The following is a 116,493-nucleotide window of genomic DNA, read 5'->3' as shown; positions in this document are numbered from 1 at the left end:
TGATATGGTGTCAGCTCTAAAACGTAAAAAAAAAATGTTTTTTTTCCACATCGTCTTCTCTTGTGGCGAGGACGCACGCTGGGGGTGGTTGTTTGCTAAATCTTCATAGATGTTGAAGGCAGGAACATACTGTAGCGGAGAACCCCGTCTCAAATAGAACTGTACGCAAGTTGCAAGTTTTAAATTAGACACTGTAGCAATGTACCTACATATAGGCTACAGCCCCTCTACAGCACAAGAACAATCATTATCACCAGGTTCTCAAGTTAATATTGTTTTCCATTGCAGGGAGTAAACGACTAACCTGTCATTCATTTAGACACCTGATTAGTGCAACTGCCTTTTTTTTTGGGTCAGTCACTTGAGAAACTGTAAGTCATCACGGCGATTATCCACGCCTTCCAGATACGAAACATATTTAAGAAGACAAGGCACTGAAATGTGCTTTAGCACAGTATCAGCAACATTCTTGAGGATTTATAACATTTTTAATTTTCTTGTAATTCAAGTCCCTCGGAAGAATCCAATCGTGTTTCCCTTAATCTGAGTTGGAGAGTCTCTTTCTGGCATTCGGTGAAGTAAACTTTTAAAAATTATTATGACACCGGTATTCGAATTTAAAACTGATAATAATTTAATCCACTCCTCTGTTTGGATTTTATAGCTTTAAAAAACGTAGCTTCTTCTTTACTGACCTTACCGTATTTAAAATTAAACTATAACAGTTTTGAACCAATTATAGAAGAAATCCTTTTTGTTGCGTTCGGTAGCGAAGTCCTCTCCTCTTCTTCACATACAGTACAGTAGCAACCACATTACAACAGGCAACACATGAACCAAGTCGTTCTTTTTTCATCAAAGATCTTGATTTAACCGTTTAATCGAGCTAAAGGTGAAATTCCCTTTCCCAAATGATCTTCGATCTGTCAAGTACCTACTGTATGACACTACTTCCAAACCCCTGACCCGGCAAACCTTTGTCCTCGGTGTCATTGCATTAACCTCTTGGGAACTGCTAATGCAAGTCTTTTGCCTCATTCTCTAGTTTCAATTCGGACACTTACACTGCCTTTCGCTTCCCATTGTTTGTGTAACAGCGCCATCACACGACATGCACTTAACAAAAAGTAAAATTTGTTAAAGGGAAAGAAAATGTATTTTTCTTACAAGATACATAGCACACACATGAGATTAAAAAAAACGTTAAAAAAACAGAGAGGAGGACAATTAACAAACCAATTCTACAAACGGGTTTGTGTTCAAATTCTCATGCGACGTGGTCTGGTTATATGAATTATATAAATTTCTATAGTACTTTTCATCCCAAATAACTTTACATATAGGAGGAAACCCACTTTATCACTAAAGTGTAACACCCACCTGAGTGGCTGCTATTATACGTGAGTAGGCCCACAATATTAGCTTGAGATGTGGGAAAATACAGGACCTGAACTGACATGGAATATGTGGAAGGTAGTCAGAACACAAGGGTTAACAACCCTAACTCCAGACTGGGGCATTAGTTTGGAAATTGTGTTCAAGAAAGAAGAGTTCCATTTACTGGCCCAATTGGCCAGCAGCCATATCACCCTGCAGCTCACAACTGGCAACCCAATGAACCTCAGCAGGTGTGAGCCTGGTCAGTACCTGGATAGGAGACCTCCTGGGAAAAAAAACTAAGGTTGCTGCTGGAAGAGGTGTTAGTGGGGCCAGCAGGTGGTGCTCACCCTGCAGTCCATGTGGGTCCTAATGCCCCAGTATAGTGACAGGGACACTATACTGTAAACGGGCGCCATCCTTCGAATGAGACGTAAAACCGAGGTCCTGACTCTCTGTGGTCATTAAAAATCCCAGGGCTTTTCTCGAAAGAGTAGGGGTGTAACCCCGGTGTCCTGGGCAAATTTCCCATTGGCCCTTACCAATCATGGCCTCCTAATATTCCCCTCTATGAATTGGCTTCATTACTGTGCTCTCCTCCCCACTGAGAGCTGATGTGTGGTGAGCGTTCTGGCCAGGTGGATGCTGCACATTGGTGGTGGTGGAGGGGAGTCCCCATTACCTGTAAAGCGCTTTGAGTGGAGTGTCCAGAAAAGTGCTATATAAGTGTAAGCTATTATTATTATTATTATTATTATTATTAACTCCACTTGCAACCATGACCTGAATTTCTTCGGAGGTCTCCTATCCCAGGCTCCTTACCAAGCCCAGACTTGCTTAGCTTCTGAGATCTGGTGGGTTCAGACTACAGGGTGGCAATGCTGCTTGCTGGCTATTGCATTCTGCAACTTTATCATGGAAAGTATACACTATAGAGAAATACAATGTACAAATCGAATTATGAGAAATATACATATGACCAGCAACATAAGCATGGTACCCACCTGATGGCTGTATGTCAGCTCAATATGACCTCCATTTACAGTATGTGCATTCCGCCTTTAGTGGTCAATGGCAATGGTAGTGTCACATTATTATAGACTGCTGCTCTCCATGGAAAAAGATTAAATATATTTTGTATGCACATTGTTTACCAATTCTATTATTCCACAGTGGACAGTCTTCACAATGCAGTTCCCTGAATTGTCCAACTTACAGTAATTCCTAAGTACCTCAAATAGGTAAAAAAATGAAAATCTTTAAAACTATATCAGACATTTTGAATAAGGTTTTTAATAACAGCATGATATTGAAAAAGCATCACTTATGGTAATTTAAATTAACACAATTTGTTCACTATGTGAAACATGATTTTTAATTGCAGTATTTGCAGTACTGCACTTGCTGTGCCCAGTCTTGATCTTGTTCTACTCATTTTGAAAGCCAATACTTTGAACTCAGAGCTCACATGCCTGTTTTCTTATATCCTTTTGGCAGAAAGCCTCTAGCATTAGTTAAGTATGGAAGTTAAATCATACTCAACTTTGTTCAATCTCAGGATTTTCTTCCTCTGTCAGATTTACATATTTTATTTACCAACATTAACAGTAGGACTATTTCCAAGTATCAAACTCAGTTGATTTAATACATATTCAATATTGATTTTGATTTTTAAAAAGGGGGTACCTACCATATTACTCAATATCAGTATATGGGTTAATGCATTGCACCTGAATTCAAATTAAGTTAACAGTATTATTTTCCAGGCATGAACAGGAAAAAAGTACAATATCACCGTATTCATATCAAGACTCAAGAAATGTTAAAACTGAAGTTTGACCTCTATGGTCATCCTTAAATTAACCGGTTTTACAAAGTTTTCCTATTTTATTTGTATTTTTGAGTTACATTTTTTAGTTCCTGTTCGAAGCTAAATGGAAGATATTTAAGCATCTCATGATTATGCCCTGAACATTAAGAGTTTCATAATCTGCTATCTGCTTGCAAACTTTATGAAGGCACATTTGGTCATATTTCATACCAAGCTTCACTCTTCTTTATAGTCTCAGGTTTAGGTGTCTGATTGATAATTCATTTTTACCACAGTATGTCATATTGTAAAGCAGCTAAATAAGTTCAGTTGATTTTCAGTAAGAAAGGGCACCCTTATAAAATAACTGACAGAGTTATCTGCATGCTGTGTACTAGGGAGTCTTGATGACATTTCAGTAATAGCATAGAAGCCTTTAGAAATGAAAAATGCCTCTGAGGTTTTCCATCATAAAATCTGGCTCATCATATAAATTCAGTTAGGCCTGGCACAACATGCTTCTGAGACCCACAAAACACTCCAGTATGACTTGAATTCTGGTACTTAATTTCCAGACACGATATGAAAACCTATGGGCACAAACACTAAGTACACACTAACTCCATCCAAACTGGTGTTTTCTTGAGGGCAAAAATGAGGAAATTTACTGAGCAAATTGCAGTCAAATCTCTATTCGTCCAGCTTGCAATTTGCAATTTACTTTCATAATTGCAATAGATGTCAAAAGATCCTCCTGAAGTATGGATGTCCTCCAAAACCCATCAGCAATCATCATGACTATGTAGGTGAAATAATCCTTACTAATGGATTCATTACAGAGCAGTTTGAAGTCTGGACAGGAGTCAGTAAGTAAGTCTTATCAGCCCACATCTATCATTAAAACGTCTTAGAGCCATGCTCTGTCTGTTTGAAATAAGACAAGCATCCTACTGGAGTGCAGATTACCTCCCAAACTGGTATGTTAAATCTTCAATGACTACAGACAAAAACCTTTACCCTGACTAGTATGCCGATGATGCAGTTTATACTGTGCCAAAAATGGACCTCCACAGAATTTTCAGCATATATGCTAAGGCATTTAAGAAGGAGATTTACACACAATATTCAGAAAACCAAATTTCTGCATCAGTATTGCTCCAAATACATATGCCACTGTAACATCAATTCTGATTGATTATGAGTGTTAGAAGAATGAAGACATTTTCAATATTTTGGAAGGCTGATATTGATGAAAAAAGCTAGCACCTCCTGAAATCTATAAGTGCAGGCCAACCAGTCTCTGGTTATTTGCTAATATATAGACAACAATCAAGAGACAATATATTTCTTTCCTTGCTGATATGTCCTAGAGACATCCCTGCATTGTGATGAAAAATAAAAGTCTTTAAATACTATTGGATCATCATTTCTTAATCTTCTTCATTTCAATCTGTTCCTGACAGCCTGGATTAATGAGGAAGGTCTCTCTCTCTCTCATCATTTAAAATTTAAAAGAATTTAAAATCTCTCATGGAAATGGAGATTTTAAATTCCCAATCAATATATCAAAGTCTTTGTGAGGCTGCAGGACACAGGAGTAACAGGAGAAATCCGATAACTAAAGACTCTATAGCTATGGGTCAGCACTTGGCACAAAGCACTGTTATCTTTATATCTGTGTAACAATCTTCTTTTTGTTGTCACAATGTTAGAACATACAAACATGAATTCAAAAGCAACAATAAGAAACTTTGTCCTGTCTCACAAATTTGAGAAGAACTTTAGCCCTGTAACTAATGAATCATCAGTAAAACAAAATAAGTATTCCTGTTTATGCTAAGCTAAAATAAAGTTCAAATATTAAATTTTTGAAATAATGGAATTACAATATGTATAATGTTATAACATTTAGAAATAAATTATTTTCTTTCTGCCCCTGGCAAGGGCAGGGAGAACTGACTCATCACACTAGTTCAATGTTAAACATATGATACATTAAACAGACTTATTCTCTCAAAGTATAATAGATTTGTGGAAAATATTCAAAGTTCTGAAAGACTGCATCATATTTGTTTCCCTGGTGACAATGGTTGAATTGAAGAATTGAAGTAATGGGAATGGGGAAAAATTAAATATGTGATGTTGTGATTTCAGCCCGAGATTTTCCATTGCTATGTTTTTCAGCCAATTATAAAATCTTACACACATGCAAAACTTTCAGTTCACGTTAACAGCTTGGCAATATCTTCTGATATAATTTGTCAGATGAGAGAAGATGATTTGGATGGACAATGCAGGCCAATATATCTTACTCCTTCACATCTAGCTTGCAGCAGTGTGCTGAAATTCAAATTCTGTGTTGCCCGTTGAGAGAAAAGGTGATCTGGAAAAACATTTTTGAGATGTCATAGCTGCTTTTTTTAACAATCCATTTCTGTTATATAATTTAGCATTTTTAACTGTGTAAAAAGTTTCTTCCAAATGGAATTCATTTTCTATTGTTATGAAAGTCAACAGAAAGTCACTACTCTGAGAGATATATAATACAATTGCAATCATAGTTTAGTGAATAATAGGATTTCCTAGAAACTGAGAAATGCATTAAAGTAGCACATACATAGGAATTATACTATAAACTACTTGATTACCATATATTTGAATGAATTAAAGATAAAAGGGATATTTGTTAGCCTTAAAAGTTTTCCTCTGTTCCTTTGTTCTTTGAAATAAGGGAGTCTGCAAGCAGATCAGTTCTTCACATCAATGTTACTCCACATCTCAACAGTGACCTATTATAGCAGTTCAGAAAGTAATTCTAAACATAAGATATATTTAACAGCAAATCAAGGTCACTCTGTAAATCATAATATTTGGATAAGAGCAACATACTTTCAGTTTATATAACATGTAGATATGGATTTCAATTTCCATAATTGTGCCTTCTACATAAGACTATACACAATTTGTAGGTGAAATTTGTTTCTGAATTTCTCATACAATTGGTCCATAGTCCATAGTGCATGCATACAGCTAAACTATCATTTCACTAGGGACAACAACATCCAAGAATTGAATGCTTGATGAGATCAGTTTGGTTTAGCCTGCATGGTTAATAGCTAGCCCCCTGAGTCACAGAATGGGAAGGCTTGAACCCCATTCAGAAAGAGTGAACCAAAGGATAACTGCATGATGGAGATGGAGTGGAGGGAGTGATGCTTGAGATGAATGCGAAGGGAGGGGTTTGAAGGAAGGTTTTTGAGTTTGGTATATAAAGTACAGTTCATTTCGTAATGCCAGCGAATAGGTACAGCTATGTGAAATTGACTTGTCATTGTTATCCTTCCCAAACTTCAGTTAATAAAGCATTTTAATAAGACTTTTTTAAAAGCACATACTATTGCCTCATTGGATACTAGTGTCTTTTTTTCTTTCTCATCTTTCATATCCTTTTTTTTGGGTTTCCAAATTTTCGAATTGTATTATGATTAATGATTTTGTTGAGGCACCATTGCACATGTTTAACAAATACATCACTTTGATTTCAGAAATGAGAATTTGGAGGAAAATTATTCTGCCTACTTATAACAATATGACATTCGACGGCTTATTGTACCTGCCAGATCTAACATTTGTCTGTAGTAATACAGCACTATTTTGGATGTCTGAAATGGCAAGAATAGCACAACCATAAAATAATTAATCATCTAATAGATATATAGGTAATTCTGCATAATCTTTTATATTAATTTGGGACTTGTATCACAATCAGTTCAATTGAATCAAGGATAGAATGACTTCTTTAAACACATTTCACACAAAAGTTTTTGAATTCCATTTAAACTGGGCAGGGTAAATTAAAATAATCTAAAGCAAAGCAATTTTAAAGGGATTTATCTGGTGTAAGACAGAACAGAAAAGATAATATAAAAATTGGTTATTCTGGGAAGCTCTGATACCCTTTTTATACAGCAAATTGGCAACATCATTTTGTACTAAGTCTGATACTGCAAATGCTTTAATCTAACCTTGTCATTTAAGGAAAAAATGTTGGCTCTGACAAAGCAGTTAAAAAGCTGTCACTTGGCAGTGGCACATCTAGGACAAGGTTGATTTAACTTTACTTCTCTTCCCTGAAGGTATGCTTTGGCATCCAAGCGATTACTGGTTGGCATTCAATTAGGAGTTCAAATATCCATTTAACAGCTGTAACAAATAATAATGTTCTGCTGTCCAAAAAAGCAAAATACAAAAACATACAGTTCATGATGTAAACTTTAAGGTTACATGTCAGTAAACATATAAACATATCGTGACTCAATTAAGAAAAACATGAGTAAAAACATGAGAGATAAAGTGACTGATTCCTGATTCTTCTTAAGTGCTTCATGGTATTTTTTATATATATTTGCATTTTTGAAGTGCTTCAGTATTGCACTTCAAGTGATCAGAGCTCCAAATTTATAGTTTCAGTACACATTAAGCTGAACTCTCCATTGTTTTGTCCCCTATCTCAGTGTTCAACTACAGTATATTCACCCAAAACAGCAGCCATGAATCTCTTCATTTGCCCCAACACTGAAAACAACCAATGTTCTGTAGATACTAATTTTGCTTTTTATTCTGTTAGGCAATGAGAGAGTGGATGAGAGGCAGGATCAGCCTACAAGCCAATGAACCCAACATGGTAAGTGTGGAGTACATTAAATAACCCAAAGGGAACAAGCCTAGACCAAGCTCGTGTTTTCAAGGCAACCTTCCACTTGTGCATGTATTAAAGGAGGATTGGCAGATGATATTTTACGTTACCTATAATCACGTTTCTCATCCAGTAAAATTCAAACATTTCCCATGATGATTTCCACTGCATTTCCACTGATGATTCTGTAATGAGCTTCGTTCTGAAAGTAGAGCTCTATTTTCACTTGTGGGGAACTATGGCTGCTAGGTTTAAGGAAAAAATTTGTCAGCACTGAACATGCTGCACCTGCTTATAGATGTATTCTATTTTTTTCGCCATGGCAGTTCAAAGATGGCTAAAAATTTAATCTTGGCTTGGCTGAAAAGATGCCAAAATCCAAAGCAACACTCGTGCTGCAATTCTTTCTGAAACTGATCAGATGGGTTTTCCTTCAGCATGTAAAAAGAAACAAGATTTCTTTCCTTAGGTGAATGGAGAACACATTAACACTGTCATCCTGATGTTTAAAATAAGGATTTCTAGAGGCTGATTTGAGTCACCATATTATTAGTTTTGAAATAAACTGTATAAAATGCCATAAGAATCCATTTTTAAATCATTTGAAATATCTTGAATTATTTAGGTAACTCAATCCTTGTGTAATGCTCAGTTCTTATTTCCCCCCTTTCGAAAATCCAATTCTGTCAGTTTATTAACAAAAGTTATTTTGTATTTGCATTTGGTAACTTGTGGACTGCAGCTCAAGAACAGAGTCTCGTTGTTGGCAGATGGATTTTTCAACAAAAAACATTTTGTGGATCATGGTTAAGAAATTTACAAAGAATCTCATATGCTATCCCCATCCCCATACCATCCAAAAATAAAATAGAATAAAATCATGAGATATAAAATTGGAAGAAAATAATGAAGAGTTTGTCTGCTTTCTGTAAGTGATAAAGCCTTAAGAACATCAAGTGACTTCAAGGCAAATTCCATATAACTATTCAGCAGGAGTAACAGTCCGAGCAGGAGTATATAGCTGCTACAGAGCCCCACTGATAGTGACTGATGGAGACTTCACTTCACAGAACTTCATTCAATAAGGTCTGGGACACTTGCTGTCCCTCCTGTGAGCTCATCTTGATATGACATTACAGCATGACCACATCCTCAGGTTACTTAAGTAACAATGGCTATTTTGCAAGATGAAAATCTACTCGACAGATTTGAGCCCCCTTGAACACTTGTGGGATGAGCTAGAATGGCATGTAGCATCCATGGCTATAAAACCACTGAGCAGACACATGCTCCCGAAGGCTCTGCAAGTGATAAATGGACTCAGACTCCCACAAGACAGCACCTGCAACCTGCTGCAAAGCATGTGTGGCATACAGTACTGTATGTACTTTACAAATTACATTTCTTCAGGTTAGTCTTTGGCTTTCACAGTAAAATCCCCTTTTATGTCAATCAATCTAAAGAATTTACCTATCATCTCTGTTCAATGAAATGGCAGAGTTCCTGCTGCAATTTTCTGATTTCCTGATGATTATTTTGTGAATTTGTGGCAGTTAAAATCATGTTTTTTTATGGTCTGTATATTATAGTTAATCCAAAGAAGAGCAACCAGATATCTTCCTGTGTTCAAAGCAATGTCTAACACTGACAGGCTAAAGGAAATTAATATTTTGAACAGAGAAGACAATGAGAGGACATGATTCAAGGATCCAGAAAAAGGGAACAGGCAATGTCAACCCAATCAACATCTTCATAATCAACAGTGAAACGTGAACCAGAGGACACGAGTGAAAACTAAAAGGAAATGCATTTCAAACTGAGAATAGGAGATACGCATTTGTGGATTTGAACTTGATAGCTCAAATAGACACCTCTCATTATTACATGTTTAGTGTTAATAAATGTTTAATGTTAATGTTGTTTAATGTAAATAACTTAAATTTTGTTTTGTGTATTAATACAAACATTTCCAACAGTTACAAAACCTTGTGACTTTTGGCCAGTTCTTATTGCAAAGGTGTCATGTTCTTCAGCTCCAAGCAACTAATTGCACAATTTATTTTATTAAGAAGATTAACATAAAAGAAATTAAGTGCCACCTTAATAGTATTTTACATACAATATCATGTCTCTATTTTATGTCACTTTTGGAGTCTTGTTAAAGATATTGATCATATCCATTAATGAAAGTGCTCATAGCTAAAGCTGAGCGAGGGTTAGGGTAAAAATAATCATTAAAAGATTTACTTTTCATTTTGGATTTTTATTAAGCCAGAAGTCTAGTCTCAATTTTCAGCAGCCAAGTCCCAATTCAAATCAAGTGTATTCTTGACTCAGCTTGATTGGTGTGATTCTCAAGCTCTCAAATAAAAAGAAACTAAAGGCTCAGGAGTCACGAACTTTGTATAGTAATATAATTAGAAATTGTATGTGATATAGTAAGCATGGTCTCTAGATGCATACAATATGATATACTGTACAGAACATATTGATTCAGTTGTTCAACTTTGGTTCATTATTGCTTTGGTACATCCTTTGGATGAAGAATAAGAAAATATTCAAACTGTCTATACTCCGATAAAAATCAATGTTTCATTTAAATGGATGTTGAATTAAAACCTTAAACCTATTGTTTGTACTGCTAATATTATTGCAGATGCTCATTTTCTGGAAACTGATTTTCGTTTGTAAAGGCGATGACTCTTTTGCTGAGCAGAATGCTAAAGTATACTTAAAATTAGAATGCAAATCCTGCAAAGACAAAATAGTATTGTTTCCTATTCTCTTTGTCCGGTTTAAGGTATTTTAAACCTGAAGTGAAAGAAGGGATATTCTGAATGAAGAAAACTTCCATATTTCCCAACCTGTACAGCCACTACCGGTACCGTACTGAGAACACAGACGTGTGATTCTGTTGAGCAGTTAGTTTTAACTCCACCCTGTTTGTATAACCGAGTCTTTAAGTCATGTGACATGTCTTGTTTCGTAACAAACTGTAGTGAATGAATCCAAGTTGACTTAGGTAGGTATTCTAAACGCTCAACTGCAAGCACACTGTTTCTATAAATATACTGAATACACCAAAATGTATTGTATTTCGGTACAGCTCTGCAGCTGTAAATATCCTCAACATGTCCTTTCTTTTCTTGAAAAGTACGTCCGACGCGTTTTGTTGCATGTGCAGTGATGCCTTATACAACTTCTGGTGCTTTATTAACCTCAAACCCATCAGGGGAAGTGTTTATGACGGTGAAAATGACCTTAATCTACATGAATTTTAAATGCGAATGATATATAGTAGTTTAAATCGTGAAACGAATATTATGCAGTTATCATTTTCTACTGCAACGTAAAATAATAGCTAAATTGTTCCTACAAGCGTTAAGATGCGGCAGTGCGCGATGCCTGTTTTTCGTATAGACGAATTTTTACACTCCTCGTAAAAAAAGCCACCTTCAAAGGTGGAGAAAGTCTGTAAGAAAAAAAACGAAAAAGGAAATGTTTAACAATGAAAATGTGTATTTGTGTATTCATTTTCATTTCCTTCACCTTATTTTTGTGAATTTGCGTCGAAGTGGTGGTGTGGAAGTATCCCAAAAGGTTCCTCTCTAGATCTAATCAACAGGAAAACCTTGAGTATTCCATTGATATTTTTTTTTTACTATTATCCTAATTGTAAAAAGATGTGCTACAGTGAATTCACTCCTCTCACATTGTGAGACAGCCTTTGTTGTCAAAACGTACTTATGTGTATACGCATTTGCGTGTATGAATGCATACGAGTAGCTGCATAATCATAGTATAATAATCTTTGATTGGCTTATTTGTAGTTAGCAGGCAAACAGCACTTAAAATGATTAAGTCCACATCTACGGAACGGACAAAGAGGAGCGACGCACGGAAGCGGAAAAACCGGTCCGAGGACAAACCTGAGACGCAGAACTGTAAGAAGCAGAAAAAAACAGAAACCGAAGCCAGGGGGTGCTACAGCAACGCCCTCCTCCCAGAGAAAAATAATAAAGGGCAATTAGTGTTTAAAGGTAAAATTGCCTTTTTTTCCCCCTTTCAAGTCACAGTGGTTCGTAATGCCGTCCATAAAGATTATTTCAAATGAGGCAGAAATGTTGAGAAGTCTATAAATCAGACACCTTTAATCGTGTGATTTGTGAAGTGGTGGTAAATAGGTCTATTCCTTCCCCTGACTCTTACCTTCACTTACACCTCAAAAGTATCACTGGGACTGTCCTTTGAAGGAGGTATGTTCTACAGCCTTGGTTATGAAATCTGAAAAATAAAATTTCAGAAAAGGTGCATTTAGCTCTTAAGATTAAGTGCCAGTCTTTATGCAAAATATGGCTGAAAGTGAAAGGGACTACATCCATCTTTTTTCTAAGCACTTGATCCAGTTCAGGTTCACCGGAGAGCTGGACTCTATCCCAACAAGCAGTGGGTTTAAGGCAGGATACACATTGCACAGGCAGGATTGAAGCTTGTAAACCTACCAGGAGGTCTTCAGACTACGGAAGCAAACCAGAGGACCTTTAGGAAACCCATGCAAACACAGGGAGAACATACAAATGCCAGAATCAAACCCAGGGCTCCAGGAGTAAGGATCTTTAAAACACATGAATGTTTTCTGTAATTTTAGACCATTTTCTGGGGCTTTGTGCCATTGACATGTAATGAATATTGCATTGTCCCCTATCATGAACTATTTTAAAATACTGAACATTTCAGATTTTGAATTAATTCTATTTGCAATCCAGATTTTCCTACCTTTGGACCAAACATGACCCCAAAGGAGGTTCTCCAAGCAGGTAGTTTTGGAGGCACCTATTTCAGACCAATTTACTCCAGTATCACCAGTAAGTATACTATATTGAAATATTTAGTGATATAATTTAATCTTCGTTCCTGTTATATTACATGCTATATTAATTTGAAATTGAGCAATTGTTATTAGACCACTCTTAACAACACCAGGGCTTACCTTTGTTTTATGCAAAGTATTTATGTAGTATATATTTCCTTCATAAGGTGACAACAGTACGTTAATGTTTGTACGGAATTAATTATTTGAGATAAATAATTTCAAAGAGGTAAAAGTGACCCCACATTTGTTATAACAGCCTACTCAAAAAAGAGTTTTGTGTCACTTATTCTGTTTTTTTTCCTGCTGTACCCATAAATATATTGTTCACCTATGGTATTTGTCAGCAGGACTTTGTTTGGACTGAATGAATTCAGAAAATTCTGATGCTGATGCAAACCAAGGAACATAATCATAAAGGAACATAAAGTAAAAATAAAGGAACATAATGTGGGATAGCTTCAAAGCTGAGTGACTTTTCTGGTCCAGAAATCCCTGTGCTTCAAATTGTACCTACAGTACATTTGTTTAACTGTATTTCTTTTGACTCTTTGATTCTTTGATTGCTTTCTTGGATTCAAAGGGGAGCTTTGCTCTCACTCTGAGACATTCATGATATCAGATATTCTCAGTCGGTCCTTCTATACTGTCAAACACGTCTGCATTGAGTCCCATCCTAGTTACTCGGTTGATGCTCAGGAGACAGTCCCTCTCATTAGAGGTAGGAGACCTTGACTCCCACTTCCATTATATCCTATTAAAATCACATATAATTTAACTTTACAGTGATTAAATGCATGACTTGAAAGGCAGTCATGTAATTAGGATCAGGTGTATGCACAAAGGTTATGCGTTTCACATCTCGAAAGAAATTAGCTATTCTGTAGTTTTTATGTACAGTTACTGCCTTATGAATTTCTTCTCACATTCAGTTCCTGGTGCTCATTTCATCTTTTCTGTTCCTCTGAAAAATTCTCAATAAATAGGATTACAACTGCATGCAACTTTCACCCAAATGGAGCTGTAAGGAGAGTCTCAATTCAGTCACCACACAAAATGGGCAATCTTTTCCCCAGAATTGAAGTCTGGAAAGAAAGTAAAATTTGGATTAGAATTTTCTGTGGTTAAAAAAAAAACTTCTGTGTTTTTATGGAGCTTTACAGTGATGTATGATTGGTGTGACACCAATGCCAGCTGAAAACCTAGAATTTCTTTTCATAAATGGGTCTGTAGTTGTTTCTGAATTGAAATGACTAATTAGAATATTCCAATTTATTTGAGACATTCAGTTTGGATCAAGAGCATTGCTTACAGGAACACATGAGGCCCATTGTGATTAAGGTTTTATATATCCATTGTATACAATAACATATATACAGTATAGTATTTCAGGTGGGTAGCTGCGTCAGCATGCATAGGCTGCAAAGGAACAAGTAATAGGTTTACTCCATGCTGAAAAGAGAAGAAAGAAAACACCTGTTTTCTTTCTTCTCTTTTCAGCATGGACTAAACCTACAGTATTACTTGTTCCTTTACAGTATAGTATTATATTTATATGTATTACATATAGCTTTTTGATTTTTCCAGTGCAATACCCTTTATGCAACTAGATTCTAATCACTTTGGAACAATTTGACAAGTGCACATGTCATGCTATATGTGTGCAAGTAAAGTGCTGTATAGTTAAGAGGAACATAATTACTGGTTACGAACCTGGAGACTTGGCAAGTCCATACTATGTGCTTTAACTTTAAAAATGTGTCATCTGCTACAAATTAATTAAGTTAACAGGATGGTGATTGACATTTTAAAAATGGAAGCCTGGTATTACAAATGTATGTTAATTGAAATTTAATTTGTGTGCCTTAAATTAGTGTGATTTATCTATATTTTATAAGAATAATACAACGTGTATTGCTTGTAGATAGCTATTGATGTGTGAGATTGCATTAATATCTTTGCCTACAAGGAAATAATATGACAATTTTGCAGTACATCCTAAAACAATTTTCCTGCCATCTGATCTGCATTCTGACCTATATAGCAATATAGAACCATGTCACACTTGCATATGTAGACATCTTGCACTGTGCAAAGAAACTGAAGAAGGGTGTGTGTAATCCAGCAAAATGCAAGGTGTTGCACAAGCATTATCTGTGGTTTTTGTCACAATCCGCTAACAAAAGACAAAAATAAATACTGTTCTTTAATACACCACTGGTGGCTATGAGATATTATATGAGAGAGGATTTCTGAGAAACTGAAACTTTAATTTGAAACAGTTTAAGTCTAATAATTTGTCATTACTGTTCTCAGTTCTAAATGTACTTCCACTTGTGTCTATGTAGTTTACAGTGATGTATTATTGTGTTATCTAAGCATGAAAAATATTTATTAGAAACCTTTAAAAAATAAAGGTTAGCACATACATGCCTGTTTTTCCCCTGAGTTTTACTTACCTTCATTTAAGAAAGTTATACCAAGGTTATTAAAATATATTGTGGTATCTATTAAAAACTAAATAGATTTAGTCATCTTCTAACTGCTTTTTGTCCTGGTCTCTGCCCCTAATTATAGAATTAACCTCAAGGTAATAATAACTTCTTTAGAAGGGGCAGAAAAACCTGACCCTTGATTAAATTGCATCCTAATAATATCACACCCTCATTATGACTCAGGTCTCTAACACAGTGTTTTAAAACTTCAACTTGATATTATTTTAATTAAAAGGCTATCTCTGGGTCATGATATCATGTTCTTGTAACTATTCAAATCATTCAATTCAGAACTTTTTTATTTATAAGTGTTTTTTTTCATGGGTTGCATTTTAATCCATTAAGTGATTATTAAAATAATAATTCATTCTTTTTTAGCCCACATGAAATAGCTGTAGAGTTTAGACAGGCAGTTTAGTATTAAACAGTGACCTCAGATTAAGCGTGTGTCCTGTTTTACGAGTTTTATCGAGTCTCAGCTTTTCTCATAGATTGCTGCTCAATTTAGCAGATATCGAGACAACTGACACTTTATTGTGCAGAAAAGAATCATTACTGAGACATCAAATTCTGGGCCCTTTCCTGAGACATTCATTTACACCCTTGCGTTATCTCACCCTGCTGTTTTTATTCATGCATATTATGTTTAGAAGATGAAGGAACAGTGTTCCGGTACATGTAATTCATTTCTCTACATTTGCTTGCTTATATCTTTATTCATTTGTTCATTTATTTATTCAGAACAAAGCTATAAAGATGTCTGGAAGGAGTTACCTGAGGACTGGCTAGATGGTCTTGATATTCCAAAGCAGGTACCATATTACTAAATATTTATTCCATTTTATGCCAGGTGTCATATTTCATTTCAGGATAGAAGGCAGTTTCCTACATAATGTTTAACAATCCATAGACACTGATGAGGCCATAGATTTCTATGTCCCTGATTTACTTATTTTGCAGCTTAGTTTTACAAAATAACATCACAATGCACAAATTTCATCAAAGCGCTCCACTATAAAACCACTACTGGTCAGATCAGTCACAGTATGCAATTGTTGTTCCTCAGTGTTGCATGTCTGCTCTTGTACTGCAAGTAATTATAATAATGGATATTTGCAGGTGGCCTCGCCAACCTACAGGGAGAATGTGAACACCTATAAAGTGAAGTGCGGAGGCAGTCTGGAGATGTGGGAAACCAGTGGGTGGATTGTTCCTCAGGACCCCTATGGTTGGTTTCAGTGGTACTGCAGGTACAGAGAAACTCGTGTTGCTGGGCTTCAGAAGATCATTTGGACTTTGGACTCACTACATACATAAATAGAAAGAAGTTCTGCTTTAATAGTAGCAATGTATTAACTAATTTCCTGACTACATTTTTTAGTTTGCTGGGCTTTAAGAGAATTTTGAAAGGTGGTTATTATGCTGCTGATATACTGGACAAGTTGTAATAAGAAACACTATGAATCATCTATTAAAAATGTAATTGCTGTTAAATGGTACAAACAAGCATAAATCGATTCAAGATCAATTCTGTCCTAGAAATCAGGCCTACTTAATCAGTAAAGGGTGCCACAATTATCAAGTGAACTATTTGGCTTTATGCCTCAGCAGATTATACAGTCAGCAAACTACTACAGACATCTGCTGGTTGCCTGTGGTAATGTATGTCTACAAAGAATAATACAGACACACAATGTTTCCCAAGAAAAACTATCAGTTCAACCAAAGATACTTCAACTTTAATAACAATAATAAACTTTATTTTATATAGCACCTTCAAAAGTACCATCTCAAAGCAGTTTACAGTTGGTGGAAAAAAATTATAAGGATGACAAATTACAAAAGAGGCCTAAAATGAACATGAGCAGTTAGAGGTGCAGCAGAAGATACACGGTCAGCTTTGGGGTGTAGCAAGAGAAGACCCTGTCACCCGTGGAATATAAAACTTGAGGGACATATAGAAGACCAGAGTCAGACAAGCAAAGGCTGCGAGGTTGGAAAGGCAGCTAATAAGTTAGACAGATCCTGAGGTACCGAGCCATGTAGTGCCTTGTGAGTGACCATGAGAATTTTGAAGTCGACTGAAAACCTGATCGGAAGCCAGTGCGAGGACTCCAAGACAGGCGTAATGTGATAGCTTGCACGTGACCTGGTCAGGATTCTGGCTGCCAAATTGAGATCACATTGGGGTTTATTTAGGTTTTAGTTTTTTAGATATCCCAGTGAGTAGGACATTGCAGTATTCAATTCTACAACAGACATATTTGTACACCAGCTTTTCTGCTACTGTCAGCAACATCAGACATAGGTCTGGCAATATTTCTGAGATGGAAGAGTGGAAACTTTTGATGAAAAAGAAAGCTTGCGTATTCACTCAAAAACGCATAATTAGACATTTGTTATTAGTAAAAATGTTGCGTAAGCATCAGTTGCCTCAGAAGAGCATTTGGAGTTGCTTTTTTCTTTTCTGTTTTGTTCTACCTGCTTTAGAATCATTTCAAATTTGACCATTTCTACACGGCGTGAAGTGTGCCCCCCTGCGGGGTCCTCCCCACAGAGGGGGACAGTCTTTGAGCACACCTTGGTTGAACACCCCAGTTCTGAAGTGTCGATCTTCTCTGGCGCAGGTTTTACCAGGGCCGACGCACAGCTGACGACGACAGGCAGATCGGGAGGTGGGAGAGGTGTGCAGGAGTGAAGGGACGCTGGAGGAACAACCTCATTACGAAGGTGGTGCGCTCTGGCTGCAGCTTCGACAACACCACCGTCTCGCCCGTGGTCAGGCAGACCCTCCAGCACTGGGCCTACAGGCTGACAAAAGATGACTACGAGCAAGGTGCTAAGAGAGTTAAGCCTGCGTGAGAAGCAGCAGGCGAAGGTCAAACATCCTTACTGTAATGTCAAATAAAACTAGAAACCTTTTCACGGATTTCGACATGAATTTCAGAGAAGTTGGTGAAATTCATTGAAAAGTTATGTGAAATACACAGAGGAGGGTTTGAGAGAAACCAATAACTTTCTTGCTTGGTAATTTTTTTTTAAAGAAGGAATGCCTTAGGTGTCCAAATGCTGAAGTCATTACCTCAGCTGTTTATAGATGTGACTTTAGTCATATAATTGTCTTTGAGGTTAATGGACTCTTAAAGTCATTATTAAATGAATAAACAGTCTTTTAAAGTCTTTGACATGCCAAGTAAGGGGTCAGCAGAATTTTGTTTTGTGTTTATGGAGTTGATAACCAATGTTCTCGGTAACACCTCAGGGAATTGACTGAGAGTTTCAAAACAATGAAGATTCAGCACTAGGTCATCTTATAAGATTTTAAAAGATTGTTTGAAATGTTACTGTTGCTGTAAATAACATTTTTTAAGTAATAAAAAATGCTTCTGACAACATGTTCTGTAGTCGTCATAATGTGTTGAAATATTTTCTTTACATGTCTGTATACTGTTGGGCTATAAGCATATTAACATAGTCTGCATCAAAAGGTTCTGTTTTTCCTAAGTAAAAATAATGAGTGAATTTTCTTATTTTTGAAAGCCATGTTCAGTTTCTGAATGAGTAATTCAGCAAGGCACACTCAAAAGTTGAACCTCACTCATGCTGTGGCAATACTGATCTCCAGAAATCAGTCCATTCCTGTGGAATACTTCATTGGAGTCATTATCCCAAATGTATTTTAGCACACTTTTAATCCATGCGAGGGAAAAAAAGAGCTCTTCCTTATGTCATTATTGCCTTAATTCTCTTTTTTATTCTGTTTATTATGTGTACTTTTATTATGTTGGTTCATTACTAGATCTTGAGGTATTTTTTTAAACTATTGTGTTTTAAGAGCCATTAAAATCAGGGGTAGTGAAATGCTGTATCTCACCCTTTACTATTCACTGAAAGTTTTCAGATAGTCTAGGTTGGGCACTCTAGAATGCAAAGCCACTAACAAGACCACCGTCCATCCATATTGTGACCCAGTACAGGGTCACAGGAGAGCTGGAGCCTATCCCGGCAAGCAATGGGCACAAGGCCTACACCCTGGATGGGACGCGATAGGACGCAAGTCCATCACAGAGCACACACAGGCACAGACACGCACATACTCACACTGGGGGCCCAATGTTTACCCGAAGCCAATTAACCCCCCAGTTAGTGTCTTTGGACTGTTGGAAGCACCAGGCAGAAACCCAAACACACGTGGAGAACATACAAACTCCACACAGATACCAGCCTGGGTTCTGAACACAGGGACCCAGCACTGCAATGCAGTAATGCCAACCACAGTGCCACTGTGCCTCCCTGCTACCAAGACATGTCTGGGTAAAACATATGCCCAACCCCTCCCCCCCCACCACCTGTAAGTTTATATCTTCTGTTCTAACCAAAAAAAGGAAGCACCATCTCTGTGACGTGCATTACTCTTCTCTAAATACACTTGCACTTAAAGATCGTTTTTCAGTTCACTTTTTTTCTGCAGCATGCAGGTGCAAAATTGACTGCTAGATAGACTGCAGACCTGTTTAAGAATGATTATGACCAAAACCGTAAAAGATAATGTTTCAATTTATTGTTAACAGAGCAAGTGCTCAAACAGTTTTCTCCAAAGACCAGTGACGGTAAGAGTGTGTGACCTTTGGAATCATCACTAGTTCATTATTTGTTCTTTTTTCTGTTGGAAGTTTTCATAAAACACTGCGTCCATGAGCAGCTTTTAATTGTGTTTTTCAAAGCAAAATATGAAGAACCTTAACATTATCTATTGGGTGACGACGGTTAATCAACTTTCAGAATGCCTCTGGATCACTTGTTGAAGGTGATTGTTCTTGGCAGATCACAAGTTGGCAAAACTTCATTTGTTCAGCAGTATGTCAGTGGACATTTTAAGGAAGGCTACAAGGTCACCATTGGAGGTATGTGCCATTTTAGTATCATTTAATTGAGATATTTCTCGCTATTTCAAATTTAAAATATTTATGGCCTTAATTCTGAATGACTGAATTTACTGGTAAAGATATGGAAACAATATTTTAAGTTTACAAAAAAGACATCCAACATGGATTTAGAAAGGGAAGATATTGACCTGAGTTCTTTCAGTGCATGGTAATGCTTAAGCATACAACATGATGTATTTCATCAGTTTCCCTACACGATTAATAAAGCCTTATCTATCTATGTATTGAGATATTCAGATGCTTTTAAGCCTCACAAAAGGTTAATTCTTAACAGTATAGGAATTTAATGTAATTTATGTATATAGATCGGGTACGAACAAGAAACTTGATCATCTTAAATGTCAAAAATTTCCTCTAATTGAACAGAAAATAAGCAGTGGTGTACTGCAGGAATCTGCTTTAGGCTTGTTGTTCTTCCTCATCCATATCAACTATTGAACTCTAGTCTACTATTTAAATTTTCTTATGGTACAAAAACAGGGATTTGGGCAAATTAAGTAGAACAAACTTAATACAGTCAGTGGAGCATAAGATTCTGAGCGGCAGGAAGCCATGCTCAGCTATGAAATGCTACATTCCACAGCTGCTCTTTGTTCATTCAAAAAAGGGCAAGATGAAATTCTAAATTCATTTTGCTATTAAACTACCAAACAAGGTTGGTGAGTCAAAAGGCCTTCTCACATTTACAACATTTATGATTATTAATGTTTAAACATTTTAAGACCACACATTTACTTTTGTTAGTGAAGTACTGTTTTAAGCAGAATGCCAAAGCTTCATCTCTTCCTATTTCAATTTACCTAGTTGATTTTGCCATGAAAACAATGGAATGGTCTGATGATCAGATTATAAGACTGCAGTTCTGGGACATACAAGGTATAATCATTACCTTTATTAGTTTTTAATGAATTAGCATTCATATTATTTTAAAAATGTGTACTGCTGGTCATTAATCAACTGTTTTATTAGGATTTAATACCTCTAGATAAAATGCTATGAACATGGATCCAATGAACAATGAAACTATCTCATTTTCATTTTTTTATCCTTTTACTACATCTTTTAGACTATTTTGTGGAATAATTAAAACTGGGGTAAAAACGTAATGTAAATATTGCTGCTTACTATATGGAAGCTGAGAAGTTATGTTATAGGACTGAGAATCCCCCAAAATTACTGTGCACCTCAGGAAGTAGATCCTGTGGAAATTTAGATTGTATCTGATTCAGTAGATCAAGATTTTTAGTTTCAACATAATTCCAAGCAATTACAACTAAAAAGATAAAAACCTAATTTGATTCAGATAACATCAGCACCCAGTGCAATTTTTCAAGTAACTGTATTATTGTTACTGTTTTCCATAATTTAGGGCAAGAGGACACCTTACCTATGACAAGAGCCTTTTACAAAGATGCAGATGGTTGTATTTTGATGTTTGATCTAACCAATGACAAATCCTTCAAATACTGCAAATTACTTAAACAAGCAGTAGACACTGAAATACCAACCAAAGATGGAGATTCACTTCCTTGCATTCTACTGGGAAATAAGGTAATCAATTTTATCACATTATCTTTTACTATATTTTACTATGTTTTAATAATTGTACTAAAAGAACTCATTTTTAATTCCATGATCATGATTAAAAGTATACTACAAGTTATATTAATCTTTAAATTATTTTTTAATCAATAATTTAATATACCTTTAAAACCTTATATTTTACAACATATTTTAGAATTATTTTAAGCTTAGGCTGCAAAACAAACTTTTGGCATAAGGACAAAGACAAAACTATTAAACCCAACAGAAAAATGAGCCTATTAAAGCATTTGCTTTGATTTTCCTTTCCATGCAGTGTGACTTGACAAATCGAGTCATGACCAGCAAAGACATAGCAGATCTATCCAACAGTCTTCAATGCATTGCATGGAAGGAAATATCAGTTAAAGAAAACAGACATGTTGAAGAGTCAGTCAGGTGAGAAAACTATTCTTATACTCATTGTTACTGTAACTAAACCACTTGTAATTTTGGAAATTTTCCATCGCAGAGGAACTTAGTGAACGTAATTAGCTTAAAAGAATAACTTTTTTTCATAAAAGTTAGTGTTGATCAGCCTGGTGTCTTCAACATGATACATCATACAGGATCGTATGTAGAATGCTAGTTTAAGACAATATTTATTTTTCAGATGCATTTTGGAAGCAATAATGGAAAAAAGAACAGTTCCCAATGAACTGGTTTTAAACACTATAGAAGACATTCCAAAAACACCACCTCGTCATAGATTCTGCTGCAAAACCTAAATTGCCGTTCAAGACTAGAAGATGTGGAAGACCAACTTTGCTCAGTATTATTTGGTCCCAGCAGTAATCTAGATAATAGTCCTTCAAAGTCATGTGTCTCATGACAAAACAGAAAACAAATGTTACCTGGGAAGCCACTCATTCATCACACTTTGAAGGTTATTTGCTCAGTGGTCCATGAATGTCACACCCATTACTCAATTACTTCAAACAATTCAGCTTGAAGAGGTGGTAGTTTGTTCCTTTTGCTCTGCTGCTCAAAAGACTTCACTTGCTTTCTCACATCATTTACTGTACAGCTTGTGGTCCTGGGGTGCCTTGCATTTTTAAGTATTTTGTTTTTAAACTTTCTTTGTATAGTAAAAACATGGACAAGATCAGATGAACTTCAAATGTGAGCTAATCAAAATAAAGAAAAGTTTTTTTTCAAAATTGTCTCCGTTCACATGAGACTAGGAAATGAAAATCACTTGTGTATCTTTAATTTTTATTCTTGGAAGTGTACAAAGGACTATGGAGAAATATTTATAAATATGCATGATGTCCAAATTATCTGCTCTAAGAACTATACTGTAGAAGCTTACTTATGATATTCTAGGAATAATGAAAAAGTTCCCGGGCAAACATTTCCCTCCATAATTTTTCTGTAAAATGTAACATGTTCACACAGTTACAGCGTTTGTCTCACAGGTCTTTGATCAAGTTTGTTTCTACAATGAAGTTTGCATAGGTTATGTCCAGGTATTCCAGCTTTCTCCCACTATCTATAGACTAAATTTTGCATTTGTACATTGTCCCTGACATTTGTCTGTGATGGACTGGCTACACCTTGTTTTCACAATGGAGCTTTCTTATAATGGGAAGTTCTTTTCTACAAAACGGATTTGAAATTACACCCTAGCACCATCTACTGACAGAACAATTTACTGTGCCTTAACTCACCAATATTACCGAACTACTTCCTGGAAAGAAAATCCAAGATTAAATGCCAGACAGCTGGTGATCACACTTTTTTTTAGAAAAGCCAGACTTTTAAATCTTGAGCTCTCCGGGATTGGGGCTTGAAATGTACAATCTAAAGGAGATGCAATATTAAAAATATTCCAGTACGCTTACTAGAAGATTCAATCAAAAATATCAAGATATCAAATATATCAAAAGATCGTGGTGAATGCCCCCCCACACCCCTCTCCGGCCCTAGCCGCAGCACTGATGCCCCACAGGGAATCCCCTCGGAGGAGCCCAGACTCTCGCCTCTACTGTACTGAGACTCCGGTGCTGGGGCCTGTCCTGCTCATGACCAACAGCAGCTCCCCTGCAACTGTAGCTCTCGAAAAAAGCTATGTTAAAAAAGTTGATTTTTCTCTTCAAAAAAAAAATCACAAGTAGAACAAGGCAAGAGACATTGGGAAGGTGTTTTAATTCATTTAAAAAATGCAATGGACAACAAATTTTACAGTAAACCGACAGGAAAATACATGTATATCAATCTACATAAGGGTGGGTTTGCTCTGGTGCTGGAAAGTCTGTATCAAACCTTAGTTCCTGGGCTAATGCAACTCACTACTGGATTGACTGGACAAATTTACCAAGGTCTCAACTCTTGATATGCAGCCTTAGAGATCTGAACAACCTACAAACCCTGATCTACTCCATAGCATGTTTTATTAAAATAAAAATAAACCAAGTGAAAAATGAATAAATTTGTAGTCCATACCTGTTGTATTACAAATTTGAGGTTTACCGATATTTTGCAGCAAACCCTTACACCAGACAACATATTCCAGTATATAAAAAATTAAAAAAGGAAAACTCCCAGAAGACTGTAGAAAACTTAATAAATGCAAAGTGATGCACCGCAGGTATGATACACCCACACTTAAAAAAAAAAAATCTATAAAAAAAACTAAATACAAAAAGTTGTCACAGCAATTCTGTCCAGTCCTCAATATTTCCGACGTTTGTTTGGACCATAATCAGCCGCACCCGGAGCTCCTCGAGGAAAAATGCCTGGAGTGCCAGGCATGGCACTGTTCCCAGCTGCATCCATTGGGAAACGCTCATTGTGCTGAAGAAATTTTCATGGGATCACATCCCAGTCACAGCAGAGGAGGTGTGAGGGGGGGAAAAAAGGGAACTGTTAGTTGAAACATCAAACCAAGGCTTGAAGTAAGTGTATAAAGTCAGCTGTCATATTAGCATATCTAATATAACTAGAAAAAAAAACAAAAAAAGACATTATGAATTTCACCAGCAAGCAATTTAAGATTCGTTAAAACCCCTAAGGCTTTTACCAAGTCATGATTATGTTTAGCTCACCACCGGAAGGCAATCTTAAATTGCATCTCACCAATCACATTGCAAATAAACCTATTTTGAATACCTAACATCAATAAAACATTTTTGCTGATTCATGTCTGGGCATTTACAAAGATTCCATTCACAAATGGCTGAGCTGGAATTAGTCTCTTGCATGTTTTCAGGCACTTGCAGGCTTGCAGGGACATTAGCAAGCGATGCTTAATCAGTACTAACTCTGCTGGAAGATGAATGGATCAACAGGTGGACATGTCTACACATTTTCTCCTGAGTGGTGCTGGTGTTGAAACAATACAGCCATGTTATTTATTTTTTGAAATTGCTGGATTTATCACGGAAAATGCATGAGGTCTGCAATCCACTAGCTACCTAAGCAACCTAGGTGCCAAGTCAGTATGGGACAGCAAAGCCGCTCACAGTGGGCGCCAGTGTGCATGTACCTACACAGGCTGTCCTTGGTTTCAGAAACTGTTCCGCAAGTCAAATACTACTTTTACCATTTTACACAGATGGCAGCAGGTTCCTATTCTATGCATTGCGTAGCTTAAATTAACATTTTTGTATTACAGTGAATACACCATTTTGAAATGTAATGATGTATGATAAATTGTGGATTAAATAGGCTTTAGGAATAAAAACAAAATCTCATGCATTAAACAGTACAATTTACTTAAGAAAACGCTAAGTGGCCATAAGACGTTTCCACTTACATATGAAGTCATGAACATTTACTCAAATTTGAGTAAGATATAGTGACTAGATGTAAAGTCAAATTTGCATAAGAGTTTTTACATATCCCGGGAAGTGCCTATATTCAAGAATACAGATTTACAAGGCACTCCTTGAGGAAATGCTAAACTAAATGCGAGTCCTATATAAACAAGACCTGGGATCACAAGTTATTCTGACATTACCATTAGAGGTGCTCCTTCTGGAGGAATGCTCCCAGCTCCAGGTGGCACAACACCCCCACCCATTAAATTTCTGTTCATGCTCATGGCCTGCCCTAAAAAAAAGAATTAAAAAGTTAGGACTTTTGCAACAGACACCAGAGAGTAGAAGAAATAAAAACCTTAAAAGGTTTTGGAGTAAATGTGATACATACCTCCCATATGCATTCTCATCTCTTGTTCTCTCTATAAAATGAAAGTACAATATTGGTTAAAAGGACATTAAACTATTAAATATCAGTGTAAAAAGAGAATTTTTTGTTCTCCTTTGGACATACTTACCAATTACTTACAGCTCTCGAGATGTTTTAGAGATCTATACAACCTGATCTATACCATAGCATACGTGTTATTAAAATAAATTTGAACAAATCCATCACTAGCATCTTGTATCTAAAATAAGCCTTCATCTTTTTGTCAGTTCCAAAAGTGAAACTGCATTCGTCTAGACCTTAAATGTAATCTGTCTGCATGTGTAATACTCCAGTTTTCATCTTCAATATATAGTGTCTACACCTGCCAAGGACAGGAAGATGTAGGTCTAAAGCTTCAGGGCAAAATTAGCTCTCAGGACTAATGCATTGTGTGTTGGAATACCGATATGAAACAGACCCTATCCATACATCTGGTTTCTCTAAAAAAGTACCTTACTAGGTGGATTACAAGGAAATTTCATATATGGCAGGTTTCCAGTATGAACAATACTGGCTGATGGGCCTCCTGTCATCTGCAGTCAGTCTGGTATAGCTCAAATTTCAACAAATGTAAAAATGATTTCTAGGAGGTGATGCTTGTATACAGCCTGCTAGCTGATCAAAAGTCAAAGACTCACATTTTCAGTAAAATTCCCTTTAAAGCCTTCCTGCTGTCTCCTCATCATCTCCTCCTGCTGCATCCTCATCTCCTCCTCCCTCCGGCGCCGCTCCTCCTCCTGTCGCAGTTCCATCTGCTTGCGCTTCTGGAGCTCTTGGTTATGGAGCTCCTCCATTCTCCTCAACTCTTCCTGGCGTCTCATTAGGTCTGTTCGTGGCAAAGAGTGGAAGACGGAAGATATGGAATCGTGGGTCCTTTCATTTTCTTTCCCCCTAGACAAGCATGTGTTCTGAATGCCCAAGTGCAAAAAAAAACTAATCTGTCTGGGAAATCACCCAACATGGGGAAGCCACTTATTTAAAGAAAGGGCAATCCGTTACGAATGTCCAGATGCATGTGCAGCAAAAAGCTTACAACACAAACACAATGCAATCACACATCACATCCAGGTATAAGACCCCTTTAAGGACTCAAAAAGGCAAAGCAGCAAAAAAAAAAAAGTACAGCAGCATCCCGCGGCTTACCTTGTCTCATCAGCATGACCTGATGTTCGTGTCGAGCAGCTTCCATCTCGGCCTCCAGCTTTTCCCTGGCATCTTTGATGTTCCTTTCCACCTGATCGTACTGCTGCTTCTCCATGTCAATCAGAGCCTTCCACCGCATTGCATACTCGTATTCAAATGTCCCAGGCTGGGCAAATCTTGGTGGCTGCTCTCGCTCCCTGGACAACGATGGATGTACAAATTAAGGACACGGCGCAGAACAGAAATATCAGATAAACCTTTTGCTCTTTTTTAGAAAACTACACAAAGCTTGCAAAGGACCATCATGCTTTTTAAAATAAAACTTCAGGATTTCTACTACTATCTTGCACTCCAAGGATGTGTATGTTAGTTAACGCAAACAAATTCACAAAACATAATCAACGTCTCAATTCAAGACCAAACACGTTTAGGACGTATCTTTGGCTACCCTATTCTATCGATATTAAGGCCTATTTTGTGTTCTTGACTACACTGTACACTATAGGTATAAATCGAGCTAAGCAATTCATAGTCAAAACCATTTACTCACTTGTGAAAATTCTGATTTTTATTTATCGTTTTTTCTGGCAGACCTTCGTCATCATCACACTGCTCCATTGGTTCCACTGTCACAGGTCTTGGAAACCTAATCAAAGATAATTCAAAGCCTGCTTTGACAGTCCAAAACAACTTTCTTTCAAACATCGAGGGGCTTATCCTACTAGCACATCATAAGTCAAATCCATTGTGGCAATTAAAAATACAGAGACTACAGAACTATTGCATCTTGTTGTTTTTGTTTGAAGTTCATATTCAATGACTTAATCAATTAAGTCATTTATGTTTTTTCAAATTAGAAAGACAGTGTGCTCATTTTTTCAAGGGTAGCAAGAGTCTCCAAAACAAAACTTGAGCTGTGTGCTGAGAATTCAACAGACAAAATCCCCACTAGTTCATATGCACAAGATATCACATATTAACTGTCTTGGAGTCTTGCACTCACTTACTGTGAGGTTTCTGGTTGATTTTTCTAACTGTTACAGATCTACAGTTACAGATTGGCTCCTTAGCATTTAGCCTCTATTGTATCCATTTCCTAGCCTATTTCTGTTCATTGCGTGTTCCCACTATTTCTCTACACTTGATAACAGGGTTGCAATACTCCCAGCGCTCTGGAACACTTCGCCAAACTGAATCGGGGACTCATCCAAATTTGATATTAAATCTAGAGTGAAAACTTTAGAAAAAGGTATTTTTTGCATCATTTTACCTAACATATTTGCTTTGTTTTCAGCTTTGCAATTTGCAGGCAACTATTTCACATAACATAACATTCTCTACAGGCCCCAATGACCTTTGAAGCTTGTGTCTAAAACCCACTAGCTACTGACTGTGGCAACACCTCAACTCTGAAACACCACGCTGAGGGTAAATTTTGTTTCTGCTGGTCTGCACTGCAATTAAAAAAGGGGATGGGAGTCATATGCTGGAGAGGCAAAACTTCCTAGTTGTTTCAACGTCGGAACACTGGGATGCTTTTCTTTCCAAACTGGAAGTACAGTATATGGAAACAAAAGACATGAAAGTTACTTTTTAAAACACACAGATATTCTTATGCCTCTGTCGCTGCTTCCAAGTCCTCTCATTACATCCTACCAAATCAAAACTACATACAATTACGGGGATTTAAGAGTCAGTCGAATTTCTGTGGGCAGTCACCTGAAATCTGAGCCACAAAATAGCTGAAAAGGGAAAGAAAATGACTTACGCTGTCAGCAGAAATGCTCCATCTGCACATCTGTCCAGAGCCTTCCTTGCAGCCGGCTTGGCTGTAAATTCCACAATCCCTTTTCCAGTAGGCCTCCCCCGGTCATCGACTATGACAACGGCCCTCTCTACCTGGCCGAAGATGGAGAAAGCCTCCTCCAGGAGCTCGTTCGAAATGAACTGAGGCAGGTTTCTGACCGTGAGTGCGGCGCCGTGGGTGGCAAACCGAACTCGCAGCTGCCTTCCCCTGAATGGAGTGTCGTCGAGCTCTGCTTTAGCGATCTCAGCCAACGTCCGGGTTTCCTGCAAACACAAGGCGGAGAAAAAGAGCAGCCTTAATATAAGTTTAAAGCTAAGATTCCTTTAGAATACCACTAAAAGGCTTGCACAAAGTTACTAATGATGCCTTCTAGGCTGGCATTTCTCCCAGTCAAAACTAAGAAGCTAATAAAAGTAAATAAGTGAAAAACACAAAGAAATATCAGGCTACTCAATTTTGAATTCCATACCATTTTGAATTCGCAATGCATTTCAGTATCTACCCACCAGTCTTATAAAGCCAAAGCTCCGTTCTTTGTTTATGAAGATCTCAGATGGTTTCCCATACTTCGAAAACAGCTTCTCCACATCCTCTTCGGTTACACCGACAGGTAGATTTCCAACAAACAGTCTGCTACGCTGGGTATACACCTTCTTCTCACCGGGCTTCCTGAAGTTCTGGATATCAATCGTCAAGGCAGAGTCTAAAATGATGCAAAAGGAAAAGATTAGCAAGTTAAAGACTTCCGACAAAGGGCCATTTCCAGGTTGAATCCATACAAGAAATCCTGACTTGTACTGTGCTGCTCGCTGCTCTCCGCATGCTGTCCATTGCTGTTAGCGTTCGCTCCTTGTTTCTGGTGCTCGTGCCAATGCTGGTGTCTCGGCGGTCCGTGATTCTGCTGGTCAGGACGGGATCCCCTGTTGCCCTGCATCCTTCGAGGAGGAAAACAAAAAACACACCAAGAAGGTCCATTTCTACTCGCAGGAAATTACTTTTTTTTTTCGGCATGCACAAGCGTGTTATCCCGCAGTCTGGCAAACCATTCCAAGGGGAATATTGTTTTGACCTACCGTTACAAGGGGTCCTTCTGAAAGCCATCCCAAAATACAGGAGAAATAGGACACAACGGATTCTGCCAGACACGCGTGTACTATAGTAATCAAACGCAGACCAAGTTTTGAGATTTGAGATTTTTGTAAGGCATGCTAAGGCGCGCCTCAATTTCCCTTCGGAATCAATAAAGTTTTATCTTATCGTAAGGTGAAAAAAGAACAAAGGTACTTCTTCCGGTGTATTGGCAGTGAAAAACAATATATTTTTATCTATGCTTTGAGCCTCCCTTTGTTCTTAAAAATAAGGTATGGGAGCATACCACGGTTTTTCAATACCTGAAAGTGCTTTTGTTGGAAACTTCATTGGATATGCAGACCATCAAAGCGCCACAAAAAAATACACAGGGTTCACTGTTGCTTCAGATACACACGAGCAGGTAGCTACATTTCGAAACACCCCCGCGCATCGTTTTGCGTGGAAAACTACCATCAGAGAACCCTGACATCCGATTTAACTCGCAATCGGAAAGCACATATAATTTCCCTTTAAAACGCACAAACCTAAGTTCGATTAAATCATCACAGCTTGTCCCTACAACCCCCTACGCAGCACGGTATTTCCTTTTGTACTCCACCGAATCGAATCCGCGAATTCTAACGGAATTTGCTCAACACACACCGTTACGACTTACCTTACCGCGTAATTAACACAAATATCTTCCTATGGTAGAAATGTAGTGAAAGTAATCGAACCAACCGGCCTACACAACAGCAAACAGTAAAGAAAGAAACGCGTGCCCCTTTCCTTCGGTAGAACTGAACCAGCAGTGAAGAAAAACCAAGCGATTCTCTTCTCGTGATTGGCTCACGGAGTTCGAGGAGGTTATCTGATTGGTAACTATGGCCGTCAATCATTACTATGACTCGTTTCGATTGGGTATATGTGTGTCATTCAAGACAAGAAATAATATGACCGTCCCTCCAGAGATGCCATTGGCGGAAAGCCGTTTTTTTAAACATTCAGAAGGCAATTTGATTGGATGAAACTGGTCCGGAAGTTTATCTCAAGCTTGTTTGAGAAAAAGAGACCTTGGGCTTTCTCGGTGGTTGCTGTCCTAAGAGTATTGTTTTCACTAACGTTAGTTTTAGCGTTTTTACCGAGTCATAACACAAATGTATTAAACACAATTGATTAGTTATGGCGTAACCTTCTACAAAATACAGGAACAACACGTTTTGAAAACCGATTAATATAATGGAACCGGCTTTATGTTTTTTTTTTGTTTGAACGTTAGAATTGGATTGATGTCCCCAATGTGCTGAAAGGTTGTGTTTTTAACTTTTTCACTAATTCATCAGGTCGTAATCTGGATTTATTTTCAGGCCTATATGTGTTATATGTTACTGTCAGTGTAGGGAGTTCTGACGATGAAACACAACAGTAAACACAAACCTGCATCGTTTCGTCTTGCAGGCAAGTTTTTTTTTAATTAAAGACAGATCACAAAGCCATACACAACGTAGTATAACCAAAAACTGTAATACTGAGAGGATTTCCATTAAAAACAGTGACATTGAAAGATCTGGATAACAAACACAGCTGGCGGAGTACAACAGCCATAAAACAATCTATAGTAGCTGCAAGGAGAAGAGACACGTATCCGTAGACTTGGTGCAAAATGGGCTTATATGCAAGCGTTATTGTAAAATGTTGCTATATTTATATTTCAACTACCCGTTTTAACGGAAGACTAGTTTGTAAGTGAACGTCCTATTGTAAGCATGTAGAAAGAAATAATACAACGGAAAAGACCTATTCGCATTTAGAGCAGCCCGTACGGACTCGATCCTCCCCTGCATTGTCAATCAGCAAGCTTCGGCGAGTGGAAGTTGGAAATTGAGGAAATAGACACGGACAGGATCAGGAGCCGGTGGGTGTTTTCGAAAGTGGCGTAGGTAATCTTACTAATATTGAAAACGTTTTTAGATTATCGTGTTGCCTGTTCTATAGTTTTAGTCAACTTTAATTTCTGTCTCTGGTGTATCAAGTTTTCTGTTTTCGTCAAATAACTACAGATGCATTTTTATCTGTTCTTGTGCAGTGCATAATAATGGCGGACTTTGTGCAAACTAGGCTTGAATTCCGACTAGGTGAATGTGTTTTAAATACTGCTTGCACAATTTCCCTAAATTGATTATCTCTACGTTGTGCACACGCGGGCCAAACCTTTTATTTTGTTCTCCTTATTGAATGGATAATACTGAAAGCGACCACACGAACGTTATATTGTTAGTAAACGTATGTGCTTTTTACTGATTGAAGTGTCAATGTGTTGTATTTGTGGGGTAAGATGCATTTTTAAGTTTGGACTCCGGTGGCATTAGAATTGGACCTAGCGAGTTGACCAGTTCTTGAATGTCAGTGCAGATATGCTTTGCTTATTACGAGGAGCGAAATCGAAGAGGTGATCACATGTTGCACGGGGCTTAATGAGCAAAATATCATTTTTAACTGATCCTCACACACACCGTGTAGTGAGCACTGATCTTTTACATAGCTAACGCAATTGGCGCGAATCTGAGAATGCATCAGAGTGTCGTGTGAAATTGATGGAAATCAAATTATATTGATGCATTTGGATGCACACACAAAACGCTTAGGGGACATTGCCTTATTTATTAGACTGGGCACTGGGGGAAGAAGAGGGGGGGTAATTGCAAATCCCAATGCAGTTGAATCCAGTCCGATGTTGCCATCCAACCCGCTCAACGTGAGGATGGCCAGCAGAGAGCGATGGGTATCGCGAGGTTTCGTTGCCTTTAGTCCTATTACGGGCCAATGAGAGGGGAGGGTTGTGAAAGTTGCCTGTTTGCAGCACAGCAGAGATTGCTGCAAAAGGTGCTCGTTTTTAAAGGCGCAGACCCACCGTTTTCCACCATCATTTGGCAATCAGTGAAAATTTTATGTATTCTCGCCAATTTATAAACGGGATCAATTTTTGTTTTGCGAGTCGTGCCAGGTAAATACTGTAATCAAGAGGCTGTGTATGCCCGGCGTGTGCCATTTTGATAGAGAACCTTGTTTAAAGCAGGGGGGTTTTATTTGAAGAGCAAATTGTAAAAAAAAAATGGAGTTCCAAAATGTCTTCTTCAGTTTATGGACTCTTTCTTTGGACTACCTATGAAAAATGCAAAGAAGTTTGAAATTTCACTGATTGTAAGTCGTGATGGTTTGAAATGTAGTTGGAGTTTTGGCTTTGAAAAAGTTACTGTGCGCTAAACCCACGTTTTTCAGGTTGGGGCCTGTAGCTAATAGCGTTTTCCCTGTTCTTTTGCAGTATCTAGGAGAAGCGGTGCTAGAGAACGAAACGGTTCTTGGTGCACTTTCAGTTACTTTCCCCCACGTTTTTTTTAATTTGCACACAGTTGATCTTAACATTTTGTTCCCGACCCAGGTATTTGTTTGGGTATTTGGAGCTTTTTCTTAGTTCCATAAATATAGGAGTATATCTAGCTTTTTTTTCTTCTTGAAGCGTGATGCGATTACTTTGTAAATCCAAGTCCTTTTCCAAGGGTTTGAGTTATGCATAATGTATAAATGGCATGATATTAGATACAGTGATAGATCGGTTATTGATATAGTTTAACATATATACGTGGAACACGTTGGGGTTGATATTCTCGCCATTTTCATTTTAAGGTAAGCAAACGTGTGTGTTGTACCTTGCCACAGAATTGTGAGAATCAGATGATGTGTTTACAAACGAGGGTTAACGAGCAATAAATATCCTGCTTCGTTTGGGGCTGATCGAGGATTCACTCTTCAGCTGTGGGATTTTATGTGTAGAAGCGGTACACTCCCAGTGATTTACATTTCTACTAAGGCATCAGTTTGGATCTCTGAATTCTGTTTTACTGTAGAGGATATTTTCTAGCTGTGCAGAGTAAATAAAAATATTCAACGTACCCATCTGATAATTTCGTAGTTGATTGTTTATTTTGTTTATGTATTACAATTTGGTTCTCTTTAAATACAAGTAGATCACAACATCTGAGGCTATATATGATTCCTTACAAAAACTTTGGTGCTGGACAGCACTGTGTAGCATTTACATATTTCAGTCTTACCTCTTAAGGTGTAGATGCCTTTCAGTTCTGTATCGCAGTGCAAAAGTCTTTCATTGCAGTTGATCAAATGTCAGAGCTTGTAAATTTTCTTTGGAACAGGTTAAGCTTTTTCTATTCCGCACATGCCTTTCCATCATGTTTATTATTGCAGTTGTGCTCCACATCTCCTGTTTCAACATCTTCTCGGGTTAAAAGTGTGAACGTATCGGAGGGGACCGATTTGAGTTTAAAAATCCCTTAATTTCTTTTATGATACGAATTTTACAGCACCGCAATCGTACAGATTAATGTGAGTGACGGATTAAATAAAGGATCGTGTGTGGCGTCAATTTTTGTGACCCTGTTTTGTTCTGTTCACGCAGTAGCTGCTGAGAATGGATCCCAGTGAGCTTCCAGGGCCTCTAAACTCATTCCAGCTGGCCAATGAAGCCTTGAGAAAGGATCTCCTGTCCGCTCCAACCAACATGGCGGCCTCCGGAAGCGACTTAATGGGACTGGAGGAATACAGTTTTGAATCCCCCACGCCTGAGACGTCCACACTGACGCAGTCTGAAAGGGTCAGGCAAAAAACCCAGGACAGTCTAAGCATACTGGAGAAGCCCGATTCACTGGAGCTGTCTAAAACGCAAGTGGAGGAGTTTTATAACAAGGTCTTTCCAGAGCAGGCTGGGTCATCTTCCGAGCCCTGGCAGATAGAAGTGCCGAAAAGGGACAGCGATGACCCCGCAACGCCCAAGGAAGCAGAGCCAGGTGACGTGAACATGGAAAATGTGCAGCCCGAAACGGATCGCGGCGCGATGGAGTCCGAGCCTTTGCCTCCAACGGGAGGCGAAGCAGTTGCCGAGGCATCCTTGGAATGCAAAAAAGAGCCCGGAAATCCCGAAGAAGGACGTCAAACTCCTCCATCTTTGTCCCCATTTGTGTGTAATGCAGACATGCCTTTGGCTCCCAAGAAGGAGTCTTTGCAGAGGGACGGTTTGTCCAAAGAACGGGAGCAGGACATGGATGTCCAAATGAAGAGCCCAGAGGCAGAAACTGGCCAAGCAAAGGATCCAGAAGAAGCAGCAGTTGCATATCCTGACACTTTAGCTGAAAACCAAACCACTAAATCGACTATAACTGAGAATCTGGCAAAGGTGAAGTCTGAAGTTGATGATATGGCAGCAGGTGGCAGCAAATACAAGGAAACTAGGGAAGACCAAGCAGAAACAGGAGAGATGGAAGGTGAGTGTGCATAGATCAGCAAGCACTTCAGCTGCATGCTAGTGAAAGCTGGTTTCTCATTGTGGCCTTTATTCCATCTGAGCTCGTACTTAACATTTGAATCCAGATAATCTGCTTTAATTTTTGTCTTCTGCCAAGAACAGTTGCAGTTCTCAAACTTCTAAAACTTATTTGTGGCCAAGAGCTAAAAACAAGTAAACCGAACCAACAGTCTAGAGTTTGTTTAGTCAAGTCAAGACCCTGAGGGCAATTCAGTGGGAATGGAAACCAGCAGACTCTGGTTTCAGGAGGACCATTACCAGCGCAGATCGCCACTGGTTCTCTTCTTGATCTCAAGGGAGATAAAGGCTTTGCAAGGTCTTGATGCCTTAATGGCTTTATCGAATCAGTTATTGGGTGGCACAGTGACGCAGTGGTTAGCTTTTCTCCCTCACAGCTCTGGGACTTTGGTTCAGTTCTGGACCCTGGGGTATTATCAGTGTGGAGTTGGTATGTTCTCCCCATGTTTGGATGCGGTTCTTTCCAGAAACATGCTGATAGGTTATTTGGCTTCTGGTAAAATGGCTCCGGTGTGAGTGTGTGCGTGTTTGTGTCTGTGCGTGCCCTGTGATGGCCTGGTGTCCTGTCCAGGGTATACCCTGCCCTGTAAGCTTTGGTTGCCAAGATAGACTCAGGTTCCCCTGCTACACTATATTGGATAAAGCAGATAGAAAATGAATGGATGGATGAATAGATTATTGGCCATTGATTTAACTGGTTTACAAATAAGACTTTGGAAAAAGTTGTTCACCCTTTTGCAGTTTTAGACTGCCTATTAAAACCACAATGCTGGGATACTCATGGACCAAAAGTGAGGGTTGTTGCTGTTTACAGTTCCCCTTCAATACAGAATTGTATACCCTGTTGGTATTTGAGAAAATTGTCTGTTTTTATTTTAATGTGTTGATTGTCATGTTAACCAAGTGTTGTGTGTTGCTGGTTTTCAAATTGTTTACATCATGGAATCTTATCTATGTTATATACAGTGCTGCTTGAAAATATGTGAACCCTTCATCTTTAATATGGATTAGACAAATCTTAAAAAATATCTGAACTCCAATACTTAATGGAGAATCTAATAATGGACACACTTACAAAAATGCATATTGTTTCATTATTTATTAAATAAAACACGTACTTTACAGAAACGCAGTGATTCCTATGTAGGAAAATAAGTGAACCTTTTAATTCAGCAAGCAGTGGCAGATTCTTAAGCAGCTAAGACAGAAACCTATCATTAATAGTCGGTCTCTCACATCTGGGTTGAGGAATTTTTGCCCGTTCTTCCTTCCAAAACTGATTCGACCCCTCCAGATTTGTTGACTGTCTTGCATTCAACATTCTCCTCCAGAATATTTGGTTGTGACTCTGAATTCATAGTTGCCTCAATGATGGCGAGTTGTCTGGGCCTGTGGATGGAAAATCAGACCCAAATCGATGGCAGTGGAGCTAAGGTTATTTCAGTAGTAGGCAGTGTAAATTTCTGCCAAATAGGACATTTTTTGTTGAGGCCAAAAAAAAGGATCCTCCAGGTGGTCTTTTGCAAACTTAAGATGAGCAGCATTGTTCTTTTTCGAGATAAAAGATTGTCTACCCTCCCATGAATACCATTGCTATTCAACTTGCTTCCTGTTGTGGACACCAGCTGCAGCAGGAGAGGCCTGGAGATGTTTTGATGTGGTCTTTGCGTTCTTTTGGACATGCTGTATGAGTGTTCTTGTTGCTCTGTGGGGTAATTTTGAAGGGCGTCCAAATCTAGGTAGAGTCTCCATTTGTAGACCATAAGTCTTACAGTGGATTTCTTAATTCCAAAACATATAACCCCCTATACCCTCTCCAGACTGATGAGAACCCTTCCCGAGGTTGTCTTAGATCTCTTCAGTTCATGGCATGATGTACTACACTAAGTTATAATGGAACAAAACCTAGTTTTACCCATATATCATAGAGGGCCTCCCAGACTTTGCCCTGGTGATTAGCGATTTGATTGGTTTACCTGCATCCTAATTATTTTTGGTAACTGGGCAGCTGGTTATACTTATCTCATTAACTGAGCTATTGAACCTTGTGGTTCACTTATTTTTGCACATGCCCTAATTCTTGTGTATCTGTCATTTTCTGTTGCATGCATCAATTTCTCTAGAATTTGTGGGCATACACCCTTTCTTTTAGAAAATTATCCTTCAAAGAGGGATTTTATGGTAAAAATGTAACATTTAAAGAACTACAATGGAGGATCACAAACTTTAAAGCAGCATTGTTTGTAACTGATATGCAGTATGTTTGTATATTTATTTACTTATTAATTTTAGCTAAGGAAAAAGATGAACCTGCAGCCTCAAGCCAAAGTGAAAACTCTTGTGATGTTTCAGACAAGCCCCAAGAAAAGATGGTAAATCATTTTTTTTCTTTCAGCCAGTTGTGTATTGCCATGTGTTACTATGCTATATCTTTGATCCTCTACTAGTTCTTGCTAGTAAGCTTACTAGTTCATGCTGTAGTCTTTTTGAAAATATTTTTGATGTGTAAAATACAGAAATACGTTTTTTCCCTAAATAGTTTTGCTAATGCCAAGGTTTTAATTTTTCGTTTTATGGGCCATTATTTTATTTGAACCTTAAAGGTTTGTGTTTGTTATAGAATCTGTGAAGGCCGGATACAAAATAACATGTTATAAATTTGTTACAGTAAAGATCTGTATGATTATGGATGCTTGAATTACTCTGACAGGAATTTAGAAGAGCAGAACGTCTAAGAAGAGTAGAATCATTGAAAAGTACATCTCAGAATCCACTGATCGTTTCAGATACTGGTAGGTCATTTTCATCAATACAATATAGTTCTAGATTCTTTAACACTGAGTGCAAATACAAGGCCATACGATAATTCTTTGTCTGATTTCTCAGAAATCTGCACGTCCAGGCAGCTATGAGTTACCTAAACTTAACAAACACACAGAAACTTTATAGAAACAGAAATACTTTCTAAATGTGCCTAACTTGGGACTCTAGACTCTTGAGCCTAAATTTCTGGACTCTGTTGTGCTTAATGGGAATCTTGCCCACTCTTTTCTGATTAACTGAAGTAGTTTTGGTATTTTATAATACTCTGAAATTCAGTTTCCCATGCCACTTGAAAGTGGTTATTTTGTTGTGCTTTTTTAAAAAAATAAAATATACGAAATACAATATATTTGGAAGTGCTTTCATCAGTCATTTTACATTAGAAAATTGTCTTTCTGAAGCCCAGCTATCTGATGATGACTCGGATGCCATGGTGGATGATCCCAAAGACGAAGACTTCGATCCACACGCGGCCCCCCGACGCTCCCTGCGCACGCCCCTGCGGACTCAGAGGGTCATGCCCCCTCGGATTCAGAGGGCCCAAGCCGCTGTCCACACGGCCGCCCAGTGCACGCCCGTGTCTCATCCGCCCAACACCGTGCGCGGGGCGTCGCACAACGCAGCTCCCAGCAACACCCCCGGCCAGGGTCAGACACAAGGCACTCCCCACAGCAACGCCCACTGCCAGAATCAGACACCCGGCGCTCCTCAGAGCACACCGCGGCCGCAGACGAAGATGCACTGTGCCAACTGCAAAGCCCCCCTGCAGAAGGGACAGACAGCCTACCAGAGGAAGGGCATGCCCCAGCTGTTCTGCTCCTCCGCCTGTCTCTCGGCCTTCTCCAAGAAACCCCCGAGGAAAAAGCCTTGCGTGTTTTGTAAAAAGTAATTATTTTTTTTATTTTTAAAGTTCAGGTCTAAGATTTTTTTCGTTCTTTGTGTTATTCCAGGAAATACGTGCATTTAACGGAAGAATAAGCTCAGGTTGCACATAACTTGCATTGTTTCTGAATGACACGTCTTTGTTTTTGGCACAACTCTTCACGTTTTAAATAATAAAATGTTGTCTTCCTGCACATTTGTACCTGAATAAATCTCTTTGTGGGTTTAAACAAAACCCAATATACACCCAAGTTGTACGAACTTACATTTGTAAGCACATTGTGTCGTCAGTTCTTAGCTGCATGTTCTTTTAAACACTCTAATATGGTATTGATTTCATTTGAAATTGTTCAGTACATGTGAGATCAGAGGCAGTGGTAGCTGATTGTTACAAATAAACTCCCCGCCCCCAACATTTATATATCTAGTATCCATCTTATGTCCATGTTTGGTTGAATATAACCTTGCTTTTTCTTTTTTTTTTGTATTTGCAGGGATATCGGGAATACTAAAGACTGTGTTGTTGCACAGACAGGGCCAACAAACTCTTTCCAGGAATTCTGTAACAATGCCTGCCTTTCTCTTTATGAAGCTCAGTTTCAAAAGAACACCCCACAGACAGCTGATCCTTCTGCTCCAAGGTGTAGCATCTGTCATAAAGCAGGAGAGGTAAAAGCGAGGTTTGCTTGTCATCACAATTCCATGCAAAAGTGTTGCCTTTTCCCAGGCATTTGATATAATACCTTGTGCTGCTTTTATCAAAAGCTTTCAGTTCATGAAAATGTTGCTTTTTCAGCTAAATGTGAAAGAGCCGCAAAACAGATTCAACCAGAGGTTCATCTGATTGCTACATGAACAAAATTCATGATTTTGAACATTTTTGACTAATTGGCTGTATTATCTCTATATCTTGTATGCTTTCTTTGTGTGTGACCTAACATATGGTCCTGTTTACATTTGTCTATGCCTAAAAGCAGTGAGTGAACACGCATCCCCATATCTGAAGCCATTTGTACTCGGCACAAATTGTAGCTGACTGCATGTCAACACCTTTAACCTGTACAAAAGTATATCGGCAGCAGCTGTTCACTGTGGTGTGCTAAGTTTACACAAGCTTAGTTTGAGGTTTTAAGTGAAAAACTGATAAAAGGTGAACATCACAAGTTTAATTAAATAACATTAAATAATGTTTTTGCCACTTCCTTTGGGTGCCTTTTTCTAAGATTTCAGATTTAGAAGAGATTTATATCACATGATTAACTTCAGTTATAGTTTTTTCTGACTGGTTTTCTTATTTTACAACAATCATCATATTCTGAAGTTGATAATGTAGTCAAATGATCAAAATATGAATCATTTTGACGTCTGGTGATGTCAAATCCCAGAAATATATATTGAAAGTAGGCAAAAAGGATGCATCTTAGTTTCACATTGATTTCTACTTTTCCCTGTGTGCAGATATTAAAATGTAGATGTATTGTTAATTTCAATTTCCTGGCTGTTCCACCTCTTACCACTAAGTGTCACTGTTAAATAGTGGAATAATATTGGACTTCAGAGGCACTTGGATTGTCAACATCTAAGCTGGTTAGTTTGTTTAGTTAAGGCATAAATTGTGTATTTTTAACATTCATGGCAAGTCATTATGTTTGAGTGGAACTCTGAGCATCATTGTCTTATTTACTTTTAGATTCTACATGAAGTGAGTAATGGTAACATGGTTCACCATTTGTGTAGTGATGCCTGTTTTACCAAGTTCAGAGCTACAAAGGGCCTGAAGACTAGCTGCTGTGACAACTGTGGACTCTACATCTATAATAAGGGTTCCCGATTGGAGTACCTATTTCATGAGGGACAGCAGAAAAGATTTTGTAATACCTCATGTTTAACAATTTATAAAAAGGTAAGATGTTTTTTTTCAGTCCTGCAAAAAATTTGAGAGGTACAGCAAAAACGTAATGTATGAATATTGTGTGGTACTGTTCTTTTGCTTGTTTAATACAAAGCTGTTTCAGTTTTCATGTTTTTGGTAATGAAGCATAATAATGTGTTGTCTACTTTGTTTCAGAAAAACACCAAAGTCTTTCCATGTACGTGGTGCAAGACTCTTTGTAAGAATTTTGACATGCTCTCGAATGTGGATCGGAATGGGAAGATGGTTCTTTTTTGTTCTGTTTGCTGTGTAATGTCGTATAAAGTGAAGACCTCAGGACCTATAGGTATAAGAATGTCTTTGGATTACTTCGAACTCTTCCATATTTTAACATTTGATATTTTCTTCAGTTTATTTTGTATTTTAGTTACTGTATTTATGTTACTTATAATTTGGGTTTTTTTTAATTATGTAAACATTTTTAATTGTAAACATTGTGATAGTTAATACAATGGTGTGATTTTTTTTCAGGCAGGATGCAAATCTTAATGTAGCTCTGACAGTCAGCATAATATATGAGTAATAAACATGCTTTTAGTTTGCAAGTTGATTAGTTATAATCATTATGCAGGAATGGATCTGCAAAGAATTACTAGCATCTTCCCAGTATGATGAAGTACATGTGTTTTTAAGAATGTAAGAATAAGAATGTAAGAACATTGCTTTCTTAGATCTTTTCATCTGCTTTGTAATTTTTCAATCGACATTACTTCCAGTGTCTTTCATGTTAGTGATTTCAGCCTATTTTTTTTTTAGTTTTATTTTAAGAGACAAAATTCCCAAGTTAATCATGCATAGCAAAGACTTTTATTCTTTTTGCTTAAAAACATACAGTATAACCCTAGTGATACTCTAACAAGCTGATGTGAATTTTACAAGTGCAATTATAATTTATCTGTTTTTTTTCTCCTAGGTCCTGTTAGGCCATGTAGCTTCTGTAGACGCAGTCTTTCTGAGCCAACATATTACAACAAGATCAATCGGGTCATTTATCAGTTCTGTAGCCCTACCTGCTGGACTAAATTTCAGGTAGGTGATTGTCTTCTAAAGTCAGTTAAAGAAACAAAACCCAATATAAAGACTATAACATCTTGTATAATTCAACAAACATAAAGAATTTTCATCAGGAGTTGACATACTAACCAACCTTGAGATAGATATATATAAACTGTTAATTCCCATATTCGAGTAACATTGGTTCATCAGGCCAGAGCTTGTCTTGGTTTAGTGGAGTTAAGAGGACAATAGAGTATGGAACTACACCCCCCACAATGCTGGTCCCCATTTATACGACTGGGTAGACTGGGGCAAGTGGGATAAAGTATCTCACTGTTGAGCAGGAACTCAAACCCACAACCCACCAGTCATGAGTCCGTAGACAATTAGTATATTTTCTGTATTTTGTTGTGGTTTGGGCTCTTTTTGTACAACCCAAGATGTAATTGGTCGTTCTAGAATCCTCTCCACCCTGGTGGAGTGCAAAAATCTAGACAAGTCTGAAGAAATTACAGAGATGACCTTATAGTTAAGACAACAAATATATAAAGCAATGCTTCCAGCATTTTGGGATTATTTCTAAACACTGAGAGAAAAAAAGCAGAGACTAGCAGGAGGATACAGGATACTAAAAGAACCTTAACCTCTGTATATGTGACTGCAAGGAACTATCGATTCTGCTATTCTGCCTGGCAAATACCCAGAACTGGAGCAGAGAAACATTTTGTAAGTTCATATTGCCAATGAAAAGAAATGATACATGGCAAATTGTGTTACTTTTCTTCACAGAAATTGCACCCTTGCAGTCAACTTCATAATTTTTCCACATTTTGAGATAAAAACCGACTTATGTACTTAAGCCTTTTTCTGGTTTTCCCGGTGTATTATTATGTATTTTAGAGCAACTTTATTCAGTATCTTAAAACATTGTGAGACCATGTTGATCTTTTCAACGTTTTTATCTTTAGTTTCTCTGCATGTACATGCCAGTTGTGCAGTTCTTTTTCAACATGTAAATTAATTTTTGAATAATTTATTAATAATGATATCCTGGTAGTAGGATAAAAAAAATGGAAACACCGGCATAAGTGAGGGACAGCAAATATGTTAAAAGCAAGGGCTTTCATACAGGTGTACCTCATTTGTTAACTAAGCAAATAGCATCCCAGGGTTGTCATGTATAAAAAAGCTGCACAGGCCTCCTTAATTATTAGTGTGGCTTGTGTGACTGGAAGAGAAGACCTCAGTAATGTGAAAAAGGGATGATCGTTGGAGCGCATTTGGCAGGAGCGTCACTAACCAAGGCAACTCAACTTGCTGACGTTTCAAGAACAGCCATGTCTAAGATGATGTCAGTGTGGAACTCTGAAGGAAAGACAATATCGGCAAATAAAAACAGGGGTTAGAAGTGCATGCTCCGGGATCATGATATCCTCGTATTAATTCAAAGTGCAAACCAAAAGAGGTTAGCCAATTTCATCAAACCCAACAGCCTAGGATACCATAGTTCGATTTCAGTGCATAAACTACTCATCACATCTTGTGATGCACATATTGTGATCCAGTGGTCCAAAGAGCACAGGCAGCGGACTGCCGAGGTGTGGAGAAATGTGATGGATGAATCATCCTTCACCATGTTTTTGGTTCAAGCTTGAGTCCTGAGTTCATGCGTGGCACCGAAATAAAGACCTCTACAGTACTGAGTGTATAACACTGATGTTATCCGTATGCATTGCCTCCTCATTTAATGGATCTGAACCCCATCAAGCATTTAAAGGATATTGAACGATGTCTAAGACCATATTTGCCACCTCCATCTACAAGGCATGAATAGATTTTTTTTCTTGTAGAAGATTGGTGCCTTATCGCTTCCGCAAATTTCTATGTGCTAATTGACTCGCATGTCAGGGAGCATATTGGCTGCACATGGTGACCCAACACTGTATTGAGTAACTTAAAGTTGGTGTTCTGTTTGTGTCCACTACTGTACCACATGTATAATATGATATAGTCATCTAAAGCAACAACTATGTAAAATACAAGAATATTAATAGCAGGACTTAAGTCATAAAGAATAGACTTAAGAATAGCAAGTAAGTCATTTTCCCTCAGAAATTATATATACATGTATATATAGATTGTTCCCGGGGACAAACGTAACTGTCCTACGCCACTCCTGAGGATTGTAATACAGTAAACCCTCAAGTTCTTCATCTGCAATTTTGTCTGTTATTATAAAGTTATTAGTGATCAATGTTTTCCTCATTTGTGGACCAGATTCACTTGTTGGTTGGCTGTGCAGTAGAAGAGTAATTGCAGCCACCCATTTGCACATCATCTCCATCTGCTGGATCTACTTCACCCGAGCTATTCAGTTTCAATCAAGAAAGCATTAGTTGAATGTTGTGTGTATTTTTTATGAGAGTAATACCCTTTATGTGAGTGTAGTACTGCAAAATAAAAGAAACCTTAAATTCCAAAAAACATAAGTGATCCCTTAAGTTAAAACACTCAGTTCTTTTGCGGAAAAGGATAACAAAAATAATTAGAAGAAGAAAGAGAATTTGACAGGCTGCCAGCGCAGGTGAATATGTGGGTTGAATGTTAACGTTAAATTTGTCTGCCAGCTGCAGTTTAAAATCCTTGTTTTGCTTCCTCTCTCACAAAGTCTACATTACAAGCATGCCTGCTGTCTATATTAATGCAGATAGACCTTTATGTTTAAGGTTTCTGAGGAAGATTAAGGACTTTGTTTCCTTGGTCTGTGTAAAGGGCACAATAACTGTAGGTAAATAAAAGGAAAGTAATATATATATATATTAGATATAGTAGAATAGGTTACTTGTAGTAAGTTCCGCACTCTCCCTTATTTTTATGCCATTTTATTTATTGCAATGTATACTTTTAGCATCTGCATCAGTCTGGTGCTTGGCTGTGCAACTTGTTACTGTTTCAGTTTTTTTTAATAAAGGCATCTACAACTCAGACCAAATTCCACCTGTTGGAATTGATCTGGGTTGGTTGCAAATGTATGCTGTAGTTGTTGTTGTTTTAGTCACTAGCTGGACATGCATAGTTCATATTAATTTCTTTATTGTAACTGTTACATTGAAACCTACTGTGATTTGTGCTGCAAGACAATTTTCATTAGCACAGTGCCTTTATCATATGAGCATTGACTTTCTCATATGAAACCTTAGGATAATTTTTTGTGCCAAGGTAGCAGGTGACCGCTGTATTCAATTCCTGTAGTCCACTGCAATATCATACTGTTCTCTGCCTGCTAAAGCATATTCTTCCTACTGCTTATAGTTTCAGATGCTTGCCTGGCTCTCATATACTAATCTAATTTCTCACTCTTCTGTTCTCTTCTTAACACCATCATACTAATACAGTCCCAAAAGGTGCTTCCAGTAAGTCTCACTGGCTTCTCTTTTGCCTTAGTGAGTTTCCAAAACCTTGATTTACACTTCCTGAATCATGTTCAGGCCAGGCTGTCTTCTTTCAGCTTCAGGATGCTCAGCATGTACCATAATCTTACACTGTACTTACGTTTTGTCCATTATTACTTCATTATTTCTTGTTCCCAAAAAAACTGGGGCCTCTTTCCGCCAACTTCTTTCTTTCCTCTGGATCTCAACAGCTCATTTGATTCTATCTCCCTATCTTCTCCAGATGTTCCTTCTTGGGCCTTCTTTAAGACCTCAATTCCCTCACAACTGCCAGTGTGCTTCTGTGAAGCAGAGGTTACTGTTACTGTTTTTTTTCTGAATTTGTATTCTAGATATATAAAAAATTTAAAACATCCCTACCTCCATGTGACAACAAGGGCCAGTCCTGACAGCAGGTTTCAGGCATCCAAGCCATAGCATCAATATATGTAGGACAGATTGACATGAAGAGAAGTCAAAGAAGAAGTGCAGCACATTTTTTGGCAGCCAAAATTACAAGTCTAAGAGGTATTTTTCTGGCTTTCATTCCACAGGCTTAACCTGTAATGGTTAGAACTCCTGTCAAGAAAGCCAAAGTTAAAGTGCTTTCAGAACCAGTTATACACATTTAATTATTTTCCTAAGTGGGTGATCAGTTGTGTGATTGATTACATAAATGTGTGGACAGTCTTATTACTCAGGTATAAAGAATGTCTCTTATCTAACTTTCTTCTCTCCCCATTTAACACTGTTACTCTCAACTGTTGTTTTTTTATCTTTTGATCATTGAACATCCTGTCTGGGTTTCTCGAGAATCTGTTTTTTTTATAATCTACACGTGCTGCAGTTTAGCTTCACATTTAACCTCTTTTCAGGTTTTATGTTTTATCTTATCCTCTGGATCAACCTAATTTCTCTTTCTTTCAGTACATTCTGAAAGGGATGACCTGCAACTTATGCAGGTTCCCTGCTGGGAATTTACTGAGCGTCATTCTTTTTCTGTGGTAAAAATAGATTTGCTGTTAATAATAATCGTAAATGTTTTTTTTAAGTAAAAATCCTTTTTCTTTAGTGATGTGACATTTATTGCCACACATTTCAAATTCATTTCAGATTTGCAGTGATTCTTGAGATCTAATGTTCTTTTATACAGTTCTGACTCCCTAATTGAGGTAAAAAAAAGTTGTTTTTGCGTGAAATACATATTCTGCCAGCTGTGATAAATCACACCAGACCAGGTGTCACACCGCAGCAAAGCTAAAGTTTAAAACGCTAATTTAATCAAAAGGCTTTGAGACATAATGATGAAGAGGTTGTTCAAGATCGAATGAGATGGATTCTTGTAAAAGGGCAATCTTATTTCCTTTCTTTCCAGAAAAATAGTCCTGAAGGTGACATTCATTTAAGTTGCCACTCCTGCCACAATCTTTTTAATGGGAAGCCTGAAGTCCTAGAATGGCAGGTAATGAGCTTCTTTTTTTTGCTAATGTCCATTTGTTAAATAAAACTTGTAAGGAACAGTTTGAGCCCTTAATTTAAATTATACAAGTGTATTTGCTTTGAAACTGTTAACACTTACTGAAGAAGTTTCACGTGCTTATTTAAAAAAAATCTCTCCCATTGTACTAAATCAGAAGAACTGAATTTCTGTGTTTCAATGGTGCAGTGATCTTCTGTTGCTGCTTGATCCTTAGGATTCTATTTACCAGTTCTGCTGTAAGGAGTGCTGTGAAGATTACAAGCGTCTTCATGGAGTCGTGTCTGTCTGTGAACACTGCAAGCAGGAAAAACTTCTGCACGAGAAAATCAAATTTTCGGGAGTCGAGAAGAATTTCTGTAGTGAAGGTCTGCTTGCAATAATACCCTTAATTCTACATGGATTTCCTTTTGCTGAAAATGGTGGTTTAAGGAGTAGCAATCCAAAGAGTGGTGTTTATTAATGATAAAATGCAAAGAGATAAAACATGACAGCTTTTTGATATTGGGGTTTATTTGTTGTATACTACATTTTCTCTCTCCTTGTTCCTTTTTAGTTCATCAGATGTTTGACATGTTTTTTTTTTCCTTCTTCAAGGCTGCATTTTACTGTACAAGCAAGATTTCACAAAGAATTTGGGGCTTTGTTGTATAACTTGTACATACTGCTCTCAGACGTGTAAAAGAGCAGTCACTGAAGAGCTAGATGGCAATACATGGGATTTTTGTAGCGAGGACTGTAAAAGTAAATATCTCCTGTGGTACTTAAAGGTAAGGGTAGCTTCTAATCTTTCAAAGATTTTTTTAAATGAAGAATTAAGAATGATGAAGAATTTAAGCAATGCATTTTTATTGTAGACGTAAATGGACTGTGCTACACTATAGATTGAGTTTGTTTCCAGTTACTTGTTCATTTCAGCTTATTGTAATGTGTTGCATGACTTTTTGTCTTCATTTTTCTTTGCAGATACATTGTTGTTAATTTTTCTGTTTTTTTTTTTTGTTCTGTGACTTTTTGCCATGGACCGCATAACTCATGACTGCTTGTTCTTATAGCTGCCCAGAGACAGCCTTGATTCCAAGTTTGTTTTCACAACCCCCCATCCTCTGCAGGCAGCTAGATGCCATGCCTGCAAACGGCAAGGGAAGCTTTTGGAAACAATACACTGGCGTGGAGAGATCAAACATTACTGCAACCAGCAGTGTCTCCTGCGCTTTTACAGTCAGCAAAATCAGCCCAATCTGGACACACAGAAGGGTCCTGAGAGCCTGCTCAATAGTATGTCAGATGTGTTCCAGTTTTGTGTCTTGAAAACCGTGTGTAATCTTGCAAATGCTAGAAAGTATTACTGTTAAATGGAGTGTACCAGTCATTGAAGAGTTCTTAGAAAATCTGTTTATTGCTGGCTGCCTTGATAAAGTAAGAACATGATCAATCTTTGATTTTTCAGTCCCAGGTTAGTTGTGACTTAAGTTTTAAGGGCCTTCCATTCAGAACAGTTTAAATCCGCATAGGATGTGGATCTGAGTGTCAAGGCCTTTTGGATATGGTGTCCTAACTTGTAAATCCTCCTCCACAATGACCTTTAACTTAACAAGCTATTATATAAAGTCATTTGAATACCATTGCCACTATTAAATATTTATTAGGTTAAGGACTTCTGTGTCGTTGTGTGTTCAGCTCCCAGCTAGGACAGTGTGGAAGAACTCTTCCTTCAGGCAGCCATTAGGATTCTGGGTTTACAGCTGGATAGTTGTTTTTAAAAGTGCTTTTAATGTCTTTGTGAAGCTGTTGAACATGATTGTTTTTAAAAGAACTATGTGAAAGTGCCCTTTTGAATTTGTTCACAATTGGCTCTTCTGGTAAAATAGTTTTTTTATAAATTGTGCCCTGAATTTTCTTAGTCATAATTGCGTATTAAAATTCTGTGCCTTTATTGATATTTCAGGTCAGTCACCAGAGTCTAAAACACCCTCACCTACAGCAAAGAAATTTGAAGTAAGTTGTGTTCAACAGATACTAAGCAACATTTAAAAGCCCTAGAAGTGCTGCCAATGTTCTTGAGGAATTAGGCCTTTAAATAAAACAGCCCTTAAATCAAAGTGGGTTCAGCAAGTTAAACTCTTGAAGAGGTTGATAAGTTTTATGTTAATACACCTATCATAATATTTTGTTTGTGCAGGGTAGGAATCGTAGGGCTTGCTTGTCTACTTGGTGAGAAATTGTGCTGTTTAGAAGGTGAAAAAGAAAAAGTTAAGCATGTTGAACACAGGACAAGGACTACATATTTGCACAATATGCTTGTTTAAATATTTTCCCTGAAGCCTCATATTCTTTTAAAGTTGTTCATGTAAAAAGTACCTTTAAAATACCACATTAAATGCACATTATGAGTGTCTAAAAAGTTTCAATTTGTCCCTAGCCTGCAGGAAACACACATGCACCCCAGCTGTCCCCTTCACCCCCACCTCCCCCTGTCACGCCCACCACACCCCGTAAGAACAAGTCTGCCATGTGCAAGCCACTGATGGAGAACAGGGGGACCTCCTGCAGGCCCGAGATGAAGTCAAAGGGTTGCCAAACGGGTAAGGTGAAAGAATACATGTTTGACTCCTTTCTTGAAGTACTGTGTAACCATTTCCATCTTTTGCTAACTAAGAAGGCGGCAAACCTTAGTTTGCCCTACTTTGGCCCTTTTTGGTTGACACGCTTTACCATCTGTTTATGAGGTGGCTTTGAATGTGTGTATACCAGCAGTATAAAAGAGCTGTCTTCATGTACCCACCTTCAAAATTCTTGGCTCTATACACTGTGCTGTGGACCCAAAAAACAAAGCTTTGTCCCTTCCTTGTTTGTGCTTTTTGGGTGATATGAAGTTTGTGTGTGTCCTACAGTTAGACCAGCATGGGTCTGTGTTGTGCATTTTCTCTTATTTGTGTATCATTTCACAGTTTTGTTTTTTTTTTTTGCATAATAAATGACTGTTCTGTACTTTTATGACAGTTGACCTTTTCTTTTTGTCTAGCTTGATCTAAGTCTGGTTTAAATCATGTAAGGATTTGACATAAAAGAACATAACGTAAAAAGTACAATTGCGTTAGAATTCTTTCTGAGTGGTCTAAACTATTATAGAGCAGCTGCATTGCTTTTAGAATTCTCTGTAACATTTAGGGTTTTAACAGGTTTTTTTTTCTATACAGTAGATAATGCAGGTTTAGATGTTAAGTTGTTTCCATTTTGATGGGTTTTTCCTTTTGCATTTCAGAGGATTTCTTGAACACACAGCTGGTTGTACTCCCCGTCCCAGTTCCTGTCTTCATTCCAGTGCCTATGCATATGTACTGTCAGCAAACACCAGTGCCTTTCACCATGCCTATTCCAGTAAGTATTCACTGATTTTGACTGCTAAGCTATGGGCTAGCTAAGAGATAAGATGATTGTGTGCCTTAAAATTTAAACAGCTAAACCCCTTTTTATTAGGGGCTCCCAAATGCTAGCCAAGGCAGTTGCTTTAAGGAAATTGAGCCCTAAGGGCCAGACATGGCTAGTTACAAGCTGGAGTCTTTTCAACAGCTGCATGTGAATTCAGTGCTGCTACTACCTGTCCAGTGTTTGCCGTTTCCAAACCTTTAAGAATCAGATCTACTGACAAAGCTGCAAGCAAACATCCTTAAACACACAGACAAACCTGGACATTCACTCTATTTTTGTTAATTGAATACGAGAGTTTTACACAAATTAAATCATTTACAATGTGCTTGAGGCCAGCACTGTGGCAGCCCTTTTCCGTTCTTCCACTGGCAGTGCTCTCCATGTGGAATATATAGGGATTTTCCTTAAGTCCCTGTTTCGTAATTGTATTATAAAACATTCCAGAAAGTTGCATTTGAAAATAGTCTTTATCGCTTTATCGTTCTACAGTCTGTAAAAACTTTGATTAAAGAAAAGCGTTAACCTTGTTTCACTTTTTCACTTACCAGGTCCCAGTCCCCATGTTTCTTCCAACCACCCTTGAGAGTGCAGATAAGATAGTAGAAACAATTGAAGAACTTAAAGTTAAAATACCGTCAAATCCGCTGGAGGCTGACATTCTCGCTATGGCTGAGATGATCGCCGAGGCTGAAGAGATGGATAAAGCATCATCTGATCTTTGTGGTAATGTACTGATCTTGCTATGCACTGCTCTGCTGTCTGTTAGATTGCCCGAGATGGAGTCAGCATAATTGAAATAGTGGTTTTCTCATAGCAGATCTTGCCAGTAATCACAGCGCAGAAGGGCTGCTTGAGGACTGTGATCTGTTTGGGCCGGCCCGAGACGACGTTCTCGCTATGGCGGTCAAAATGGCAAACGTGTTGGATGAACCAGGTCAAGACTTGGAGGCCGATTTCCCCAAAAGTAGGTTGCGCTCTGTGTAAACTTGTCTGAACTCTTACTGGAAAACTGAAAGCAGCTACGCTAAATCTGTTCTAGAGACTAGATATATGAAAGATAGTTTTGTGTTTTCTTTTCATTTACTGTCATAGGTCTTGAATTTAGATCATTTTAAGTATAAAAATAAAGGAACTGCTTCCGTCCCATATTCTTTATGAATTTGCAGTTTCCTTTTCCTTAACGCATTCTTTATGGACCACTAAAATGAAGAACCGATATATGTACAAATGAGCCTGTCCAGATGTCATTTAAAACATCTGAATAGCATTTAGGTTCTTAGAACTGCTGTATCTGCCTCAGGCAACATCTAAGTACCATTCAATTCTGTTCCTTTTATTTCTAAATATTTCTGTTTCAGATCCTCTAGATCTGAATCCTAGCGTCGATTTTCTTTTCGATTGTGGACTTGTGACACCAGAAGAAGTGAATTCAGAACACGAGCTTCCCAGGGCTGTACGAAAGGTATAACATAAAATTGGCATTTTACTGCTTTTCAATTCTTTCTGTCCATCATGCACTCTTGAATCCAAGAAAATTCTCCATTGTTTGACGAAAACATTCCACACATTTTTAATGTTTCTTGACATAAAGTGGAAGCTGTTCATAATCTTAAATAATTATAAGTTTATTAAAAAAACATAAGATTTCTATTATGACTATGATTGAACTGTTTACCCTATCTGGTTTGGGGTTATGAGGACAGACTTTATAATAGCACATGCAGGAAATGCCAGAAAGATTAAAAGCCATGTTGCATTGTTTTTCAAAAAATAAAATGGTACCCTACCATGATTTCTAAACAGATGTGCTCATCTTGTGCTTTAATTTTTTGAAATCCTCTGCAAAATGTTCTGTATGTATTGCAAAAGAGTGTTCATTTAGCCTACCAAAATAGATGTCGTGCTCCTGTACTTGACTCAGTACATAGTAGGCGTGCTGTTATAAAGTCCTTGAGACTTTCATGATACAAGAATGTTATCAGTTCTGTTGTAGCACGGAAACAAGCTATAAACTGATATCGCGGAAAGCTTTTATCTTCCATAGAAATAGCCTTTTCTGAATCATTTTCTTGTCTATAGTGCAGCATGACAAGGTTTTTCAAAGGTACTATTAATTTGTTAAGGGAAGATGGGAGTATTTGGAGCCGTTATGACTGTGTAGGTATATACAAACTGTATGCACTAATTATTGGTCATCAAGACAGTATATGGCTTTTCACAGAGAAGGGTGATTTATGTGGTTTCCCATGTGCTTTTCACCCAAATGGCACTCTCTAAGGAGCTATAGTACTTAAGTAAAAGTATGCACTTGACTGTACATAGAGGAGACACTTTACAAGCAAGGTTACAGGTCTGCAATAGAAGTAAAGGGATCATTGTGAGATGGATGTTTGATGCCTTAAGTTCAGTTATGGGTTCCAGAGTGTTATTATTTTTTACTAGAGCATATAAGGGCTACTTTTATTATTATTCCAGAGTAACCAAAACTCTGTTTCTGTTGACAGTACTGCAAAATGTTACAAATGCCTCATTCTAAATTGCAAACATGATGACAATACGATGCTGTGCATAACTGTAAATTTTTGTCTATTTTGTGATGTAAATTGGATAGTTTACACAGAAATGTGTAAAACATACTTTCATTGTTGTTTGAAATGCACTCTAAAATTCTAAAATCATTCTAAAATAACCTGCCAGCTTTGGTCCGTAGTGGACTTCAGTTCCCATAGGTTACTTCTCTTTTGTTATTGTTCCATAATAGCCAAAAGTAAACAGTGTTTCAGTACAAATACACGGATATTCATGTTAAGCACACCTAAAATTAGGTTCAAGAATTACACTGCTTTGCAAATGTCACTTTTGGAATATGACCTTAATCAAGGATGGTACAATAAATAACTGAATAACTTCTCTTAATCTGTTACCTTGTTCTGATGGAAGTGCGTCCTTAAAGATTTAAAGATTTACTTAGATTTACTTTACTGGGAATACTCTGCTTCTTTTAATGTTCATTCCAGTACGATTTCCCCTTTAAATATAATTTGAATCAATGAGATATTTGAAGGTCAGTGCTTGTCACTCCCAGCAATAGCATGCATATTGTTGTCACTGCAGGTCATTTATTAGGGCAAGAAAAAAAGCTTTGCATTTTGGCATTTTAAATCTCACCTTTATGGGTTGCTATCAGTTTGCTTTCCTCAGTTAATGTATATATAAAATCTGTGTTTATTTTATTCAAATTGACTTTATATGATTGTCCTTATGATCTACATCTTGCATTCTTCATGGTAGTTTTTCTCGGTTTTAAAATTCTTTTTACTGCCTTTACAATCTTGTGGAAATGCTTTTTCATTGCTTTCTGCTGGTTTCAAAGCCTTCATTTGTGTTCCAAGGGGTCAAAGAGGATCATGCTGTCAGAGAGCTGTTCGAGGGACTCAATGAGCAGTCAGTCAGGGTGTACGGGATTAAATTATACCTACGGAGTGAATGCCTGGAAGTACTGGGTTCAGACAAAACATTCTGGAAATGAAAGTGGAAAAAGCGAAGAGCTTAGATTTGGACGTAAGTATTATTCTTATTAAATAGTGCTTACATTTGTACAAGTACAGGGAAATAGCCTGCTGTGTAGCAGAAATGGAAATTCTTTATAAAACCACAGTAATAAATTTTATGACTCGTATAAAATTGTTCAGTTAACATTTTCTTTAATTTTTGCCAGAAGCCAAGACTGTTGTCATTTGTAGAGGCTGGTTAATCACGTACATAAAGTTAAATGTTTATCTTTTTCAGCAAAACCAATGCGAATCAAAGAGGACATTCTGTCTTGTACTGCTGCTGAGCTGAATTATGGACTAGCACAGTTTGTAAAGGAAATAGCTCGACCTAATGGAGAAAGATATGAACCAGACAGTATATACTACCTGTGCCTTGGAATTCAGCAGGTAAGCCATCGACATGAAAGGGCTAGATGATGTTACTTTGACGTAAATTCTTGATCTAGGCACTGCGAATGCTGTATTTGTACGTACACATGAAAACCTTCCTAGCCAGTGACACAGTATAATGCAAACCGGGCTGCCATATTGTGTAGTGAGAGAATGCACAACACAATGACAATAAAATTTATAGGAAAATAAAGAACACAAGAATTCTGTCCTATTAAATCACAAATGGGCAGATGTTTCTTAAAATGAGTGCTTGTTAATTGTTGCTTTTTTGCAGTATCTCCTGGAGAATAACCGGATGGTCAACATCTTTACTGATCTGTACTACCTGACATTTATACAGGAACTAAATAAGATACTAAGTGGATGGCAACCTGGGATATCGCCTAATGGTAGGGGGTTAATTTTAAGCCAGAAAGAGTTTTAGGTTTCCTGCAGTTTGCAGACAGGCAAATGAAAAAAATGTTTATACTTTTAATTTGAGCAAATATTCTTTGAGCAGCTTTCTCACAGAAATGCAGATATACTGCGTATGTTATACGTAGCTCATTTTGAGCTAACAGCTAATGCATAGATATCACAACCCAGACACACTCCAACAATCGCCCATCTTTCCAAGTCACTGAGGTTATCTCTTGCATCCGTAAATATAGGAAGCTTTTCCAGTGTTTTTATATATGGTAGTAAACATGCTCTTAAGCTTAATTAACTCATGACCTTCACCTGTGTGGAAGCCCTTGCTTTCAGTGTACTTGGTGTCACTCATTTACAGGGTGTTTCAGTTTGTTTGTCTACTACTTGTTCACATAGGTTCCAGAGAATTGTTTGATAATTATGTAAATATTAGAATATTATTTTAATGTAAAAAGTATCTAAAATTCAATACCTAACATATTTGTAAATATCTAATTTGCCTTTAAAGTTGAAGGGAAGGAGTCTGCAAATAATAGATCAACAGCAATGATGTTATTTTGTCACCTCTGATATGAAACCCAGAAGACCTAAATATACTTAGGTCATAAGGGCATGGATGGTGCTATTGAGTGAGTCTATATAAAACATAGTATTTTGGTATACTGAAAGTTCACACATTGCTATAAAACAACCTCTGACCTGTCTCTGAACTAACCTTTGATCCCAAGGAGGATTTTAAACCACAAGCAACTGCACATACGTATGCTGCTAATTTTCTCCTTGACAATTTAAAGTTATAGTTCATTTTAATCACAATTGTACCAAAGAAAGCAGAAAGAAATGTGTATAAATATCGACACACATTGGTGTTGGATAACATTCTACAGCTACAAGAACAACACTAGTGAAGTTTGAAATGAAACTGAAAGTTTGTTCATTTTTCTGAAATAACAAAATGCCAAGTGTAGTTTATCCAGTTTTAAAAAGCATGCATTTTAAAGCTACATTGCCTATAGAAAGTCTTCACCCCCCCTTAGAGTTTTTCACATTTTATTGTGTTTATTGCATGGAACCATGATGTATTTAAGAGAGATTTTTTGTCACTCATCATCACAAAGTACTCTATAATGTCAAGTTAAAAAATCCAGACATTTTACTACATTCATTAAAAATAAAAATCAGAACATGACCACTATCTCATTTACAGCAACTTCATATGGCTTTTTCTCATTCCCGAATCTAGTTAACTGCACCACTTCTAAGTTTTGATAAAACAACATGAATTGTTTAAATTCATTAACGGTCCCAATAAACACAATTGAATGATCTACTATTCAAAGTTTTACATAATGTGGTAGAAGAATATCAGCAAATTGATATTCCGGCATTTCTAAATATAATTGAAGAAATCGCTGGCTCCTTTCAGAAATCAGTTAGTTGTTTTAATTAAAATCTGTGCTGTATGGGTTGGGTTTTAATTGCAGGTACAATATTATCTCGAGTGGAAGAAGAGCACCTATGGGACTGTAAACAGCTGGGGGTGTACTCTCCCTTTGTCTTGCTCAATACCCTGATGTTCTTCAACACCAAGTACTTCCGAATGAGGACGGTGGAGGAGCACATCCAGCTGTCCTTCACCAACGTCGTGCGGCAGTCGAGAAAGTGCTCCACTCCGCGGGGCGTCGTGAAGGTGGTCAGTGTTCGTTACTGGCCCCCAGCCCGCAACAAAAAATCTAAAGGTAATGGGGAAATTTCTTACATGCTGAGGTGCTTTTTTTATCTATCCAGCTCCAGCCAGCAGCTTTATCGCTCTGCAGCTCACAACTGTCAGCCCACTGAAGCTCAACAGTACCTGGTTGGGAGACCTGGGAAAGCTAAGAGACCTACTGGAAGAGCAGTTAGTGGGACCAGTAGGGGGCACTCACCCCATGGTCTGTGTGGGGCCTAATGCCCCAGTATAGTGACGGGGACACTATACTGTAAAAAGGCACCGTCCTTTGGTTGAGATGTAAAAACCAAGATCCTGACTCTCTGTGCTCATTAAAATCCCAGGGCATTTCTCAAAAAGATTAGGGGTGTTGCTCCGACATCCTCACCCAATTTCCCATTGGCCTTTGCCAATCATGGCCTCCTAATAATCATCATCAATGAATTGGCTTCATCACTCTGTTCTCCTACCCACTCATAGCTGATGTGTGGTGATACTGGTGCACTTTGGTTCCTGTCACATCATCCAGGTGGGGGCTGCACACTGGTGGTGGTTGGGGGAGTCCCCATTACCTGCAAAGAGTGGAGTGTCCAAAAAACGCTATATAAGTATAGGGAATTATTATCTTCTAACCCCTTTATCCATTCAGTGTCACGGGTGCACTGAAGTCTATACCAGCAAGCAACAGGCGGAAGGCGGGGTACACCCTGGATGGGACGCCAGTCCATCACAGTGCATGTGGAGAACATGCAGACTCCACACAGTTAGCACCCCAGGTCCAGAATTGAACCTAGGCCCCCAGCGCTGTGAACAGTTAACCATTTCACAGCCGAGCTGCCAGTATTTGTTTATATCTTTCTAAATTTATTTTAAGGGTAAATGAAGCGTTTCCATAGTAACCTCACAATACTTCAGAAATCAAAAGCAAAACTTCCAATATAAATCTATATTGTGACAAATTCTGTAACTGCTATTTAAGTATTTTTTGTTTGATGAATAAAAACCTTTAACTGTATTCATGAGCTGTTTAAAACAATGATAATTCAATTCAAGCACTAAATCTACTGTTCTCCTTTTACTGAATACCAAAATATATATCTAGTTTATTACTGATTGCAATGAAAGAGATAAACTGATTACCTGATTGACCCTGTTCCTGCTTTTTTTCAAAATAATGAGGTGTTGGTTTAGAAACTTCAATTTCACTTAACGTATTTTATAACCGAAGCAGATCATTTACAGACTGTAATGAGTGTATTTACCTATTGACACATTAAAGTGAAATTTCAAGAAATTGCACATTGCGAAAGTTGTTTCCTCAAAAAGTACTTTATAAAGGTTTAATACAATTTATTTGTAGCTGACTTATAGGGGAAGCTATAATATATCTAAGCATTATCTTATGGCATTGTGTAACGATGTATTGTTTAAACAAATACATTTTAAAACTGGCCTCAACATTTCAATCCTGGCATCTTGTTCCCTTCAGTTAGTATTTAAAAGGACTAGGCCATTTGCATAAGTTTTTTGCACCCTGTTCAAATTTCTCTCTTTATCACAGAACAAACCACAGATCTTGATTACCTACTGCTCTGATTCAAGGAGTAAGAGCCATTTTTATTGTATTTCAACTGTTCCCTAGGGCAGAAAAAAAATGAATTTCAACAGCCACTAAAGCAAATTTGAAACTGCTGTCATTAAAAAATGAATTAAAACAATAGTTATCCTTTGGATTGAATAGGAGGAACTATCAAGTCATAGCTGTGGCTGATGTGTTCACGTCAGCAAAACACAGCAAATTCGGTAAAAGTAAGAACAGAAATATAAAAGACTTGTTTGCTATTTTTATCTGAGTAGCACACTATTTTGTGTCCCTTCCCCCTCTTCCGACATGATGCTGGTCTCGTAGTATGTCTCCATTCTATTTATAACACCAGTGTGGAGATCTGTGAAGTGCTGCTCAGTGAGGGAGGTGCAAGATGGTATGTGACTTAGGAATGGCTGAGAAGGCTGCTAATTTTAACCCTTTTGGTGATTGGCTGCCCTGGGCGCTACATGGAAGCATTATTAGTCGATGGGTGTGATCTAAAAAGAGCTTAGCAACGTTATGATTGGTTATTTTTTTTATCAGAGCAAGAAATGAGTAGCAAAACTTAAAAATAAAAGATCAGGCGTGAATTCAATATTTGTAACAGCTTGTGAATCTTGGAAAATTAACTTCAGTGGAAAGAGAGGTTTGTATTTGAAGAGGTTTTTTCATCCTTTTTAAAAGCCTTTTTTTAATTGTCATCTTTCACTTCAGCCTACACATTTGACAAACTGCATTTGTCATGCTTGTAGTCTAAAATGTGTAGATAACATATTGAACAGGTTGTTCTAGATTTGTAGATTAGCATTCCAGAAAATAAACTTAGATGCACATCAGAGTACACTGTGGTAACTTAACATGTATAGAGTGTCCTTGGAGCTGTATATAGTCTCTGTTTATGTAGTGCCTCTAATTTTAAAATACTGCTAAACAACTACAAATAATTCTAGACTCAACCTTGTCCTTGCATCCACCCATGTACCAGAGGTTAGTGTTATTTTTGTAGTGGTCAAAGGCAAAGAAGAATTGATCATTATTTTGCAAACATGCTCAGGTAATATGTTTTTCACGGCAAGCTGTTTAACAGTGTTTGGGATGTAGCCAAGAGTGAAAATATTCACTTCAGTGACGTTGACGGCTGGATGTGCCTTTGTTCACGTAGAGAGCAGCATGGGAAAAAGGAAACGCGAAGAAGAGCTTTCTGAGCTGGAGCAGCGGGAAAACAGGATGAACCCTCTGAGATGCCCTGTGAAATTCTTCGAATTCTACCTTTCAAAATGGTAAGGACACGGCCAGGTGTGGGGCAATGTCGCCTGTTTGTGATGACGGGAAAGAAAGAGATCGGTATGCGCTGTTGCCAGGAAAAGGACAAGGATGACGTTGATCTATGTGCCTGCATGACTCTGTCCTCTCGCCCACCTCTTTGCTTGCAGTTTCTCACATTTGTTTCCTGCACGGTGGAAACTGAGTTGTGAATGTTGATGTGTTATGAAGTTTAAAAAGAATTATTTTCTTAACTACACAATGGTCTTTGCCTGGGGCTGGTGTTGCCTTTTGTATTTACTTGCATTATTAAGAAATATACAGAATGTGGTGTATTTATTTCCATTCCTTGGTATGCATTTTGTCATGGTGTGATTTCTTGTGACATATGTGATAATTTATTGAAATCGCTCAGAGCCTGATCTGTGTGCTTTCTTAGAACTGACACAATCAAATGGGCATGACTCAGTGCTCAGCTGTCATTTTTTTTTGCATTCATAGGTTTTGTCTATTTGTGATAATACATCAGCTGCGGTTTGGGCATGGAGATTTTAGTCACAGAGAAGAGGCAACAATAAATCACTAATGTCTAGGAACATAGAGGGTTTTTCTAGCCGTGCTTTTAACCTTATAATTAAACCTTTCTGTATTTAAAATAGTTATTTCACTTATCGAAGGATGACAATGAAGTGATTTGTCAATTGTGGAAAACTGTCAGCTCTCAAGAAGTCTTTGTATGACGAGAAATAATCTCTCTGCATTGATAATCAAGTTATTACAGACAGATTTGCAAAAGGCTTTCAAGCTACACCAAAATGCGTCATTGCACTTTGTTTGCATGGGGATTAGCTATGGTTGTGCATTGTGGTGCAAAGTTAAGAAATTCTGCTTCAAAGGAACCAAACAACATAATACAGAAAGCAGAGTGACAAAGTCATGCCGAGGCAGTCATGAGACGCTTTTTTCCCCAAAGGGAGTGTTCACGATTTCCCAAACACTTCTTCAAACAGAAGTATCTGAATTGTGCCCTGCAGAGGATGGAAAGTCAGTGGTCTTCGTAACAACACCTTCATAATTGCCACCTTTTCTTCTTGTGCCCTGTCTAGCCCGGATAGCATGAGGAACAGAAACGATGTGTTCTACTTGCAACCAGAGCGCTCCTGCATCGCGGAGAGTCCTCTGTGGTACTCGGTCATTCCTATGGACAGGAGCATGCTGGAGAGCATGCTGAACAGGATCTTGGCAGTGAAGGAGATCTATGAAGACCATTCCAGAGAGACACTTGATGATGACATTGACTGATTGACGTGCCCTAATCACCTTTATTTTCCCTTCATATCAATTGCACTGTACTCTGAACCTGTAAATAATTAGTTGGCCAGTATTTGGAGGAAAAGTTTTACTGTACTCTGTGTTGTGGCAGGGCTCCAGGAACTCTTAGGAAACAACAGAAAGAAAACCCTTTATGTTAGAGGGGAACGTACATAAGTACTATATATATATTATATATGAAATTGGCCTTGATCTTCCAGTGACAGTATCATAGTGAACATTGCTGGCTATTTGTTGGTGTGGTGGGTACAGTTTATTACTGTTTATCTGTCGGCCATACTGACATACTTTATAATTGCACATTTTTCTTTCCTAACTGTTTAGTTTCACCCTCACTTAATTTAAGATGCTATTCATAAATGCACGTTTTTAATTGGTATTGTATCTGTATTGACCCTCTCACTTTTAATGCGGTGTGCCTGATCTGTACGGCATAAGTTTGAAAAGGTCTTGGCCATCTAATAAGGCTTGTTTCACTGAGCATTAAAAGAAAAGTCTGTTAGGCTTCAACCTTTCAAGTTTTCATTTTTACTCTTTATGACCTTGAGCTGCACAGCGTTAAGATTAACTTTCATTTCCACCTTCAGTTTTTATGTTGACTTTAGGTTTAAAATTCAAGTCCTTGAAGAATATATGGAATGATTAAATAAACGTTTAACAGAACATAATGTAAAGGTTACATTTCAAGCAATTTGATGATTTAAAGTGATTTCTTGAGTTGTGTGACAGGAAGGGTTAAAACACTAGAGATGTATCCTCTTACATAGCTTCCCAGTCCCAGGCTATGACATGTTTTGCTCAAGCTGAGCACTTGATTATTTCATGGAAACAATTCAATTGAAAATTATTTCCTTTAGCCCTCTTTAAGTTTTCAGTTCTGGAAATGTTAAATGACTTTATTTTACGTGAAACTCTTCATTATGAGACTTCACCTTTTCAGGATCGGAAAACAAGGAAAAAAGGTGAATTGATCAGAATGTTCAAATGGTTAGCCTCCAGACAGGAAAAAAAAACATTGGTAATTGGGATCACTAGGAATGGGATTAGAACAGAAGTTTATTATCTTGAGAACTGAAAAAATGAATATTCTCTCTGTGAAGTTTATATCTATTTTTTTCTAAATATTTTAGACTCTTTTAAAATTGTATTTTTTGTTATAAACCGTCCCAAAGTGGAATTGCCGGTTGTGTGTTTATTGCATTTGGACTCTGGTTTACAAACACTGCAAGCACACAGGGGCTGCTCAGTCCTGTGCAAGGGTTTTAACACTGATGGGAGGAAGTGTGTCTTTTTTCATTGTCGGCACCACGGACCTACAAGTGTCAGAGGTGCTTGTGAGGATCGTTGTGTTGCTGGGAACCAAAACTAATCCCACTCTACTCACTGCTAATGCACACTACTGCTTAGGGACTCTTGCCAGCTGCTGACTGGACACAGACTCAGACCTGCAGTGCCTGGATCATAGCCTTCATCCTACAGCTGGGCATGACCATTTCCTATGCCACTTCGGAGTCCTGAGATTTGCATGTGCTACTCCACTACAATTTAATAGCTTCCTGGCTTAAGTGGCATCTTATTTACTTAATTAGTTTTCTTTAATTTACTAAGAATGTTACAAAATTAAATATAATTTGTCTCTTGCCTTATAGTTTAGTTGCTTTTGATTTCAGATCAAAAAGAAGTATTTTTCTCATGCTGCAACATAGGAAACCTTTTCCATCTAACCTGATGCACTCGCTCCACTTTTTAAATTTCATCTCAAGCTTAGAAAGTCTTCCTGCTATATGTTAATCTTAAAATTACATCTATATGTAAATTTGCTTCTGTGCAGATAAGCTATACTGTAAAGGTAACAAATACAAGATTTGGAATTGCGTGAAACAGCATGCCTTAATTACCTTTGTGAAAAGTACAGAAGATTTTTATATTCTCAAGATTCATAAGGAGATGGCCTTAAGACCAAGCTCTCCTTCATAATTAAAATGCGAGGACAAGCAGAAAGATTTGCTCTGATTTTCATTCCTCATCTAGTTTGTGATTCATGTGGAAATGTGTTGAGAAACCTATACAGCATAAAAAACTTGGACATCATATGTCTCTTTGGGTTGAATGTATATTTCAGGTTATTCATAAGAACAGCTTTGTTGTGTTACCACAGTCATGTTGTTGTTCTACATTATAGAAGCTTAAGTGTACTCTTCTTTTTTAAAAGAGTAGAGAATATCCTTTTAAAACCATTGTTTTGTTTTTTTGACTATTATATACCCCTAACCCCTTTTTTATCTAGGTAAGTACAGTCCTAATGGTGATAAGATGAAGAGAAAATTATATGCTGTTTCAGTTTGAGACTAAGGCTTTTATTCTTGCAAAACAAACCTGCAAAATCTAGAGGTTTTGGGCAAGTATATTATCCTACGCAATATTACTACAAAAACTGGTTCAGTAATGTCTTGTCACTTTTTCTTTCTTCTGAACTGCAGTGGTCCTGTGAATTATCAGGTTCCAGGTTGTTGGCTTAACGACTTCAAATAAAATGTTATGATTGTGTTAAACAGATCTTATGAAATCACTATAATTCCTGTTCTTATTGTTTCCAGCTATACATTTCAAAATCCTATAAACATGCATAAGAGCACGTTCATGTTAAAATTCTGTGGTAACAATGTACCCATTATAATAAGCTTTATGAAAATTCAGGAATTGTACACTTAAAGGAAAGTATAAATATACAATTTCACATCATATAAATATGGGCTTCTGTAACACTAAGAAACAATGCTAAGCAGTATGTTCAGTAATAGTTCCTTTACAGTATTTGAATTTGCTTAAAAATTCAGGCAACATTCCAGATTCCCTCCCCACCCAACTTACTAAAGTTGATCTCTGTATCGTGACCTCAGTAGTATACCTGAAGGTTCAGGAAATGGATTGTGTTTTTTATTTGAATGGCCTTAACTGGATTTTTTCAATGTTATTCATCAATTCATTTTTACTGTTGCAACAGTATGGCATAACGAACAGCAGGGTCTAAGACAGGATGGCAGTGCTGCCGTTTGTGGTAAAGCCTAGGTTCAGAGTAGTGCGATCTTCTACCCATGCATCTCTTGAGCTGCTGTGATACTATAGTAGTAAAATGTGCATCTTGTGATTAAAAGGTCTTTCATTTAAAAAGATGTGTACAAAGTGTCTTATAAAATGTAGATGACAAGTGAACTTGCAGGCAATAAGCTTTGTAATGAACATATGTAATTAAATGATTTCAGAGCAATTACTTTTGTTATACGTTTTAGTCTAACCTACCAAAACATGAAGTACGGTAGCACCTTTTTTAACTGATATTGTTTTTCTCATTGAGAAAGTATCATATAACAGCATTTGATTTAGTGTCCAGTTTTGCATGGAAGCATTTTTTTAAATACAAAATTCAAAGTATACACTATATGTATAAATATATATACACACCCTCTTTTTTTAAAAAGAGGGAGGCTTAGGAAAGATTCAGATTTTTCAGTTGATGATTGGAATGTTGTTTCTCAAAATAGTTTTATTTTGTTTAAGCAGGCATATTTCTGTGCTTACGACTGTAAATATTTGTATTTGTCAACTGTCTTGGCTTTTGACATGTTTAGTAACTGTTTGGTGCATATTTCTAAATCCCATTTACTGTAAAAACACTCTGCTGTTGTAGTGAGAAAGTACTGTTACAACTAGCCACGTCTCTAGATCCTAACTGAAATAAAACTGTGTTACTATATACGTTTTTTACGGGGTGCTCTTTTGTCCTTTCTGATTTTGTTTTCCATCATTCGGTGCAATGAATAGAAAGTGCTTTTCTGTTGCGGCCTTTTGTGAATCTTGTATCCAATTCCCTGCTATTTGTTACAAATTACAAGCCATGTCAGCCTCGCAACACACAAAATTCTATTCTTAATCTTGTTTCTGGTGTGAATTTTATCCCCAAGTGTATCTGTACATAAGATTAAGTCTTTGCAACATGATAGTTGTGGAATTTTTCTCCACAACTTGTTTGGCTTTTGCAGTAAGTTGGCTTGGCAATTTATTTTGTGAAGGGGAGCACTTGGGTACTAGGGTGTCTTCTGTGTAACATTTTCATGTCTCCCCCACAAATGTGGATTTTCACCCTTTTTCTCCCAGAGTTTAAAGCCTAGCTGTGGGGTGTTAACTGCCATCTCTTAATTGTTCCCCATGTTCATGTGAGGGAATATATTTCACCACAGCCCTGTATTGACGTAATTGGTCATTGAGCATGAAAGGTTTTTGGCTTTTACAAGCATTTTAAGGTTTTCCATTAGAAACGTTTTTAGTCTTAGCTGCACTTTTACTTTGCTGCTTACTTGAATCCAGCAATCTTGGTATCCCATACCACTAACCGGTACTGGAACAAATGAAGTGTAGAACCTTCCATGATGAAAAGAGATTGAATTCTGTCAGTTTCTTACACAGAAGTTAAGTAGTGGCTGCTAATAAGGGAGATGTGACCCTTTTTTTAAAGATTACCATGGACAAATGATAATTTACTGTCAGGCGAAAAGCCATTGACTACTTCTCTACTTACCAGAGCAAGGCATGACTTTCCTAATACCACGTTTTCTCGCACATACATGCAGATCTGTAGTGTATTAAATGCTGAAAGTTTTTTTGAGGGAATTGCTTTCATATGGCAAAATGAAAAGATTTGCCTCTTATCCTGAATTTGAGAGGAAACTGGAACATGGGACTTCATTTTTTTACATTTATTCTTTGGCATGCTACAGTTGAAGCAAATTAATTTTTATTTCACCATGGAGAAATGAACAAAATATAGAACATAACACAGTTTAATCAGTTGCAGCAAATGCTTTAATGTGCATCTGTCTTTAACATAAGTACTAAGAGAATGAATTCCACACCAGCTTTCAATCCAAGCGTACCTTGGCCATTCCTATATGCAATGTTTTCACATGGTTTCTTTATAAAAGAATTGTTTACCATCACTAGGTAACAGATATAATTTTATTTAGTTTTTGAATATCCTTTCAAAGTTTCCTTTGAAGTTTCCACAGACATTTTTTGAGTATCTGCAATCAAACGTCAACAGTATCTTTGGAAATAATACATTTTTGCATCATCTTCAAATCAGAAGTATGACACCTCTCATATCCTTTACTTAATTTTTCATGGATAAGTTCCAACAAACAGAAGGTTTGACAGCACTAATATACACTTAGTGTTCAAGTTTCAGTTTTTAACTTGTTTTTTCAAAAAAAAACACCTTTTGTTATACTGATTGCTTGAGTCTTGTTTTGTGTATTGCTTTTACACTTCAGAGAAAGGTGAGCTCAATTTGTAGTCCCTTTGGACATTTTTACATTTTCTTTCAGTATTGATGGTCATCATCAAATGATTTTACTTTCACTGTCATAAAGTTCTTTCATGTGAAAAGGTACAGTAGTGGTTTGTACAGTGAAACAGGCTGAGCCTAATCTATATCTGGGAGTAAGAGGTGATCTATCAAGGAGTTCAAAATCAAAGGTGGACAAAACTGAAAACAATTGCATCAGTGTTCACTAAAATGTCCATAATGCATTGTTTCCAGTGCATGTCTTAATTTAGCATGACATGAATATTATGTTCTACAGCACCAAATCAACAAATAAGCCAAACAACAATGCAGCAAAGTATTTGTCTACATAGTTCTATCCACATGATCAATGTGTTTTATTCTTTTCTTTAAGAAGGGCTTGCAATAGTACTTTAATGTGTTTACAACAGTATCAGCAACAGATACTGACTATGGCAGATGTGCTCTCTGTAAGAACCTGGCGATAAATACAAGCAGTCTGACATCTATGACATGTTTTAATGTATTTTTAATCTTGCTGACTGTATTGAGAATGTTTATGTTTATGTCTTACAAAAAACAAATCTTTATTTTCAAGTAATGGCTTTAAATGTTCTCATATGTTAAATAAGAAAGGAGGAAAAAAACGTTGCAGCACAAACAAGAATACCCACACATGAGGATACAGTACTGTAGGTGGAGCCTTTGATGGAACCAGCCATTAGAGAAAAGATGAAAGCTATGTGCTGTGTTTGTTCCTTGCCTACCAGTGGTTTCAAACCACAGCGTTTGTAATTAAAGACACATGTCCCAAGTGTACCATGATCAATGCAATTCAAAAGTACTTCCTGCAAAACTCGCAACCAAACATTCCTTGCAAAAGGACGAACAGCCAGAATGCGCGCATGTGCATTTGGAAGTCTTTTGTGTATTGATAAGTGAAGCGCAGATGCCGTTAAATTTTGAGATCATCCAGTCTGGTCTTGTTGTTACTGTGCTTGCTGGATCTGCTAGGCCTGCGCTGTTTTTCTACAGGTGTCCCTTTCTTCACTTTCAAATCACTTTCATCAGGCTTGCTGTTCCTCTCTACAGCTAAGTTGTCTCTGTTTTGCTTATAGGCTGCTTTGCTATTGTATGGGTGATAAGCAGTGTCAGGCTCAGGTAAAGGAGAAAGGCTGTACCTCGATCCAGATTGGTAAGGTCCTGTTGGAGAGTGCTGTTTTGGAAAATAATTGTAATTAGGGACAAAGGGCACCACTGTGTCACTAGGGTCTTTAGAGCCCATTTCAGATGCAATCTCAGACTTGGAAGACACCCCTTGTCGGCACTTTGTGAAACCCAAGTGGTACATCTCAACCAGGTTCAGGAACAAGGAGATGCATGCCACTGCCAACATGAATACAATAAAGATAGTCTTTTCTGTTGGCCTGGAGATGTAGCAGTTGACAATGTTGGGGCACGGAAGTCGGTCACAAGTGTAAAGAGGTTTGAGTTCAAAGCCATAGAGGAAGTACTGAGCCACAATGAAGCCCACCTCAAAAAGGGTTTTGAATATGATATTAAAGACGTAGGTCCGTAAAATAACACCTTGCATCTGGATCCGGCCCTGTGCATCTCGCACTGAAGGCTTCTTGGCTTTTGTTTCACCCAGAAGGGGCTGCTTGTCCCCTTGGTTGGCTGCTTGGGTTATCCTCTCTTTCTCCTTCTGCTTCTGCTTCTCCTCCATGCGCACCAGGTGCAGAATGTGGCCCAGGTAAATGAGAGTGGGGGTGGACACGAAGATGATCTGCAGCACCCAGAAGCGGATGTGCGAGATGGGGAAGGTCTTGTCGTAGCAGACGCTTTGGCAACCAGGCTGCTTGGTGTCACAGGTGAAGCCCGACTGCTCGTCTCCCCAGACTTTCTCCGCGGCGGCTCCCAGAACCAGGATTCGGAAGATGAAGAGGACTGTCAGCCACACCTTTCCCACCACTGTCGAGTGCTCCTGGGCACTTTCCAGCAGTTTTCCCAGCAAGCTCCAGTCTCCCATAGTGGCAACTGCACAGGGCTAACCCTGCAGAGACAGAGAGATACATTCTGATGGGTTACTGCCACAAAGACATTTAAAAGGCAGCTTTTCTCAAGTTGGACAACTTCTTTGCAGAAATAACGGGTGTTCAATCTTGAAAGTGCATGTTACAAGTGCATGTTAAAATACTCACTCTGGTAATTAAACAGATGTTTTGATCCAGTTTGGTAACATTTCAGTATTTTTCGAAGCATGTGCTTCAATACCATCAGTTCTGTTTCTTACCATAGTAAGTGGAATCACAAGACACCTTCTTTCTTAAAAAAAGTATTAAAAGTAATCTGAGAATCATTTAATGTTCACAATATTGGAGAATAACAGTGAAACAAAGTCTTAATCTGTTCAGTCTCAATTTCACCCTTTTTAATTAAAATATTTGCTTTTCAAATGATACCAATCAAGCAGTTTGTTGGCTGACAGTACTAATAGATTATGACAATACACTGAAATAGATGTACATACATTTAACAAATAAATCCATCTATTCTGTAATGATTATATAAAATAGCATTTATGATACATTGTACATTTCACATTGTCTCCTCTAGTATATCAACTGTGTCATGTTTAATATGTGGTGTATACATTCATGACAGTCATATTTGTCAACTTTATGGACTGTCTGTGTTTGGTAGGTTCATGGGCTTGATTAAACTCTGGAATGCTTTCTGTGATTGTCACATTTACAAAGCAGAAACTGAACACAAAATAATACTTTATTTAGTTTTTTCAGAGTCTGAAACATTGAAGGCTTTAAAAATATATTTTCAATTTCATATTACAGTGTTTGCAAAAAGTAATTGTCATTTGTAATAAAGCAGTTCTTCTGGTGTTGTTTAAATCTGAAGCCTCAACCAGTTTGGTCCATTGTATTCAATCTTGTAATTGTGAAAAACTTCTGAGAAATGCATCAAAGTATACACTCTTTGAAACCCTTGGAAAATAAGTCACATTAAAAATATTAAGAAGATGCATGTCGGGAGGTTACTTCAAGGTCCGTAAAGCTCAGTGTATCTGTTTTTTGTTAGATTTGTGGTGTTGATGTGATGCAAATTGAAGGTTGAAGCAGAGCCATGTATGGAGTAGGGATCTTTGGTTGACATGAAAGATTAGCACCACATGTGTAAGAATACTTATATTTAACAAACAAAAAGGTTGTTTATTGACCTAATGTGCCCCTTTCTGATTAAATCAAACACATTTATTTGGGGGGGTTAAAAAAAGTTGTCAGACGGACTAGTTTTATATTTCAAATTACATTTTTCTGTCTTGTTCTGTTATCAGTTGACTCTCTTAAGAGAAATGGTGTTTTGGACACTGCATTTTACTTTCTTGCTGACTACTGATTCTTGCTGATTCTCCAGCTACCCTTTACAGTTATAAGAGTCTTATATGTAACATCCTTGGATATATAATACTTAAATCTTACAAACTGAGAGACACTAGGACGAAAAGTTCTCAAAACATGATCAAGCCCCCAAAAAGTTGCCAATGCTGCCTATACAGTACATGGTATTTATTTAACCAATAATTTTCTGTCAGTGATGTATTTGTCACGTCCTTAAATGGAGGCTGGTAGATAAATAGAGTTTTAGATATTGTATGGAGATATCATTAGGTTTAATGTGGTGGGTTTACATTTGTCCATGATCAATGCTCAACAGCCATAATGCCTAAATGATACAGTCCAGAACAGAAACATTTTGTCAGATGAAAAAAGTCTGCAGCACAAATATACCTGAGATGAGCCTACTAAGGCAGAATCACAAACTGGTGTACAAACACTGTACGTTTGTATGTTCAAGCTGTTTTTTTTCATGATCCTGAGACCCCCTGGTGTAGACAAGGTAAAGCCAACTTGAGTGACCTCTTTCTGCCTTTGGTTTCCATCTGAAGCTGTGCTGCAATTAATTCAGTCTGAGATTGAGAACTGCTTTTCATTCTCTCCAGTTGGGGAACAGTCTCGTCTCAGTTTTGGCTTCACTGGCTGAGTATGATTTCTTTCCTCTGCGCTTACTCTTTGTTTCCTAACCTTTTACTGGCAAAAATTGGGAAACGCTCTTCACAGCAAAACACCTGTTTCCTCCACCAGTATATTGCTTTTGTCTTTCAAGGTTTCCTGTTTATTAGTAAGCTCGCTGTGGGCATTTAAGAAATTGGCTCTTCAGTTTGGATTGTATCTGTTGTTAAAATGCAGCAGAGAACGGAAAATAAAGAAATCACAGATGTCTTCTCTACTGCCTGAACAAATTAAATTAATTTTGTTTCTTAACTGTGAAAATTCTTGCAGACTGTAAATACTCTTTCATGAATTATATGAATTATACCATACCCTTTTCTGAGACAGTTGCAGAAGGTAAGGGAATTTCAGCATACTTATTCTCATTTTGTTTAGGGTTGGTGTTTAGAATTCACATACTATATAAGCAGATGGTCATCACCTTTCACAAAATATGTCTCAGACTGAATTGTGATTGGACACACATATCAGATACATCTTGCCTTACTTATACACCTAGATCCTTGACACTGTATTCAGTCATTACAAAAACATTAAACTAGGCTTTAAGATTATTTTAAAACAGATCCATAAACAGTCTGGATTGTCTGGAGAGTCCACTTCTGTCAGCTACAGCCTAGGTAACAAGTATATGTTTTTGTATTCATCTCATTGCTTAGTTACCAGAGCTATAATAATATCCAGGCTGGCCAAATGTTAAAATCTCCCTGTATCTTCAAAGGTTTTAATCCCTTTAACTAATAAGCAGGCCATATAATGTATATGAATAAGGACAGAATAAAAAATAACAGATTCTGCATACAACATGGTCATTTATGTTGTGCTTTATAAAAATAGAATGAGGTCTTGAGAGGACTTCTTTAGATGTTAAGCAAACAATTTCCTCCATAAACAGCAAGACAGGTTAATGTAATTTTAAGTAATGATGCCTGTCTCAGAAGTTGGTCTGCAACTGGCTTCAGAAGCAACAGAAAGGACAACTTTCTGAAAGACAAGTCGGTTTTGTGGAAAACAGCGAAGCATTGCATTTATTCTTAAAAATGTAGCTCCTTCCTCAGCTGGGTCCTTCAGATGAACAACTTTAGGACATTAAATACCAGGGAAAAAAGCATTTCTTCAGTCTCAGTTTTTGTCTTCTAAAAACATAATTAGATAAGTTGAGATCCCTTTGCTGTCTAACTCATCACAATTTATTGGACCTAGAATTCCACGGTTTGAAGGCTAGGAAGCATTTTGTTTATACTGTATATGTGTTTTCACAACAGTTCAGAAAAGTTTAAAACTCTTCTTGGTTTACATGAAACAAGTTTGGAAACAGCAGTGCATCATGTCAAATGTGACTTTCACACCCAAATCCTCAGTAACTGTAATGTGCCTTCCTCTGAAGAAAAATTAATTGTTTCAACATCAGTGCTACATTTATTGTCTTTTTGTCAGAGCACCAGGGCCATGAGAAACCTACGCGCCATTAATTCTTAAGATGCCTGTCACATGGATGCATGAGGGTTCTGGAAGTCAGGGATATATTAACTGGACCTGTTATGTGGCAGCATCTCTAACTTCAGAACCTGAGGCATTAAGCAAAGTAATTAAAACCACACAACAAAACCTTTGTAGTAATGCCTTCAGTTTATAAGAAAGAGGCCGCTGAGCGCAGCTAGACTCTTCTGCAAAAAGTGAGTGTACCACATTGTTTTAAATAGCCTTTGCTTCCGCTTTAACAGAAATGCACAAGTTGTGGGAAAAGTTATAATTCTTGTAACTCTAGAAGTGGTTACTGGCACACATTCTCATTTGTTAGTGAGTACACTAATAAATGACTGCTCCCTTATGCTGCATTCATTAAAGGAATCTGGCTTTTTATAGCTTTTTTCAAAACCTCCTGAACAAAGAAACTAAGCAAGTTTTTTTAAAAAACTTTAGATTTTTGTTTCAGTCTCTAGTATTTTATAAATACCAATCATCCACCACTATTACACTGAACATCTGTTTAACCAACCTAAATTTTGTTATAAACTGTTCACCAAACCTACCCAATTAATAAAATAGAATCCCTAAAAAGAAATTAGGTAAATGCTTCATACATAGCTTCTCTTGGTCTTTGGAACACATGACAATGTTTATTTTATTTCATGAAAGGAAGTAGGAAATTCTAATATGAAAAAACAGTAAATCAACAAACTGTTGTTTCAAAACATCACAAAGGTAAATGTAGTCTATTTCAAATAATATATATTAGTTCCACCTCTCAAGGCTTTGATAAAGTTTGATAACTTTACATTTTTATTATTAACTTTATATTTAGAGGTTTATTGAGGTGTGCCTAGGTATTTCTGGCTCCAGAGAGTGCTGACAGTTTCCTTTCAGTTACATGCTGTATTTATAGTATGTAAATGATTAAAGAAAAATTATATGATTTTCACAACCTTTAACAGCCCACTAATCCCTTTATGTTTTACCTTTTGCCTTGGGTACTTTCAAGATGCATGGTTATCTACCACAATGTTTTAGATATTCTATTTAATTTACTTTATTATAATTTATTTCAAATTACTGTTTATCTTCCATTGTTTTGTAAATCTACTTGATTTTTTTACCTTCTAAGTCATTTAAAAATGGACATTTTTACTAGGTCTTTTAGAGTCATAAGGAAAGAGAGGTTTATATTCTAAAACAAATGGCTATATACTGTATACATTTTAAGTGCCTTCTTTATCCAAAACAGCAGTAGAAAGACAGCACCTTTTATGTGATGCAGTTTTAATCTTTTAAAGGTTCTAAATCTGCAATGAACCAAATAAATGATTTTGTTGCATTCAAACATTATGTATTTATGTGGTTTATGTTAATATGTAAAGTGGAAATTGCTTTTTAGAGAACATCACATCTTAAAGAGAACTCTTGGAGAGTTATTAGTGAGAACACATATACTGAATTTAAAAAATCTATTACAAATTCTAATATGTACATACTGTATATATTGTACTGTGTTGTTTCTGTTATAATGTTTTCTGAATTCAATTATTTATTTACTGATCGGGTCTTATATGGATTTGTTTTTCTCCACTTCATTGTATTTGATATGGTAAACCATTTTGCATTCAGCTTTATTGGAAACATTTTACATTAACTGTTAAAGCTAAAATCAACATTTAAAAGGAATTCTCATAAATAAGGCACTTTCCTTTGATTTGAGGAATGTTTTTACTTATTATTGATCCAAATTAGTTGATCAATTTACAACTTTTGTCACTTATTCATATTATCTACTGTATGACATATAGTGTAGTACACAGTATGTGTATTATCAACACATTAAATTAATCAAATTCATTTAACATAAATGTGAAACAAAAACCAGGAAATTTAAATTGGTTAAATGAATGTGTGAGAAGTGTGTCTATATTAGAAGTAAAAACTGGTGGCTGCATTTTCACACTCTGTAAGTGTGCTAAATCAGATCTGTATTGTTTATTCCTTATCCGGTCTTACCTTAAATTGAAAGTTCAGATAAAGAGAAAGCAGTGACCTTCCACGTTTGCTTTGTGAGAAACTACTGCTGAAATATAAATTCAGAGAATTATCTTTAAATGCATTAGTAATGTACTAATGAATACATACCTTTTCAATCCACACATCTCCAGCAATGGGAGTCTTTACTCATTGATATATCCACGCAGGTCACTTACATTTGTGACTGATCTTGTACAGCTCTTACTTCTGAAGCCATTCTCTTGAATGGGGATAAAACCGTTGACAGCTACTGTTAAAAAAGCAATTACAGTAGCCGAGAAAGCAATTAATTTTAAATACAGTTTACTTCTGATCAATTAGAATACTGTTAATCCCTCATGCTAAACCTGACCGAGTTGAAGTACAGACGCTGCAAAATCACCCCCCCTTCAGATAATTTTGGCTGGATATGCGCTCTCCCCACTGTGGAGCACAAAGCAGGACACTTGGTAGTAATTTCTTCAGTTCTTGTGACTGGCAGTTTTGCTGTCCAATGATGTTGTTTTTCTCCCGCACGACCTCTGTTCTAAATATAATCCAGTTTCAGGGAGGGTCTCTGCTATCACTTAGGGATTGACTTGGAATTTCAGGCTGGTAGTCATAATGTTATTGGGAGGCAGTCTCACAGAGGCAGTTAGGCAGGACCATATTTCTCAGTGTCCCAAAAGATCAAGCATGTCTTTTTCTTTTAAAACAGGGGTTAATTTACACTTTCTCTATAGAATGCAGTGGCTGGCACAGAAATTGGAAAGCCCCAATTTGAAGAGAAATGTAAAGCTAGAGAAAATTTGTCTAGAAATAGATGAAAAACTGAACTCGGATCATACTTAACAGGAATGGAACTAGATGTGTGTGTGTGTATTCCTTGAACCAACCAGGATGGAGTGCTTGGCTTTCAATTATTCCCTCATCACTGAAAACCATTAAAGGCCCTAACAAATAAACTGATTTCCGGATCACAACAATGAATGTTGGTTATTTCATCAGTATCACAAAATGGGAATAAAGACAGAAAAACATTAATACAGAGATTTCGTTAATATGGGAACTCTACTTTAAGGTCATATGTACCCTAAAGTGTTAAGTAAACCAAGTTTAATTTTGTTCAGAACATGAAAGTCATTAATGACGAAGAAGCCCACTATATATGGTTTGTGTGAGAGTGTGATTGACTCCCTGAAATGGCAAATGTCCCCTATGCCCCAAGCTTGGGGTCTTAGTGCAGCTGTCAAAGGCCTGGGTATTTAGGATTCTGTAAGGATGAGACTATTACCAAAGGTCATTGATAACCTGGAACTCTGTGTGTGGGCTAGCACTGAGAGACCTCACTTTTCACTCATTGGTGATGATATTTTAACACAGGTGGAAAGGCTGAACAGAATATTTAAATAATGATCCTAGGATGGAAGGTTAAGTAAAGGCCCTGACAGTACTGGATTTTTTAATCATGACACTTCAGCTTTGTGATACATATATAGTATCTATAACGTATGAGTAATATATCGTACTATATGTAGCACGTACACATACTGAAAGTACACAACTGTAATAGAAATCAGTATATATATATAATTATATATATACATACTGAGCATATTACTGTTTTTATGCATGTATAAGTTCAAGCAAAATAAAATGTATTGAGGTTTTTAATTGATTAACTGTTTTAGCCATCATTTTGATGAGTTGATCTTTTGCGATCAATGTACACTTACTGTAAGGACCTTTAACTGTTCCTTAAGTTCATTAGTGAGAGTGTTGATTGGGCACGGGTGATGAAGTGGTTTAATCAATTGATTGTCAGGTCTGTTGAAAATCAAGAAAGAAAGGAAAAAAAGAAACTAATGGTGAGTCCAGCACCTCTGTACCACTAGTGGGTTTGAGGCTGGTCTAAGTCTGATGTTTCACAGCCAGTTTCTCTTTCTTAGTTTAGAAATGGCACAAGGAGGAGAGTGAGAAAGTGTAGACAGACTACTCAGACCCAGCCACCTTCAAGTCACTAATCTTTAATATGCTGCAGGCTACTCAGATCTGTGCAGAAGGCTCACCACCTGACTGGAAACTTGCAGTGTCCCTCCTGACAGTACTGCAAGACTGCAAGCACCCAGGGTGTTGCAGGGGTCACTGTATCACCAGAAGAAAAAAGAGCCCTGCCAACTAGACCCACCCTGATAGAAGTCTCAGTCTAAGTTGGTTCCTTTGCTGGTGTTCAGTTAAATGTATGTTGTCACTCAAAGTAAATCCAGTCAAATCCAGTCAAAGTCAACTAGGACCATGGCTCAGGCTCAATATCAATATCACAGAACTCAAACTGTGCTTGAGGGGGTACCTTTACTGTTGGAGACATTACAGTCAAACAGACACTGTGTCAATGATAGGTTACGAGCTGTAGAATCATGAGTCATGACTCTTTGCCAAGATCAATGAGGAGGTCCAAGTATGATGATCTGGCCATCAGGGTCTAGTCTCACTTGGGACTCCACTTGTAGTAACTGATGTTGACCTGACGACGTTGAACAACTTTGATCACGTTCTAGGACTGTTTTTCCTGTGGGGTCACGTGATAAGCTACAGCAGAACAAACTCATACTGATTCAGTAACAATGGCTTTCTCAGGATATCAGAACATGACAGTTAAACTGTGTTGGCAGCACTCACCACGCGTTGTGATAGTGTGCAACACTGGCTGAGGAAATGGCTATGACCCGTAAGGTCATGGCTGACTGGACCCCAGGAAAGATCAAAGGAACCCAATAACACTGATCCAAAGTTCTTTAATGACAGAGCTTACTATGGTGCACAAGTTTTTGTTCGATTGGCACTCTTCATGTGAGGAGTTATTAATAACCATGTGCTGATCTTATCGGTGAGTAAATGAAATGACTGACACAAATTAAGGCAGTAAGAAGAAGAATAAATAGATGTGCAGGGCTAATAGTGGAATCAAGCTTGAAGTTCTGAATGTACAGTACATGTCCTGATCTGACTTGTCCATTTGCTACACATGAATAAATATGCGAACCCCAAGAAACAGTGGCTAAAGTGATGGTCTGTGAGGACACATAGGTGCCATACTCTTGAGAACATCTGCGCTGTGGCCGCTGGTCATCATTTCTGAGCTTGAACCCAGCGCAGATTGCTGATATGTGCTTGTGGAATGAGCTTCAGGGACAAGAACGCCATCTACAGGGGTAGCAAGAAAGATGGCTTGAAGTCAGGTGGGGGCCGAACATGTGGTGGGCTTGCCTGACAAAGAAACGAGGGAGGAGGTGGTAGAGAAGGACGGGTGAAGGAAAAGGAAGTGGCCCTGGGGTTGCAGTTGTGCCATAGCTCTGGAGGAGAAGAGATAGCATCAGGAAGAGCTGTAAGAGAAGAGCAGGCATCACGGCGCCTGTGAGGAGCCCACTTGCTTTCTAGAGTATGGAGAGCTAGAGGCCGGAGAGCTACAAACCGCCCCGGCTTGTAGGAGTTACATGGTGGTCAGGTCCAGTTGCATTGGAAAATCCAGTGAGCATGAGATGACGAATAGCAGCCAAGTAACACCCATGGGGGATGAGCAGGAATAACAAAGGAAAAAAGACAGGGGTGGAGAATTAGTGGGTAAAGACTAGGTGGTGTCTCTATATCGTCGCTGTATGTTTGTGTGTCTATGGTGGATGATGGACTAATATCCTGTCCTGAGTACAGTCCTACCTTTGCACACTGTGCTTCAAGGATAAGTTCTAGGTTATTGCAAACCTTTTCAGGAAGCGGATTTCAGATAGTGGCTGTAAATATATGTGCATATAATATACTATATCTACTGTGAATATGAGTATATACAAATGTTTATATTAAATTAAATATTATTATATTATATCCTATTAAAAATAATGTTAAAACAATAACAGCAATAGTTTTGCAAATACAATCACCCTAAACTAATTGTTTCAATTAAATACACTGGAAGACTCGAGTTGGCTAAAAAAAATGTTTATATATTTTTTTCGAGTTGGCTAAATCTCTCAGTCACTCGAATTGAGGCACTGTTGCCCTCTTGTGACCACTTCAGGGATTAAACCTCGCTAGTTAGGTTTCTGAAAAGTAAAGCAATCCTGGTGTTTTTAACTAGCAGACACAGAACAAATGTCCTGGAACTGGCACTGCCTTGTCATTGACCTTGTCAGGCTCCCTCTAGTGGCTTCTTCTGATATGCACAGACTGCAATTGTCCTCTGTGTTACCGGTTTCACAAACGTGCTGCATGTTTTTCTCTCTCTCAGATTAGTTTCTACACAAAAAAAATGTTTACACAGTGTCCATGTATTGTACTTCACCTTAGAAAGTAAAGTACTTCACTTGGTAAAGTCCATTTTCTGAAAGTTCAAGAAGTGTACGTTTGAGAAGCTATACTTTTCAAAAGAACATTTAAGATAAACCACTGCCTTTCTTATTTTTAACAAACATCTTCACTCTTACGTATACATATAAAGTCATGAACGAGGAAAAACAACTTATTATTACTCTAAAGATTTAAGGGAGGCAAGGTTCATATTTACTTTGCACAAATGACAGATTTATTAAGTTATATAATTGTTATTAACATTAAAGTGAAGCTGTTTCAATTCTTCATTTTTTAAACATTTTGTACAGCGATATAACCTTCACCACGATACAAAAAGCTAATTTCCTTCTATTAGTATTTGTCAAAGAAAGTAATCATTTCCTGGCAAGGACATTTACTTTGAAATTTTTTTCAATTTGGGGGAGAAAAGGTATTCTGAAAATTGTAGTATAAACAGAAAATGACATGATTCTTTTTTCCTTCTCAGAGAAATATGTGGATTTTAATCTGATGGGACTTTGAGGAAATCCCTTTCAAAGTTTCCCCTTAATCACAGAATTTAAACCTAGACATCAGAAAACATATATTTTTATGCTATTAATTTACAAAAGTGATATATACAAGGTCCTTAACATTTGAGATGCAGCTAAAGTCAACTCAGAACTACTAATATCAATAGTTAATATCAAATATCTAAAAATATCACTAGTTGTGCTTTATGAATAAGATACAGTACCAGTAGAAATCAGGAATACTGACTGAATGAATGAGAAGTAAGATTTAAAAAAACTAAATTTAAATTCAAACAAAAACACCAAAATAATAAAAGAAATTAATACATTTATACTTATACTAAAAAAGTGTTGCTTGTTTTGCAGTTAGATTTTGTAATCCCAGAAATAATGCTGACTAAAACAAAACAATGATGTGCTATTTCAAATAAATAGAAGTAAACATTTTTGTTCTAAAACAGTAATTTGGGATAATAATCATTTATCCCAGTAAGTTGTGAAACCAGTTTCAGTTTCCTCTTATTTAGGTTGAATTGACTGTTTAGAATATTCTTAAAACAAAGAGTGTTCTGACTCCAACTCACAAATTGTTTATGTTACATTATTTTCTATTTTATACAAAGCGCTGCTACTGTATAGCGGTTATTCCTTACATAAGACTACAAGTGTTTCTAAAATGTATTTCATTCTATGCACAGAAACGCAATGTACTATAAACTAAAAATACTGAAGCAAATACATTTCCACTGACAGATATACTGTATGATTAACCTTTAACAGACCCAACAGTAAAAGGCAATTGTAACAATAAATATGATTATTCATGACAAACACCTAATGCAGGATATAAATTCCATGCCCATCCAGTATTTTTTTAAGAGGAATGATTACATTTATTATGGTTTCTAACTGTGTCTTTTTTTATACTTCTAGAGGCAATTTTAATTGGACACATAAATAACTGTGAATAATAAGGCTTCTAATCACCCATGATATAATGTGAAGTTTATAAAGTGAAGACTATACAGGTATTTGGCAGTCTTATGACTAAATGACCAACGTTCTAAATCATGGGATAATCCATGTTTGAGTTGCAATGCAAAACTGCATTGTTCTTCTCTACCTCTGTCACTGTGTCAATTGTCAATTTGAGTAACAGTACATTGCATCTCCATCATCCTCTGGCATGGTTCAACACTGAAAAGATGCTGAAGCAAACTTTCTATTTTACTACAATTTATCCCAGTGCAATTCAGACTGATCATTTAGTCCCACTTAATCTTACTTATTTCCCAGAATGGATGGCTGATATTAAGGATGAGGTATTAATTGAACAGTAAATGGGTTTAAATAAGTTCAGTGAAATGACAAGTGGATGTGCTTAGTAATAAACCTCTAACAAGCAGAATTATGTTTCAAAATATGTTTTTCTTTAAACACATAAAAGTGTTACTGATGGTTAAGTATAAAAATGTTTTTGTAAAATACCACTGATTCAAAAGCTTTGTCTGATTCTCATGTTATACACTCAGGCACATATTTGGGATCATATAAGGATTCAACAAACCTTAATAATCCTTCAAGCATAAAAGTCCAAAGGTCTCTTACTTTCCTGATATTCCACTACTTCCATCTTAAGTTTGGAAAGCAAATGTCTGCCCACTTTGTTCTCTACTTTGTTTCTTGATTTGTGGTATACAGAATGCAGCATGGTCAAATGTTTTTTTTCTGAATGCATTCTTATTCCCAGGCTGCAGACAATGTCAAGTGTATACCAAGTCTTTCACGCTTTCTTTAACTCCAAGAGACAAGATGTTCTTTACTATAAGTCATGTTATAAAAACATGCTTTTGCTTTTGAGAGTCATTTGTCCCTTAAAATCCAACCACCGTATAACCATTGCTTTCTTGTAATGTACTGCCAGAGTGTGCTGTGAATCATGTATTCCATGCTGGTCCCTTTACACCACTGTAAAAGGTGTAAACTGTCCTTTCTTTGTATAACACTTGCTTGAGTTGATATTTGCATTAGCACGTCTTGTTTTAGTTTCTTGCATGGGCAGCAAAATGCAAAACTGGTTGGGAGTTAAGTAGTTAAGGTTTGAAGTTTTATTTAACCCTCTGCCCCCCTCACCCCAAAAAATTGAAAGCATTGATCTCTCACAGCTTTGTATAGCATTCCTACAGTAGTGAATGCATTTAGGCTCTGAACCTAAATATCAAAGTAAAAAAAAATATATCCATGCTAAGCTTTGGCCTGCTCCTGATTAAACTTGATTAGTTAAATGGATGAGATTAGTTTAAAGAAATTAAACAGGTCAACCTAACAAGCTGAACACCTGTCTTCTTTCTCTGAACTAGGATTCCTTCGGACGCCATTGGTTTTTGTTCTCATGGAGTGGTCGGAGAGAAGCTGATTGATCTCATTCTGCTTGTAGGTAGAGAGCTTATGTCCGTAAAATGACCCTTTGGAGCTGGTTTCTGGATCCTGAAAATGTCTAGTGCAGGCCTTTCCAATTAAATAAACCACCTCAGCAATGTTGAGAAGAATACAGACTCCTGAGACAGCCAGCATGAAGATAGTAAAGATGGTCTTCTCTGTAGGTCTGGACACAAAACAGTCCACCGTGTTGGGACAGGGGTAGGAGTCGCACTTGACCAGCCGGAACATCTTGTAACCTGGGTAGATCAGGTAGAATATGTACATGAAAGCAGCTTCGAAGAGGATTCGGAAAAACACACTGATCATGTAGGTCCACCAAAGAGCTCCTGTGATTTTCATCTTCTGAGATTTGATCTGCTCCAGCTCTTTGTTACTGCCACGCCCGGACAGCTTAAGGATCTTCTTATCGATGTGCCGTCGGTGGGCGACGTGCATAGCTACCAGCAAGGCAGGAGTAGACACCAGGATGAGCTGAAGCGCCCAGAGACGGATGTGGGAAATGGGGAAGAACTGGTCGTAGCAGACGCTGTTGCAACCCGGCTGCTGGGTGTTGCAGGTGAATCCTGACTTCTCGTCCCCCCAGACGCTTTCTGCGGCTACCACAAGGACCATGATTCGGAAGATGAACAGGACGGAGAGCCAGATGCGACCAATTCCAGTGGAATGCCTATTTACACCGCTTATAACGGCATAAAAAGACGCCCAATTCATTTTTGGTTCCAGGTCTGAAAATGAAGAGGTAGGAGAAGGTTATGAGATGTCGATGTACAGATGACACATATAAAAAAAATAACAATTTATTATTATTAGTCCAGATTGGATTTACTAGTGGCAGTTTTTCTTTTGTTCCCTTAAATATTGCGAGATTAACAAAACTAGATGAAGTTAGATTACCTCATTACCTCGTTTCTCAACTATCCTTTCGCAATGGTCGTACAACAGCTGCCTAACAGACACACTGCCAATTGTGCCACATGTTGTAGCAGTGCTATTATTAAAACATAGTTTCCCTGAGGATATTTTCAACAGTACTGTTGAAATAGAATACACCATTCACAAACACTAAAATCACAAGAAACCTTCTAAACATATTTATAAATAAATTAGTTAATTAAAACCATTTTAAATTGGTCAATACCTGATTAGAAAAACTCCATTCTTTGCTTTGTCTCCCACAAGTGAGAAAAAGTCTTTGCTAAGATTTCGAGTACTAGAAAACTAGCTATCAAACTTGCAAAGAAGCATTCTATGAGAGTTTCTGTAATTTTAAAGAACTTTGAAAACATCTTATTGCAAACTTTAAGCTATTTCCATCTTCCATTTATCACCCTCAAAGGACTTCCCCCCCTAGTTTACCAGGCTCAGTAGTAGGTGTCATAAGCATCCAAATCAGTGAACAATGTTGACCTGCTGGAATCTAGTGGACACATAGGAGTGTCCACCGAAATGGGAGTTCACCAGTAGCGTCAGGTCTACTTCACTGGGGAAAGAGACTGCCTTCGACAGCGAAGGATCACATTTCGCCTTTCATACCCAATCAGAAAAGTGTTGCGAAGCAGCGTGACTACCGAGTAGCATTTTTGATATCGTTGCCCCACTCTGGGTATCACAGATGGAGTGGAGGAGCACCCAGGCTCTGGATGAATGACTGGAAAGTGCCCTAACTGGATATATGGACCAAACTACATTCCGAACATTGTGCTTTCATCTTCTCATCATAACCGCCTTGGGGGATATAAGACATAAATATAAGTAAATGTGGATAGTGGATGACTGTTTGCAGTTTTGTAATTGAACTATAGGTTCACTGCAGTTTAGATTGTAAACATGGGCCCAAAAGTGTTTAAGAGGTTCTCCTGGTACTGTCAGTCTTCTAGATGACTCCTTACTTTTGGTCTTATAGAACCTCTGGGCTTCAAAGTGAATAAAAATGATCTTATGAAAATTAATATTGACAATTCAAGATGTAGAATTTTCATGGATGGACTAATCATGAATGAGGTGGTTTAGTTTAGGGTGGAATGAATAATAAGACTGAAATGTGCTCCCGCCCTGGGCCAAATCTCTTATTGCTTCAAGCACAGTAGCCTTTCTCCATTAAAAAAAGTTAATGACCATTGTAAAAACACATTATCAGCAGGTAATACCAGCCTGCTGGGGATGAGAGGTAAAGCAATACAGTTAAAGCAAATATGTATTACAACACAATGATAAAGTCCAAAGGATCCTGCAGATGAACTTTAGGTTCCTTCAGATATGAAAACATGTTGATTGCTCATGAGTAGAAATGCTTATGACAACAAGATGAACAACACATCAAAATCAATTACAACCTTCAGGATGTGATAGCCTAGAAAATACATCTTATACTGTAATATTTAATTTTCCACAGTTTTGTTACACACAGGACTAATTAGCTAAAACTCTGTCTGCCAAACAGAAAAGTAAATATATAAATTGATTCAAATCTAATTTATTTAAAACAGTATATATTATTTCTTAGCTTCTTATCAAAAGTGATTAGAACTAATAAAAAAAAATATTTGAAAAATGAAAAAAATACATTTACCTTCAGGTGGGTCTGTGCACAAACAAGTCCTTAAACAGTTGGATTAACATCAGTGTAAGCTTGTCAGTGAAAGGATCGGTTCACTAGAACACCATGTCTTTGGAAATTGCAAATGAATTCCCTGACACTAGACACTACCCTGCACTGTAGCAGTCATATGCTCTTATATAAACTATTTACATACAATGGTGGCCTTTATGAAGCTAACAAGACTCTTTAGAATTCAGATCAAACGCCTTGATTTCCGCCTACCCTCCGCAAAAGAAAGAATCTGTGTGGACACAAAAAAGCTTTCCCCCTATTATTTATTGTTTTTCATGGAACAAGGGAGATAAAGGGTGTGTCTGACGTAAACTTGAATCAAAAAAGCCACGCCAAAAAATTGGAAAGTTTTCATAGATTTGTTTCTTATCTTGTACCATGAGTTTTTAATTTTTTCTAAGGCATATAATATGGGTAACTATCACAAGCACTAGGTAATGCCATCACATTAAATCAGTGAACCTTTGAAACAAGACGTCAGAACCCAATGACTTCATTTTAACCTACCACTCCTTCTTGTGTGCATATGTCTTAACTCTTTCACTAGCAAGACATAATCCAGTCTTCTTTAATCAAGTGACCAGTTGCTTAATTGTCAAGGGGAAGACGAAATGGAGGATTTCACTAATATTGCTCAGAAGGAACCTTTTCCTGTAGTTACCATATGTCATGAAATCTAAATTCTTTAAAACCCGCGTGTGTCTTGGAAGACGAAGAAAATGGATAGAACCCTTGCATTCCAAAAGAAAGTTGCATTTTATGCTATTAACACTTTAATCCTGAAACATAGATCAATCATTTGTTATGTTACACTTAGTGATTTGTGTTTTAATTATGCCATATGTGTCTAAGGTTATAGTAATTGTATTACTACAAGCCCTCCAGGCAACACAGTACAGTGCCTGGAACAAGCACAGTCTTCATGCCTCTAATGAAGTCCTTTCTCCTTGTGACTTCAAATGTGCGTCTGCAACAATAAATGTTATTCTCATCACTATCATCCAGCTTGCGTCGTTGGCTGCAAACTATTTGTGAGTTTATTCAAGCGACTGTTTCCACCACCCCCATTTGAGGAAGCTAGTACAAAGATTTACAGTCGATGCAAAACAAATGGGGTGATAATAAAAAGTAGGAGAAAGCAGTTTGCTTTGTGAGATTTTGGGTGTTAATCACTCAAAATCCGGAGGCAGATTTCATTCTCAAATAGGCATTTTTGCTATTTTGACGTAGTCTGTTAGAAATATGTTCAAAATGATGGAGTTAATTTGGAGTACTATGCTATCACTCTGAACTTTATAAGAGGGTATTATGTCCCAATTCTTTCTGTAGAGAATGGTTTATTTTGTTTAATGGTTTATTTCTAAAAGCTAATAGTTAAGTCTGCATGTTTTAGAGTATCAGGGCTTAACTGGAAGGCCATCATGAAACCCATCATAGGTGTAGTCTAGCAAAAGTGTCTCAGAACCAGAAAAATCTTCAATTCTAGCAGTATGTAAAAAATCACAAAAACATTCCCATCATGCATGGTATCCATTTACTCTATATCTGTATGGCCATGTTAGGTCAGCTTGTGGTACTGGCCTTTGATCTAAAAATGCAACATACTGATTTCATAACATAGGTGTAGCAGTACTGGAAATGAGGAATGTTGCAATTTGTGTTAACCCTTATCTTTGGGTGATCCCACCAAAGATGACTCAATTTAGTTCACAGAGTAAAGAAAACAAGAGCAGGAGGCACATTTTTTCCACATTCCAAAGAAAGGCTGACATTGTTATACTGTCCATTATTATATTATTTTTATACAGCATTCAACATAATTTAGATTAGCAGTGGTATTTTGCAATATCACTATTTTGTAATAAGTAATAATCTTATTACAAAATACAGACTCATCTATTGCCTGTAACAGAGAATGTCCCAATGCAGTCTTTATGCTTTCATTTAGTTGAATTTTCCTCACACTAGAAAACAGTTTAAACTTGATTAATTAGTTTGTTTCTGGCCTTCTATCTTGGACATGTAACATATGTTTAAATTGTTACAATTTGCTCTTAGATAAATGGAAAAGATGTATTAAAATCTTTTAATCTTTCTGTATTACTCTATAGTGATAAGACATTAAGAAGTTAGATTGGTATTTCTAAAATGCTTTTATGAGGCTTACATCATAAACTGCACCCATTACAAAATTATCAATAAAGATACATTATGCACCATTAACAATAATTATATAAATACTGAATACTATTGTGTTAAAACTATAGGCATATCGTTATTTAATAAAAAATGCTCTTATTTTTCATAAATGAATTATGTCCTATGAATATCGGTTATGAAAACCTGGCTTCGATTATGGTATCTTGGTTTTGTGTTTTGTGATTATGCCTTGCAAATAAAACAGAATCCAACTGAGTAAAGCTTATTATACAAGGAAGCAGTATAAGATAAAAAATATTATATTTATATAGTGGTTTATTCCATTTCATATTTACATTTAGTATAAGTATTGGATTTTTTTTCTCCACCTTATACGGAGATTCACCAACATTGGCCTGTGTTTTAAATTCAGGTGCCTATCGAGCATTAAAGAAACATGACTAACACCTCCTATAAAACATGCAAGTTGAAAATGTACTGTACCTGTAGGGCCTATATAGTAACGCTCGCATTTACATGCTACTGGCTATTACTGTATGCCATTATGACCTGCATACTGTTAAAGCCAAATAAGAATACAAATAAAGTAACAAAGTAAAAATAAATTAGAATAATAAGAAAAAATAAAGAACCATACCATGGTATTGCTGCCCAAACCGGTGGCTCAATTTATATAGTATCTTTTCGTGAAAGCAACCAGTGCACCAACCAGTTGACCTAGCCAGACAGCTATTTTAAAAAACTGACCTGACTGGATATTTGTCTTTGGGTGCCTTCTTTACCGAAAATACATATTTTAAATAGTTTCCCTCATAGGAAGGAAAACGCTGAGATTTCAAGTTTCAAACATCCGATTTAATGCAAGTATTTTTTTACATCCCACACTTTTAAAAACGTATATACCTTGACAAATAATTAGTGTTTAAAGCACCCTACCGATCATAAATCTGCCTTAAATATTTTAAGTTCACATAAAAATGTACGATGTAGTTATGAAACATCTGGATTAGGTAACAAGAAAACAAACAGCCAAGTTCTTAGACAACTGCTTAAAAGTTACAAAAATACAGTTTGTACTTACAACACACCGCAGCACAAGTCGGAGCTGAATCTTCAGGAGTTCTGAAATCCCTTACACTGAGTCCACATTTTATTATCAAGAGGTTTGTCCTTGACTATGAACTCATGACATATCTCGTTAAAAAAAACGTGGCTACTACCCAATCATCTTCTGGTAAAGATTGGCAATTTAAACTTTAGCTAAAGTTATTTGCATGGCTGCGATAACTAGGATAAGGTTTTGTTAAGATAACGTATTCTTTTAATGATAAATATTCAATCAACTCCCACTTTAAGTCGATATTTCTTAAACGGTTTAAATTCTGGTCACAACAACTTTTTAATCCAATACAGGCAGCTTCTTTAGCCATTACAACACAGGAATTGTATAAATGAAAGGGAGCTTTTAGATACTTGATACCAAATGTTTATCCTTAATGTGTTTAGCTCTTTACACAGACTGTTTGATCACAAAAAGCTGTTTGATCAGGAAAGCTATCACAATGTTGCTTTGATTGGTCGTACACTACCCGACATTATTCTTGATGAAATTATCGGCGGCAGCACATGAAGTTTACTTCTGAACTCTTTGTTTTCTCCATACGTTTCATATACTGTATGCGTTGTAAATGTTTTAGTCTATATTTTACACAACCTTGCCGCAAACACTGAAGACAGAATCGGAGATTTGAGAATTGCATATTGTGACCATTATATGAAGACATCATCTATTTTCACTGAAGTCCTGAAAGTAAAGCTTGTGAACCTTTACCTTTCCCTTTTAAAAATGGGTGCATTGGCGACAACATTCTAAAAATATCCAGAAATTTAAAATTGTAAATACAGTGTAGATGAAACGAACATTGAATATTAGATTTCAAAATTACTGTTCGTTAACGGACTGCAAAACGTGACTTAGAAAAAATGCTGGATATTATTAATCGGAGTTGGCAGTTTTTTAAAGTATTGGACTATCCTTATGCTTCTGCTGTTAAGTACAAGTTAAATTTGCAGACCGAAAGACTAGTGTTTCTGCTAACTATAAAAAACTGCAGTAAGGGTTTGTGACTAACAGTTTCGCGACTTCACAGAGATACAAGCAGTCCTAGAATTCCAACGTAAACTGCATTTTTATCGTTTCAGAATTCTGTATATTCTGCATTACATTTTGTACGTCTTTGAGTGGAAAGGTGTACTAACAACTCTAGGTGGTAGTGACAATTAATTTTAAAAAGCTCTATATAGTCTTAAAACAGCTGGATCATACTTTCAAGGTAGGAAAAAACTTCAGACAAAACTCTATTAGAAGATTACTGATTAACACATTCAAACTGACTAAAGTCCTCAAATGTTAGAATACTGTAGGTCCGCTTGCACGTACCAGGGTGTTCCACCCCTTATTGACAAACAGGATTGAATCACACAGGAAAGATAATAAAACAAAGTTAACAGATTCCAAAACCAACTGCTAACATTATAATAACAGGGAAATAGGAAATACATTTGCCTTTTTGGAATCTTTAAGGAAACTATTCTTTTCTGTTGTGGTTCAAATTATTTCCCTTTCTATTATTAATTAAAAACTGTTTCTCTCGTATACAACACTAATGACTATTTTAACGTTCAAAACTTAAAAATGTCCCAATGGGGATTGTAGGCTGGAAAAGCTTTAAGATGATTTCAGTTACAGCTTGCCCATAGTTTCCACAAACTAAAACGTTTAAAATCTAAATTCTAAGACAGGTAACATCAACAGGAAAGGGTGACACACAGGTTAAATCAAAATGCAGAGTAAAGCAGTTTCCAATCTAGAAATCTATCACATTCCATGTCAAATAACATTTAACATTAACTTGCAAATATTGACAAAAAAGGGACAACAATAGATTTAAACTCAAATTTAAGAATCATATCTTTACTATCTGAAAGTTGCATTTCAAATGGAGATCTTCAAACTATTTCAAACTATGTCAGGGGTCTGTGGGTCAGGAAGTATGCATATGAAAGGATCTCCATCCATTTTTTAACCACTTAATCCAATTCAGAGGCTCCGGCTCCCCTGTGATCAGCAAGGAACAGGAGCAAGGAAGGTGACAGGGTGAATGGAACATCAGTCCGTCGCAGGGCAGAGACACAGACACAAACACAGGCATGCACAAACTTACACATAGGGCCAATTTTTCCCGGAAGCCAATTAACCTACCAGTATGTTTTTCGACTGTGGGAGGAAACCAGAGCACCTGGAGGAAACCCATGCAAATGGAGGGGAGAACATACAAGCTTCACACAGATGGCAACTTACAGTACATCCGGAACCGAACACAGGGCTATCCACTGAACAATCATGCTAATCTATGGAAGGATATATTGGGCTAAACATATCGTGGCAATATTTTATACTAAGGCTTCAGATCTCTGAGCCTTGAATTCTCATGTGTCTCCCCATGTTACATACATCTTTTTACCTGCAAGAAATGTTAAAACAATCCAGTTAACGTTTAACTGGACCTATCTATCCTTTGTCCACAGGCTTCAACTGTTGAGGAGACGATCATAATACACATAAGACACTCTGTAAGACAAAATATCACTGGAATCCAGACCCCAAGGTCAGGAGTTAGGAACCTGTTATACATCATGATGTGTTTAATCTAATTGAGAATGGCCAGTGCACAGGATTTAACAAGCCCAAATTCAAAATAACAGGGTTAAACATTAACAACATTTTTACATATGACAGCATGAACTTTCACAGCGTCATGCTGAAGAAAATTAAAAGCATGTGCTCTACATTCATGTCAAAACGTCTGCAAGATCTAAAAGCAGAGCTGGGGAATCATGTGATGTCACATCCAGCAAACTAACCGCTGGCTGTTTATTTCAGTTTCACATCCAAACGTCAGATTATACAGACAAAATGATTAATACGTTTACATGAATCCAACCCTTTTCCACACAATAGATCAATCCCAATAAACTGAACACTTTGTGACCTCATGATTGTGCACTCCCTGACTGGAGAACACTGAGAGCAAAGGAGAGGAGATGTTGAATCCATCAGGTGGTGAAGAAACCAGAGAACAGAGTTGCACACGGGTTCATGACTGAACAGAAAAAAAGGACTTGCACCCAAAGCAAAAAACTGTAGCCTCAGAGCAGGATTAAATCGTACTCGTAATAACTCCTACTTCTAGAAATGTGCACATTGCAACAACCAGATTGACTACCCATGCATTAATCAACAGTAGAACTGGCAAACTTAAAAGATCAAGGAAATACTCTCCTCCTCAAAAAAGATCAAATGAACACAAAATCTAAGTCTTTAAAATATTTTTAATCCTTATCATATCATCCATGAACAACTCCATCAGTGAAAACGTCCTTGGCAGCTGTGCTTTGAAACCATCAGGGTGCGTTTCTTGTTGATTTCTAGGATGCGACTCTAAATGCTGAATGCCTGCAGCAATAACTGGACTGTTGTGAGAGGTCATCCATTGGATCACAATTCACAGGTCCGATATGGGACCAAATGATTTCTAACTCTTCTGCGTCAAAGGCTGTTTTCCTATTTTCACCTAGCAATAATGTTAGTTAAGTATGACAAAGCAGGAATCCTACAAGGGTGTGTCACACAGTTATAGAGCCATTCTAAAAGCAAGGCCTAGGTATTTGTACAATAAAAATACAATACAGAAAACGTGAAACCAAATTAAAACACTAAATGGCTTCAATCTGCCTAAAAGTAGATGTTAAAAATGCCAAAGTGGAACAAGCCATCATTTTTCAGTAATGCAGAACTGATCATAATACATTTCATAACTCGGTAAATCTTACAATTATACAGGGGGCAGATCTAAATTTAAAACACTCGTAATACACATTTTCTATGATCTTTTTTTTTTAAATCCCAGAAAGAAAACTGATATTAGAACCATTTTTTTGTCAAACCAAAACAACAGAATTACTGTGGACTGGAAGACCATCATGTCTCTCATCACTAAAAGCCTGCAGGCACTTTACAAATGACAGGAAAGTAATTTGTACAGTAACTATTATACAACAACTGTTTGCTGGAAAGCCAAGAGTGCCTTGTCTAATGTATCTCACCCCTACCCTGGCAATGTAGCTAAACCTGCCACCTAGGTTTAGCTCTGTGATTATTCATGGATTGTGACAAACATCCATGGAACTCTATTTAATCCCCTTCAAAAGTCTGTTGATACATCTGTAAAAACAATGACAACAAATGCTTTTCTTTACACACCTGACAACATTTTTAACATTTATTTTTTTACACAGACTTGATGTGAGTAACAATTTGCCATAACAGCTGTTAGTTCTCCAAGCACACAAAGCTTCCAGAATGGTAAAATTTCACAGTGCGTTAACTGTTATTACACACAAGGCACTAATGCAATCATGCAATCTGTCAATGACCTATCATGACCAATGAGATTACAGCTCATTCCCAACAACCTGTATTATAAACCTCCAGGTCTACTGGGGTTGTAAGTATAAGCCCAAACCAGAGTTATGAGAACTTATATGTCAGAGCAGCGAAGAACGAATTTGGTGAAAATGGAACTATCAAGTAAAAGGGCTATCCAGTAATCAAGAAGATCTTTATTTTCAGCACAGTAGGACTGCAATTATTGTAGTTTGCTTTGAAACTTTAAAAGAAAAGAAATGGGACGTCTTGGTCCTGGAGAGACAGTGTGAATGCAGTTCTAGAACTCCTTAAAACAGCAGAACCTTAAGAGCTGTAAGAAGTTGTTCAATTGGTCCATTTAAGTCAATAACAGCTGACTTGGGTTATTAAGATCCATGTTCAAATGAAAAACTGCAGTAAAACCTTCAGAAAAGGATGACCTGTTCCTCCCCTGAACTATTTTACAACCTTGACATCTATTACTTTCTATTTTGCAAGTAAGCAGAAATTATGTTTTTCTTCCATTCTGACATGAGTTTGGTTTTACGGCCATGGGAACTCCCTGGAAAATAAAAAAAAAACAATTATTTGCATGCAGAAGTGAATGTAATGGACTTAAACTCTGATTATAAGAGGATGCCCCCTAGTGTTGAATAGATTGAAAGGACAGCACAAAATAAATCATCTAGCCCAGGGGTGTCCAAACTTTTTTTATTGGGGGCCAGATGGAGAAAAAAAATATAGAGTGGTGGGCCACAGATTACCTCTAATAATAAAAATAAACAAATAATACCAGATATAAGTGCATTCCAATAACCAAATTGCCTTTAAATTTAGGGGACTACCTCAAGAGGTGAGTTTTAAGCATTTTGTACTGTATGCATGAAATGACCTATATAACTAATGATATTATCTCATTTTAATATACCTGTAATATTTCACAAATTGTATGCACTTGTGATGACTCTACTAATGGGAACAGTGATGCTGTGCCTTAGACTGAAGAATCGCTGTTCTTGCCCTCTTGCCTCTGAACAAGTATTCATTTTGCCAGCGTGGCTGGAATCTCCTGCATTCGCTGTCAATTTTACGTTTCTTTGGTTCCGCCATTTTGAAAAGCTTGATAACGTTAATGTACAGAATTAAAATTTTGAAGAGGGTAAAGAGGAGGGGAGGGGGTAGCTAATCAGTTTTGAGATGTGATTTTACGTGATGGCGGCACCTAGTGTTCAAAATAGAAACTGCATATTTTACTTACTATCGGGCTAAATCTAATTATAGTTCTAAATTAACTCGCGGGCCGTAATCTGGACACGCCTGTTTTAGCCTATGAATACTCTAATTAAAGTATGTCCAGGAAGGTTACTTGTAGGTGTGTTGGAGGAAATACTTACGTCTCCCAAAGTAAACATTTTTCATTTTACAGTGTTTTGCATGACCAGCGTGAGCCAGTCTCAATGAAACAGACGGCCCTCTCCTGAAACACAACGAAAGTGAAATATTTTATTGAGGTATATTTTTACTCATAGCGTCAAATAATTTTTTTATGAATATTTCCCTGAATACTACCTTAAAATAAAATAAACACATTTAGTAATTACTGCTACTATTGCCTGTGTGCACCACACTTTTCCTTTGTTCAGCTTAGTCCATTTTAATATTTTTGTATGTATTCAAAACTTTAAAAGATACAACACTCCAATGTGTCAGTTTTCTCCCACAGAAAAACCAAAAGATTTGAATTCCTAAACACTAAAATTCCCAATGTTTTTCTAGAGCCCAACTCTATGTTCAGGAAGCCTTGGTTTTTGAAGCTGCCAGGTGGAAATAATAAACAAATAAAGCCAGTATCTCTTTAATCCCTGCAGCCCAGAGAGCCTTAGTTCATGTTTCTAATTTCTGAACACCTGTGATTAGTTTTAACTAAAAAGCACCCCTTCAATGCAAACATGTAGTTAGAGCTCTTAGTTGTCTTCTTTGTTCATTCTGTTTTACGTGGCAATACGTTTATGCATCACTCATATGAAGAAGAATGTTTTTAACATAAATAATTTTCATTTAATGGGTTTTTGTTGTTTTTTAGTCATATGTAGCATCAGTGTAGGAATGAACATTTACTTTTTATCAGTTTTAGTCCCGATTTAAGGACGACTACAAATGGTGTTTGCTCCAGATGACACTGAAAAACGTGTGCATTATTGTGAAAAAAAGAGGAATCAGTACTGTTTGCCACTGGCCTGTGCAAGTGGTGGTGGCTGGATTTACACAAACCTCATGGCTTCAAGTTTTCCTTTCTCCATAAACAGCTCTGCCATCACTTTGTCCTCCTGGGGATACAATCTAGCATACAGTATCTTGTCTTCCACTGTCTCTTTAAACCATCTGATTGCTTCAGAGGACCACTGCACTCCATTTACTGGGGATACCTACAGCACCCAACAACAGATGACCAACAGTTATAGTAGCCAAGACTATTTTCCACTATTAATATATAAATACAGACAATCTAAGGCACTGATGCTCACTGATATGCTACTTTTTCTGTATTTTTTGTGTGTGATGGAACATCTGTCCATACAAAACAACTAACTACTGTATTGATGTACAGTTTTTGAAAAGTTATGGAATATATTATGTTTTTTTTTTTAATACTTACATTTGCCAGGGAGACACACAAGGCCTGCTCAGGGAAAGCAGCTAATTCTGGGCTGAGCTCCCTTATATCACTGAGTGCAAGGCACACCTTGTCTCCATAATCAATTCTCACCAGCTCTATTTTGATGTTTTGAAGACACCCATGAGACTGACTAATGCCTGCCTCTACAAAACAAACACAGAATATCAAGCAAGGTTCTTTAATTAAAATCAATTCAAAGAATTAGACATTTCAGAAACACTGTCCATGTTATAATAAATCCCTATGCTCCTAACTAGTTCTCCCACTTCCACACACCTAGCGGACTCAGATACCTTCTTGACCCTGGAGCAAAGAAAACAATCACCTGCACTCAGGATACTGGCCGCACCCACCTCTTCTAGGCTGATGCCCCTGACCTCCTTTCATAAGTTTCCTCCCTCCTTAAAAGCTCTCTTTTCTCTTACTGTACTTGCTGCTTGAAACTCATCAGTCGATTGTTCACTCAGCAGACTGAACTGGGACCGCTCTCCCATTAACAATTTTCTTCAGCCAGCTTGATCTGTCCCCCTCTCCTCTTTCTGCTGCCTTCAGCACTGTTGATCACTCTAGTCTCCTATCAACACTTACTGACCTTGAAACTTCGGGCACTGTTGTCTCTTGATTCTCCTATTACCATTATCGCATTTACCAGGTCTGGCTTTCTCCTCTGGTGATCCCCAGGGCACTGCCCTTGATTCCCTATGGTTTCCTCTATACACCTGCCCCCCTGGGTCCTCTCGTCACTTTTCACATCTTTTAATATTTTTACGCTGATGACATTCAAATCGTCTACTTGTTTCCATTTCAGATACCCAGATCTCCTCCTGGATGCAAATCTATTATCCAAGAACTGGTCCTGCTTATTCTCCTGTAACTATGTTTTTGCCAACCTCCCTCCCGAATTCAAGAGCTGTCTTGTCATCCCACTGTCTTGCTTTGCCATTGCCACACCATCTCTGCAGTCCCTCAGTTGACACTATACTGCTGCACAGCAGAAATCCGAATCACAACCCCAGTCCTTGCCAACTGTCTGCTCCACAGCTCTGCTCCCAGCCATTTCAGTTTCTCATCTGTCACTGCATGCCCTCCGTCTCTGCATTTTCTTTTCCTTTCTGTTTCCTCTCTGTGTTCTTCTACTTCCTTAGTCCATTTATTGTCCACTCCCATTAATCAGCAGTGGAGCTAACTACCCACAGAAATCAGAAATGCATTATCTTTGAACATTTTTTGTGCCCCCGTTCAAAACTCACCAGTTCAGGCAGTGCCTACAATCTTTCCACTTGCAATTATATTGTTCAGCCACTCTTACACCATATTTTCAACTCTTAAACTGAAAAGGCAATTTACTTATTGTTCTTATTCAAGATAAACATTACACACGACAATCACACTGCTCTCTTCACTTCTCTGTAAACAATATATAATGTTTTAATTCTTGCCTTTCCTAGCATTGTTTGTAATTTACTTGTTGAAGTATGCAATTATCTCAAATTCATAAATGTACTGTAAGTTTCCCTGGATAGTGCTGCTGCCTGATAAGCAAATAAATAACAAAAGGAATGAGTAGAAAAAAAGCCTACCTTCTTGTATTCCACATATTTTGACCACAAGAGCTCGGCACCATAGTTTCAGATTGGGCAACCAGCCAACAACATAGGTTCCAATATCTGGGATGCATTTCATCTGGACAAAGGATTGACCCCATTCTTGACTGCTATAAGAATAAAAACAGGAACAAGAAGCCTCTGGCTTTATTTACTCTTTGATCTGAAGGTTTTGAGATGATAATGGGTACTTTCACATGCCATGTCCCTAATGTTTCCAAACTGCAACACCATTCAGTATGCTGAATTTCCCTTCATACTACTGCTGCTGATTGTAAAGACAATACAGGCTTCAGAAATGACATTCTACAGCAGACTTTTACTGAAAAAAAGCTTTGACCAGTGGTAGTAAGAGGGGTCACCTTAAACCAACACATTACATATGAGTTTACTGCTTTTTCTTAGAGGAGATATATTCTAAAGTATAAAATCAAACTGGAAATATCAAACCAAATACGGCACAGATACGTATACATTATTTAAAAACAAGTGTGATTAAATAATAGTGTAAATTCTCAATCACAATCTACAAACTGAACAACAATCAAACACTTATTCAATCAAGTTTGCTGTTTTTGATTATTCATAAATATATCAAACAAATGGCCCACTTAATAGAAAGAATGCCAATGATACACAAAAGAAAATAGTTTGGATTACAATTAGTTTTATAACCTTCTAAAAGCAACATACAAAACGTTCATATTAACACGGCTTGTTTCCGATTCCTAAATCTATAATGTGGCCTAGCATGAAATTAACTAAAAACAACTTACATTAACTTTTGTGATAGTTCTTTCAGTTCAGTGCCTGTATTCTGAATATAGAAGTTGCCGGGATCAACCACGTGAGTAACAGTCACCTCCATTTCAGCAAACTTTCGGATCCTGAATTCTGGAATTCTAACACACTGCTTGTTCCTGGAAGAAGCTTCAAGCCCAACAGAAGACAAAAGTCTTTGTGCTCCAGAGGAACCCAAATGCTGTGAGTCATTAGTTTCCTTGCAGTGAGATTCACTGTGCCTTCCAGCAGGCAATGAGGGGTTTTGTTCCAAAACACATTCAGGAACATTTTCTTCTTGAATAAAGATATCACAAACATCCCATAACTCAGACTGGGTTGCAACCATACAGCTATAGGTCAATAAGCCATCTGTGCCTTTCCCTTTTAGCTTAAAGACAGGGAAAGAAGAATCCAATGTGGAAGAGGCTTTCTGCTTCAATCCATTTGCCACTGAAAAGCTATCTTCTGGAGTATGATGATAACTACTGATATCCTTTTGGCCAGCTCTCGCATGCATCCAAAAGGCAGCTGATGCAGAGTGCGGTGTACCACTGGTCATATTATCTCCGTTAAACGAGTCATCTTCCGAAACACTGCCACTCTTGGAAATCAGTCTCAGGTAGTTAATGAGTTGAGATGAGGTTTGCTTTTGATGCTGTACTTTGAAACCATTTCCAAAAGCACAGCCTAATAAATGCGCAGGCACATTTGATTGGACTGTCTCATTTGATAACGGACAAGGATCCTTAATGTTGCTTTTTACTTTGTCACACTTTTTTAAAGGTAGGGGCTCCTGAGGTTTTACATTGCTGTTGTCACTGTAAGTGTGGTTCTTGTGCCCAGGAACTGATCTGTAGACTTCTATCTCAAGGTTATAGTATGCTGATGTATTGGAAGATGCCTCTTTGTGGGAAGTAAGAAGCTTTTGCATCTGCTGTAAAGCTAATGTAGATCCTAAAGTTTGCACTGCATTAGCAACTGAGGTAGCCATTAGAGCATTTTTCAGAATGGGACCAAACTTCAAAACATTTGAAATTATGAAGCCTTTCTCAGCAGATGAATCCTTCAATGCAGGTAAAATGTGATGCTTTGGATTCGCAGGGATCAATGACAAGCAACTTTCTGGGTCAATAGCTGGAAAACCAAAGTGGTGAAAATTACATTTGTTAACTTGACTGTAATAGTAATTGTACAATTTAAACTGTTCCATGGTACTTCATCCAATAAAACATTGCTCACATGCATTTCTATGGCATAATATACCTCTTAAAACACTGCTGCTATTAGTGTTATCTAAAAGACAGTCTGAAAATAGTCTACAAAGGTTTGTTATGGTGTTATGTAAGACCTTATTGTACATAATTTAATCTCATTTACATATTTACCGCCTTTGAGTTCCAGAAAAAGAGCAGAAAGCTGTTGGATAATGTTGCATGCCTCATCTAGGTTCTTTACAATTTGCATATACTCTTGGAGGGAATCTTCCTCAGATAGATTCAGGAAGGTTTCCATGTGTTTTTTCACCTGAAATTTGTTAAACCAAGAAAGGGCATAGCTCAGTGATCAGTTACCACATAGGTATGCCAATTAATATTATTAATTGGTAATTAAAAACTCATAAAGATTCCTTTCAATAATAATAATAATAATAAATACAGCATTTAGGACTTTTAACACTTGGCCAGAAAGTTGTGGATTCAACTCTTTGGTTGGGAAGCTACTGCTGTACCCCAAAATAAAGTACTTTACTCAGGTTGCACCCACAAAGCCAACTGTACAGATGCAAGGATATGGACGTTGGCAGGTGAGAAACAATAATATCAAAACAAAATAACAGTAACATTAATTGACAAACTACAGTTACACAAATAAAAATATAGAACATAGCCTACCTGTCCTGTGAAAGTCTTCAACTCTGTTTCCAGGAAATGTCGGGCATTTTCCAAAACCAGCAATTTTTTAAACAGGGTTCGTTCCTCGATGACAGGTATCACTGGAAACGTCCCCTTTGCCATCTTCCCCAAAACCAATACATAAATTATACAATAAGGGAATCAATCATATATGCGTACAGAACTTTTTCACTTATGAAACGACCACTATTAACAGCACGGAGATTACTGGTTACTGGAAACGCTGAATTACAATTTTATATTTTCTTAGAAACAAAAACATCAACAATCATATCATTAATCAAAGAGAAAAATCCAGTCCAGACACGTAACGTTAAACGTTAAAATCAAAATACGCAAGGACAAAAATTATCACTAATTTCGCGTTATTCTCTTAATCAGCAATTGCTGCTTTAATGCATTACTCTACCCAATTATGACTGGGTGCACTTTAAAGAACATTTTCAGACCTTAAGTTAACGTTTCAGAAAATTAGCGAGTTTTTTTTCCGGCTTCAGTTCAGTTCGACGCCTGGTTTGAAAAAACATCTTCCGGTTTATCACGTGCTTTCTGTAACGATCCGCCAATAATTTCGCTCAAATATGAAGTAAAATTTATGTATTTTAATCCAGCTCATCTCGCCGTTTAGTTACTTCTACATGTACTGCCCATCGTCTCGTCAACATCTTTTTCGATATTTCTCATAACTTCACTTAATCCAAAGTAGGCGAGTATGTATTTTAAACAAGTTAACTACTTCGTAATACTAAGATCTGTGTCAATTATTTCTGGTATCTTTTTTACTAAGAATTTTAACTGTATAGCTTATTTCGAAACGTGATGATTAAGTCATTCTTATTATTGTTTTGGAAGTGTTTTAGACGTATACATAAAAGATGCTAACCTTGAAACCTTCAAAGAACGATATATTTACAAAGAATTATTACTCTATGTAGATAGTCTCTAGCTCTTCAAAACTGTGTACAATCTCAGTACTTCACAAGTACTGTCATCGTCAAAATGTGTATTTCTAAGATTGGTTTATTATGTGTTTAGTGTTTTTCCTACAATGGGCTGACATCCCACTTTCTGCTTTAATATTCTGCAATAGGCCCCGGGAGTAAGTGGTTTGATAAATTAACACTCGGAAAACTTTGACTTCCGTATAATTGTTTCAATTAAATCATTAAGGTCTGTGGCGGAAACGCAGCTGTTGATGACTGGAGCTGATTATCTCTTGTGTATGCCTTCTCTCAAACACCAGGATTTAACCTGTGTGCTTTCAAACCTATTTGTATTATTAGCCTAACAACGATTTTAAACAGGAAATGAAACTCTTTTTAAATTTTTAAAACTCTTTTAACTCTTTAAATAGTACTGGTAATTTTTCGCCCTTTACAGCTGGTGGATACAATTGGAAAGCCGATATAATTTGGATTCTGATATTGTGAATGTCTTCAGGGTTTGTATCAATTATTGTATCACTTAATTGATACACTGATTTAAAAACTGCTAATATCAAAACAGCGGGATTCTGTTTTCGTTTGTAAAACAAATTAGTCAGGATAAAACAGGACAGGCTCGGGCTCTCCTGCGGCTCAAAATGTAACAGAGATGTTAGAAAGTGGATGGACGGTAATAAACCATGTGATGCTGAGCTAAATTAATTTAAAGCTAACAAATGCTGCAAATATGAATGTTAGGGGGGAAATGAAAAGTAGATGGGTCTAAATTGTTCCACTCCAGTGTTTTCTTCCTGCGGTGATGATTGATTTTTGTTGAATAGTATGTCAATTCCTTGTGTATAGAACATCACAAACCTTTTCATTACTTTCATTCAACGGGCTTAACTGTGATTTATTGTAGCTTAGTAGTTGCAGTATTATTCAACCACTGTTTCACCCTGACGGACTTCAGTTAACATTGGCTGTTGCTAAAACTACTCTTTTCAAAACAGTGGGGTTCTGCTTAGGTTAATAAACCATACAGAACAATAGTACTGAAAGCTGGTATAACATTCATGTTAATAAATGTTCCCTGAGCTTCTGAAAACTGGAAGTAATGCACTATCTTGTTACAATGCACTTTCATAGTAACAAGATTCGCTGGTTCTTCTTGTTTGCGGAACTACCAAGATTTAATATGGAATGTAATATCGCATAAAGAGTTCTGTACTGCTTTTCTGTAATGAATGACACCTGGCAAAGCTATTTCATACCCTTCAAAAGAAGCCAAACTTGGCACAGCACAAACTAGATATGTATTGTTTACCTGTTCATAAAGTCAGCTGCATTTTCTGATAGCTTTTTTAAAACGTTTTTTTCATTCGGACATCATAACCAATTAAAGGGCCTGAATCCGTTTTTGGTTTTACGGCTTTTTGTTGTTGTTGTTGTTGTTGTTGTTAGTCACCTAAGTTTAGATTTCATTCCTCCAGCCCCCTTGTTTGGAGACACTAAATGAGGATTTTTTAACCACTTTGGAGGACCTCCAGGACTGGTCGGAGGTCCCCATGAAGAAAGCGACTATTTTCGCTTCATGTGGAAGGAAATTTTACTTACAAAGCAGAACGAGGCTGAAGTTGGCTTCTTCGCCAGCTCCTATGAAACCAGTTATCCAGTCAGGAGAGACTTACAAAAAAGTTATTTTTTAGTATGCAGAAAGGTCTTTTCTAGCGCATCTCGTAGTTTATACTACACGAAAACTAGTTTATACATATCAGTAGCAAAGAGAAGAGAACTAAGTTGCACTGGCAAAATATAAAAATGAATATTAATTGAACAAATTTCTCTTTAAAATAAACGTATTTTCGTGCTTTAACTTAAAACTCAGTTTTGCATCTTGCTTTTAAACGCGACAGTCTAACGACTTAGCGGTTATCGAAACCAGGATGCATAGAATCAGGCTTTTAATACGAAATAGTTTCCAGTTTCATTATCGTGTAAATTAGGAGACTAGTGTACAATTGCGAATTGGCTTTTGAATGTTAAGGGGAACTATATCTGAAAAGAGCATTTTTCATCAGAGGTAAAGAAAACGTTGCAGACTGGCAACCATTTTCAATAAAAATCCGCTTTTCCTTTCTTCTTTTTTTCCGTTGTAACTATGCGTCACGGTGAAAGTCGGAAAATTCTAGACTTAAAATTGTAACCATCAGAAGACACACAAAGAAGTATTTTGGGCATTTTGCAAGCTTTCTATAGAAAGACCTGGAATCTCGTTCCTCCCACTTGTGTGGACGTGGCATATTCAGTTTTGCAGGAGGACCCTGGATTGTCCTGCCAGTGGTGATTTGTTATTGTTTCAATACTAATTTCCAAATGAGATTTAAAGGTAGTGTTGTAGTTCTTCCCTTTAAAGATAGCATACATTCTTGTAACTATCTAAGATTTAAGGAAGAAAATCGACTTTTCCCCCTACTTTTTTCAGTTTACCCTTTTCTTAAATGCCTGAATTGTAATCTAATGTTTGCATGCTCCGTGCATTTGGAGACTCGAATCTTCATTGATTTTTTTTGAGAAAGAGCTGCCCACTAGCCCTTTTATTATTGATGTGCACGCAATGCAGTAGCGTGGACATTATTTTCAAAATGAGAATTTCGTCAGAGAATTCCTCAAAAGTGTGCCATTACTGAGCGTGTAGTAAGTATATGATTCAAATTATACAAACCGGGATTTAAAATTACCTCAATCTAGGTTGTTTTTCAATAAAATTAATGACTAAAATGAATTGCCCCTGTAATACTCAATGAAAAGATGTACACTTGGAGTATGAAAGGTGGTAATAAAAAATAATTATTTTTATATTGATAATGAGTTAAGTACCAGTTTTTTTTACACTGTTTTTAAACGTGCCTTTCAGAATGGAATAGCAGCAGGAGCTGTGTCTGAAGTATTCAATTGCACCACTGATGTGCTTATATCTGCTGGTTAAGCACATCATGCTTTTTTAATTTTACATTTATTTATTTTTTTAATTTAAATTAAAGAGTTCATATCTGCAAGGGAATAACTAAAGAAACAGACAACCCAAAATCTGATGCAATCTCTTCCCACAATTTCTTTTATCAGTTACATAATCCAACGAGTCGCGTCAGATCAGCTCTTGTAGTCAAAATAAAGACATTTTGGGAGGCGCCTGCCTTCACCCTACTCGCATTTCAGAAGTAAACGGATCGTGTTGTCCACCAAGTCCCGGCTTCCTTCTGGAAGTTTCTCTGGGCTACAGTATAAAGTTGGTCCCGATGTTGAGCTGGTCACAGAAGAGCTCTGGGTGGAGAGGATTCGTGTGCTTGGAGGCGCAGAAGAGTTCGCACCAGCGGTTCTGCAAATATTCAGGATAAGGTAATCGGAAACTTTCTTTCCTACATAAAGTATTGTATTGTTTAAAACACTACGCAAAACAACGGGTATTTAGGACGGTAAGTGCTGTTGTGTTTTGAGAGTAGAGACGCTATACCAGAATAAGTATTTTGTTTCAATTAGTATTGATCTAACGGTCGCTGTTTAATGTTTAATGACACAATTATACATGCAAAGTGTCAAGCCTGCAGGAATTTTAATACTAGAAATTTTGCAAAGTGAGGTCAGTAGTCCCATTTTGACAGATTTGTACCAATCTAGGTTCGTTTATTTCAGAATATAACACCGATTCTAGTGTCTCCATAATTTTGGTAATTATGGGGAGACGCTGGTCCATAATTATGGCGATATGAAAAACAATTTAACATTGCTTTACACGGTGGCTTTAGTTTTCATAGTCCGCCAGACCTTATCGCTGGCTCATACCCACTTATCAGTACGCTGTAATGAAGTACAAAGTATAGTAATAACAGATCTGTGTTTGAACTGATGTAAATTTTAAAATGTATATCGTGCTTACTGTTCTTCTACAAAGAAGGAATGGAGTGTTGTTGAACCACTGTTTTATATGTAATGATTATGTTTTTCAGAATGGACTTGATTAAGACTTTCGTCGCATTGAAAAGATTTCATTGCATAAAGTGGATAAAATGGAAATGAGTAGTCATTTTAAATTCAATACATGTGAACGTTAGTGCAGATCACAGAACTGAAGAAGGCTCCACAGTGGAGACTTGTTCCGTTAGTGCACATTACATCCATATCATCTATCTGTTCACCACAGAAGTTCACATTTTCCGTCAGCATGTTAAAATGGATATGTTACAGAATTAGTCAGAAGTGTTGAAGCATTTTCAAGATATGAAGTGTTTTAACTAATTAAAATTGAACTTAATTTTGCTATTTGGAACATATTTAGTTGGGAAAATAAGTAAAAAATCTGATAAAACACAGAATATCTTCTCAAGTACATATTCAGTTCAAAGTATTGAATTAAAGATGAGCTACTGAAAAAGAACAGATTTTAAAAAGTGTGGTAAGAAAATAACTTTTAACATTTTTCTACTATAAATAGTACTGAATTTGGAGTGCCAGAATCTTAAAAGATATCCTTTTGTTGTTGTCTTTTTTTAATTGACAGGTAGTAAGCGCTTAAATTCCAAGAATAGCCATGGCTTTCAAGGCTGCAGTAGTAAGCTTTCTCATTGGCATAGTGGTGGCAGAGCCAGTGGCCCTGAAGGCTCCCACTTCGGTTTTGTCCGAGAGCACTGTCAACCTCGGCCTGAACCTGTACCACACTATGGTGAAAGACCCCTCTCTGAAGTCAGAGAACATTCTATTCTCGCCTGTGGTGGTGGCCACTTCCCTTGGGGTGATGAGCCTTGGTGCTAAGGACAAAACGGCCAGTCAGGTGAAGTCTCTCCTGCGCGTCAACCTCCACGAAGACAAGCTCCACCCAGCTTTCTCTGAGCTGTTCAACGACGTCAGCAATGAAACCGCACGCAATACCACCTGGAAGGTCGGCAGTCGCCTCTATGGGCCAACATCGGCTGAACTAAGACAGGAGTTTGTGGAGAAGAGCAGGAAGCACTACCGGCATGACCACTCCAAGATCAACTTCAGAGACAAGAGGAACGCCCTGAAGTCTATCAATGAGTGGGCTGCAGAAAACACAGGGGGCAGATTGTCTGAAATCACCAGAGATTTACCTGGGTCTGATGGAGCCATGTTTGTCAACGCTATGTATTTCAAACGTAAGTAATATTAGTTGGAGAAAAAGTTGGTAGCATAGAAGATGTAGTGATGCAGTTTTCATATGTTTAGGTTTCAAGTGCATCTGTAACTGAGTTGCAAAGCATTTGAGGATGTTTCACTGGGAACTTAGTACATATGTAAATGGTTGTTCGAAAGAGTTTTTTTTTTTAATAACTACTCCAGTTGAAGCTTAGTATAGATTAAAGTATTCTTCCATTGTTAAATATACAAAACTTCCAAGATGTATGAAGCGTGACGCAGAAATTACTTTATTTACTGTTTTGCTCTTTAATTCTGACAGCTCACTGGGATGAAGCCTTCCACCACAAGATGGTCGATAACAGAGGTTTCCTGATGTCCAAAACCCACTCAGTTTCTGTTCCAATGATGCATCGGACAGGTAAAATTGCTGTCTTTAAAGTTAAAGTTGTACTTGTAAAATAAAAATAAATACACTAAAATAATAGTATGTCTTAATTCTTGGGTCCCACAACGGTGCAGAGATTCATGCAAATGTGTAAAATGCACCAATTTCTAGTTTCTGCCTATTTTTTTGATTATCTGGTAATGTACAGATTATTTAGATTATTAGTATCCATTAGAGAATATTTTATGAAATGTAGTAGTATTGCCACTACGAGTTGGCTTACTGTCAAAAACAGAACTTGGTGGCTGTATATTGTTTGGTTGTAACGAATCCTAGATACTGCTTGTTTTTGCACCATGTTTCATTTTTTTGAAGAGCTGCCTTTTTTGTTTTAACTGGGGAAAAAAAAAACATCATTTTAATTCTGACAACGGCATGTTCTCTTATACAGGCTTCTATAAATATTACGAAGATGAAGTCAACCAGTTGCAAATTGTGGAGATGCCACTTGGCCACAAGCAAACTAGTATGATGATCATCATGCCTTTCCACGTGGAGCCTCTGGAGAGGCTAGAGAACATGCTGACCAAAGAGCAGCTCAGTGTCTGGTCTAACAAGCTTCAGGAGAGGGCTGTGGCTGTGTCTCTTCCTAAAATAAATGTGGATGTCAACCACGAACTTAAGGTAAGCTTGACGTTGAACACATCTAATAGAAGGTGGCCAGTGACACACATTTACTTTTTCATTTTTTAAATTACCACTGAGTTGTAACTTGAGTGCAAACTAGTTATAAACCATGTGTCTTTAAATAGGGTAACCATACTGATTTGTATAAAGACCTTTTTGTGTGTATTCAGCAGACGTTTAGTGTAAGAAGGTGGCAGTGTCTCAGACTGATTTACTGTGGATTAAATGGATTTTAATTATGATGTCTCAACAGAAACACCTGCAGGAGCTGGGTCTGGCTGAAGCTGTTGATAAGAGCAAGGCTGACTTCTCAGGAATGACTGGGAAGAAAGACCTGCACCTCTCCAACTTCCTTCATGCTACTGCCTTTGACCTGGATACAGATGGCAACCCCTTTGACCAGGATATTTATGGTCGAGAAGAGATGAGGTCACCCAAGCTGTTCTACGCAGATCACCCATTCATTTTCTTAATCCAAGACAAGAAGACCAGTTCCTTTCTTCTCATAGGAAGACTTGTCAAACCAAATGGTGATGGAAACCATGATGAATTATAACAAAGGACATTTAAAAGAGTAATACTGCTACTTTTAAAAGACATTTTGTACATTCCAGGCACTTGAGGTAGTGTGGTCTGGGAACTGGTTTCACATTGCTTAGGAAGATCCTTTGAAAGAAGAATACATTCATGTTAGCCTTTCAAAAAGCTGAAAGTTGATTAAACACCTTGTAATAGAAACATGTTTTTGCATTGAAAAGGGACTGAGAAAAGCGCTTGATGTAGATGACTTTAGCTGTTCTTCCTTCTTGCCACAGGTGCTTGTTAGGAGGTGCTGTATTCCATCATCCACTTGTCTTTGATGGTACTTATGATTGCAAAGTTTCAGTCCATAAACAGAATGCACAGAAATTAATCTTACCACTATTGTAACCTCCTATCTCAGGACTGTGTCTCAGTTTGTAATTTGTAGTTTGTTTCCAATTGAAGTTTTTTTATTTGAAACCTCAGGAAGTCAGTTTGAAAACACTGAAGTACATACCTGAAAAAGTTTTCAGTTTTGTGTTTGTTCTGGTTTATAATGTTTCTGTACATATGTGTATTTTTATTAAAAAAAGAATTTATGAGCAAATGTTTCTCATTCATCTTTTCTGCTGCTTATCTGACTGGTTAAGACGTGGTACACTGTAGAAAGCACCTTTTATGGCAACATTGAGCTTGTCTTAAAATCTGTATGGAAACGGTAGTGTATGCACTAATGCTAAAATTATCTGGTAAAATTGCCATTACAACTTTCCAAAGGATAAATGTATTAATCTTTACATTGTCAAACCTTTTTTAGAGAATTCAGATAAACATATGTAAAAATGATTTCATAATGGTTTCCAGGCTGAGGTACTGTAAATGCTTCAGCTTTTGCTTACAGGAATTAACATACTTTTTTTTTCATTACTGCAAGTTTAAAAAACGGATCTGCTTCTATGTTGGAATTAAAATTATTGCTATGCAAAACTAGTGGAAATAATGACAAACCATGAGCTTCTAAGAAATTGACATGATTTACACCTTTATTTAAGCAATATAATGTAAAACACCCAAAAAAAGTTTCAGCAAAAGGAAACAATTTATAGAACTTTTGACAGTGTCCAAAATTCTGTAGCTTTTGTTTCATCACAAAATAAAGAGACTTCTTTTTTTGGCTCAAATATATTGCAGGTAGGTAATACAAACACAAAAAGAGGCCACTCACTATAATTAAAACATTGCATACCAAGATGTCTTGGAATAGCACTGGTTCTGTGTTTAAGATTGGACCTACATAAATAGCAAACCTGAACAACAGCATGACATAAAGCAGAAAATTACTCTCAAAGTTTATCTACACAAAATTGACCTGCAAAACTTAAAATACAGCAGCTGCCTGTGCAGGAACTAACTGATTATTAAATGCACAATTCCTTACTTTTTATGTTAAACAAATATTGTATATGTTGAAGTCACCTAAGCAGTCATTCAAAAATCCAGATATAGGAAGATGCTTAGAATCTGTTTTCAGCTTTTTACTTTCAGCATTTCATTGGAAGAGGAGATGGGTGCATTTATCAAAACCTTGAGAAAATCTGTCAAGTGCAGTGGCTGCTGTTTTTAAGACTAAGTTAAATGTCTAAACCCACTGTCAGTGTTGAGTAGTGTTTTCTTTCAATGTAAAAATAATGGAAATTTAACTTGAAAATACCCTACAGATTGTTAGTTTTGTTACCACACACTTACCAATATTCCTTGGAAATAACACTACAATATTAAAAACATATCTTAAGTTTTAATTGTACAGTAGATGGAGTAGACCTACCAGTCTACTTTTGACCTCCTAAGACTCATAAAATTTGTATCCTGTTTTTTTTCTGTTATGGCAACCTCAATAGCTAACTATACACTTACCTGATAATTCACACAAACCTAACCCAACTTCAATTTTAACTAAACAGGTGGGTTTCTGGGTATGGCGTAGCATAAATTAAGCATTTATATTAAACAAATCACTGAATTTTTACTGGGGGCTGGATTACCAGGAAACATTAAGGAACAGGAAATGTTTAATATCAAAAGGCATGTGAACCTGCTTAAACAAGGCTATTTTGGCTTAAAGAGCACATCTTCCTCATGTCGACAGATGTCCCCAAGGAAGAATACTCATTAAAAAAATCCCTTTGTTAATAGGGTTAACATTCCAATTCATAGTCAATTATTTTACATACACAGACTGTAAAAGCTGTGACAGAAAGTAAAAAGCCACATAAACCTCTCTCAACAATTCACTAACCCAACTTGAAACGGCCAGTTCTATTTCTTGACATCTTTTTGCCAGGGAGAAATGTCAGCCATTTCAATTGAAGCGTTTATCATTGCGTCTCACAAGGTAAATACAGTGAAAACTGCACATCAATTCACAAAACTGGAGTGGACTGTGGCAGGGCCTGGAGCTTCAGCCCATATTTTTACGGTTGCCATAGCCTCTCCTATGCGTGTCCTTCCAGTTGTCCCAGTCACGTGCCTTCTGCAACGCCTCCTCATCATCGTTTTCAATCTGCCTCTCCTTCTCTTCCTTCTCACGCTCCTCGTTATCAACGTCAGCTAAAGGGAGAAAGACTTTAATGTCCTACAACAGTGACAGTCCATGTCTCTAACACTCGTGAACAAGGAAACATATTTAAAAAGATAAAAACAACAGATTTTTCAGAAATCTGTTTTTCTTTTCATTTCTCTTCTTTCATTTTGGGGATTCTTCTGTGAGTGATTTACACTGGTACCTAGTGATTTTTAATCCGTTTGAGTACATGTAGATCTCTATATTGTACCTCCAAGAAAACTTGGAAAACATGGAGTCTTGTTAAACATTAATGCCTTCATTGTGTTTAAAACAGACATTGGAGAGATATGCTGTATATATCAAAGAGTGATCCAATTAAAAAAAAATATGGCCTGAAATTAAGAAAGATGTAGCACATCCAATGTTTAATTTCAAGGGGACTAGAGGTTTAGGGAACTAGATTATTCGAGTTCATTTCGAATTTTAATGCAGGTCCCTACAACAGAACAAACTTTACCTGCACTCCTTGGGATTCCCTGGTCAGGAAGCATTCCTTGTTTCCTATGCTGTTCATACCAGTCACTCACAGTCATGGTAGCAAGGCTGGGATAGCCGGCACCAAAGACTCTAAAAACATTCAAGATATTTCCTTGATTACCCTTGTTAGCAGTTAATTTGGTGGAGTACTGCTTAAAATAAAAAATGAACGGCAACAATAAAGATACAAATTGTCTTTATCATAACCACATTTACTCACTAGGTATTTAAGAGTAATCCTGATAATATTCCATCAAATAAGAATGTTTTTTAACTTTTATTTTTCAGAAAAAACAAACATAAAGCTAAAAATACATGGGAGCTCACAAGAAAGAACCTAATATAGCAGGTATAGACAATAAATACTGAAATAATAAAATCACTGCATCTAACCACTACTTGTTGTACTAGTAAAATGCAGGTCAGTTATGATTATTTCAGAAAGTACAATTTCTACAAATGGATGCAATCTAGTGTAACTGAAGGGTAGCTCAGTGTCCACCAACTTGTAAAATAAATTATTTGGCCACAGCAAGACCTGCTGGTAAAAGATGTTTGTATCTGAAGAATGACAACATCTTGGCAACAAGTTGTTTAGGGCTGCATAATCCCAAAACTACTCTATCACATTATGCTCTCAAAACAGGTGTAGGTATGCATAATGGATACACCCAGAATGCACCTGTAGCGGTGGATTGACGGTAATCTTCAAATCAATGTTAATGACACTTATAAAACAACTCAAGACCATTTTTTGGAGACATTGTTCTTGGCCAAATCAATGGCATCTTGTCCAATCTTAATGTGCTCCTGTGATACTTCCCTGTATCATGTAACTTCATACCGTTGCCTGTTTTTACATTTGTAATCTACTTATTTTAAGGAAAACCCTGAAGAAAAAACTTAAAATAGAGAAATTGATCATATTTATACACTTACCTAGCTTGAGCTACATCTTTTGTAAGAATGAATGGTTTCATTGGAGGTCTCTGCTGCTGTCGTTGTGGTGGCTCGGCAGAGTACTAAACATACAAAGACAATGAATTCAATATTACCAAAATCCAACACACAGAAGTGAAGGCCCATTGTACCCCTGGTTGCTCAATCGGAATTCCAAAACCATACCTTCTTAAGTACATTCATTCTCTTTAAAATTTCCATCTCTTGATCAATGCTTTCAATCTCCTCCAAGGCAATGGTAATCCATTTCCGAACATTCAGGAGGTAGAAGTCTCGTACAATTTCATCTTCTGCTTGTCCACTCTCCACTGTGGCTTTGATCTCCGAAAGTTTCATTTCAGTTGCCTTCTTCTGTTTATATCTGTTTTTCAAAAATGTTCAAGGTAAAGCAGAGGGTACAGATATTTTATTATAGCTGAATATATGACGATTATACGTAACTCAAATTCTGGTATTTTGTACACCACCTTCGTATAACACACTACAACATGTGTATACGTTATATATAAAACAGGATGTTTATGATTATATTCAAGTAGGTGGTTGCATCAGCATGCGTAGGCTGCAAAGGAACAAGTAAAGGTTTATTCCTTGCTGAAAAGAGAAGAAAGGAAACATGTTTCAGCATCCTAAAGAAGGCTCCACAGCCAAAAAGTTCATAATAATTGCTTACACTTATATAGCGCTTTTCTTTTCTCCTCCACCACCAGTGGGCATCCCCCACCTGGATGATGTGACGGCAGCCATAGTGTGCCATTATGCTCACTACACACCAGCTATTAATGGGGAGGAGAACAGAGTGATGGAGCCAATTCATAGATGGGAATTATTAGGAGGCCATGATTGGTAAAAGCCAATGGGAAATTTGGCCAGGACACTGGGGTTAACACCCTTACTCTTTTCAAGAAACACCCTGGGATTTTTAACGACCACAGAGAGTTGGGACCTTGGTTTTATGTCTCATCCATAGGACAGCACCTTTTTACAGTATAGTGACTCCATCAATATACTGGGGTATTAGAACCCACACAAACCACATGGTGAGAGCTCCCTACTAACACCTCTTCCAGCACCAACCTTAGCTTTCCCAGGAGGTCTCCAATCCAGGTACTGGCCAGACTCACACCTGCTTAGCTTCAGTGGGTTGCTATTTGTGAGGTGCAGGGTGAAATAGCTGCAGGCAATTACTTTGAAAACCTATGGGGACTAGTTAAGACTCAGTTTGTTACAATCAGAAAAATAATGTATCACAAATTAAACAATCACTGGATAAGGTTTAGTGCTTGAGCTTGCCCGGTGCAATGATCACCTTTCTATCTTGGCTTGTCTCTGAGTTGCCATGGCGATCAGGTCCGGCGGATGGAAAGCTGGCGGCGGCCCATTGCCCAAATCTTCGGATGTTTCATTGGAATTCCCGTCGGGGCTCTCGACTGAGTTCGGGAGCTCGAACTTCATGATGTCATACTCTTTGCATCGTTTGAGAAAATCCACAAAGTAAGCCCTAGCCTTCTGGACTTGCTCCAGTCGCTTTGCCAGATTCACCTGCTTCATCGTCAGAGCTCCAAGAAGCGCAGGTAACAACAAGTATTTTAAATCGGCTGTCGCTATTTCTTCTAACTCTTCATTCCGACTGTTAACAAAAAATATAACATTTTTAAGTTTGATAAACGTGGCACGTAAGGAATTTGTCAACTCTTTTCTAAATATTAAACGCACCTATAAAACAGACTTTACTGGTTATGATAATGCCTTTGCTTCGCCTTTAAATGTTACGAATAATATAACGGGATCTCACAATGTCAAGACCTCAAACCAATAGACTGCATAACACATCGCAGGATTTTATTTTCATTTTCTTATCAGAGCAGAAAGGCTAGACATTTTATCCGCATGTGGTGTCAGTTCCCGTATTCGTATTTAAAGCTATGCAGTTTTAATAATAGCTGAATGGTATCTGTAATGTAATAGGTAGGCCTTCACCAGACTGGGTTGATCAAATTTATGTTTGGGCTGAATTCAGTAGCTACCTGAACAAGTCGAGTTGAGCGGCCATACGCGTAGCCTCCTCCAGCTGGATAATACCGCGCTTGACTTTAACTTGGATTGGGTGGGATCCGGTGGGCTCGTTCGTGGTGTCCACGTCGTCAAACACTTTCCACCCGTAATCTAGCAAATCGGAAAGTTTCGGAGATTCCGCTTCAGAACTCTGGGTTTCACTGACTCCTTCTGCAGCTGCCATTTTTGCCTCTAGAGTCACTGAGGTCCGACTCCTTACGGCTGCCGTAGTTTCCGGGTATGCCTTGTCCTTCGTGTGTTGTTATTGGTGTGACACGCTCCTGGTTCTTGTGACACAACCGCACATAAACTCTAGCGGTTGTCGGTGTTCTCCGGAACATTTCGGATATTTTCGACGTATATGCTGCGCTGTGAACAGAATCTGTGGTCCGTGTGCTGTTGACTCTTCTCCAAGAGCCAGCTGCAACATCACAGGATAGGTTGCCTGTTCGAGACAAGTCTATTACCCGGCCTTTGTCGAAAGGAGCAGTTTCTATTTTCAGTCTTAAATGCACTTTCTCTTTAGATTATTTCTTCAGGTAATTTTTAAAGACTGAATGATATACCGTTATCATTAGTGAGTTTTTCACTAGTGTTATGAAACAGCCGGCAGAGGAATCCTCCCTGAGCAAGGCCCTTAACCCCAACTACTCCGGTACAACTGTACTACTACTAGTACTACTGTGCAATGGCTGACCCTGCGCTCTGACCCCAAGCTTCTCTCTGTCTGTGTGTCTCATGGACAGCAAGTTTGAGTATGCGAAAAAGACAAATTCCTAATGCAAGAAATTGTATATGGCTAATATAGTGACCTTATCTTATTTTGACGTTTGATTGTAATGTTGTGATTTTGAATGGCGTCGTACCTGTATCAATCTCCCCATTTACTCTCGTGTAAAGACTACACAGTAGTGATTTAACTGCGCGCGATTCCTTGGACACGTGTTTTTACCAAAATGTACATTTATTTTTTCGTGACAGTAATTGTTCAGTTATTTTTGCTTTGTACCACGACTGCGCCTGTCGCCCACACGTAGGCTTGTTGTAAAGTGGTCTAGAAAATAATTTTGAGGTAATGTTTACGATGTTGTTTCAACAATTCAGTTTAGGTTTCATGAATGGTAATAGCGAATTTATGCAATGCGAATTCCACTAGCGTTTGTTTTAGCGCATTAGTTTCGCGATGCTGTGTTAGAATAACAATGATGAACCACATTCAGCAGCAAATATATTAATGTAAAAGGTCGTCTCGTCTTTTTTGTTGCTAAGGTAATAATTGTGCATTTGCATTGCTTAAAAAGATTTTTAGTTTATAACTATAGTCTCTCTGAAACATATTGGGAAGGCTTTAAGAATGACTGTGATAAAAAAAATTAAAATAGGTAAATTTAATACTTTTGCAAGTCACGTGTATGCCGATGTAATTCTGTTTACTCGACACTATGTTGTAATCACCGCATGGTGGCACTGTTCAACAGGTAAACATGAATGAACATTTCGGGAGGGATTTATCAAATGACTCTTAAATGTCTAAAGTTGTTTTATTTTTCAACGCAAAGATACCATTAGTCATGTAGACATGAACCCTGAAATAATTTGACAGCATATCAAATGGGAATTTAGGTTCTCCGTTATTGTTATCAGATAAATTGATATGTATCTGTATGGTTGTGCTGTCACCTGGACAATCATCGAGGGATTAGGTCTGAGTGATCGTTATGGGCATAATGAAGTGTTTAGGTTAAATCAGATCCATTATCTGAACTGACGTGACCTATGTGCTGTTGTAGTGGATCATATGTTTAAATAGAAAACTTGTTTAACCTATGGCTGTAAGAATTAGTTGAACTAGTAGAAAATAAGAAACGTTTATTGCAATTCCTCATTGTGCGTTTTACTGAAATTGTAAACGTTTCTTTAATTGTAAACCTATAAGACAAATAAGAGACCGTTCTTATATTATTGGAGGAGACATACTACAAGGATTCAAATTACAATAAAAGTTAGATTTTTTATGACTGTAATAACTGGGTTTTGAAGTTGTCTAAGACAGATTAGTTTAAAACGCCCTTTAGTTCTTCAGTTTAATTTTCATTTGCAGCGTATTTATTTTCTTTACTAGGAAACTGGATAATTACTCTTTCTTACAGATAAGGTATTTTTGTAGTTTAATGATACTCAGTAATAGTTGAAAGACAAGTATTGAACCAACAATATAAAAAAAATACTTTTTGAACTTATTTTACTGGTTTGACCTTTAAATCATAACATTTCTGTGTGCTTTGCCTCTTTGTTATCTACAGCCTTGTTTACTTGCTCTTCAATGATACTTTCATTGTCCATCATACAATCTGTCTTTTAAAGCATAATATGTAGAGATGCTGTGCTGTAGTTATCAATCCAACTGCAAAAAAAATACACTTTGATGTTTTTGTATTGCTTGTATTCTCAATATATTTCTGCAGTTATTGAGTTTAATACATTCAGTATTTTGCTGCTTATGTGGACTGACAGTCTTGTCTAAATGTAACTGCACACTAGTGAGTGGGATTTGTGCTTTCTGAAGGAAGTGCATGCTGGGATCTCCTGGGGTGCCACATGGTGTCCTATGAATTAAGCAATCTCATTCTGAGAGGCACTCTTTGTGACAGTGGTAAATGTCTATTACAACTTCTGACATGTGACATCTGTGTCATGGCATGACAGATGTCAACTTAAGTCTTTCTCTAGTGATTTAGTGTATTGTTTTTCTCTCTCACCTTCACTTATGAAATGAAAATTAGACACGTAAGGCATTTAGCTAATAGCCCTTTCATTTCAAAGTATAATGGTTTTACCATTCCTCCATTAGTTCACCGGTCACTCGCTCAGCTCTTTGAATGTAATGCTCCCTGCTTGCCTGCCTTTTTTGCCCTGCTGTTCCTTGAATTGCTGCCATTAACAACTGGGGGAGACCACTGAAGTTGAAGCATGTGTGTCGAAACTTTAAAACATATACGTTCTGTTCATTCTCCTATTGCTTGTCCAGCAGCAGCTTGCAAATGGTATGAACAAAAGTTGTTGCCAAATCCTGCAATCCACGTGCAAACCTGATAACACTGTCCGTGTTTTAGGGTGTGAGCAAGTATTTATTTTATTCTGTCCCACTTAATATGTTCCTTGACTTCAAACTGAAGTCTTTCTTTGGCGATTTGCACCCTTAAATCAGAATTAAAATTGCATTCGCCATATGAGTGTGATTAAAGGAAATGGCCAAATATAATGTCACATTATTTTCATATACAGTATCTATATGTATTGTTTAGATTGTCAAAGCAGTGTGATTCCTTCATTGGAGTAACTTGTTTTTAAAAACTGGAAAATGGGAAAGTCTTGCATACACAAAATAAATCTGTATTTATCATCATGGAAATCTAATGAAAAATTCTTTAAGAAGGCTCTTTGGCCTTATTATTTGTTAATGTTGCCTTCAGATTGAATAGTTGTTTACCTTACCCAATAAAAAACATATTTATATACGCTTGGTTTTAGAGTTTTATGTTTCTGTGAGCTCCACATTGTTTATGCATGTTGAACTCCTACATCCTGACAATTGACTAATCTGACCCCTGGGTCATAGGTACAATTATACACTACCACTGAAATTCTCAGGAATCTGGTAGCCTGTGGCTACTGATGTGCTGGTTAAGCTTAATTTATTTTTGCCTTTTGTAGTTTGAAACACTTGAGAACACAACAATGGTGTTGTTGATTGGTGATTGCTAGTACATAAATCCTAAAAGACTTTTAGGCTTATTTAGAACAATTTATAGTAATTTATGTATGCTGGAAAAATGCAGTATATCCTTTCAGAGAATACTAGCCAGCAAAATCTAAAGTTATTGTTAATTTTGTTGGCTCAGTAAGGCTAAGGAAATATAATTTCTCCCGGGGTAACCCCATACAGTGTAAAATCTTATGGAGTTGCACAAAAATGCTGTAACTGTCATTATAATTCTCTTTTGCCTTCAAGAAACGTTTCTCTTTAAATCAAGAAAATACAACAAAGAATCAGACTGGTACACTATAAACCTTTGACACTATGATTGAAATGCAATATGAAGTGGCATAGAATTGAATGAAAAGTCAGAATTTTCAATTATGAGTATTAGTAAAGCCTAAAGAAACTTCATTTTCAAGAAAAAAAAGGAAAAGCCGCTGTGTGTGAATTGTATTGCAGGTGGCTGTACCATGCACCCTGATTGAGTATTAATTTGCAAGGAAGCTCAAAGAATATATCATGCCTGAGGCCATAGAAACATTCAAATAAATAGGGTATCTGTTTCAAACGTCCTGGGAAAGATACAGTAACACTGTGCAGGCACATTTGAGAATACTAATGTTGTTCTGTTCATTCAAGACACGTAACCCTTCCTAAATAGGGGTGTGGAGTATATTTCATTTTAATATGTATTGCTATCTCTAAATAGTAAATCCAAATGATGAATAACTTTGCTAGTGTTACATGTTACGTTAGTAACATATACTGTACTTGAATTTCCGTTTGTCTTTTTTCCTCTCCTACAAAACTGTGTTGCTGAGAGGCTGCTAAATGCAGGTCTCTGTTTGCCAATTTGTGACTCAAAACATAGACAACCAAGAAACCAT

General features: G+C 37.3%; 8 protein-coding genes across 13 annotated transcripts; 4 read left to right on the top strand and 4 right to left on the bottom strand.

The window, feature by feature from the left end:
* Positions 1 to 10,835: 10,835 nt before the first annotated feature.
* On the top strand, positions 10,836 to 18,641 carry LOC148828661 (uncharacterized). Of its 3 annotated transcripts, none has more exons than XM_088925634.1 (6): positions 10,836 to 10,905; positions 11,714 to 11,923; positions 12,650 to 12,748; positions 15,990 to 16,060; positions 16,368 to 16,498; positions 17,876 to 18,641. In XM_088925634.1, the coding sequence occupies exons 2-6, from the start codon at positions 11,737 to 11,739 to the stop codon at positions 18,108 to 18,110; spliced, it is 723 nt and encodes a 240-aa protein (XP_088781760.1). In that variant the 5' UTR covers positions 10,836 to 10,905; positions 11,714 to 11,736; the 3' UTR covers positions 18,111 to 18,641. The 3 variants fall into 3 exon arrangements, with proteins under 3 accessions (XP_088781760.1, XP_088781762.1, XP_088781761.1); XM_088925635.1 differs by having other exon boundaries at positions 10,874 to 10,905; positions 11,721 to 11,923; XM_088925636.1 differs by lacking the exon at positions 12,650 to 12,748.
* A 1,141-nt stretch (positions 18,642 to 19,782) lies between these two features.
* On the top strand, positions 19,783 to 22,963 carry LOC148828660 (ras-related protein Rab-29-like). Its single transcript, XM_088926025.1, has 5 exons — positions 19,783 to 20,152; positions 20,999 to 21,070; positions 21,564 to 21,745; positions 22,053 to 22,174; positions 22,389 to 22,963. The coding sequence occupies exons 1-5, from the start codon at positions 20,032 to 20,034 to the stop codon at positions 22,501 to 22,503; spliced, it is 612 nt and encodes a 203-aa protein (XP_088782151.1). The 5' UTR covers positions 19,783 to 20,031; the 3' UTR covers positions 22,504 to 22,963.
* A 941-nt stretch (positions 22,964 to 23,904) lies between these two features.
* Positions 23,905 to 30,819, bottom strand: nono (non-POU domain containing, octamer-binding). 2 transcript variants are annotated; one of them, XM_088926090.1, is made up of 10 exons: positions 30,664 to 30,819; positions 29,709 to 29,851; positions 29,423 to 29,619; positions 28,878 to 29,179; positions 27,660 to 27,755; positions 27,110 to 27,306; positions 26,605 to 26,792; positions 25,928 to 25,958; positions 25,737 to 25,828; positions 23,905 to 24,571 (listed from the first exon to the last, which is right to left on the bottom strand). In XM_088926090.1, the coding sequence occupies exons 2-10, from the start codon at positions 29,848 to 29,850 to the stop codon at positions 24,449 to 24,451; spliced, it is 1,368 nt and encodes a 455-aa protein (XP_088782216.1). In that variant the 5' UTR covers position 29,851; positions 30,664 to 30,819; the 3' UTR covers positions 23,905 to 24,448. The 2 variants fall into 2 exon arrangements, with proteins under 2 accessions (XP_088782216.1, XP_088782217.1); XM_088926091.1 differs by having other exon boundaries at positions 30,669 to 30,794.
* Positions 30,820 to 31,849: 1,030 nt separating this feature from the next.
* Positions 31,850 to 63,157, top strand: LOC148828658 (zinc finger MYM-type protein 3-like). 3 transcript variants are annotated; one of them, XM_088925734.1, is made up of 25 exons: positions 31,850 to 31,923; positions 34,462 to 35,323; positions 37,675 to 37,754; positions 38,093 to 38,174; positions 38,607 to 39,090; positions 39,582 to 39,756; positions 40,778 to 40,990; positions 41,156 to 41,306; positions 41,934 to 42,049; positions 46,823 to 46,909; positions 47,142 to 47,292; positions 47,522 to 47,694; positions 48,037 to 48,202; positions 48,873 to 48,922; positions 49,347 to 49,509; positions 50,190 to 50,305; positions 50,905 to 51,079; positions 51,174 to 51,320; positions 51,715 to 51,818; positions 53,749 to 53,917; positions 54,146 to 54,297; positions 54,578 to 54,692; positions 56,199 to 56,453; positions 59,173 to 59,290; positions 60,380 to 63,157. In XM_088925734.1, the coding sequence occupies exons 2-25, from the start codon at positions 34,474 to 34,476 to the stop codon at positions 60,573 to 60,575; spliced, it is 4,488 nt and encodes a 1,495-aa protein (XP_088781860.1). In that variant the 5' UTR covers positions 31,850 to 31,923; positions 34,462 to 34,473; the 3' UTR covers positions 60,576 to 63,157. The 3 variants fall into 3 exon arrangements, with proteins under 3 accessions (XP_088781860.1, XP_088781861.1, XP_088781862.1); XM_088925735.1 differs by having other exon boundaries at positions 31,858 to 31,927; XM_088925736.1 differs by lacking the exon at positions 31,850 to 31,923 and adding an exon at positions 33,542 to 33,671.
* Positions 63,158 to 65,442: 2,285 nt separating this feature from the next.
* On the bottom strand, positions 65,443 to 73,847 carry gja2 (gap junction protein, alpha 2). Its single transcript, XM_088926085.1, has 2 exons — positions 73,656 to 73,847; positions 65,443 to 67,999 (listed from the first exon to the last, which is right to left on the bottom strand). The coding sequence occupies exon 2, from the start codon at positions 67,973 to 67,975 to the stop codon at positions 66,902 to 66,904; it is 1,074 nt and encodes a 357-aa protein (XP_088782211.1). The 5' UTR covers positions 67,976 to 67,999; positions 73,656 to 73,847; the 3' UTR covers positions 65,443 to 66,901.
* Positions 73,848 to 78,085: 4,238 nt separating this feature from the next.
* Positions 78,086 to 98,162, bottom strand: LOC148828656 (uncharacterized). The gene is made up of 8 exons (XM_088926048.1): positions 98,040 to 98,162; positions 97,533 to 97,671; positions 96,141 to 97,281; positions 95,341 to 95,474; positions 93,740 to 93,903; positions 93,355 to 93,509; positions 86,677 to 86,765; positions 78,086 to 81,549 (listed from the first exon to the last, which is right to left on the bottom strand). The coding sequence occupies exons 1-8, from the start codon at positions 98,160 to 98,162 to the stop codon at positions 80,705 to 80,707; spliced, it is 2,790 nt and encodes a 929-aa protein (XP_088782174.1). The 3' UTR covers positions 78,086 to 80,704.
* Positions 98,163 to 102,291: 4,129 nt separating this feature from the next.
* Positions 102,292 to 106,338, top strand: LOC148828655 (serpin H1-like). The gene is made up of 6 exons (XM_088925698.1): positions 102,292 to 102,382; positions 102,991 to 103,436; positions 103,542 to 104,154; positions 104,457 to 104,555; positions 104,974 to 105,206; positions 105,463 to 106,338. Exons 3-6 carry the CDS (start codon positions 103,572 to 103,574, stop codon positions 105,763 to 105,765), a joined length of 1,218 nt encoding a protein of 405 aa, XP_088781824.1. The 5' UTR covers positions 102,292 to 102,382; positions 102,991 to 103,436; positions 103,542 to 103,571; the 3' UTR covers positions 105,766 to 106,338.
* A 418-nt stretch (positions 106,339 to 106,756) lies between these two features.
* igbp1 (immunoglobulin (CD79A) binding protein 1) lies at positions 106,757 to 112,100 on the bottom strand. Its single transcript, XM_088924690.1, has 6 exons — positions 111,819 to 112,100; positions 111,101 to 111,421; positions 109,957 to 110,152; positions 109,771 to 109,853; positions 108,812 to 108,921; positions 106,757 to 108,338 (listed from the first exon to the last, which is right to left on the bottom strand). Exons 1-6 carry the CDS (start codon positions 112,028 to 112,030, stop codon positions 108,190 to 108,192), a joined length of 1,071 nt encoding a protein of 356 aa, XP_088780816.1. The 5' UTR covers positions 112,031 to 112,100; the 3' UTR covers positions 106,757 to 108,189.
* Between the last annotated feature and the right edge of the window lie 4,393 nt (positions 112,101 to 116,493).

This window comes from Atractosteus spatula, chromosome 9 (assembly GCF_055471065.1).
Source record: "Atractosteus spatula isolate fAtrSpa1 chromosome 9, fAtrSpa1.hap1, whole genome shotgun sequence".
In the NCBI taxonomy this organism is placed as follows: Eukaryota; Metazoa; Chordata; class Actinopteri; order Semionotiformes; family Lepisosteidae; genus Atractosteus; species Atractosteus spatula.
This window is presented reverse-complemented; position numbering and strand designations above follow the sequence as displayed.

Coding starts and splice junctions, on each gene's coding strand:
- LOC148828656 (XM_088926048.1), bottom strand. CDS start 98,162: ATGGCAAAGGGGACGTTTCCAGTGATACCTGTCATCGAGGAACGAACC. Junction 97,282..97,532: donor TTTTCTGGAACTCAAAGGCG/GTAAATATGTAA, acceptor TTGGTTTTCCAG/CTATTGACCCAGAAAGTTGC. Junction 95,475..96,140: donor GAACTATCACAAAAGTTAAT/GTAAGTTGTTTT, acceptor TTATTCTTATAG/CAGTCAAGAATGGGGTCAAT.
- nono (XM_088926090.1), bottom strand. CDS start 29,850: ATGCAGGGCAACAGGGGATCCCGTCCTGACCAGCAGAATCACGGACCG. Junction 29,620..29,708: donor CAGCGAGCAGCACAGTACAA/GTCAGGATTTCT, acceptor GCATCATTTTAG/ACTCTGCCTTGACGATTGAT. Junction 29,180..29,422: donor GCTTTGGCTTTATAAGACTG/GTGGGTAGATAC, acceptor TTGTGTTTGCAG/GAAACCCGGACGTTGGCTGA.
- LOC148828660 (XM_088926025.1), top strand. CDS start 20,032: ATGCCTCTGGATCACTTGTTGAAGGTGATTGTTCTTGGCAGATCACAA. Junction 21,746..22,052: donor GCATTCTACTGGGAAATAAG/GTAATCAATTTT, acceptor CTTTCCATGCAG/TGTGACTTGACAAATCGAGT. Junction 22,175..22,388: donor CATGTTGAAGAGTCAGTCAG/GTGAGAAAACTA, acceptor TTTATTTTTCAG/ATGCATTTTGGAAGCAATAA.
- LOC148828661 (XM_088925634.1), top strand. CDS start 11,737: ATGATTAAGTCCACATCTACGGAACGGACAAAGAGGAGCGACGCACGG. Junction 16,061..16,367: donor GTCTTGATATTCCAAAGCAG/GTACCATATTAC, acceptor GGATATTTGCAG/GTGGCCTCGCCAACCTACAG. Junction 16,499..17,875: donor TGGTTTCAGTGGTACTGCAG/GTACAGAGAAAC, acceptor TCTCTGGCGCAG/GTTTTACCAGGGCCGACGCA.
- igbp1 (XM_088924690.1), bottom strand. CDS start 112,030: ATGGCAGCTGCAGAAGGAGTCAGTGAAACCCAGAGTTCTGAAGCGGAA. Junction 109,854..109,956: donor GAATGAATGTACTTAAGAAG/GTATGGTTTTGG, acceptor TTGTATGTTTAG/TACTCTGCCGAGCCACCACA. Junction 108,339..108,811: donor GGGAATCCCAAGGAGTGCAG/GTAAAGTTTGTT, acceptor TTCTCCCTTTAG/CTGACGTTGATAACGAGGAG.
- LOC148828655 (XM_088925698.1), top strand. CDS start 103,572: ATGGCTTTCAAGGCTGCAGTAGTAAGCTTTCTCATTGGCATAGTGGTG. Junction 104,556..104,973: donor TCCAATGATGCATCGGACAG/GTAAAATTGCTG, acceptor TCTCTTATACAG/GCTTCTATAAATATTACGAA. Junction 105,207..105,462: donor ATGTCAACCACGAACTTAAG/GTAAGCTTGACG, acceptor ATGTCTCAACAG/AAACACCTGCAGGAGCTGGG.
- LOC148828658 (XM_088925734.1), top strand. CDS start 34,474: ATGGATCCCAGTGAGCTTCCAGGGCCTCTAAACTCATTCCAGCTGGCC. Junction 41,307..41,933: donor GAAGACCTCAGGACCTATAG/GTATAAGAATGT, acceptor TTTTTCTCCTAG/GTCCTGTTAGGCCATGTAGC. Junction 47,293..47,521: donor GAAGAATTTCTGTAGTGAAG/GTCTGCTTGCAA, acceptor TCCTTCTTCAAG/GCTGCATTTTACTGTACAAG.
- gja2 (XM_088926085.1), bottom strand. CDS start 67,975: ATGGGAGACTGGAGCTTGCTGGGAAAACTGCTGGAAAGTGCCCAGGAG.